The sequence below is a fragment of the Melozone crissalis genome, unplaced genomic scaffold (assembly GCF_028551555.1).
Source record: "Melozone crissalis strain CALT ecotype California unplaced genomic scaffold, PUWL_Pcris_2 ptg000016l_1, whole genome shotgun sequence".
NCBI classification, from domain to species: Eukaryota; Metazoa; Chordata; class Aves; order Passeriformes; family Passerellidae; genus Melozone; species Melozone crissalis.
In genome coordinates this window covers 50,370,083-50,514,261 of record NW_026535794.1, presented here as the reverse complement: position 1 = coordinate 50,514,261, position 144,179 = coordinate 50,370,083, and the positions used below count along the sequence as shown (strand labels likewise).

Below are 144,179 nucleotides of genomic sequence, written 5' to 3'. Positions count from 1 at the left end.
TGCAAATCGGAATGAATGAAGAGCAGTGTGTTTGTATGCATAAATATCCTCTGTGAATGTCTTTCCTTTTAACCTAAGTTCTATTAGAAACCAGATTGGGAAATAAAGAGGAGGGGAAAAAAAGACATTTGAAATAGTTTTAATCACCATAACAGCTGTTTCCTCATGCTTTCTATATTCTTATCATTGCCTGTATTTTTAACATCTCTAGTACCAGGAAATCATTTTGGAAAGGACAGATGTCAGAAAGGCCTCTTTAAAAAAAGACTCCTTGTACATGAATAAAGGTACTTCAGAATGCAGTTATAGATAAGAAGAGAGAGTGCTAAAACCAGGGAAGATTTATTGAAGTGCAAGTATGTTCCTCTTGCATCAGTGTTACCTGTTACAAAGTGTACATCTGTACATGTTGAGGTGGGTAGAGAGTCTGAGAGCAGGGTTTGGATAGAAATTTAATGACTGCCTTTCTGCTTTTTCCCTTTTGATCACTTTGCAGGTAGCAGCAAGCAGTTTGCTTTCAAACAAATTTGTTATTGCAGATTCTGTGGCATTGCCAGCCTAACTAGGGTTACATACTACAAATGACTGAGTGTGGGTTGTTTGCCTTCCTTTTCTATCATAACTCTGTCTTTTCTTTCATGAATGAGAGCCTTTTATTGAAACCATCAAGAACAATGTATGCCCAGCTCAACAGACTTGTGTCTGTTCCTTTTAATAAACTACTTTATCAGGCTTTAAAATGTTTTTATGACATGAAGCATTTTATAAAAGAACTGTGTTAAATGCACTTGAATGGGAGAGTCTGAAACCTAGGCAAAGAAGCATCAGTGCAACAACCACCTGAGTCAGAGGCACTGTTGCTCTGTCTACAGCATTCATTGCCTTGACCACCCCCCAAATCCCTGGATCCATCCAAGACCTTAACTTCCTTTGTGGAATATAACAGTGGCAAAGTCCTGCTGGGATACTGTGTTCTGGACGGGGTCAGACCAGGTTCTGACCATTCTTTTGTGCCGACTGTTGAAACCCCTAGAAGGAGTTTTATGCAGGAATATTTCTCATTTCTATAGAAAAGCTCTAGGACCAAGAGATGGGAGTGAAGGTTCGAGTTTAAAGCCTGACTGATACTTGAACATTGTGACACAAAGAGTCTTTGCTCCCTTCTGCTGCCACACATCTCACTGGAGCCATGTGGGTGTGCACCTGCACCTCCAAAACCTGAGGCTGTTCAGGATATGATGTCTGCACCACTTGGGCACTTGCTGCCATGATGTGGGTGAATAAGATACCAAATTTGCTCCAAATCCATGAGTCTGCAGTGCTAGCAAAATCACTCGCTCTTGAAATTAAGTGCGATTTTTAAGATAAACTCAGGCTGTGCCCTACAGTAGCAGGCACATATGGTGCCTCAAATGAGACAAGATTTGGACCTGATAATGGAAAAACAGTTATTTAACAATCTGTAACACAGTTCTTTTAACTCTGACTTTCACATCTAAGCAGATTTTTCTTGAGGCACTATGCTCAAAACCCTTATTATGCCAACAGCTTAAGAATCAGGAAGAAAAGGGGCCAATTTGTGGCTTTTTTACACAAGAAGTCTTTTTTAAAAAGTCACTTACTTTAAAAAAAAAAAATTGGTATCCACAGGTTCTTTCACAGAGAAGTATTTCTTTTCACTAATCTTCTATTTTCAAAATAGCATGTGAGCAAAGTTGAGCAATTATTTAAGCACGACCAGAACCACTTCAGGGGGTAAGATATACTTGGGAAATATACGTATAAGCAAATAACAAATTTAGTACATCCTGCTTCTTCTGTGATTCAGCAGCTTCCAATAATGTCTATTTGTACTCCCACCACTGTTGTTTCCTTAAGGAAGACCATCTGGATTAAACAACAAACATAAAAGTGTGTACCTTTAGTTTTGCCATAGATTAATGTTCTCACTTGGTATGTAATAGTGTATTAAGGAAGAGCAAATTGTTATTTCCTCAGATTCCATAGCTTTCATTCTGCTGTCTCCAAGGGTCAGAGATGCACTATCACCATATCAATTGTCATAATGCAGAGGTATTTATACTGATAATATTCAACAACTAGCATTCTGAATTCTAGCACAGAGCTGCTCTAAGAAATTCTAATTTTTTGAAAAGGTGGGTAGATGACATTTTCTGACAGGTGAGAAATGTAAATAACTGGAATTCACAGACACTAGAGCTGAGACCACTTGAGGGAATGTTTAGCATGCAGAAGAATAAACTGTACCAGAAAGAGTTTCTTGCTCTCCAGTCAGCATCTTGGGGTAGGTACTGTGCTGTGGCCAGTTATATATTGCCATGTGTTCATTGCCTTTTTGGCCAAAATATCTGAGTTCCCTCTTTCACGTGCTTTGAAATAGGCTGTTGCAAGAGTACAGCTGAAGATGTCAAACTTTAACAAGCTGCTCTAGGCTGCTGGTGAGAGTAAAGAGTCACAAGACCCAAGCTCTCCTACCTGCTTAGAAGAAAGGTCTCAGATGTGTTGCTGCCTGTCCCTGTCTTTTGTCACCTTTCCCCATCTTATTGAATATCACAGATTGAAAGGGACCACAAAACACCTTCTGGTCCAACATTTTGTGGGAAAGGGAACCTAGATGAGATAATCTAGCATTCTGTCCAGTCATAATGGTTTTTTTCCCCACTGACTCTATTTCCAGGGTTCTAGGCTATCAACAGGCTCTTTAAGACAGATAGAGTCACTAGGGCAAGGCTGCAAACTCTTGAATCAGCCAGAAAACAGTAAATTTAGATGATTTAGGTCAGGTGGAAGCAGGCTTCATTTGGGGCATTCCCAGCCTAACAGCTCTCCTTCATTTCATCATGGCTTTGGTTAGCAATGGAGCAGCTAGCCAAGTCTGTGTGGAAGTATGGAAGATAAATTTGGCCAAATAAAGACAAGGTAGCCATCCCCTGTATGCTAATGTTTGCTCTCTAAAGCGCACATTCTCGTGCTTACAGTGTGTGTGTCACTGAAGGAGTCTGACCTTGCCACGGGCAATAAATCCTTCACAAGCTGAACAAATAGCCCTGCTTTGTCTTGAAAAACTCCTTTGGGCAAATGTTTAGAAATAGATCTATGGTTTGCCATCATAAAACACTGGACACAGTATCAGCAGCTAGCTGTAAGTTATTTCTGTTGTAAAATCAAGGTCTGTCTGCAGAGTTTTTGTCTTGCACTAATGAGACCTTTATCCCTGGAGCATAAACTACTACAACAGGGCAAGGTAACAAAGAGGAATTGCCTTTGCTGCACACTCTGAAACGCAGTGTAAAGTCCCTTTCACTACACAGTTCCTGGTAAGAGTAAGGAGTAAGATCTCTGTAGACATCTAATGTTTCCCTTTTTCCAAACCTCTCTACCCATTACTCCAAGGAAAGAAAATTGGTGACAGTTCTGGGGTTTTTTCACATCTCTTTCTCTACTTTAGAAGTGTTCCCTCTCACTAACAAATTTACTACCTTTCACAGTCACCTTTAAACTCCTTCCCAGTCATGCTTGCTACATTGATCAAGGTGAAGCCTTTCACTTTCCTAAAATGTAATCATTGTTGTGTAAGGGTTATGGCCACTCCATTCCTGTCATCTTTTATATTTGCAGTAGGCTTTTATCTGTTCATGGTACTCAGTGACTGAAAGTGCAAGTTTGGTTTCTGCCATCTGCGGCATTATTTTATAACTTGTTTGTATCTGTTCCAAAATCCCAGCATTGCCTGGCAGAGGGAGTCTGAAAATTAGGCAGCTGCACTTCATTCCATTCAGCATGGTGACTTTCTATTGCTTGGTTCAAATTTTCCCAAGAGATATCAATAATGAAATTAATGCCTGGCAAAAGCTAGCATCTATTTTTCTTAGGGCCGCAAGATGTCAGATTGAGCTCTCAGCCACCAACTTCCCTTGTGCTTTTGTAGCAGCTATACAAGAGTGCTGGACATTTCCAAAGTAGGACACCAAAATATTATATTACAAAATCTTCTAGTGATTTTAGTCTCTTGGAGTGTTAAAGGTCCAGCTCAACAGGGCCAACAAGTCAGCACTCCTACAGGTTTCTGTTATGAACACATCCGAGAAAACTCTCAACACTGGTTATTAAATAATTTTATTTTCATTGGATCAGCATCTCTGAGGGGGAAAAGTGCTTCTGTATGTGGAACACCTGAGACACTACACTCACCCTATTGTAACTCCTGCATTGTATCTGATCTTTTGAAGCTCCAGCTGCTTAAGAGAAGGGATCAGAGTCACTTGAATAAAAAAGGCTACAGCATCCCTTGGTTGCTATTAACTCTGAAGCACAGAGAACTGGCTTTCCACAGATGTGTGTTGCATGGTCAGTCTCAGTCATACACGAGCAAAGGGGAATTTCCCTCTGCTCTTCAGTGGATCAAGACTCATCAGTGGGCTGGCTGGGCAGGTATCACATAAATTATCTTCAGTCCTAATGAGCTGACTCACACATTGAGCAGCCAGAGTCCAGGGAGTTCCTCTGACACAACAGCATGATTTGGCACAATATTCCTGAGAGGCTTCAGCTCCCCAGCAATTCTGCTACCCTGTTTGACTAGTGCTAATTAAGAGAAGCCTGATGGAAATTACCTGTACTGACTTAATCCTACATGTGGATGCCAATCTTAACTAAGAGTGCTTAATTTCATGGAGATTAAATCGATTTCCCCCCCATCATGGAGTGCTTGGGCTGTGCTCAGTCTGATGCTTCTTATTGACATATATAAATAGAGATATAGAGATAAATAGATATTTTTATGGAGATGTTTTATAAGTGGCCTTTACTTTGTGCATGGTAACTATTGCCAAACTTGTTATTTAGGAGCTACAGAAATGGCTGGTTCTGCAGATTAGGAAGCAATCAGCTGTCTCTGTTGCAAGGGACACTTTGGGTATGGGCTTGGATTTTGGTTTTTATTATTCAACTATAATTTGCATGGTTTGGATTTGGGTTTTGTCTCAGTGTTGGGTTTTTTTCTTTCCTCACTGGTTCTCTGGCAGGGATATATTGGGCTCAAGCAGGAACCTCTTTCTCAGTCTTTGAGAGAAGGTTTGAAGCCATTGGTGCCATATAACACTTCAGAAACACCTGCCTTGCACAGCCTCTGATGTTGCTCAGTGTGAGGTCCTCAAAACACAGTTTCTTTCGCAGTCTATTGGGGGTTTCACAGCATAGTGAGGTACTCTGCTGGCTTTGTTTGACAAGATAGCAAACTAGCAACAGCTAGTTGCTGTTTTATGAGTATTGCCTTATGAGCAGAAAAAGGGATCAGCAGACACTAGGACAAGAATGATGGTTCAGAATTAGATTCATACACATAGCAGTAGCAAAAGATTGTGAAAATTGCTACAGAAGCAGGTCATTTTACTTGCTTTCTTCTTTTACTCCCTTTTTCTTTTTTTTTTTTTTTTAAAGTACTGTTTGTATGCCACATCTGAGTAATTAATCTCTACCAGCCAGCCAGCTCTCAATAACCTGGGTTGTTGCTTAGGGATGGAAATGCAGTTGTCCTTTCTTACTGATCTAGTTCCTGCTGCTGTGGAGCAGTCTGTACCCAGGAAAAGACCAGGGCCACTAGCTATTGGGAAAGCAAAAGCAGCCTCTCACCCCTTCCCTCCAATCCAGGTGGAAAGTCAATCCCAGGGTTATGTGCCTACAAAGCTGGCCCAATTTCCTGTCAGGTGAACCAAAACCTTCTCTGTTTGCAGTTACTCTAGCCCACAGGTTTCTTTCTTGAGCACAATTTTCCCATGGGACGCATAACCAGGAGATGATGGTTACCCTAACTAAAAAAAAAATGTGTATATTAAACAACATCCTAATCTGAAAGTATAGTGTATCTGAGATTCCTCTGTTATAGACACTTAGTCTAAAAGATTTATGGCTACATTTGCTATGTTATGCTTGAATAAACATATAATTCATTGAAATACACAAGACTGATAAAAGTAATATGATCTCTTTAAGGAGAATAAACTGTTTGTAAATTTATAAAGAGTATAATCTGTTAGGCCTTATTTGAAGTATGTACTGTGGTTTGGTAAAAGTACAACATTAAAAGAGCCTTGCCAGATGAGGAGTGGGGTTTTTTTTGTGTGTGTGTGTGTGTGTGTGGTTCCTTTGGAATATTTGACATCTTCATTTAACACAAAACAAAAAAAAAATAAAAAAAACCCAAACCAAAATAAAATAAAATAAAAAAACAATAAAATATCCAGAAAAATACTCAGACTGTGTATAAGAGCCTGAGATAGAGTGCAGAGGGCTCTTCAGATTTCTGTGTGCACAGTGACTCCACGGAGAGAACAGGTGAATCTTTACTTCTGAATAATTTGGACCCAGGTTCTTTTGGAAACAAAAGTGGTTGGTTACCCAACTGACTGGCTTGAGTTTTGTAACAGATGTTTTCATAACATCAATAGAAAGAATTCAGGCCAATGCACATGCAAATATTGATTATTTAATGGGGCAAAGATCTAAGGAATCTTTAGGTCCCTTCAGGGCAAGAGCTGGTATGCCACAGGCTGGACTTTTGGGGCCAGAGGTGTTTTTATATGTGTAGTCATTTCTTTCAAATCTACTTGCCATGTGCTTGTGCAGGACAAGTGAGATCTCCTCACAGCTCTAGTCCTTTCAAAACTGTGAATTGCTGTGCTATTTAATTTTAAAAACCCACCAGCAACTGAGCAAGAAGGGGAGTTTTTCTTTATGTCTGCTTGCTAATGAAACAACCTCACCATGACTTAAAGCAGAGATGCAAAAGAAATCTCTCCAATCTAATTTGTGTTCTGCACAGTTCCAATTATATCCCTGCACGTGCCCACAGAGATCACTGTATTTTGTAATGCTACACTGAGGACAGACTGCACAGCCTTGATAGCCAGATAAATCTGCAGCCCTGTGTGATTTGACTTCTGACTGATACTTCCCATCACCACCTAACAAGATTTGTAGCTTGATCTGCACTAGAGAATTATTTTTTTTCTGCGACTCCCTCATCTATCACTGTTCGTGGAGAGTCACATTCCTTGCATGAGAGGCAGGCAGACACACACTCTGCTTTTTCTCCCTGCTCAAAGACAGCCCCCAGCAGCATGGCTGCAGGCTGCCTGACCCTGCTAGCTCCAGCCTGAGCAGCAGCAGCAGCTTTTGGGGGAGAGGGGCAGGGGGACCTGTGCGAGGTGACCTATCCAAGGAGCTCAAAGCAGGGAGAGGCAGGACAGACCAGGGCTGGAAGGCTTGCTGGAGGAAGAGAGAGACAACAGGCTGCAGGGATTGCAGAAAGAAAGATTTTTTCCTAGGGCCCTGACAGAGCCTTTGTTAATTTTGCTGCAGCCCAGGAGGGGCTGGAAAGTCATTGAACTGCGAGCAAGGATGAAAGAAAGGGGCTGGCCATGGAAGGCAATGCAGACAAGGGAAGGATCTGCTTTGTTTCTCCTCTGAATCACCCATCAAAGCTGAGAGGCTGTTTTGTCTTGCTTTTCTTTGTTTTCAGAAATTCCCTTGTGCTAGTTTGGTTTTGGATTAAACCTATGTGATGGAAAAGCACCTTTGGTATATTCACATCAAGGAAGAGCTGTAGGCACTGCTACCCCAGGGTCCTGATCCCATGTAAACCAAGAAAAGCCAGAGGCACTTGACCTCTCCAAACCTTTCCATTCTCATGGATTACATCTGTGATGTTTCATGGTGTATTTCTTCAGCAGTCTCCTCCCAGAGGAAGGGTTTACCTCATTTTGTGGGCCACTCTTGTCTGAATCCCTCAAGTACGGCAGCGCCCTGTGGGGGTTTGTGGAGTCAAAAGCTGCAGGAGGAGAGGAAAAGAGCAACTCTGACAGCTTTGTTTCTCCCACCACCCTTTGTGCCATTCCCTCATGCCTCTCCCAGTGTTTTGTACCTCTCCATTTCATCAGTATCCTCAAGCACACAGCAGACTCAACACTGCTTCTCCCCAAACTGCAAACAATGAGCCTCATCTTCTGTCTTTAGAGGACACAGCTGGAAACCCTGAAGATCCTGAAAGAGTTTCAGCTACTCCTCTTTCTTCCAACAGGCATGAAGTTTGTCAATGCTGAAAATGCATCATTGCAGTGCCTGCTCCTCTAGGGAGGTCAGCTCGGTTTTTATTCCAGAAGCATTAGGAAGGGAATCTTCACTAGCTGGAAAAAAAGGCTTCCCACATCCTGGTTTGATCACTAAGATGAGGCAAAGAGCTGCATAGATACAGCAGGTTCAAACTGCTAAATATCTTAGCAGGATACAGTGAAGGGAAGGGTAGAACCAAGGGATTTAGCTGCTTGATTTGATTTATAGGGAATATAGCAAAGAAGCATTTTAAATCCTATCAAACATGAAGCCTCAGAAGTCAATGAGACAGGATATCCCTCTGCAGCATTGTGCTGGGTAAGCCTGTTAATCTCCAAATCCTTCACTTGTTTCATGATGGGACGTTGTAGGCAGCTCACCATTACTGGATTTTCTGCATTTGCAGGTGCCTGCACATTTAGTTGGATAAGAAGAGAAGTGAAAGTGCTACTTTTGTGGGGAAGGGATTGGGTGGAATACTTTCTACTGTGCTGAAAGAAGACTTAAAAAAAGGCAGGGATTCAAGCTGTAGAATTTTTTTCTTTTGTTGGTGGGAATGTAGTTTTGTTTGGGTTTTGCTTTTTTTTTTTTTTTTTTTTTTAAGACACACTCCTGCTTTATAGATGATTCTTCTAGTGGTCCATGAAGACCTGCTGTAAGAAACCTGCAGGTCTCACACTACCATGGTCAGACCCCTAACCTGTTCCAGCCAGCAGTCTTCACACCAAGCTGGGTGGAAGCTGTTCTGTCCTCTGCATGCAGGGAGCTGTGAAGGAGGTGAACCTGTGTGTCACATCCTAGGAACCTGGGTGTGGGGAGCAGGGTGCCCTGGGCGTCACCAGCAGGCACATTCCCAGGAGGTCTCGAGTCCTCCAGGGCAGTCAGAGGTTCCAACAGCATCACAGCTGTTGGAACCTCTGACTGCCCTGGAGGACTCGAGACCCTGGCAGGGGGCTCAGAGACCTTGGCACGGAGTCAAAGACACCTGTGCCTTCGGTTTTAGCCCTTGGAAAAAACAAGTACCAACTTTGTGTGAGGAGTTACAAGCAAAAGGAGTTTGAGTAGAATGTTAGTGAATTTATCCCAGGGTGAAAAAGTAGAATTTTGGGGTTTTTAGAATAGGGGTTCAGGAGGCAAGATGGAGGAATCTGGGCATGTCCTGTCTTTTTTCTTCTCCTTCTTGTCCTCCATTTTCTGCTGTGATGGTGGCACTTTTGGATTGGTCTAGAGTAGAGACAAACTGTCTAACATAGGTGATAGGTATTGGAAAATTATTGTGAATAATGTACATGTAATTTTTAGTATAAAAAGATAACACTGCCCCAAGGTAGTCAGTGTGGCACAAACCAACCTGCCAGACAGACCTCAGTGGGCCAGAAAGACAACGTATTAGATAAGAGAAAATAAACAACCTTGAGAACCAGAGCTGAGGAATCTCAACTTCTTCTTCGGTCTCAACGATGGGAAAAAGAGACTTTGTGACACCTCGGGGTCATCTCAACACAGCATTTTGAAATCTCATCACACAGCAACTTGAAATGGGGCTGTGCCTGCAGGTAGACAACAGTATGGGAGCAGATAGGCCAAAACCTTGCTGACACTTTCTGCCACCCAGAAGAAGGGTTTGCAGATGAACAGTGGTATTGTTGATATGCAAAAATGCATTTTTCTCTGCTCAGTTGGTGCCAATTCTAGCTCAGCCCCAGTGAGGCTGGCTGCTCCCTTTCCCATACAGCAGTTATGCCTTTGGAGGAGGATGGAGGCTTTGGCTGCTGGCCTTCCCTTGCCTCACTTGGCAGTGAATGAACTACAGCAGCTGCAAACACACCTCTGTGAGCTGAGGGTGCAACTGCATCTGTTCCCAGAGCAGCCAAGGCCAGAGCTGTTCAAAGGATGGTTAACAAGGCACCAGCCCAGGCCACTGCACCATGCAGAAGGGCAATGGGTTCTTTCACCAGTGTTAGGACTTTCAGACCTAGCAAGGTGTTTTCCTTAGTCCAGAACAAATTTCTAGACTGCCCTCCTTTCACCCCCCCACTTTTCTCTCATTTGTGAAGTCCACAAGGACTCTTTCATGCTGACAGAAAGAAGAATTACTCTGATGCATTGCAAAAATTGCAATAAATTGCATTGACTTTTTTTTCCCTTTTTTTCCTCTCCTGCTACTTGTACAATTGATTTGGGGATGAAGCATGCAATCACAACTCACTCACAGTGTCACAGCAGGGACTGAATTACCCAAGGGAAAAGGGTTGGAGGGGGGAAAAGTCTGTGAAGGACCATTATATCTTCCTTCTTTTCTACATACCTGAACTGCTTTTAGGGCAATTCAGTGCTGGCTACACCAAGGAGGCACAGGTAGGAACTTGAGCTGAAAGAATGGGGAAAATCTTATTGCGGCCTGTCACAAATGTGATTAATGACATCTGGCAGGCAGAGACAGGGGAAAGAAGGGAAGGCAGCACAGAGGATGGAAGAGTAGCACTTATCACAGACAATGCAGCCAGCAGCTCATGGTCAGAGAGAGACAAGGATGGAAGGCAAGGTGAGCCCAAGTTGTTAGCATCATTTCATTTTTAAGGGCATCAAGGATGGGAAAACACAATGGCAGCCATTTTCCTGAGTGAAGAGGTTGCTGTGGATGGCAGTGTGTCCTGGTTCAGGGTAAATTTTTTCCCCCCCCTCCACTCTCTGGAACAAGCCTTAAAGGTGCAAAACTTATTCAGCATAAACAGAACAAGACAACTGTGGATAAAAGCATCATATTGTCAACCTAGGACATTGTGTAAGGCATTTTTCAATTTCAGGAGGAGCACTCAACAGGATACAACAAGAGATAAGAAAGGTTTGAAAAAGGGCAGGGAAGATAAGACAGAACTGCCACAATATCTGGAGTCAGTTTAGGAGGCTTTGGGTGCCACTGGACACCTCATATCGTCCAAATGGTAGGATTCTAGTGCTAATGATTGGTATTGTCACTAGGGACTCAGCCTCAGTAAACATTACCAGCTTGTTCTCTACATCACACTTCTTGCATTAATACTTCCATTTGCTGCAGAGGATGCCCTTGAGATTTATGGTGGAGCAGCAATGGCATTTTGGACTTCTGTCGGGAATTGCATTTTATTACTGGAATCTGAAGAATTGGGGGATAAAAATAATTAAAGCTGTTTTAAGAAAATAGTCTGAACTGAAAGTATTTTAAAAGCTTCCAGTAACAAAATAATCATCATAAGTTAATATGCTAACAGTATCTGAGTATTATCTTTTATGCACTGACTGACTGGCTATGATTTAGGACACAGTCTTCTTCTTCCCATCTCCTACGAGGATTGGTAAGGAGAAAAGAGGTAAAAACCAGTATACAAAACATACTGGCCAGCTTCTCTTTTTAGTGGTTTTACCTCTCTATAAATACACGTGACAGAACTGTGGTTTCAAACTGCCAGCGGAGCCTCAAAGAGATCCTGCTTCTAAAGAAACACCATGAATCATTTTCTTCCAAAATATTTCCTGCTGTTCAATGGAGCACCTGAATCAGAGTGTTTGTGACCTGATGTAGGTGAGAGTGAAACAAGATGCCAAGTTGGTTATTCTATGAGCTGCCATGACAATCTTTGCCTCCCCAGCACAGACACAGTGTGATTGGCACCCTGCTATCCCCAAAGTGCATAAAGGATTTGCTGTAGTGTCAGATTAGGGTTTTCCTTAGCCCTGTCACACAAATATTCATTGCTGTATAACTGCACAGCAATTCCTAGAGAAATCCACTGAAACTTCTACTACAGAAAGAAATTAACTGGGCTCTTTGGATTTACAGGAATTACAGTGCATCAGTTGCATATCTCATCATGTCAATGAGCTCAGCAGAGTCATAAGGCTCCAAAGGTGGGATTGGGCTGTGAATTCAGAAAAGCTCCTTAAAAGAGATTTTTGGGAATAAAAATGAAATTAAAAACAAAAACAAAAACAAACAGCAAAACAATACAGCAAAAAAACAAATAAAGCCAGGCAAAATCAACACACAATTTACTTTCCTGTGAATTCTAACAAGCACAGTGCTCCTCTATGAGCACAGAGAGCAAGGGTTGAAGTTTTAAGTTTCCCTGACCTAATCAAAACAGCAGGGCCTCCAGGTAGCTCATTGGAGAGTCCAGAAAAGGAAGATAAAATAGGAGATGGGAAAGTAGAGGCCAAGCAGGACAGGCTTTATGTAGGCAGCCCTTTGTGAGTTTGTGCCTTCCCACTTTTAAAAAGAATAGGAGAAAATTTATCATCCCATCCCATTATTATACTGGGATTGGGGAAAAGCTGTAAGAAAGGCTGGTTCTCATGTTGGCACTGGATGTTCATCTGTGCAGGTAATTTAACAGCCTTGAAAGGTGTTATTGGAGGCAAGATGGAAAGAGAAGGTGTCTGTTTACACTAAGGAGTTAAAAAGAGAGATGGGAACATTGGAAATCACGCAGTGCAATGGCAAAATCCTGGAAACTAGATTAGACTTTGTTCTTTCTCACTTTGTTTGGGCTTTTTTTTGAATGGTGCCTAAAGTAAAATTTCAGATAAACAGATTTTTGTGGTATCTATTTTTCTGGAAAAAATCTCTCTCTCTCTGTCTGTGTGGTGGTGTGTGCCTGTTTTTATCAATATAAAAATTTCTTAGAGCAATTTAATCCAAAGAGTGCCATCTACTGCTCACAAGAACAAGTTGCATGTGTAAGCACAGCAAATTTGGGTGCTGCATATGGCTTCCTGCACAAAGATGGCTTTATGATATGAAGACTTCAGGCATCTCAGACCATTTTAGATTCTTCTTGGGTCTAAAAGGTGGGAGATCTGCTACAGGGGCCAGCACTCCCAGCAGTGCCACAGCTCTCCTGTCAACAACATTGAAAACATTTTTTTTCTTTTGTTCTCAGGTTACTTTCCTGTTTATCATCTCAAGGCAAGCTGAAACTGGCACTGATGTGCTTTGTGGGATGGTACACCTACAGCATTCAAGACATTGGCTGTCTGAAGCACAGATGTGAAAGGGAAGGCTTCAGGATTGCTGTTTGGCATGCTGCTCAAATAGCAGGTTGCAGCCAAGCATAAAGACCATAAATTGCCTCTATGGCCCCATTACTCTTCCCCAGTCACTCACAGTTCTGAAGCTTGTCACAGTATCATTACACCTTCTTCTATCTTCCCTTCTTGGCTGGAAGAAAAGCCTACTGGTGTTTCCAGGGTGTTGTGCTAAGGTTGGTGCTGCCTGTCTGCAAATAACAAATTGAAACCTGTGTAAATGCATCTTGTGTAATATCTGTTCACATGTTAAAGCACCACTAAATGCCTTTCTGTGGACTGAGTTTTTTTACAGACTAGCTCAAGCTGGGCACTGAGTGACTTTTTACCTGACCTGGAGTACTTTCAGGAGTTGTTACACATTTCTTGTTGCAGCTGTGATGGTACAAGATCAGGAGCCACTTGTGTGAAATACTCCACACTGACATATAAGGAGGGTGCTACTGCCAAACACCTCCAGTAAAGAGAAGGAAATCTTTGTATGTTGCCTGTTGCCTGTATCCTTACAAAAAGTAGGATCTTAAAATGTCCTTTACCACCCTAACTGGAAAGCTTGGATCACTGTGTATTAAATCAGCATACTCTGAGTCCTCTGTTCAAAGTACATACATTTCATATAGTTGCTCTTACATAAGCAATTGTTGAAAAAATAACTAAGTGCCAGTCATATCAGAAGCATCACATGCTGTTATTGAGTCATGATGGATCCAGATTTATTATCTTAGAGTTCCTAAAATATGATTTTTGAAACAATGCTACTAAGATGCAGATGTTTTCCCTTTTTCTCATGATACTGTAGAACATAAATAACCACTTTATCTCATCCTGCCAGCCCAGAGAACACAGTACTGTAATCTGGACAGCATATTCATTCCTGGAGGAGAACTGGTCCTTTCAGGCCCAGGCATGTTGCATGTGCAATAGGGCTGCTCCATTTAGGAAACACATCAGCATCTCTGCTACCCTTAGTTGTATCAACCCCTAAAAAACCTAATCAGTATCCAGATCAAAGTTTATTGACTGGAGAAATAATGTGTGTGACCAAGAGTCTCTTGTGCAGCAAAGCTGCTCTCCCAGGCAAGGAGTGTCTGGCAGGGGAACTGGATGGAGGGTATGAAGTGGCACCTCAGTGGAGCTGCTAACCAGCACCAGCACTCACCAGCATGATTAGCTTGTAGCTAGAGACAGCCTGATTTTTTCACACATCCTCATTTAGATGAGATGTGTGAACTGCCCCGTTTACCTCAGTAAATGTTAATCCAGGAGTTAATAGTTGACATCAGATACTAATGCTAAATACATTCCTTATCAAAGAATGGCAGAAAGGAAACTTTCTCAGTTAGGCAGAATTTGGCATTCAAAATATTTTCCAAGCAAGCCAGCTTCATTCAAAACAGCATTTTCTTGACAAGGTTCGGTTTCCATTAAATGGAGTTTTGTCACTGAAAATCTCTGGAAGAAAAATGTAACAAAAGTCCACTGACATCTGCCAGGAATAAAAAATCCTAACCAGGTTCAATGTCCTGGTAATAAAAATTTCTTTAGGTGCTTAGCAGGGCAGGCCTCCCAGATTTTGCAACAGTCATGGCTGCTCCAGTGGGAAGGGTAGACTCTCCCTCTCAGGGACTCCAGCAGAGAAGCAGAGTGCCATGGGGAAGGTGCGCAAGGCATTGCCCATAGTAGGAGCATCCCTGCTGGGTGGCAGGCTTTCCTGGGCTGCTGCAGGAAGGCACAGGAGGGGTGGCAGCAAGTGGCAAGACCCTCCTTTGCCTACCTCTGCTGGTTTCTTGCTTCAGTTGCCAGCACATCTATTCAGCCCCACACCATGACAAGGCCACAGGCTGTCACCCTGATGATTATCTGCTGCATGCTGAGAAGACATGGGTTTTTTTTTTTTGAGAGATGTAACAGGTTTCAAGCTGTTTGCTGATCACAACTGCTGTCTGGCCAGCCACCAGAGCATGCCAGCTAATCCTTTGGAATAGGCTGGTAATAGTCCTAGGAGGAGGATTAAAAGGGGGAAATGTGAAGTCAGCTAGGAAGGGGCATCCAAGCAGGTGAAGTGGTTAGTTTTGGTCAAATGTGTGCCACTAGCTGAAGTGACATGCCAGCTACAGAGATAAAGGAACTTTAAGGAGCTTTCTGCAGATAACCTGCAAGAAGTAGAAGTCAAGCCAGCAGACGATGGGATTGGATGGGTTATGGACAGGAGGAAAATGCAGCAAGGCTTGGATGTTGGTCTGAACAGAAGCTGTTCCTGCAGCTTTCCCTGTAAAATGAACAGCATTTCAGGAACTCTGAAAATCCTTCTCTAACTTATTTAGTCAGGGGCTAGATGGCACTGTGTACCCAAAAAATAAGGTGTTAGTCACAGATTTCACAGTCAGATGTTTCTGTACAGGCTGTGAAAAGTGAACAGCAGTGAAAAGCTTGACATGACAGGAGCAGCAGCCAGAGAACCAGACTTCTGATGCTGTGATCATATATACAGAAGCTTTATTTATGGGGGGGAAAATGAAGGACCCACTTTCTGAGCTGAATATCCCCATGTTTCACTCTCTTTCCAGACCAGCACATCTCTTTGCAGACCTGCACATCTCTTTGCAGTCCCTTGCCACCACACCTGCCTGGTGTGTCAGGCTGGTTGTTGGTGCTGGGGAAGAGCACAAGGCCCTTTCTGTCAAACCACAAGCTGCTTTTCTGCCAGGAGCATATGGAAGCACCAAGCACAGCTTGTCCCACCAAGGGGAAGCTCACCTCCTCCCACAATACCTGCAGAACTGCTGGGACAAGTGCCAGGGCATCCAAGCAGCAGATTACATTGCCTCTTGTGGGGAAAGAAAACTTTTCATCAAAATAATTGATAAGACATGATAAAACACAGCAAACTGCATTCAGCCCTGAAATCTAGTGGGATTTAAGACTTTTATAGCTGGGAGAAGGTCTCTTTTCCCCTTCCTCAGTAAAGCCATGAAGGCAGAAAATTCAGTTTGTCTTAAAGTCCCAAGAACTTTTCAGAAGCTGTCAGTTTTCAAAAACCTGGTATTTGCGCACACAGAATTATATGGAAACTTACATTAGCAGATTGCTTGTGGTTTGTTTTTTTCTGTTTGCCCCCACAACACTCACAGATTGAAAAGGTGGAAATGGTTCCCCCAGAATTACCCCACGATGATTCATTCCAGCAATTACCCCCTGCAGCTCCAAGTGCTGCTTTCTTGATTATGGTACTTTGGCAAACAAGAGATGGGAAAGAAGGTGGCAACTTAAGCAGTGAATTCTTTACAGGCTTGACTCTGAAGCTCTACCACTTGTAGAAGCTGGCTACAACAGGAAGAAAACCAGCATGGATAGGGAGAGAAATCCTGTGTCCCTCAGGTAGTATCTTCTGAGGGGATCATTTGGCATTTTGTAAGCACCATTTGAAGAAGCACAGAGTGGACCAGAGGCCACAAATATCTATGGATGACATTGCCACCATGTTATTTTTCCTGTCCCAAGAGTATTTGGTGTCTTGAGTTGAAGATGGTAACCTGAAATGGTGGAGAAGAAGAGGGACCTCCCAAGGAAGTCATTTTCTGAACCATCTACAAATTACTAATGAACCCTTATCCACTATCCTGTGCGCACATTGATTGAGCTGCTGGGTGCTTGTCACAACATGCACCTTTTGGTTGCTTTCAGGTATCCTGAGGGGATGAAAGCTTTACTTGCTTGTTTTGGCTCAGAAGGACATCCTTAGTTATAGGGTCTGTTGTCTCTGAGTTCCTCAGACCAATAATCAATGGTGTGGCCGACTCTTCCTTGACTTGCCCTAATGGGCCATGGAGATGAATACACAGATTAGGTGTGTTTAGAAATGCTCTGCCCCACTGACAATAGTAACATAAACAGGAACATAACACAATCTGAGTTGCTGTTCTATAATGCTTTCCTGCAATTGCCATTTAGATTTTTTCTGAGACACCAAGGAGTTATGTTTTGTTAAACCCTCGGGAGACGAGTTCTGTTGCTCTAGAGTGTGGATGTGATGACCTGGTCAGAGAGCAAGAAAACTAGGCAAGTTTTTCCAGAATCGGCTTGTGAGACTTTAGGAGTTGAAGATAAACAATGATAGCTTATTATTATAAACAACCTGTAGGTGTTGTTTTCCTATTCTGTTTTCTTGTATCAGTACAATGTATAAAAAGGGGAATCCAAAGTAAAGCTGAGATGCTGTGCAAACCAGCCCTCTGATGAGTCTGTGTCATTTCTTACTCAACAGCAACACTGGAGAACCAAATGAGAAGTAAATGAAAAGAAAAAATGTCTAAGGCAGTTGATATAAATAAGTGCAAGTGGAATATGAAGACTTAAGTCTTTTGGTGACCTACAGGAAACGAAAATTCTCCCACCAAGTGGGCAGGATCAAATAGCAACACCACAGTGGGAAATACTCTGTCATATCAACAAAGGTCTCTGAAACCATAAATCCATTTTTAAAAAATCCTCAGAGGATTTTATGCTGCTTCCAGCTTTCCTCTTCCTACTTTTAGCCTTCTTATTCTCCTATTTACCCTCAGGGCAGTATGTGCAGACATACCTAGAGCAGCCATTAACACAGATAAACTGGTTACCAGCAGCAATCAGGTTATTGGGCACATCCACATGATGTTTTGCATGGAGTTATGAAGTTACCTGCCCTGAACTCCTGGGCTGTCCTGACACAGCTGTCCCCAGCCTGGGTGATATCCACAGCATGACATTAAATATTTGGAGCCTTGAGCAGATTTCTACAAATGATTGATGCATGTGCTGATGAGTCTTCACATCCAATGCATCAGCCATAAGCCACAGTCAGGCCCAGCATATGCCCAAGCCCATTTCCTTGGCTTTCCTTCTTTTATTTTTTCCTTTTATTCATCCCTAGGCCTTCTAAAACACTGCTACATTAGGAAGTTTTAATGAACTATCAAATTCAGCTTATTCTCTCCAACCATCACCTTTTCTTGCAGAAAGGAGTGATATCAAATATTTGCAGTGCTGTTTCATCCCCTACTCCACCACACTCTCATCTCCAGCACAAGGAAGTTGTAGTTTCAAATTTGTCTCACCAAGCAGGTCACAAAGCATAAAATATACTTATTAATACTTATTATCTTTTCTCTCCAGCAATCAGAGAAACTTGGACAAAATTAACCAGCAAGCAAGCAATTGCTCTGATGGCTATGGAAATGAGCCATTGCATTTTATGTTCTTGGCTTGCGCAGTACAACCAAGGTGCAGTCTGAGTTCATCTCTTGTTTTCAAGATCCAGCCCTGGGCAAGGTGGCAGAGCAAGGCAGTCATGGTAGGTGAGAGCATGGTAGGTGAGCTGAGAGACTGACCAGAGCATTATTTAATTGATGTGGAAATGCACCAACAGACTCTCGCTTCCATATGTAAAGGGATGTCTCAAGGGACTGGTTGAACTGGTTGTGATGACTGATTTACATAAGCAGAGCAGTGAGAATCGATTATGGTAATGCCAAAATTTGTCCAGAAGTGTGGATTTATCCCGTGTTCAACCATGTGAAATCACAGGACAAAAATTTTCAGCAACTGTTCTGCTTCTAGAGCATGTAAATCACACCTAAATCACACATTTGCTTTTAATGGCAAAGTTAAGCTGGGCATTAACTTTCTCCTGCGGCTCCCCAGGAAAATTGCAAGCAATTGCCCAAGTGCAGGTTCAGCCAGGGTGTGTGCAAAGCTAACACAGAGAGCAAAGGTGTTTGGGTGTAGCTGAGGGCTTATTTTGGTCTGGAGCATGGCTATTAACAACAAAAAGCATGATAAGAATGCAGTCAGAGTTCAGCGTCCTTACCTAAGTATACAGGACTGAGAGTTAATAAAAACATGTTCTTACACATGCAGAAGGTAAATATACACCAGCCTCCACAAAAGCATTGTAATAATTTCATAACTATGATAATTTAATAATTTTAGAGGGTATCAAAGCTTTACAGTCATCCTGAACTTACAGGTTGCATTACAGGTAGCATCACCATTGACCTGGGTGATGACCTGGTTAGCTGACCTGGGACTCAGAGGAACACAGAGAGAAGTGAGAGGGATTTGAGATTAAACTCAAAGCCTGCCTCTGCACAGATACTTCTACTATTTTTTTTAAATCTATAACATAGTTATTCTGCAATGCCAGTTTTCCAAAGCCTGTAAATTATTTCCAACTATGTAAGTTTAGACTGTATTTCTACAAAGATCACAAGATATTGTTGCCATCTCATGAACTAAATATTTTGTGTGCTATGTGGATGCAGTCAAAGAATGAATTATTGAGCAGCTGCCATGGGGTTTTTGTGATTTACCACAGAATAATTTAGAAACTGTAGCTCCTGCTAAATTCAATTATTTCTCCTGCAGCTTGGCTTTTAAATGTGCCATGCTTGTCTTACATTCAAAGGACTTTTCCTCTGCCCTCAAACAATTAAGAGAATTTACAGGATGGAGGTTAAGTGCTAGTATTAGGATTAAAAAAAAAAGGCATTAAAACCATTAAAAGCAAGTACTATAAACTGTAGATGAACATCTAATAAGCTGAAGAAAAAGTACCTGATTTAACTTTCATACATGTACCTAATAATCCCTGAATATTTTTAAGTGACTCCAGGATGGGGTTTATTTTCCAGTTATACTGCTAATACAGACATGTAAAATCAGCATAAAAGTTCATTTAGAAGTATATTTTTTTAATATTACTGAAAGTATTAGAAATTTTCCTGCAATATATCACAAGTGCATAGCTGAATTCACACTTATAGCACCAAAAGCCCTTGCCAATCATTATGGAAATGTAGAAGCACTGCCAGGAAAAGAGGGATGTGGGCAGGAATGATAGGTCCACTGGGTTAATCAAAACTGATTCTGCCATTAAATATGTATATCTATACATATTACATATACACACTCACATATCTATAGTATGCAATAGAAGATGTGTGTGATATACAGCATATTGAATACCACATGTACCACATATTACATTATATACATAGTATGAATATAATACTCTGATTCTGCTGTGCTATGTTGTGCTACATCATGTTACATTATTTATAGACATACTTACTGTATTTTAATGCTTCTTTGATAGTTGACTATATCAGAAATGTCCATAAATTCATAGAATCAGCTTTTTTCACCATGTTTCTGCTAAGTATGCCTTCTTTTACTGGACCAGTCCTTCTGAGAAATAAAATGCTTTTTAGTTCTGGATGGATCAGCTTTAGGGAAGGTACATGACCCACACGCACTGTCACAACAGAAAGTCAACTTTTGCACTAAGTTCATCCCCTCTGTGCTTTCCTGTGGGAATGGGTTGTGATTGAAAAGGAAATATATAATGTTTTGAAGACAAGATCTAAAGCAGACAGTAACTTGCCTTCTGCATTTCAGGAACTGCAAAGATATTTTGTCCTGATTATATCAGCTGCCTGGGAGTGCTTCTTTTCTAGTTTATTCTGTAAAGATAACTCTTACGCAAATTGTGCCTTTGGGGTTAGAAAGATGGGCTGGTGTAGAAGTTATCAGGCTGTTGTTACTTTCCAAACAGTTTGAAGATGTTTCAGTAAAGGTTGTGAACAATGTGCATCCTCTCTTAGACTTTTATTTAAACTTTGTAATGATGCATGAGAGAACCCCCTGGGCAAATACCATGGTAGTTCAGCCATGGTCTGATGGCTATTTTTCTAATGTGTGGTAATCTTGATAAGTACACTAGACCAGGGCTGTTGATAAAGAGCTCCTGGAAGCAAACAAGAGGTAGTGCCATATTTTTATGGAAGGGTTTTAGTTTCCACAGCAGGCACTCCTGGCACTTGGACAATTTTCAGCTAATCTACAGCATGCCTAATCTCCATCAATGCCCAAGCTGTGACCCATGACGTTCTCTCATCAGCTTGGCTTCTCTTGTTAAATTGTACCTCCACTTACACTGTAACACCATGGAGTTCCTCAGCAACATATTTGGGCCAAAAAACCATCAGAAGTGCAGATCAGATGGGGCTTTGAGCAACCTGCTTTAGTAGAAGTTGTCCCTGCTCATGGCAGGGGGGTTGGAACTAGATGACCTTTAAGGCTCCTTCCAACCCAAACCATATGTGATTCTAAGTATGTGTCTATAATGTGAGCCTGTGTGTGTCCTCGTGTGTGCATAGAACATATCTCTGTGTGTACATGTGCAGGAAGATTTGGGCACTTGCACATGTACACAAAAATTTGGTACAGAATGGACTATTTCAGTCAAATATTTATAAGGAAAAGATCTCATAAACAAAAGCAATGTATCATACTCAGTGATGAAAAAAACACTTTGTAGGACAGTGCTCTGGAGATTGCAATATTCCTATTACAGACCCTCAAAGCCAGCTTTTGCTCAGCCAGAAGATGCAATGCAGGCAAGTCTGGCCCACTGTAAAAATATTACTCCCAGACTTTGCATTTTCCTAGCACAGTCAAGTTTTGTTTTCAGAACTGCTGGTAATATCTTATGCTAATACTTTGCATCAGTCCTATTGCTTCATTTTAAGCAAATGACACTGCTGCTAATCCAATCTGTTTCTCAATAACACAGCCAGCCATGTACTTACTGTTCTAAGGTAATTTTAGGGGTAGTTTCTCTGTATGCATCTATAAACCACAGTTAAACATAGCATGAATGATGAAGTGACAATGAGTTGCCAACAGTACAATAGACATCAGCAAAATGCCTCTGATTTCTCACCCAGCCCTGGATTCGTCATGGAGAAGCTTCCTGTGGGTTTGGGAAAACTGTTTACTTCTTCCAAGCAGCAGTAACCAAAGAGAGACCATGATGGATTTTGCAAACAGGGTCCATGTTTTATAGGTATATGCTCTAGCTCGTGTCAACAAAGCCAGGAAAGGTGGAAGAGGGTTGCAGAATGGCCCATGGGTGGGATTTCCTTCTTGTCCTCTGCAGCACACGATGACCTGAAAACACCTGGTACTGATGCTACTTCATTCTGAAGGCAAGTATTTGCTGTGCAGAGTACATGAAGGGTGAGCTGAAGTTCTTGATTCCTGTTGCCAGACCAAAGAATTTACTCAAGGAGATGAAAGACTTCATTATTCCTTCTATCTCAGAAGAAGAAATATAATAACATACTTCTGGGATATCCCCCTACAACAAACAAACAAATAAATAAATACATACATACATACATACTTACAAACACATATACATACATACATACATACATACATACATAACTTAAACAAAAAATCTTTATGATTTGTATTTACCTAAATTGCATTCAGGGACTCTGGCCAGATCAGAATGGAGATTATGCTCTGAGAGAATTAAACCAAAAGTATCCTACTTGTCTCTGTGAAACTGCATGTGCAAAATACAGATATATTTTTTTTTACTTGCATCTGACCAACAGCTGCTATTACAAGAAACAGCTGGAAGTCAGCACATGTTTGCCTTTCCCTGCTGATCATCTTTCTATCCATCTTCTATTCTTTCATGGCAGACTGAAAAATACTTTGAAAAAATGATTAACTGATAACTACACATATACCCACACCCATGTCTCTGTCTGAAAAATATCACAGTCTTTCCCTGCATCTAGAATTGAAAATAATTGCCCTATATGTAACATTAACATTTATTTTATCAACATTGCTGCTGATTTGTGTTTATTTTACACAGTATCCTAAGAAGCAACTCTTGCATTGGGAGCACCATGAAAATTGCTTTTTTTTTTCACCTTTCTCCTATACTTGTTGTTGAGAATTCATCCTTCTGGATAAATGAGAAAAAAAAGCCCATATCTTATCTTCCAAGATAGGAAGGAAGATGAATTTATGGGGCAAATAAGACCTTGTATAGGTCCTAACAGTTGTAGGGGACAGTCTCCAGTCAGAAGTCAGGAGGAGACAGTGAAAGGATATCCATGGAGCTGGTCTTAGCCACAGCAGCAGCCAGTATCCCCTTAGTCCAGGGGCTGGCTAGACACATACCTTAGGTCATTACTTCCATTTCCTAGCATTTGTTAAGTGATGAAATTAAATTAAATTACAACCAAATATAAAGTATGGAGACTTGAAAATATTCCTCCCCAAACTGTTCTGCTTTAACGGAGCACTGGCTCATGGCTTTTTAGCCAGTTACGTTTTCTGACAGCATTTTAAGGGCAGTGACTTTGATTCACTCCCATCCCCATGTCAGGAGGAAGTCTTTTAATCTATTATTTTCACCATAATATTTTTTGTAGTTTCCCTTCCTGTGTCAGTATCTGGAAGTGACATGAAGAAAGAAGATTTCCAGTACCTAGTTGTGCATCATGGAGCATGTCCACCTGGTTTAAGGTGTGGAAGTCAATAATCTTCAGATTGAATAAAAATAATGACACTAAGGATGACAGGTTGGCTTTTTTTTTTTTAATCTGAAAATTATATGTTACAAAGTATTTGCTAACAATAAAACAATATATAAAGCCTTTTGCAGCTTTTTTAATTAATAACTGTACGGATACTTATACAAACTTAAGGAGCAGTGATTCTTGAACAAATTAACTGAAAAAAAAAATTAAACGGTGTCTGTTCCTAAATACAACTAAAACATGAACATAGAAACTTCTAGAGCACCTTGAAACACACTTAAGGAACTTAAGGCTCTGTGATAAAAAGTGTGACCATCAAGAGCTTTCATTGTACTCTAATTGGGGCATGTTCATTTCTGCTAATACCTTCTGGTGCACTCATCATATAAAGGACTGGACTTTCCTGACTTGTACAACTGACTGGATGAATTGACTATGTTATTTTCTAGGCAGATATGTTTCAAAGCCTTTGGGCAATAAAGATAAAAAATTCTTTTTTTTTCTTTTTAATCTGAGAGCTTGAGAGCTGTGTAGGGTGAGGGTATTTTTTTTCTTTTTTTTAAGTTTTATTGATCTTTCCTTAGAAATGTGAGGAGACATTTTTATGTTCAAAAGATTTGCTATACTGAGAAGAAATGAACTCAATTATTACTGAGATAACACTGTTACAGTTGCATTGAACTCTTTAAAAACTTTTCCATGAGAATGATACCTGAAATTGCTTATTTTAACATGGCATTTATTTAAACTGCTTAGGCATTAATTTATTCTCTCTTTTATGAGTGTGTTTTCCTTTTGTTTTCTTCCTTAGGATCAGATTCATAGGTGGTTACATATGCCATTAGAATTGGGGAACTGAAAAGGTCAGTTTTAGATATAGCAAAACCTCAAGAATGAGAACCATTAAAAAAAAAAATCTGGAATATATTCCCTCTCCCTGAGCTCTTTCACTTGAGGAGCTTTCCAGATCTATTAAAACAGATGTGCATACCAGGTTATTGCCTGTCATAGATCACCATTCACCATGGGTGACAGTGCAATCTCTTCTGCTGAGCCAGACTTGACCTAGATACACCAAGCAGCTGGAAAAGCTGACACTGCCAATGTCTCAGGTACCACTGTGGGGCACAGAGGTTTGGAGACAGTCTAGTATGCGGGTTGTTTCACCTCTTTAAAATGGTGATTTTACTTCCCATTTCCAGCTGGGGACATAGCACCACGTCTGCTGTGAAGTGAAAGCAGCAGCTGGGCAGGGAAGGAAAGGGCAAAGGGGAAGAAAAAAGTTTGTCTGCAAATCTGTTAAACATGAGCTTATTGAAATGTTAACATCTATGAGGAAACAGTCAAGAACAAACCAATCTTCTTCTTCTTGAAGAAGCCAGCTGTGACCTTCCTGGTGAGCTGGAGCATGTCTTTGTGGGGACAAAAATGTTCATGAAAGATTGTATGAAATGTGTGTGTGTGTATATATATATATATATATATATATATATATATATATATATATATATATATATATATATAAAATATCTTTAGGACGTCAGTATTTCTATGTTAGCTTTTATTTTAATTTATAAGATTAATTTTATTTCTATTTGCAACATTCCAGAGGCAGGGAGCAAAACCAAAGCCATAACATCTAAGTCATGGCCTAAGCCAAGGCTTAGAGTGGCAATCAGATCACAGTCATAGTATGTCCCACGTTACCTGGGTATGGCAGCATCCCCAGCATCGGCCCTGCTTAGGATGTTTGGGTTGTTACAAAATACTCCTGCTAATAAAAACAAGCACCCCAGAACAGCAATCAGTTTTATCCTCATAGCTGGTGGATCACATGTAACTTATGCTAATAATTTTCCATATCTAAATCACATCAAATCCATAATTTTCCATTCCTAAATCACAATGCAGAAATCACTGTAAAAGATAAAAACAGACAGGAATCTTGCAGGTGAACAATTCAATTTCTTTAAGCATCTTTCGTAGTATTTTCTAAGCATTATTTTAATTGATTTAAGGTAATCCCAAGCAGTGAATGTGTTCTTTCTGTTCTACAGTAAATCTGATTAGAAAGCCAGTTAAAATTAAGAGGATGCTATTTTGACATGTTAGTCTTTTTTTCAGTCTCACCTCCTGCAGTCTCAATCCCCCTGAACAGCTTAATCAGCTCAGGCTGGGTCAGCTCTTCCTTTCCATTTCACAGCTGCTAGTGGACATTGTTGAACAGCAAGGATACAACCTCTGCTGCCTCTCTCCCTCCTTTTCCATAGGTAGGCTTCACACAGGTCCCTGCTGAACCCCAGAAATGCAGCACCTCTTCTCCTGAGGCTGCAACATCAAAGGCAGGTGAGTCCTGACTGAGCTTTCCTTCTTCCATACTGGCCTCTTTCCTGCTGCTGCCATTCACCCTTATCCAGGCAGTCATCCTGCTGAGATCAGGCACCATGGCCAAAGACCTGCCCAGCAGCAACAGGGCAAGCAGGTTCAGATCAAAATAACCACCCCACTTCTCCAGACCTCATTTTTGCCTTTCATAAAAGGACATGATCTCTTCACTGTGTTTGTGAGCTCTGGGAAGGAATTTGAAGGAGTTATTGATGCCAGCTATAGGCACTGCCAAAAGAGATTATTGTGTATGCATAGACTTAATCCAGCTTTCAGATGATATGGAGGCAACCTGTAAACAGACCCAGCCACATCCTTATAGGCCTCTGCCAGGTATGTTACTCTAGCTTCTGTAATGATATGTCTGTAGGAATGCAAGATGCAGCAGAGCTTATGACAGAGACACTCTATGAAAACTTGGGCATGCCACATACAAAATTATTTGCCTGTTTGTATTTTGTAAGACTACCATAGTACCATTGCACTATGTATATTTAAAAAACCCAAGGATGACCCATGATTAATGAACAGAGTTGACATTTGGAATGATGGCTCTGCCAGGTTTTCTATGCAACTTGTACCAACCTCCTGCAGATAAATGTTTCAAAACCAGTGGCCTGACTTTAGATACTCTAATGAAGTTGGTCTGTTTGCCAGAGCCACTGAGTTTAGTTGCTGCATATAAGCTATGCAAAAACTGTGGGTACTCAATAATTCTGATAATCAGGCTGCTGTTTTTCTTTTAGGTTACTAAATTGAGATACATCTCAGCACAATTAGAAATTCGTCTTTGTAAACCTTGTTCTGTGTTTTGATGAAACTTACCCTTGAGAAATGTTATATAAGCTTATAAAACCTAGATGAATATCAAGTTTAGGACCGGGAATAGGATATTTCTTGTCTGTGTTTAATTGTAGAATAGAGCTATGGATATTAACCTGATTCACCAAAGGCATTAATAAGCACATCCATTAAATTTGTATATTGCTAATCTTCTGCTTGTGGTTCTCCAAGATCAAGGACTTTTTGATCAATTGAAACTGTCCCCTGAGCCTATCCTTCACACCAATGATATCTTCTCTTTTTCATGTTCCAAAGATTGTCTTTCAGTCTTTGAAGTCAACCTGAACATTTTCTGTTGTGTTCTGAGTGTTATCATTCATGATTCTCAAAGGTAAATCAGACAGAAGACAGAGTTAAATAAGTTTGGAAGACTAAAGAGGCAGTAAAAAGAAGACACTGATAACTGGAAAAGATAAATATGAATGAGCGAAATGCAAAAGGTTAATTTCAAATTTCATAAGAGCAACGAAATACCAAAGAAGAAAATTTCAGAAATGAAAAATATCCAGAAAATCAAGGACAAATGGCCAGAACTAGTTTTGTTGTTTTGCTTTGCTTTGCTTTGCTTTTTAACAGAAAATGTCACATAGCCTATTAAAACATTTAGGATTTAAATGGAAAAAAAAATGAGGTCATGAAATAGAAAGATTAGTAAAGAAAGACAAAACAAAATGGAGATAAGGGAAAAAGGAAATATTTGTGGTGATTTATATTGCTTTTTTAATGATAGAAATCCAAAGACTGAGAAAGTTACACAGAAAGACATCGGCCCTTATTTAAAAAGTCATGATTACTTCACAGTTTAGCTGTAATGGCTTTGGGACTCCTCAGCTTTCCAGAGATAAAATCCTCACTGTTCAGTACCTATGAATCTTGCAATATTACAAAGCAATTGCAGCAGATTCTGTGATTACTGTGCAACAAAAAATTTAATAACTTTTAAACATGTTCTTAAAAATGCAGAAACTTGACCTTATTAATGCAATAATATTACTATATCATTTTAATGCTAATATTCAATATAATACTAATGCAGGAACAGTATTTTTCTGAGATAATATTATAATTTTTCATCTTCTTCTGTCTCAAACAAATTTCTTCCTTGGGCATATTTATTTCCCTGGGCATATTTATTTCTCTGGGCATTTCATTTCCCTGGGCATGTCCAGATGTCACTGTTTTCTTGTCTGACTTTGCTAGACCCAGCACAAGAGCCAGAGTTCATAACCAAGTGAAGAAGGCTTAAAATTGCCCGTGAAAACAAAAAATGGGGGTGGCTTCACAGCCAGCAATATCTGTCCTGTTCTGGTGAGGAATTGCCCTTCCTATTCCTGGCTTTGATGCCATTTCACAGAGCTAGAACAGGGTAGGGGAAGAGCAGGGCTTGAGCACTTCCATTGCTGGGCAGGGTCAGTGGGTTTTACATTATTTTAGCAGCATGGTGAGGTGCCTGTCTCTCCTGTACTGCACCTACACTCAGCTTTCACTGGTACTTGTTTACCTAAAATTCTCAGCAATCACTGTTTAGAACAGAGGTTAAAGACTTGCCCAGTTCATTGACAGCTACAGAATGGAGAACAACCTCAATTCACAAAGTAGCTGAGTCCTTGCTGAAATACATTCCTGCATCTGGAATGTAATGGTAATCTCTGCACAGATTGTGCTTGTTAAGTTCACAAATATTTGCTTCTGATCAACATCTAAACACAGAGGCAGTGAACAGCTCCTGGAGCTGTATGAGGTACTGAAAGGCCTGTGATGTTAAGTACCAGCTCCCTGCCCATCTCTGTCCAGCTGGGAGCATGTTACAATTCAGGCAAAGGGACAGTTCTATGTTGCTTCAATATGTCCCATTCTCTGTGCTGCCTCCATCTACCAGTACATCACTTGCCAATGGTTGCAACACATTTTTCCTCTGACTCACCATATTTTTTTCAAATGCTTTCAGTACTGAAGGTTTCTCTATTTTTTTTTTCCCAGAGCAAATTCTGTAGAGCTAGTAAAGAAAGGAGAGGAAGGGAATCAGTTCCTGCAGGCTTTTGAAAAGGAATTTATCTATTTCAACTTGCAAATCACAATTCAAGTAGTATTTTTAACACCATGTCCATGCCTAACTTCTCTTTTAATGCATGAGGGGCTTGGAACCTATGTGTTTTGGGAAATCTCCCTGTGTACTTGCCTTCATCTTTAGACGTGAAAAACAGGATCTTAAAATTTCAGTGCCTCTTGCAGTTTTTTACAAAAATAGTTCCTCCCTACAACATGGATGCACTTTGAAGAGAATTGCACAAAATTATGACTGAATGATTCTTAGATTCTCTCTTGTCAGGATCTTACAAATTAAACAGCAATGTTAACATGCTTTTTTAGTTGCTGTGATGTTCCTGCTGTTGGTTTATTCTGGTATGTTGATGGCTTCAATCAGACCAGCTGATTGCTTTCTGTTAGGCAATATTTCTGCAAATACTTTTGGTATTTTATATGTATACTGCAGAAATTCAGACTGCACCTGCAACTAACACTATGTATTCAACTCTTTCACTGATCAGTTTTTCTCTGGCTCACACCCCTAAGAGAAATCAAGTCTTTTCAATTCATCATGAGCTGCTATAAAAACTTGCTTCATAGAATTTTGCACTTTCCACCAGCAATACTCAGAGCTGAAAAGGCACAACAGCTATATGGAGCACACTGCAACCAAGGACTATGCTCACGAAGTCATGCAAGAATAATCTTGCTAAGTTTCTGTGCTTTTTTATAAAGGATCACATTTTCAAGCTTGGAGCCATAATTGTTTGGCTCTTCTGTAAAACTCCTTCAGTGCTGAAAACCAAGAGCAGGCATAGAAACTTAGATTTCCTCAGCGCCTCTAAAAGTCAATCTATATGCAGTTTGGCTGCACAAATATGAGGCAATATACCTAACTCAGCTCTGAAGAGTTGTTCTATGCTATACAATATACTTCCAGCTTAAAAGTGGGGCATTTCAAACCCCTCTAGCTATACTGAAATAGAAACTATGCCTGTTAAGATACCACTATTGAAAGGTTCCTTTCCTCCTCCTCCCCCTCAACCAATCCACTATCTTTGGAAGCACAGGCACCATCTATTCTGGGCACCACTGAGTTCCAATAGAGCAACACTGGCCCATTAATGACCTCTTTGGTGAAAATATCCTAATAACCAGCACATGGGAGTAACAGAGAGGGAGGGATTCCCATTTCTTCACCACATGCCCCCACACATATGCAGATTACTCACTGCCTAATGGCACACAGGGACTATGCTTTGTGTTGGAGCCAGAGGTCAGCACCTACCCATCATCTCCTCCCATTGCTGCATTTACAGCTTTTATTTAGCAAGAATTTAATGAGAGTGATTGTTGATGCCTGGAACTTTGGAGGGTAGAAATGTCAGGGACAGCAAACAAAAACAAAAGCCACCATATGTCCTTGAAGAAGATCACACCACACAAGCCTTCTGAGCACCCTCAGCAGTGTGAAGCTGCCAGGACTCGAGCATCTCTAAGTAATTTGTAATGCTTTGCAAAAATGCCTGCCCAAACTTAAGAGGGGAAGATCTGCAGAGGTCTGTAACTCCTACCTTTAAGTAGATTCTCAAAATCTTAACAAGGAGGAATCAGGCTAATATAAGACAGTTACAGCAATAATACTGTCATAGCATTCCTTAAATCCATAAAAATTGAGGGAGACACTTGACTTTACATGATTTTTATAAGGGAGATCAGTATTGCTTTGAAAAAAAACAACTGATATATGAATCACTTTACTAAGTTAGGATAATTTTACTGTTTGTTTAATCAGAAGTAAAGTGAGAACAGATCACAGTTCTGAAGTAATGGAGGCTTTAATGACAGGGATTGAGTCACTGAGCAAATGAAAATTTTTGGCTCACTAGAGATAAGTTTAACAAGGATTAACTAATAGTTCTGCTAACTGCTAGCTTCTGAATATTTTGAAAACAAGATCAATAACTAACCATACTTCAGTAAAATAAGGCGCAAGAATGTAGATTCACACTTAAAAATCTCTCTGTGTGTACTTCATATGGACAGTAATAGCTGTTCTGGAGATTTCTGTAATAGTAGAGCCTATTGGCAATGGTAGTCTTCTGCTACTGAAATAAATCTTGGTTGCTTTTCCAATAGTAAGCAATTGGTATTCAGGATGTTTCAAATTGAAAGTTGTTCACGTTTGTGTCAGAGAGGAGTGATATTTAGCATCTCAAACATATTTTCACCAGCTGCCCTGCTTGAGTACATAAAAGCTTTGTTCAGAAGCTTCTGCCCTGCTTGAGGACATAGAGGTTTGTGGTGGAGCTTGACTCCAGTGATGCATCAACTGCTACCAGACATTGACCAATGACATTGATGTTAAATATTTGGCAAAACCAAAATTATTCACAAGGAAAACTAAGTCATACTTAACATTTTATTCACTTATGTGTTCTAAAGCATGGTAAATACTCTTAGAAAATCCATTGGACACATTTCTTGAACATGGCAAATACAAAAATAAACCACCAAAACCCTGAGCAGAAAACCCAGCACATGTAATCTGGGTAATTATTAGTCCCAGCTTATCAAGTCACCTTACACAGAATGGAAACAAAAGGATCAGTATCAAATTTACTGTAAGAACAGAGGAAAAATGTCTGAAGTCCAGCAGCTGGTCTGTGTTTGGCCTGTAACTCTACAGCTTGTGAACTGTGTGTACTGTGAGGGTGTACAAAGCACCTGCATGATTTACTGACTTTGATGTCATTAGAATTATTTCCAATGTTTTCATATGTTGTCCCCCAGGGATTAGTTGCCTTGGGAATCACTGGTATTATTTACCATTATTTTCCTTACTGACATAGCATGATCTTGACTGATAGCCTTAACTGGTGCAGAGGTGGGGGTAGTGTACTTTCTGACCATCAGTCTCACACTCTGATGTAACAAAATTGCCACGATATTACAGATAAGTAATCCTTCCCAAGCATATTGCCAAGCTTGTGTTAAAAGGTCAACATCTATGCTATTTTGTGTCTTCAGCAGAAAAAATAAAGCTAACAGGAGTTAAAAACTGACCTGCATAGTGCTGAGGGGTGTGTGGAGTGGCATAACACTTACCCTGGATACGGCATCCGAGCCCAAACACTACAAGTAGCCCTTGACAAAGCATTTTGTTTTGTTGTCTTGCTATTTTGTATAACTGAAGTCCATGAGGCTCATACAGACAGGTGCAGTCATAATAATCATCATCATCATCATTATTATTATTATTATGTGGGAATACCTTGTTTCCAGAAACCAAAATACAAAACCAGAGGAAAATGAGCACATTTTCAGCTTTTGGGGATTTTTTTGTGTGTTTATTTCTAATGGGGGTAGATGTGTTTTGGTAATGACTCTAAGTAGATGGCATTCTAAACTGTCCCAGATTTTAATCAAGTTTAGTGCTATCACAATTTCTATGATAAATTTCAAGGAGTGGAGGCATTGTTGACTGTAATTATTGCTCAAGTGTACTTACAATGGCTTTTTGGAGCACTAGGTTTTTTCCCATACTAATACTACTATTATTCATTTTATGTAGTCTTTTGTTTAGCAACAAGATAACAGCATTTATTATCCAGAGAAGTGGGCTAATTTTGCAATGATATGCACAAAATCCTCTGTATATTGTTGAATTAAAAAAGCAAACATAATGACAAATAACTAAGAGCATCAGTCATAAACAACACAATGTACTTGGCTTATTTTGCAGCAGCAATTTTAATTCCTTCAAAATTGACTTGTAATTTACCATTTTAAGAAAAAATGTACATCATCTGTTACTATCTGGATTTTGTGTACTTCACTCTGAAAAAAAACAATAGAATTAGGATAAAACACTACTTGCTGTACTGAGTTTAAGTCTACCACTTTCTTGCAATGATGTGAAGGTAGTTGCTATTAGCCAGCAGAATGGGTCTTCAAGCTATAAAGATTCATCAGGTTTTTCTCAGACTTCTAAGGCACATTTAAGGCATTTTGGCAGCTCTCATTAGGCAAATCACTAAAATCTGTCTGATCTAGACAAGAATCACATAAACTATTTTTGGACATTTAGTGATTATATTACCTCAATAAAGCAAATTAATTCAAGGTTTTGACTTTACTGAACCTTTAAAGTCTAGAGACCAAGTCCCTGTGGTCAGGAGGCCATCCCTGCCCTTGGAGGCCATGCATTGTGTACAGCTGCAAGGCATACCTGTAAATTCATCTGGACATCCAGACTATTTAAAGAAAGGAATTTATACCATGGCTATAAATGAGTTCTCACCAGGGCTTTACACAATCCACATCTTTCCTATGGAAAGGCGTGGAGCACTTCAGAAATCTCTTCTGCTTTTGTTATAGAAGGGGTTTAGAAATAGTTTGGTGCTCATTAACATGTGTATATGTCTAGTTTGGGAGTTTACCTGTTGTATTACTACTGCTGATCTCATATGCAACACACTTCACTGATTGCTGCTTAATTTCATGTTGTTGACAGATCAGTAAAGCACTCAGATCCCATTTGCCTTAAGTCATGTGGGCTGAACAGGTTTTCCCTGCAACACTCAAGGAAAACAAATAACCAACTCAGTTGTGTAGATCAGTTTAAAACACCTCAGATAAATCTCATTGAAGGAAAGGGTCCTGTACAGAGGGTACAGATTGTGACTTTGAGACTACATCAGCCCAGCAAGTTTTCTCACACCCTTGGAATGCATAAGGACTGTTGGTCTCTCCTCCATAAGGTTTATTTCTTGAGTGGTCTATGAGGGAAAAGGGATAGCCAGCCAGTGTGTAACTGAAGATGTTGGTGTAAGCTACTGAAGATGGATGGATTCCTATCTGAAACGAGGAAACACTTGTGTCTGTCTGAACAAACTGTTCTTTTAGGCAAAACACCATTATTCACATTGAAAACAGCAGCAGAAAATGCTACTGCCTCTGCCCACTCCAGGTACAAAACAAGCATAACGATCTCTTAGAAACAAGCAGGAAGAAAAGATGCAGGCACACAAGCACACATCTACACCTGTGCCTGTACCTATCCCTCCAGTGAGTTCCTGAGCTGGTGCAAACAAACCTCACACTCCAGCAGCACTGGTGAGTCAATGGAGGGCCTGTGCTGAGGATCAGTTGGAGACAGCAGAGCTGCATCCAGGCAAAGCTGGAGGAAGCTGCAGCAGCAGCTCTTGCAAGAGCTGTTGATAAGCAAAGGCAGCAAACAGAAGCCATGAAGGAGCAGCTGGTTTCCAATTCCTGAGAGGTCCTGAATTGGTACTGAAAGGGAAGGGTCAACCCTAGAAGTAAAGGCTCAAGAAATAGTAACCCCCCTTGCTGGGAGAAGAGCCAGGCCATGGGGGAAAAGAGGCAAAGGACTGAAATCTCTGTGTTAGAGAAATACATTGCATGTTCAGTAAAGGGAAGCACTGCTGAGTTTTGCAGTGCCAGGTGAAGGACCGGTGTCCTCTGGCACTGGCTGATATGTCTGTTCATGAACTTCACTGTCAGTCCCACAGCAAGGGTCTTTTCATGAAAAGAGCAATCTCCAAAGCCTGTAAAACCCCAGGAGGTGCTGGAGCTCCTGCCACCATCACAGGTACCCACAGACCCACAACACAAATATCAAAAGCAGGGACTTGCAGAGATTTCTGTGGCAAAGGTGACATTTCAGACACCTTTTCAGGTATCATCTGATTTCCTGACCACACAAATCACCTGTCTCCTTACCATTCCTGCCAACATTCATCTTACATTGATGCCATGCCCTGACACGTACAGATAACACATTAACTTACTACAAATCGTTCTCTTAGGAATTGTTTCAGAATCAGAATGTTAAGGAATTGCAAGGAACCTTAAAAACCATCTACTCCCAACCCCATTGCCATAGGTAGGGACAATTGCCACAAGACCAGGTTGCTCCAGGCCTTATCCAACCTGGCCTTGAACACTGCCAGGGTTGAGACATGCACAAATCTCCCTAGGCAACCCAGCACCTCATCACCCTGAAAGTAAAGAACGTTTTCCTAATACCTCACGCAAAGTTCCCTCTTGCAATCTGTACCCATATATTTAATATATTACAAGTCACTAGGTTTACCTGTCAAGCTAGTGAGAAGTTAGCATACAAATATTTTCTCCACCTATTTTCTTACTAAAAACCCCTACAAGACCTAAATCATAAGACTTAAACACATAAACTCTGAAGTATCATGGCACTGAAGGAAAAATCAGAAACTGGTCAGTATTTAAATACACTATGAAAAATCTCCTGCCATGCTCCTTACTAGACCTTCCTGCTTTTAGGAATTCTGTGTACAGAGGTTAGACCCAATGCTGATCAGAGAGAATCTAAATACCCTACAAGAGAATGTGTCCTGTGAAGCATCTCAGTGGGCTCAAACCAAGGAGAGTGAGCCTTGGAAGGTCTGAAGTTTCAGCCTGAGGAAGAATGCAGTAAGGATAAACTCTTGCTTTGAATTTGCTGAGTGTGAAAAGCTGAGCTGTGGCTTGCTCCTGTGACACTGCTCTTCCTTGTTCTCCCTCCCTCAGGTAAAAATATAGTGAGAGTGAGAAACAAGTTAAGCCCAAAGAGCAGTGCTTCTCTATGAAAAATGTTCATACAGAACACCAATTTCCTTCATTACACATGCTGTGTCTGTGGACAACTGCCTGTTCATCATCACAAAATATCAAATAACTACAGAAAACAAACAAAAGGAATATTAGCTTTACTAAATATCAATGAAACAGAGTTCTGCTACATTAGCAGCAGATTAGCTGCTACTCAAAACTTAAAAAAGAAAAAAAAAGAAGCATAACCAAGGTTGTCTTTCAGTCTGTAAAAACTCCTACAAAGAAAGAGCTTTAACGAGTTAAACCAATGCCAAGTCTTGGATCTCAGGCCCAAGAGAAATCTTCAGCCCAATGAAGGACAGGATGGAAAAAGAAAAGGCAGTGGATCAGTGCATTATTTGCCACAGTAGATAGCAGAGGCATTAGTAGGACACTATTTTTAATTAAAGCTTGTAGTCTAGAAATTGCTGTAAATAAAAAAACAAGACAACAACAACAACAACAACAAAAACCTAAGCAACCAACCAACAAAACTACCATCATCTTTCTATTATGAATTCCCAGAGCACATGTGTGCCTTTAGATGTATGAACAAATACTCTCCGTTTTGGAATTTAAATATCCTGAAGTTGAGAACAAGGTGACTATTTGCTCACCTTCTGCCCAAAGAGACATTAATATTCTTTGCTCTGAATGGGCAATGATGCTTCACTTCTTGTGATCCTATTGAGCATAATATCTCCACATCCCAATTTGAGGTCAGAACTGTTGGAAGTGATTAGGCCAAAGTGCTCACGGGAGCAAAATATGGTTGTAGCTTCTTTCTAACTCAACTTGTCTTTCCTCTGTTTGTCTTCTCTGCTCTAATGCTGGAATTCAGACTGCTGTAAACCCCTAAAAAAATCAATCATCCAGGTGACAGACATGTCAGAGAAGAGAAAAAAACAGAAGGCTTGAGGAGAGCTGGTCGTGTGCCCTCTATACACACATTTGTACACACATTGTGTTGTTCCTGCTGGTGATACAACCAGAGTGCTTGACAACAAAAACATTGACCTGTGCTTATAAAAGGAGCGGATTAACCAAAGGTTGCCATGTTTGTGAACGCTCCTAGGCTGCCTTGTTATTCCATACAGGAGCCTGGCACTACCTTTCTGACACATGCAGGGACTGGCCTTTGTGAAGAACAATTTGATCTCTGCAAAATGTTTTCCACCTTCCCACAAAGGTTCACAGCACAAGAAGCAGCAGAGCAGTAGAATATCATCTGTCATTCACAGATTCTTTTGGGCACCTTTGAATTTGGAAGTACAGAAGACATCTCTTCTCAGTTACTTTATACAAATGTGCATGACAGACTGAGCCCAAGACTGATTTACAAGCAATCATGGAAAATCCTGAAACTCAAATTTTCTACTCAACAAAAAAGCTGAAGAAATTGGTAGTGTGCTCATATAGTGTACAGAACTATATATCCCTTTCCCAAACATGTTGTTTTTTATTTCCTGTATCTTAGTTTGCAACCCTTTCAAGAAACAGTAAGAGGAAAAACATGCCTGCAGCCTCTCACTAGCTCCAAAACAGAGGCTGTCAGAGCTAGGGGAGCACACTGGGCTCAACTCAAAACCAGGAATGAAGCATTTAAATGGGGAACTACCACTTAGGAGCTTAGCCAAACATTCTTTACCAAAACACCAAGGAAAACAAATCTGCCAGAAAAAGCAAGAGATGTTCAGTACAGCCAGGAAACCTTTACCAAATCTGGTTGTCATCTATCCTGCCTATACCAAGCCTGTCCTCCTGGCTGCATGGAGGGGGTGATATAATTAATTACTGTTTTCAGACCATCACTGCACATGATAGCAGGGAAAGTATCCCCCCAAATCAGCTCAGACTCCTGACAGTAATAATAAACTAGCAGCTGCTGCCACTCTGTGTCTTTGAATGACTCAGGCTTTTCTTCTTTGCTGAGGGAGCTACCTACTTAAACTGACAGCAAACATTGTCAGGATAATTTTCTTGCTTAGTGTATGCTGATTCACTGCTGATGCAACAAGTGTGAGACCTGCAAGTTATTTGGAAAACAGGCCCCTCTCAGCAGCACTGCAAATTCATTTTAGTACAAAAAAAAAAGACTTCTCTCATGAAGTCTTTCTTTGAAATTCTGGCTGCCTCAGTCTCTAGGGGAAACTTCTCTCCTTTCACGCAAAGTACATAAATTCCATTGGACAATTTAAAATGCATGAGCCATTCTGCTATGAGTAATTTGGTAACAGGTATTTTGGCATTCAATTCCCTGCATTCAGCTCCCTTTTCTCTCTGTGATCACTTACCCTGCTGTTGGAATTCTTTCAATGGATGTATGAAGGAGCCATGTTATGCATCATGTCCAAATTGTCTAGTGAAGCTTTTTTGATGGCCTACCTTTTCAGAGTGTCAACTCAGCTACCACTACCATGAATAAAATCAGAGAACTGTGCCTTGCCTCTATAAAGTGAGCACAAATCATAATGCAGCCCTGGGGAAAAAGATAAACAAATTTTGATACTCCAAACTGTCAAAACTCAGGCTTGTACTGCAGTTAATCACAAGCCTAAAAAAAAATACAGTTTAGTGCAAGATGGTGCCAATTCAGGTCTTCCTTCTCCCCTTAGTTTGTTCCCTTCCTGTCATTTCTCTTTCAGTTTTCTTGCTATCTATAGCTCTAGTGTCCCCTTGTTTTAGGCTTTAAAACAATGATGCCTTTACCTCTTGCAAAGACAATTGCTGTAAAATACAGTACCAAAACATAGCTTTCCAAGACTGAAAAATCAGTTCTTATTTTTCTTGATCAGACCACCCTCCTTTGGATTTGGTTCCTGTCCCCCACAGACTATTCTGTTTGCCCTCACTGTCCCAGTGTTGAGCACACCATGCAGAACTAGCCACGCTGACGCCAACTCACACAAACTGTCCTCTACTACAACTCATGTATGTCAGCAAACCAAAAATTTAGTCATGCCCAGGAATGGTATTTGCAAAGTACACCTACATAAGCAAAATGTAAGCGTCATGATGCCACCCAGCTGACTGAGACAGTGTCCCTGCTACACATTAAACCAGTTCCTCAGACAGTGCTCCTTAGTCAGCACTGTCTCATTGGAAGAGCTTTGTCACTGCCTTTGCTTGTGTCCACTTCAGTAGGCTGGGCCATGGGAAAGCATTATTACACAGGGAAATAATTTTTCCAGCACCAACATGACTAAGGAGCATTAGCTTTGAGAAGGCAAATTTTCAGAAAAGGCGAACAGCAGGTAGAACCAGAATGCAAGTGAAGCATTTTGCAAAGAAAAGAAATCTTCTGCTTCTTCCTATTGCTTCCCCATTTCTCTTTCCTTTCCCAGGAAGATCTTCTGTTTCTTCCTATTGCTTCCCCATTTCTCCTTCCTTTCACATGAAGCTACTGAATTTCACAGGTTTAACTCTTGATACTAGTATAATGGATAAGTACATTCACATTCTTTGGTTGACTTTTTTTTCTTCACAACACTGCTCCAGCAATATAATTCCAGTCTTCAGGAATTAAAAGACAGAAGTGACTCCAAAATACTTTTCTGAAACCTGTCCTAATTTCGGTATTATTTTGTATCATCAATTTCTTACTCTTAGAAAGAAAAAATAACTGCCCCACTTCCAATCCACATATAAGTGATGCAAATTTGCTAGGAGGTTTATGTTTTATTATCAAACATTAAAGTTATCTAGTAGGCAGCTCTGCTTTAACTTGTTTGCAGATTACAAACAGGTCCATGTAACTCCGTATCCCTCAATAAATCAGACCAAATACCATCACACATCTTCCAAGCAGCTCTCAGCTGAAGAATGTCATTTCCTTTCTTTCAATTTCTACCTTCGTCTTCTCTCTGCAGTGTTGTTTCCAAGTTGTCTTCTTACTACTCTGAAAGTCACAGAAAGATTTCTATGCTCTTACAAAAGCCACACTTTAATCAAAGTTTTCAAGACAATGTTCATGCACTTAGAGGCAATGATTCCTGATGTGAGTAAGTCAGAGGAGCTTCGCAGTTTGGTTAAACACTCACTTGACAAAGACACACTGTTAACTCACAACTGTACCATCCATTTGGGCTCCCAGACTTGGTGTGGTGCCATTCACTGTGTCCAGGACACTTTAGAAACCTGCGTTTCTCATAAATACAGAAGCAGCTGCTTAGCTATGGATGGAGGAAAGTCTTACCATGTCTAATGTCATCCTGAAACACATGGAATGTTAAGGGTTTGGAATGGACCTAAAAGATCATCTAGTCTCAACACCCCCTGACATGTGCAGGGACACTTCCCTGGCCTTAAACACTGGGGCATCCACAACCTCCCTGGACAACTTACTCCCTTGTTCCAGCACCTCACCATGCTCACAGTAAAGAACTTCTTCCAAATATCTAACTTAAAATTGCCTAGTTGAATTTGTATCTAATTACTCTGTGTCTTATCACTACAGTTCCTGACAAAGAGCCCCTCTCCAGCTTTCCTCTAGGATTCTTCAGATACTGGAAGGTTGCTGAGGTCTCCACACGACCTCCTCTTCTCCAGGCTGAACAGCCGCAGCTTTCTCAGCCAGTGTTCATGGGGCAGGTGTTCCAGTCCTTTTATCAGCTTCGAGGCCTCCTTTCAGCTTGCTCCAACAGCTGCATGTCCTTCTGATGTTGGGGACACCACAACTGTACACCGCACTCCAGCTGGGGTCTCATCAAAGAGTACAGGGCCAGAATTACCTCCCTCGCCCTGCCGGCCCATTTCTGCTTTTGATGCAGCCCAGGTTCGATTGGCTTTTTGGCTTGCGAGCGCACACCTGCCGGCTCACGTTGAGTTTTTCATCAACCATCACTCCCAAGTCTTTCAGCTTATCCTTCAGCTCTTCTGGCACTGGACTAACTTGGGGAGGGGTCGGAGCAACGACCCCTCGGGCAGGGCAGGGCAGGGCAGGGCAGGGCAGGGCAGGGCCTGGCAGCCAAGGAGATGGCGGCCAGCCGGCCGGCCTCTCCCGCCGAGGGGCTCATGCGGGCGGGGAGGCTCCGCCGGAGGCCGAGGCCGAGGCCCAGCCCCACCGGGGCCTGCCGGCGCGGGCAGCCGCAGCCCCGGTTCCCCGCCCGCCGTGAGCCGGGGCGGGGCGGCTGCGAGGGGCGGCGCCTCCGCGATCCCCGGGCCGCGCCGGGGGGAGGCGGCGGCGGCGGATCCGGGCCCGGCGGAGGCGGAAGGGGCGGGCGGACGTGGCCCTGACTCTGCGGGACGCGCGATGCTGGTGAGTGCAGGGAGGCCGCGGCGTTGTGTCGCAGCGAGGCCTGGCCCGGCCCGGCCAGGCCCGGCAGGACGCGAAGGCGGCGGCGCGGGGCCCGGCACTGAGTCACGCCGCGGGGAACGGGGGAAGGGGCGGTCGGGCCCGGCCCGCCCGCCCGCCTTTCTTCTCCCGGGCGCGCTGCCGGCCCCGGAGCGCGGGGGCGGCGGTGGTGGCTGCCCGGCCCGCTCGTGGATCCGGCCCCGGAGCCGCGGGCCGGGCCGGAGCGGGGAGGCCGCGAGCTGCGCACTCGGAACGCTTCGCCCCCGTCGGGGTGCGGGAGCGCCCCGCTGGCTGCCCGGGCCCGCAGGATCTGCCCGGCCGCCGGGGGGCTGCCCGCTCCCTCCCTTCGTCCCCGTCCTTCCCCCGTGACCGCGGCCCCCGCATGGCCAGGGCGCCTCGGTGGCTGCCCCAGCCTTTCCGTCCCGCCCCGGCGGCTCTCAGACCTCGGGCCCGTCCTCCCGCAGCCCTCGCTGTGCCCCCCTCGGCCCCGGGACTGCCTACCCCAGCCATCCCAGGCCCTGCTCCTCCCACGCCTCTGCCCTCTTTTTTCCCTGTGAGCTTTTGTCCGTAACCTCACCGGGCACTGTTCTGGGGAGTTCACCTGCACTCTGTCCTCCCTGTCCTTTCCTGTGCTGCTTCGTTTCACCCTGTTCATGCCAGCAATCCCCAGAGCCCTAGTGATACTCAGGTCTGTCTAGGAGCTTTTTGGTTGTACCTAGAGACATTCCCTAGTGCTCTCAGTACCAATGTGGCTGGGGGATTTTTGCCATAGTTCATCTCGGTCAACTTCTCTAGGTTTCTCTTGCTCTCACGGAGTGTGCGCCAGGCTTCCCCTTGTTGCCACCTACTGTTGTGGCCTTAGCAGAGAAGGTGCCCCCGTAACCTTTTGTTTGTCTGTTTGTGTACTTATTGTCTCCATCCAGGTGACTAGTCTTGCAATTTTTGTTTCAAATAACCAGCTCATTTGTTTCCCAGTAACTTTGCCAATGCAAGCTAAGTGTGTCCTGATTGGAATCCTTTCCTCATCCTTCTTGTTTCCTTTTGAAGTTATATTCCAGCACTGTCATTACCCCTCTGTTACCTTTCCCCTTCCAGTTTTCTTCTGCCCAGTAACCATTTCCTTCTTCATGTTTTTTTTCCCTTCTGATCTTACTTTCCTGTCATTAAAACCTTCTTTGTGATCTCACCTAATACTCTTTTTTTTCTTTGCCCATACTCCTTTTCTCTGTAGATTCATATGCTGTCTCCCCCACTTCGTATTTAAATCCTGTAGCTATGCCTTTGAGGAGAAAGGAATTTTACCCTAGGTTATCTGAATACTTGTGTTCTGGTTTCAGCTGGCATAGAGTTAAACACTGAAAGGACGGAGATTAATTACTTGTTTTACCTTATTTTGTTTTGATTTTTTACTGACTTCTTCAGCAACTTTTCCCTTGGTATATGTGTTCATATATAATCACGTACCTCAGCCCTAGTACAGACACATGCCCTGATGCTACTCAGGGAGCAAAAATTCTCTATTGGAAATCCTTTTGGCAGGACTGGGAGGAATAGTCCATGGGGCCAGACATATCTGGTGGCTACATAGCTTGAATTAGGCTAAATAATGTTTGTAATACCATATTGTGAATTAGTGCTTAGTTGAAATGGAGTGTATTTGGGATGCCTCCTCTTTGGGGAAGTAGCAAGATACTATGCAGATACCACAGTACATAGTTTTTACTCACAGTGAACTGCTGTAATGTTGTATGTTGATGATTACGTGTCTGTGTGGCATCAGCACTTTGTGTTTCTGATGGTGACTTGACTAGAAAGAAGTCTTTTCCATCTGCTCTGTAGCTTCTTGTTTTCAGTATTTGTTGTCCAAGTATTCTTCTTATTTTGTGTCTGTCTTAGTTGCTTTGGTTCTTAAGATTGGTTGCATTTCAAAGTCACCTCATGACCACGTTTGAGGTGCAGTTTCAGCACTGGACACACTTGCCCCATGAAGGCATGGTGAGCATATTTGATCTCAGGATTAATTTGTGCACCTGACTCAGAATCCCAGTTCAGTGCCTTGCATTAACAACGTCTCTGGAGGAAACTTTCCATTGCTTATCCAGGGATCACATAGAAAATAGTCTTAGGTTGGTCACCTAAATTAAGCATGTGTGTTTGGCTGACAAAGCAGTGGTGGTGGTTTAGCAAATTGATTCTTCTTCCACCTTGCTCCTTTGTATGCTGGTTTGAACTGGCATTAAAACTTGGGCCTGTTGCTCAAACCATTGACATGAGAAAATCACATTGCTTTATTGCTTTATTAAATAACCTAAATTCATTTAAGATAAATGGATGCACACCCTCATTTGGATACTGCTTTGAGGGTGCCTCTTTTTTGATTTAGCTTATTTGTAGTCTGGGTGCAAGCTCTTGGATTTTAGATGTATTATTATGAAAACAATAGTGAATCCTTAGAGAAAGTTCTCAGGTACTCAGCTTAAGAAGTATTATCCTACAACTTGTGTGTTAACATCTCGGAGTACTGCTTTTCATCTGTTGTGGTTCTTAGATAGTGCCTAGTTTTGTGTAGTTACAATTATTTCATTTGGGCCTAACTTAATGATGAGTCATATCCCAGATGCCAGTGGTTGCATGGATTGGAAATACCTGGAATCTTTTGGAATCTTTTCTCTTGCCACGGAAGTTTGATTTTTTTTTTTTAGTTAATCAAAATTCTAGTGAATTAAACAGCTGTAAAGATGCTCCTCTTGCACTTACACCACTCTCAACATAAAAAATTTGTATTATGAGCTTGAAGTGAGGAATTTCCTAGTGAGAGGTCAGTGTGTTACCAACTCTGCTGTTGTACTTCCTGTGCTATCCAACAGGCATCAGAAGGAAAACAGGGCAGATGTCCCACTTGGATGGGATATCAGGAGGATGTGCACAGGCAGTCATAGCACCCTGCAGCTTGGTGCAGTCTTCCCGTTGCACAGACCTGGAAGAAAGAAGAGTATGGAAAATTTGGCCTTGGAAGTTCTGCATGTGCTTTAGGAATGCATGATCTCATTTTAAATAGAATACTTAGGTGCTAGCATGTTTTTTAGGTAAGAGTACACTAATAGGAAAGTTTTAGTTAACTGTATTTTTCAAGCTTATCTCCATGTAAAAAGTGGTTGCTGGAACCAGCATTTAGAGGTCTGGTTACAAATTATAATCTATTCGGCATGCAAACTTAAACAGCTATTTTTTTGGTTTGTTCTGGAGACCATCGAGTTTCCCTTGCTTGATAAAGGAGAATTTTCAGTAAGAAAATATAATTATTGGAAAAATTACAGAGACATGTTGAGCTTGTCCACATGAGTAACTTGCTGTTTTATTGTAGGAGTTGTAGGTTTTTCAGTAGAAGAACCGCTAGAACAGGAACAGATTGGCTGTTCATGTTTCTACAGTGCTGCAGTCCAGACCTGTTACAGACATGACTAAATGACTTGGTAATAAAATTGCTCTGAGCTGATGTGCCCTGCTATAGTGCTGTAACTTGTAGCCTTTAATGTAACCACAGATTTAAACACTCCTTGTGTTATCCCAGCTTCTGGAAAGAGCACTGCTTTAGGAAATTATCTGTGTCCCAGTGGGTAGTTCTCTGTCAGTTTTCTCTTTACCCACAGAACCTCTGATGTCACAAGAGAGAACCTCTTCCTGTTGCTGCCTTACCTTTTCTTATAAATGATACAAGTCAAATACATGTTTTTTTAACTGAACCAAACATTGATTACATTCCACTTTATTTAATGTAGTGTTTTTCAACTCCTTCTTTAACTATGAACCTTAGAAAAATTAATGAAGGCTACTGTGAAAATAGAAAAACAGTCATTTCATTTTTCACTTCAAGGAATGGGTGTAGAGTCATATGTAAATTTTTGCCAGAGTTGGTGTCTCTTTCTCTCCAAAATTTCACTGCTTTCTTTGCCAGAAGTATCCTGAACTTGTAAAAAGAAGCAGGTGATTCTCACTCTCTGTTCTGTTCTCTGATGGCTCTTACCTGGGGCACTGCATCCAGCTCTGTGGCATCCAGCACAAGAAAGACCTGCAGTTATTGGAGCAGATCCAGGGAGGGCCTCAGAAGTGATCAGTGATGGAACACCTCTCCTATAGCTGAGAGAGTTGGGGTTGTTCAGCCTGGAGAAGAGAAGGTTCCAGGGTGATCTTATTGAGGCTTTCATTCAGTGTGTAAAGAAGGGGGATTATGAGGAAGATGGAGAGAGACTTTATACAAAGGCCTGTAGTGGCAGGACAAAGGACATAAATTTTAAATGGAAAGAGGATGGATTTAAATTGGTTATAAAGAAGGAATTCATTACTTCGGTGGGTGGTGAGGCATTGAAACAGGTTAACCAGAGAAGTTGTGTGTGTAGCTCCATTTCTAGCAGTGTTCAAGGCCAGGCTGGATGGCTCTTTGAGCATCCTGATCTAGTGCAAGATGTTTGTCTGTGGCAGAGGGGTGGTTACTAGGTGATGTTTAAAGGTGCCTTTCAACCCAAACCGTTTCATGGTTCTTGAATAAGCAGTGGAACTTCAATGTGATGTTCTTCCAAAATCTAAGGGAAAAAATTTATATTATCTCCTTTTCTTCCCCTTTGGATTGTTCTGGTTTTGGAATCAAAAGGTTCCCTGCTTTAGTTTGGTCTAGTGAAAACAAGGCATTGCTTGACAGCAGGACTAAGAATAAAGGATTAAGAAAATACCTTTTCTCTGACATCTTTGTAGTTATGCACTAGATGTGAATATCAGTTCAATACCATTGACTTCTGTTTTTCTTTAAATTAGGAGTAACTAATGTTGATATAAAATTCTGCTCTGTCTTTGGATTTCATTAGATTTGCTCTAGTTTGTGTTGCTGTATGTTTCAAGCTTGGTGTTACTGAGCAGAAGAAATGGATTTACATGTAGGATGGTGAGGATCATGGTGATGGAAAGTTTCTGCAGTGCAGAGAGCTCCTCACTCTGCTCTGATAATGTACTTATCTTTTGAAGACAGGCCCATGCTTCTCCTATTTTATTGGAGACTGGTGGCTTTGCTACTGGGACCCGGATGTATTTGATTCATTAATATACACAGTAGAAAAAAAGTGAAGTTTTAAAATTTGAAGCAGGGAGGTACAAAATGTTGGGTTATTAGTAAGGCATTTTCAGCCATAATTTAAATCAGAGACTTCTTGTATTTTTAATATGCAATTGATGTAACTTGGCTTTTTGTTCCTCTGTGTTTCAGGTTGGACAATATCTTAATGTGGATGAGAGTTCAGAACTAAGGCTGGTGGTGTGACCTTAGTTCACCCTGTTTTGCTCTGTAATTTAAACTTAATTTCATATGTAAATTTGCAAGCTCCTCTAGTCTCACTGGGGGTGGATACTGTCACTTGGAAGTTTTATCTAAAGTTTAGTGGACTGAATTAAGGGAAAAAAGAGAATTTTAGAAAATAGTTTATAGTTTGTTAGCTCTTAGTCTTTTCATCTTGCTTTTCATGGTAATCATTTCATGGGCAAATGCTCTGCTTGCTTCTGGGTAGCCAAAGGATGAACTTTTCACTGTACAACTGAAAATGCTTTTTTAGAATGTTTGCTTTTTTTAAAGAAAACAGACTGTTCTCTTACTCTTTTTTTCAGAGATAACTTTGAAGAAGTTTTGTTGTTTCTGAAAATGTGCCTATACTAGGATGCTGTCACTAATAGGAGTTGTATAAAATCAAAGTTTATATCCCTAAGTAGTTCAGTTGATTTTGTTAGATTCTATTGCAGGCTTAGCTTTAAAACTTAATGGTGCAAGCTTAATCAAAAAGGAGGAGGATTTAAATGTAGGTGTTAGGGATGTGTGGCAATTTTAACTTTTACAAAATTAAGTTAAATTGCTTCACTTCTATACCAAGGGTGCCTGTTGCAGTCATTAGAGATCAAAACTGATTAATAATTTGCTGAAATGATACTAAATTTAAACAGAACTAACTTTTTGTGAGGTATAAATTCTTTACTGTAAGTTAAGGCTGCTAGCATTCAGACTTTGTAGTTGAACCAGAAGAGAATTACATACAAATCCCTTTCTAGATTTTAATGAGAAAGCTCTCATTCTTTTTTCATTGACTGTATTTAGGCATCTGGAATGAAATATATGAGAGGTGTGCTGTTCATTGCCAGCAGTGTTAGCAGCATTACACCACAGTAGGAATCAAGATCACTGGCACATATATCCATGCACTTAACGTAAACATGATGTAAAAGGAAAATAAGAAAATAAAGAGGGAGCGGCTTTCACAGGTCGTGATTTTGTCACATGCAGGAAATGAATGCAAGTAACTGCAATATCACTTGATTTATCTATTATTTGTCACTTCAGAATGAAACATTAGTATGAAGGTGATTATAGGAGGAAACTCCTCAGTATTTAAGCTGTACTCTTGTAGTACATTCAAATGTCTGAAAATATCAGATTGTTTGCAAGATTAATCAGTGTGACCGTCATCTTTATTTATAAATTGAAGTGGCAAACTGTATTGCCTTGATCAATTGAGCTCTTACACAAATAACAAGAGGAAAGAAGTTGTAAAATTAGCAGGCTGTTGGGAAGAGATTCCAGCCAGAATTGGTTTTTGCTTGTTAGCAATATGTTAATGGTTTTTTTAAAGTTATTGGTAAGAGCTGCTGCCTTCCAAGAGCATGGAAAAACTGTGGAAATATTATTGCAGGTGAAAATTCCTGTTTGTGTCTTTAACAGGGCAGTGTGAAAGTATGTTGTGGTGCATTGAGTTCTGCTATAATTTTGGGGGATTTGTGTTAGAGTTCAGAGGCTTGCCCCTGGATGTTCTGGTGGAGGGCATGCTGTGTCTGAAGCAGACTGTAAGACAACGCTGTTTTCTTAGTGGAGATCAGTAGGATTATGATGTTTTAACTTATTAAGTTGGATTTAGTTGAAGTTTTGATGTCTGGTAAGGTCTTTTGGGAAAACAGTTATGAGTAAGAATTGTCCTTGCAGGATCATTAAGGTCTCTGAACTGGCCCAAGGTATTTCAGTGTTTCCAGCCCTTCTGTGTTTTTTCTCTCTGAGTTGCATTGGATTTAACTCTTTGCTGCTGTTGTTTTGTTTTTGTGGCTTTTTGCGGTGGTGTTTGGTTGGGGTTTTTTTTGTGGGGTTTTTTTGGGGTTTTTTTCCCCCTTTCTAAGGAAACAGGGTATATTACTCTGTCTTCTGCTTGGAACATGGGGTATCTAGCAAATTTCATGGCTTTTCCTCCCTCATTTTCCTTTTCTACATTTTCCTGACTGAATCAAGATGTGCATCTTCATGTGCATTGTCCTTCATTATTTATGTTTATTTCGGTTTCATTGGGCTTTGGTTAGTCTATTGCTTTCTTGTTTGTTTTGGTTTTTTGTTTGGGTTTATGCAGGTTGTATCATATATATGATTAAAACCAGAGAGAAAGTGGGAATATTCAAGGCTCTTTTTCTTATGGTGGTGGTTTTACCCTGGTTGCTTGCCAGGTATCCACCAAAGTCCCTCCATCACTCCCCTCAAGTAGACAGAGGAGGAAAAATACAATGAAAGGCTCATGGGTTGAGATAAGGACAGGGACATATCTCTCATTGATTACTATCATGGGCAAAACAAACTGGTCTTGGGCAAATCAATTGAATTTATTATTAATTAAAATCAGAGCAAGTTAATGAAAAGTAAAACAAATTTTTAAGAGACCTTCCCCCCACTTGTCTGTCCTCCTCCCCACCAGCAGCACAGGGAGGCAGGGGCCGAGATATGGTGAGTTCACCACAGGCTGTTTCTACCACTGCACAGGGAGAAGAGTCGTTCCCCTGCTCTGACATGGGGTCTTCCCATGGGGGTCAGTTCTCCATAAACCTATCTTGCATCAGTCCTTCTTGTGGGCTGCGGCTCTTCATGGACTGCTTTGATGTGGGTCTCTTTCCACAGGGTGCCGTCCTTCAGGCACAGCCTGCTCCAGCATGAGTTCCTCACAGGGTCTTAAGTCCTGCTAGGAGACCTGCTCCAGCATGGGATTCCCATGAGCTCACAGCCTCCTTTCAGGCATCCACCCTCTCTGACGTGGATCTCCTCCATGGGCTGCAGGTGGAAATTTGCACCCCTGTGGTCTGTGAGCGGGTCTCTGCATCCCTGTGGTCCTCCATGGGCTGCAGGGGCACGGCTGTTTGACCATGGTCTTCACAGGCTGCAGGGCAATCTCCGCTCTGGTGCCTCATCCTCCATTGACCTTGGTGTCTGCAGGGTTTGTCTCACATAGTCTCATTCCTCTCTTCTCTGAGTCTGCAATTACATCTGTGCAATAATTTATTTTCCTTCTTAATATGTACTCACAGAGATGTTACTGCCATCCCTGGTTGGCACAGCCTTGGCCAGTGCTAGATCCATCCTGGAGCTGGCTGACATTGGCTCTCTTGGACTTGGGGGGAGCTACAGCCAGCTTGTTACAGAAGTCACCCCTGTAGCACCACCTGCCACTACCAAAACCTGCCACACAAACCCACTACACTTCTGTAAAACTTTCTTCCTTCTCTTCAGTGCACCCATATCTTGACTTGATTTTTTTTTTGTTCTTTTCCTAGTCTGCAGCATTCCTTTTTCCAAGATGTAAAACTGAGTGTTTGAAGAAGCTATGAAGCACATTAACTGTTCAGTTAAAAAATACTGCAGGGTCTGTGTCCTGGTTTTGACACAGGAATATGCAAGACCTTAGGTTAGAAAGGACGTTCAGTTTAGGAGCAGTCTGCAAACTTTCTACGTAAGGATTATTTCATCAACAGCAAAGTGAACTCTCTCTGAAGATGGCCAACCAAAACTTGAAATATTTTACCTATGTAGTACTTAAGGATGTAGTCCCTTGCACTGTTTTCCAAATTGATGTTGATGCGGTGAAACAACCATAAAACCTATTGTTTGTGGGATTCTAAATATTGACCAGAGTTTACTTTGGCTAGAGTTGCAGAAGGGAGAGTTGGCTTGGGTAGAATAAATATGGCAGCAAACCTTATTGAGTCTAGATCTACTCTTTGTTCATGAGGCAGCATGTATATGTTAGAGTATGGTGTGGCTTGTTCGGGTTTTTTTGTATTAGCTGTGGCATTATTGTAGGGAGATACCTGTCAAACGCTGCTGGGATTGTTTGTTCAAGGAAGACAAAGGTAAAGCTGTAAGGAAGAAATAAAGACTATTAAAGAGCTGGTAAAAGAATAGGCAAAGAGAAAAAGTGGCACACTCCAAGTTTCTTGGTTTTATTCTGATGAATAGTTATTGATATTTTAGAAAAATCCTTGTGTTCAGGCATACAGATAAACCACATGAGTTAAAAAGGCTTTTAGTGAAGACAGTAATGGATAATTTAAGTAAATTAGGAAAGTGTGAAAACTGCAGTTCCAAGTTGCTTACATATATTGTGTTTAAATTTGAACATAAAATTGAATTTTAGAGTTTTTCTAGCTGTGAAGAACATGTCCAGGCTTTGTTTTATTTGTTCAGCTGGCAACTGTATCATTGGCACATGAAGTAATGTAGGAGTGTATTAATTACAGTGCTTTAGATATCATTGATCAGAGCTGTAAAACACAGAGGAGGGGGCGTGGGGAGAACATTGGAGCCCAAAATGAAGTCATCATTAGGGAGATACAGGATTAACCACCCAAAATTTACACCAAATTTACACAACTTGGTCTTAAATTACTGCCAAATTACACACTCTTGCTGCTGCATTTTTTTTTTAAGTGCTATACAGAACTTTTTACCACCCAAAGACAAGTTTTGGAAGGGATGAGTGCATGCATGCATCTCTGTTTTTTCTCGTAATGAACTGAATTTAACTTCCTTGAAAATGAGATGAGCGAAAGCTTTTCACACTACATGTAGCTCAGTGTTTCATAATAATACAGAGGAACTGAACATTGTAATTTTTGTCATTTATCTATTAAATATCTTTGTTGAAAAGGGAGAAAAAATTCTAGTATTTCTCTTCTGGTATTGATTTTTAGAATAACCATTTTTTACAATAGTGTCATTTTGTGGGGGCACAGTGAAAATGTCTGCTATAGGCAAATTCTCCAGATGTTGATTAATTACACATTTGTAGCATGTGAAGTGCTAAGGACATTATCCTTGTTCCTAGTCTTGCTTTAAGAATTGTGTCATGTGAAGTGCATAAATTGTCTACCTAGCTCATAGCCTTTATATTTAGTGGCCTAAAATAATTCTGGACAGAAATGGGAGTGCTATATAATGTTGCATGCAGGACTATGGCTCAACTAAGCAATGTTACAGTGTAGAGCTTGTAATGCTAACACATCAGCTGAAGTCAAGATACTTCAAAAACCTTCAGCATTATGAAATTTCTAAACTTATTTTTAGTGATATTCGTTCCACCATAGCTTATTAGTGAAACTTGCTTCTCTTCCCAAATGGGTTTGGGTGTAGTGTGATTAACTCTGGTCACTTAAACTCATGCTGCTAGACATCCTCATACATGAAGTTAAACAGATAAAATAAGTCTAGAGGTTGTGCCTCTTTATTGCATCTTTAAAACAGTGTTATCTGGGCTCTTGCATCAGCTGGGAAACCTTGTTCTGAACCTCTGAGTTCTTACTGTGCAAGAAGCTGACAAGTTCAAATTCTATCTGTAATTACTGAAGTAAACTATCTTGAAGTATGTAATTTAGAAATAAGGGGTTGTGGGAGAACAACAGGTGATGCACAGGCCTTGGGGCTGTAAAGCTGAAAGTTGTGTTGTGTTAGGATGTAAAAATCAGGTGTTTACTCCAGCAGATGGCTTGGGATGCTGAAAAGTGGTAGGATCCATTACATTTTTTAGATAAAAGATGGGTTAACTTTCACATTTTCCTGAAGGCCTCTTCCAGCATGCACATTATTTTCCAAAGAGGTGGGATATCTAAAAAAGACTATTATTAGATTATCAATAAAAACAAGCCCGGTATTTTCTAATGCAGTGTGTTTCTTTGCATATCATGTTTATCTATCATGATATGTGTCCCTAAGTAATGAAAAAGTGGGAGTAACATTTAAGTCCTTCAAGGCTGTTTTAAAGTTTTGGCAAAAGTGTTACCTCTTTTGTTTGGACTGTTTTAATTGCAGTACTTGAGTGCAGGGTTGAAAGATTGGTTGGCATTGAACACTATCATCCTGCTGCATCAAATTGTGCATATGTTGTCTGGAAACTGTAGGGGTGATATTGCTCATGCAAATATAGCTGCTCCTGAAGCTATAATGAAGTTTGGGTTCTCTGGTCCAAAGCTGCAGAGTGGATGTTGCAACTCAGGCACCTGATTTTATCCTTGAAGCAGGTCAGCAGCAAGTCTGATCTGTTAGGGCAGAAAGCTCAGTGATGGTCAGTTCAAGACCAGCTTGTGCACAGTCCTGCCAAGAGCACTTTGCAAGGGAGAGACCTCACTGATTTAAAGGTCATGACTTAATGGTGAGGTTTGAATTCAGGCAGTGCAGTCTGGGCACTGAGAAATCTGCCTTAGGAGCTCTTTCTCCCTCTTTGTAGCAATTGGGATGTTGGGTGGAGAGATGCAGTATAACTGCTGTGGACTTGATTTGACCTTTCAGAATTGTTGGCCTAGGAAAGGGTTTTTGTGTGTGAATCAAATAATAGCACTTTTCACATGAAATAGAATATCAAATGTTTGTGTGTAATAACAACTGTGCCAAGTAACAAAGCCTTGTGTTACCCCTGCTCTTCCTATAAATTTAATACCATAGTTTAGTTTAACCACTAAGTATGGATAGTTCTTTTCATAAATATGCGATTGAAATTCTATTCTTGTTAAAGTAATATATTAATAATCACCTTTCTATTTTTTTTGCACATAAATAAATCTGGAAGAAATTGATAGTGGCTTATATAATTATTAATCTATTGCTCTATTTTCTGATTAATGTTAAGTAGTAATTAACTGGAAGAAGTAAATTGTTTGAGTCTAGGAAGTTAGCAAAATGCTACTGTCATTCTGTATCCATGTGTTTACTTGCAAAATTCAAATTGAATGCCAACCAGAGGATAGTGAGGTAGTGTCAATTGTGGTGGAATTATGACATATAAATAATATTTTTATATAGTGGACTGCATGTGAAAAAAAGCCCAAAAGTGTTCTTTTTCATAGCATTTTTAATAGCTACATCCTGACTTAAATACAGAGGTTTCCTTTAGGGGAAAGGGAGGGTGAATGAGGAACACCTTGAGTTGAAAAGATTCTGGGAATAGGTAGTACTCATAGATGCACCAGGGTACATAAAACTAGGAGATGTTTAGTTAGAGAGGAGAGTTAAATATTTCCATCGTCATAGAAGGGGAAACTCAACATCTGCTGGCTATGCTTTCTGCTAGCTAGCAAGGCGTTGGCCTTTTGTCAGAAGCTCTTATACAAGCAATTAAGTATTTTGTGTTAAGTACACCAAAATGTGTATTGGCAGATTAATAAGCAAGTGACAGTCAGTTCATTCTCACACGTACGGCAGTTTTTGTGGCCTTAGAGATTCAGAACCATGTCTCCTTTAGTAACAGATCTAAGAAATCAAAGTGTTTCTGCTCTCCTGGATTGTAGACATGGAATTCATTTTCTTGCTTTTATTGCAATGCTGACTTAGGATCACAGTCCAAGTCTGTGGGTGTGTAACATACACAGAATATTTCCCTCAGTGGAGGTGAATGGCCACTCGTGGACCTTTGTTCTTCCTGGCTTTTGTTGCTCAGTCCTGAAAGTCCATCGTCAGTAGTACTGCAGCAGGTTTGGTTTCCAGAAATTAAAGAAGTTAAATACAAGCAAGGTATGATCTAGATTACACTGCAGCATTATGATGCATGATTGTTGTATGCCTTTAATAACTAGCTTGCTGTGATTAGAGAAACAGAAAATGGCAGGGTTGAATTTTAGGTGTGTGTTTTCTAAGATGTATATTGATTGAATTCTTGCTTTTCCATCTAATCCTCTGAGTAACTGTTTCCCCTGTAAAAAATAAATCTAGCCACATAATCAGTTGTATGTCAGATTAAAATGAGACAGTACTTGTTGCTGAGACTCACATAATAAAAATACTTCTCGGTGGTTTTACTTGGATTTGGAGATTGAAATGTGTATGGGTAATGGGAAAGCAAAGGACTGTGAGGATAGGTAATCTCTGTGTTACTGTAGTAAGACAGTCACTGACTGAAAAAAATGAAAAAATGCCTCCATCTCAGTTGGTCTTTTTAGGGTTCAGGAGAAAAGGCAGAAGAGAACTTCAGATAACTGGGTGGAAGTCAGGGAGGGTATAACAGAATACTTAATTTTCAAAACTCAGCAAAGCCTGGAGTGGAACATGGAATAGCCTAGAAGTGGCTGTGACAAAGCACCTATGACATAACTGTAGAATATATTTTATTTTCTGCTGCTCAGAGACTAAGAACAAATAATAGGGTTTATTTGATCTCAGCCTGTATTTTCTTGAAATTATGGAAGGGTTCATATGGATGACAGATTTATCATAAAGTTGTATTGTCTGTAGAAAAATGGAAAGCCATAATGTTTCACTATGGTTTGAGTATTCCAGTCAGTGAGCTCTAGGGTGCAGAATGACAGAGTGGTTTGGGCTGGAAGGAATCATCTAGTCTAGTCTCCTTATCTTGGGCAGAGACACCATCCATTAGATCAGATTGCTCAAAGCTCCTTTCTACATGGCCTTAAACACCAGGCATCCAACAGCTTTACTGGGCAGCTTGTTCCAATGTCTCACCACCACCCTCACAGTTAAGAATTTCCTCCTTATATCCACTCTGAATCTACCTTCTTTTAATTTAAAACCATTGACCCTTCTGTAACTAGAGTTACCAGTAAAAAGTCTTTCTCCGTCTTTCTTACAGGCTCCCTGTATGAATGGGAAGACTCCAGTAAGATTAAGTTGGTCCTTAGCACATCTCTCTTATTTGTGGGCTGATTTTTGACATTGTCATTTTCTGATATTCATTTTGTTGCTTTGGAGGATAAGACATGTTAAAATTGCAAATGTATTTTTATGGACTTATGTAAAAATGGATCATCTCTGCTTGAAGTTTTCAGTTGACCTTTCCAGGTGAATGTGTTCCTTCACCATAATATCATGATGCTGATGAATTCGTAGCCATCATTTCACTATGTCCTGAAATTTGTGCACTTAAAACTCATGGGAATAGTGCATTTTCTTACTTTCTGATTGTTTCATTCACAATTCATTCAGTATTTATTCTGTGTACTCCTATTAGTAGTTCTTTCTTCCCGCCATTATTGACTGTATGTTCTCTTGCTGGTAAAATGCCATTGAAGGAAGTGGTGTTCTTCTACATAGCAAAGAAATAAATGTGAGCCCATGATTGCCAGATAGAAAAATTCTCTGCTACCAAAATGCCTTGGCCTTTCAGGTTGCCTGTAATAGTACAAGATTGGAAGAGTTTTTGATAACTGAAGAAAAAGTTGTTTGTAGCATCTTCTGGTGAATCTTTGATACCCATAAGGGTGTTTGTTAAACAATGAGCTACCACAGAACCCAGAGTTGCTCAGAAGTACTGGAGTTTTACTGTTGAATGGGGAGGAGCTATTTACACTTGCTGGTAGATAGTGTCTGCTCCTTGGAAAGCTTTTTGCTCTTATGTTTTGTTGTTAGTATTAGAGTTTTGTTGTCAGCTGCACTGATCTAAGTACCCACAGCCTTTGGATAACTCTGGGTACTAACTGTCTCATTTTGTGGTGAATTGCTAAATTATGTTCCTTGGGTTTAGTATTTCACATCTCAAGATGGATTTCTCATCTGTGTAAACGACAATATTCCAATGAAATAATAAATTTTGCGTCTTTAGTGTGGATAAATTTAGACTGTCATATAACGTGTATGTTTTCTTTTCCTGTTGCAGGTTATCCTCCTGGGAAACATCACTTTTTGTGCATAAAGAATATCTTGCTGAGTTGCTGCAACTGAGTTTAGAATGTTACTTGACTTGTGATTCTGATGGAGGAATAACAAGAGCTCAGGCTGCTGCACTGGAAGACTTTACAGGAAATACAAAATGTCATCGAATAGGAGTCAGAACCCGCATGGACTTAAACAGATTGGTCTTGACCAGATATGGGATGACCTAAGAGCTGGAATTCAACAGGTTTACACCAGACAAAGTATGGCAAAATCCAGATACATGGAACTCTACACGTATCCTAGTGCCTATGATAGCTAGTCCTCTCACTGCTGGTAGATTACAGATAGCTTTTTACTTTTTTAGACAGAAAATTGCTTCATAACTATTTCACTTAATGGCTTCTAAGAATGCATGGTTTTGTTTTGAAGATTGGCCTTTTCTATTTTATATTACTGGCAAATAGCAGGAACATTCTGTTATCTGGAAAACTGGCTTCCATAATTATTAAGGCTACCTCTGTATTTCAGGTTTGATTACTGTTATCTTTAATACAGCACATGTTTAAAGAGATTTTATTATTAGGTTGAATTTTGAGTCCACAATGCACACAAAGAAAACAGAGATTCCTTTTTGTTTTCTGTTAGTCTCTGGCATTAGGCTTTAGGTCTTACTGATAATCATGTCCAGTTACCTGGAAGTTTTTCAGTTGTCATTCTCTATGTAATACTTTACTCTTGACTTGATTGTGTAATTTTCCAGCTGGAGTGAGAATGTCTCCAGTGGATTTTGCTTTAATTCCTAGCTTGCATTGGAGAGTTATTTTCCAGCATCTCTGGAAAATACATGCTGGTTGTTGTTACAAGCTGCTGGAAGGGGGTTAACCTCCTTGTTCAAATGCACTGAGGTACTGTGTGGAAGATTGTAGGAAACTTGTTTCTGTCAGGTAGTGTATAAGGATGTTTTCAAACCAATATGTAGGAGAAATATGTCTCTTGTTGTATTACAGCTTAGGTGTTTGACTTTAGGACTTCATTTAGAAAGGAAATTCTTCTTTATTTTGCCTATAAGGTGCCATGTAAATGGGTTCCATGACCTTTGTTTTGCATCTTTTGTTCTGCCTTGACTCTTGTAAGCTTGTATTTCTCAGTAAAGTCAGCACTGCTTAAAAAGGTGGTGGTCTACACACTTTGCTGTACATTTGATAGAAATGATAACTGAATACATTTCATATCATTTAGTTCTGCTGCTTTTCTCTATCAGTATTTAGAGTTGGGTCTTTTTAATGAAGTTATTATTCTGAACTAATGTCTGTAGCTGTTGCTGGCACTGATTTGGAATTGCAGCATGTAAAATTTTAGTCTGTAATAATTTTTTTGGAAGGACAGAGCTTTTATAAAAGAGGAGCTTGAAGGCTATAAACCAGTCAATTCTGTAGTTCCCTGGACTTTTAAGTTTCTCTGTACATGTAATCTTAGCATCAACATGCAAGCTTTTCTGTCTGTGCCTGCAGAATCCATGCTCCAGGCTGTGGTGGGAGAAGCCCTGAGCAGCCTGCTGAGTGTTTCTAGGATACTTCTTTAATAGCAATGGGAAGATGAAATAACATTTGTATAGGGTCAGTACTTTTCCTAAGATTTAAAATTAATGATTTCTTGCAGCACTAGGTTCAATGTTGGTTTTGATTCAGTGAAACAACTCTGTGAAAGTTGAATGTCTGAGAGAAATTTGACATGCAGTAGAAGCTCTGAGAGTTTTTTCTTCTGAGTGCCTTTAATATATTCTTGTTCAGGAGCTTTGTTAAGCAGGATAGCTGAAGACTAAGTACTGACTATAATGGTAATGGTTAAACATGGGCTTTTTTCCTCTCCTGAGGTTCTCAAAGATGCTCAGAATGAAGCTGTAAAAAGGATATGCTCTCTATTAGTTACTCATTTCCTCCTTGCTTCTGCTTTGAGGAGTTGTTGGTACGAAAATAAGGACTGTTTATGTTAATTTCTTCAGTGAATTAATTTAGGGGGTAATTTTGGTGGTCAGCTTGGATTTTTTTGTCCAAGTTTTTGGACATAATAGTTAGATATCTTAGAATATTTGATACTGGTTAGGCTGTGCATTTAATCTCCTGTGAAGATAGCAATGCATTTTGCATTCTATACCAAGTACATGTGTTCAAAAGTTGTGCTTAAAAGATTACACCCCGTTCAAAGCAGTAACTGTGAGATATTTGCCCAGTCTTTGTGTACAGCAAGTCTTGTAGTCGGGTAGATGTTTATTTCAGGAAGCTTTGCTTATCAACCAGCTTAGTTTGGAAAGCAGAACAGCTGCAGTTGAGTTTCAGTTGCAGCTGTAATTGGTCTGAAGATCAGCTGTACTTACAAGAATGTCTTGATAATTGACAGTTTAGTCTTTCCTCATCCTCTTTTGTCCTCTTTCTCTTTCCCCATCCACCCCCCTTTTTTTTCTTGTCAGGATATTCCTCCTGAAATGGATTTCATTTCATCCCTTTAATTTATAAGAGGGGAACTGTGCATATTACCAAGTCCTATATCTGTCCTGTATCCTATTCAGTCCTATATCTGCTATCAATTTTCAATCAAAGTTGATTGGAGATGTAGAAGATTTTGTTGTGCCTTGGTCAAGTCCCTCTGGAAAATAATTAGAATAGTTATGCAATTCTAGCATTTCAGACCTCTGTCACACCTGCACTTGTTTTCTTTGTTCAGAGGGTCTCTGTGAAACAGCAAATTCATCTCTTGAGTACAGGCTGGAGCCTGTGCTTAAGGTGGGGTTTCTTCCCCTTCATTTCAGTGGAAGCAGAAACATGATGATTATTCCAGGATTATTTTTTAGATCTGAATATTGAAGAGGCGACGAAAAATTTTGTTTCTGAATGGTGGTTACCAAGTTCCTCATCCATACTTCTTGTCATTTAGATTTATTTGTGCTTTTAACTGCAAGGTACCTTTTTTTTGTGAGATCAGATGATCATGTATTTCCTTCTTGTGCAGTTTGTTGTTTTGGTGTTTCATTTTTTTCCCCCCATGTGTGAGATTCTTGAAAATGAAATATAGATGTTTTTCTGTTCCTTACCCAGATATTATGTAATTTCTAGTACTGAAGAGCCTATTTGTTCCTATAACAGTAATTAACATCATCTGACAACAGTATTACAAGCTAGCTCAGAATTACATGTCAAACATTGACTTTATGCTAAAAAAGAGAAATAGCCAATAAAATTAACTCGATTTCTAGAAACCATAGACCTAAATATTGTGAGGGAAGGGCCTGTTCACCCTGTTTTCCATTTAGTGATTATTAGTTTGGAGGCTGTGATCCACAGGACTTGCTTGTAAAAGTCAGTGTTTAGGGGTATATGTATAAAGAACATCTCCTGGTGGCATTTAGTCTGTTTGGAGGAAACTTCAGTTAGTCTGTAAGAGACTGTAGAGAGATAACTGTATTTCTGTATAGCAAGTTTTGAGTTTCTGTTTTGAATTGTTGGTTGAAAACCTATTACTTGGTTTACTAGAATTATTCTTACTCAACTTATTTATAGTGCTGTAGGTCACTTGTCTTTATAGCCACCTCTTCTTAACTCCATTTGGCAGTGATAAAATATTCATACATCTTGTGCTATTTTCTTCTCTTTTGGCAGCAAGTGAAGTCCATTTTTCAAACTAATTGTATAGTGAGCCTGCAATTTATTTTCCTCAAACCTCATGGTATGAGAGAATGAATGGGGGTTTGCTGGACATTTGCATTGAAACTCAATGAAGAGAATGAAAGGGGTTTGTTCCTTTTCTTGTTTTATGTATCTTAAGAAGATTCTCAGGCCAGGTACTAAAATGACAGAAAACCTTGCTGCACTGTATCAAAGTAGTATAATTTTTCACAGTGACTTAGAGAGCTGAGTAACTTTGCTAAAATACTTACTTTTGTTCAGAAGCACACATCAACAATTTTCAGATAGCATTGGTGAATGGAAAGGTTAGTGGTGTGCTTCTCTCTAGTACATGTGGACTCTTCGAAATGCCAAATATTTAACATAAACTCATGATTTCACTGCCCTGATTTACAAAACATAACCTGAGAAGCATTTTTAGGGATTCTTTTAAACAATCTAGTTAATTTATGCCCATACAGAAGAAATGAATATTTTTGTCCAAATTTAATATTTAAAGAAAATTTGAGAAAAATAAGATGAGTTTAAAGAGTCCAGTTGTTATTAATTTACAACAGATGAGATTTATATCTGCGTGAGGATATTTTAAAATGTTGTCATTGATAAGAAGAGTTCATAATACTGTGGAAGGTATGATGCGGTTGTTTAACTAAGATATAAGTTGCAATGTCCAGATTGCAGTGTTCAGATTGGCTTTCAAGGTCTTTCAGTGTTATAGACATAAAATTACACTACTGATTTCAACAGGTTCCTAAAATACCTTTGAGTAGTTGATTGGCATCATTATCTTATAGGTCTTATGTGAAAATTTGAAGAAAATGACTGAATTTATTGACTTAAAATTTGCTCAAGTCTTACGCCAATAAATTGGATCTTAAAAATGTGTTTCTTATATTATTAGCCCTCATTTGTAAATATTTTCAAAATAATGAGTTGAAGTTTGTCAAGGATAGGTAAAGGCTATGCTGTTCTGTCACATTTCATTATTTTATGAAAAATCCTTGCTTATTTTGATTCAGTTTTGTTCACTTATTTTAACAAAGCAGTGGCTACTGAATAACTATTGGATCAAATGTAAGTAATTGTATATCAGAAAAGGTTACTGTAATCATTGTATAAAATGGGATTTTTTTTCCTCACTTAGGAACTGTACTAGTTACTGTACAGTTGCTGTATTAGTAACTGATATAGGAAAATACTATGTTGAACATTAAATAAAATGTAGTGTGCTTGCACTTCAAAACTGCTAGATGACTCAGGATAATCTGTCTGTTCATAAAATAGAAAGTGTAAATATGTTTAACTTTTTTTTCTCCCTGTGAGTAGATTCAGCACCAGTGGTATATGTTGATCAAGAAAAAAGCAAAACCATTAAGCCCTTCTCTTGGCATGCTTTGCCAAGAGCTTTTGTAGTTGCTTCTATTGCAATCTTTTTTCCTTGTTGAATTCCTGTATTTTAGTAGGATTTTAGATCAGCAGATGCATATTAAAACTGTGAAAATATTTCATTTTCTAATCACATGAATCTGTTGTTACCAGGCAGCATGGTATGTTCTTGTTTTTTTCTTTCTGCACAGATTATTGTGCTCTTTCTATGCAGAAAAGATACTGAGGTGTTAGGGCATGCTCTTCTCATTTACATCTCAGACACTGTTCCACTTTCTCTTAAGATTCTCTCACTCTAAGCCATCCTTTCACTTCAAGGTCAAATCATCTAAGGTCACTTTGGATACATCAAGGCAGCCTCTTCTGTCTGCTAGTATTAGTCCTGCATATATTCAATATCCCATTTCATAGGACTTCTCATGTTCCAGTTAGTGCTTGTGTGAAACACGAAGGCAGGAGTAAATGTATTTGTTGGCATGTTCAAAGGGTACATAATAGACCTTTTCTTGTGTGGAAAGGTACATATAATTGTATGCATTTGTGTGTATTTACAAAGATTGCATCTTCAGTTTGAAAGAAGGGCAGAATATGTTTATATTTGTGCAATCATTCCCTTCCTTTATGCACTCTTCCACAATGACTGCTTGCTGTTCTACTTGCTTTTTATAGTAACCAATAATATTCTGTTCAGAACCAACCTCTGTCAATGCAAAGAAAGAAATTTAAAAGCAGCCTCAGTTATGGAGGCTCATACACTCCCTGGCATAAAGACTGTACACTTTGTTTTTGCATTTGGCTTTGAAATTTTGTGTTTTCCTTGTAACTCAGTGCTTCTCTGTGATGCACTTGAGTTTATGCTGTGGAGAGAGAAACAAGAAGTTATCTATTAGTCTTCAGATGGCTTTTGCTGAAAGTGTCTCTGATCTCAGACTTGTAGAAACCTGTTTGAGCTGAGTTATGCCTGGATTTTCATAGCAGCTGCATGGCTGATGCTGTAATAACTTCTCAATGTCTTGCCTCAGTCCTTCCCTGACTAAAATGGGTTGTCTAAAATGGAGTGATTTAGCTGAGAGTTGTATCAAATCTAAAGACTTAAATGTATCAATGTATCAAAATATATCAATTGAAACTTAATCACAAGTGGTGAATGTATGGGTTGGGTGCAAGCTCTTAATTTTGTTTGTTAGCTTTCTCTGAATGGCTTTGTGGGGGTAACCCTTACTTCCTGGATGATGAGCTGAACATAGATAAAATCTCTTTCTGGTACCTCCCTGAAAAGAATGAAGATTTCTGGGGTGCTTGTTTTACTGCTGCTCCTCACAAAGCTAAAGTGAGTGTTCAAAGCACTTGTTCTGAAAAGTGATTGGTTTTTTACAACCTTATAATTTGAAAAACTCATGTGAATTTCCTTCATTCGTTTGAGTTTGACTCACAAAACATTAAAGTCATGTAGGCATGTCCACTTCTCTTAGCTTCTCTTCTCTTATGTCTGGGGTAATCCAGCCTAAACTTCTGGATTTCAACAGGACTTGAATGGCTTTAATTTTGAAGAAAATATGTAAAGCTGTTCTTTAGTAAATATAATAAGCTGTGTTGTTTGTATTAGAAGTGGTTCTACAATAATACAAAGCTTCTGTAGCCTTCCCTAGCAATTTTCCTGTCAGTGTTTACAGTAGTTCTCTATCTGATGTTCTTACATGCCTTTGGTGTAATCTAGGAAAATACAGATTTTTTACAAAAGTGGAATTAATCTCTATTTAGTCCTTCAGGCCAGCTACTGAGCCTGAAATTAATTTCTGCTTAAAGTCCGGGAAATAGCAAATTTATGCCTAAAACTGATCTTTATAATAAAGATACTAGAAGTAATGAGAGAAATTGTGATTGGACAGTTGTTTGGCTTGTGTTATTGTGGGCATCTCTGTGCTGTAGTTTTCTGCTGTGTTCTGTTAATTCTGCTTCCCTTTCAGTTCCTTTAATTTTACATACCTGTTCCTCACACTTCTTCCAGTAATGTTAATTTTTCATAGCAAAATTAAAGAACTCTGAGGGTCTGGCTGTGCTGGTGAAAGATGAACCAGTTAGTACCTCAGCAGAACTATTTTCTTTTAAAAACTACAAGATTTATGCAAAACTGAATGATGTATACTCATCATTGTAGTGTCTGAGTGCTTTCTTGTTGTGTGTTGAATCACACAACTGATAATTTTTCTTATATAATTTTGGTTTGCAGATGCTTTCGGAGTATAAAACCTGTATGGATTACTTTGGTACTTTTTGAGAGGAGAGGGTAGATTAGAATTGACCATGGCATGCTCAAGCTTGTGTTTTGTTGGCATACTTGCTCAAAAAATGTATGCAGTGCTGCTGAAAGAGCCTGTTTCACTTCCCCAGTGTGGGCACAGAAGTTCAGATCTGCTCACCAAAGGGTCTGGGGCCAGGGACCACCACTGGCTGTAGTGTTGGTTCCTTCCCCAGGCCTCATGACTGCCTGCCTGCATGAGCCCCCATGCTGCTGGAAACCAGGTGGCAAGGAAGCTCTCCAGCTGGGCTGTGTGTCAGGACCCTTTCTTCCAGTGGAAGTGATCTGGTACAAGGCCTTAAATCCATTAGGGTGTGGCAGCACAGGATTTTTTTTTTTCCTGTTGCCTATCTTTAGAAACTGAGCCAAGGCTGTCTGAAGTAGTGTCAATTATATTGGTGACAGAGGTGGTAAAATTAATTTGTCTTTGGCTATATTTTGTTTTGAAGACTTTTGGAGGAGAATAAAGCTCTGAAAAAGATTTTTCATCTTGCAGCAGCACAATGCTGAATTATTTTATAAACTTTCTTGCAGTTTTCTACCTCAAATTTATTTTAGACAACTAAATTAAATTTCTCCTTCACTGGAAGATGTAGAAGTTAGAGGAAATTGATCTTGATCTCTTCCTCCTGTAGGTGGTTTGTCTGCTGGGCCAAATCTGAAGTTCAGCAGCCTGAAACTTGGGGATCAGCACAGCTTCACTCTGGTTCAAACTTTTCTATTGATGAATTAACTTCTCTGCTTCTTATGGTATTCAAATTGCCATACAGAATAGTGCAAACACCCCCAGAAATGTTTCCTGGTAGCTGTTTGCGTATGTATATAGCTTCCAGCGTACCATGCATTGAGGGATTTATTTTGCTTTCTGCAGCTAGGAATTCTTTTCATAGCATTCCCCTTGTGATTCTCAGATGGACTGTTGTAAGCAGCACAAATCTGATTTTGTTTTGAATATGTCAGTCTTTCTGTCAGTTGCTGGCTCTAGCAGATGGGGGGACAGATTGTAAACAAAGTGTGAGAGAGCATGCTTTATGTAGAATATGTCAAAGAGTTACACTTGCAAACTAACTTCAGTTTGACTTGTATGGAACAATGAAACTAGAGCACTTCAACGGTGCTGTCTTGGACCCTTTGGCTAGCAAATCTCAAGCCAGAATAAAAGGTAAAGATGAGCAGTACTGGAATTACTTTTGTTGCAGCTCTGAGGTGATTACTGTCAGACATGGACAAAAGGTCTCAGTATCTGTGTTTACTTTACAATGAATCCTGGGTTTAATAGTAAAATATATGGGGTAAGAAAAAGGCTTATGTCTTCTAATCTTGGCCTTTTATTTTTCTGAAGGCTGTTTTGATTGTTTGTAGAGATGAATGGAATGTTTTTGTCAGGCAGTACTCTCAAAACTGCAAGAATTACCCTTCATCTGGACAGTCTTCCTATTTTCAGGCTTGCTCAAAGCCACTTGGGATAAGAGAGGGGAAGGAGGCAAGACTGTCAAGGGGGTATTTATGAATCAGTCCTAATTTCCTAGTATCAGGAGAGGTTTTCCATAAACAATTTAGAGAAATTTATGTATTAGCCATTTTAAAATGGCCCTGTTGGGTAACAGGTTACCTGCTTTTCTTAACCTGATTTTCTTGTTTGTGGCAAGAAAGTAAGTTGCATATCTAGAGGAAAATGGTTGTGCTGTGTCTTATTCTTCACTTGAACAGAGAATTCTGAAATCAAGGTGTAGATAGTAAAAGTAGCAGCAGTGCCAGGGAATTTGACCAAACAAATGATTAGAAGGTGGAAGAAATCATTAATGTCCAAGAAATTAGTGGCTGATAGAGATAAGAGGCTGATTAAAAGTTCAATTGCTTCAATTCAGTACAAATGAAGCCCTTAAGTTGTTGGTTGACATTGTGAGAAATTTACTTACTTGGCATCTGGATGAGGTAACAGATAAGAAATAAACATACACTGTATATTTTCAAAAAGGGTTAATCTTAGCAACGAGCATTACTTCTTTGCACAGAATGCAATGACTTTCTAAACAAGCATGTAAATATAAACTGTGAGCATGCTTTCCATGCAGTTTGATGTGAAGACCCTGAGCTTTGTTCCTGGTGGCATGCAGGATACTCTGATCATTAAACCCAGTTTAAGGGTGTGTTTTGTCTATGAAGTGTTTTATAAAATTATTGCAAGGAAGTTAACTGGATATTTGTAGACAATTCTTGAGCTTTACCACTTAGAAGCAAATCTTTTTATAATGACTATAATGCATCGTATATTTGTAGTTTATAATTTTCTTGGTATTTATTTATGCTGATGTCTTGCCATTTTATTGTGCTAGGCTTTGTGAAGGAAAAGATAAAAGTCAAGTCTCTGCAATATATTAATTTCCTAGTTCATGGTGTGCTGTGTAGGAAACCTGTCTAGTGGTTAAAGTTGGGTCCACTTGTGTAGAGGGATAAAGTACTGGAATGGTCTGCCGGTGGAGGTGGTGGAGTCACCATCCCTGGATATGGTATTGGGTGCCATGGTTTAGATGAGGTGTTAGGGCATGGGTAGGACTGGATCTTGAAGGTCTTTTCCAACCTAGTGAAAACACAAAATTGAACATTCTGGATTGATTAATACAGTGTTTTCTACCAAGGATGTGACTCAAAAGCCTGTCCTTGGACTGGAAGTAGAAGAGTGAGTGCTCAGTAGCTTCATTCCTTTTGGCTGATTGTTGTTTGTGTGAGTCACTAGGGTGATTTTTATTGTCAGATCTGAGTTCTCATCGAGTTCAATCTAGGTGGTACCTAGCTAGTTTATTTTGCTTGCTTGTGGAATGCAGCTTCTTTAAGGATGCCTTCTTATTTGAAGTGTTTGGGACAATATGACTTCCACTTACTACTTTGGAAGAATCCTGAATATTTGAGTTTTTTAGATCAGAAAACAGAATGTGTTCTTGAAATGTTACATTAACAATTACAGCAAGTCTGCCAGGCTGTAGTAGTATAAGAGGAGAAAATATTGCTGCCACTTGCTAGGGTCGTCTTCTGCATGTCTGATACCTGGCTTAAAGATGTAAAGAGCAGACTTCCTACCCTGGGACAATTCTCAGACTTTTCAGATAGACAGCAGTGAAGTTGCAACAAGAACTCTAAAGGTAATGAAGAGACTTCAGGGACATGGGGTGACTGGTTAAGAGATCAGAAGCTGAAGTAGTTTTCACACCTTTTCTTTCCAGTTCCAAGAAATTATGAAGGAATAAACAGGAAGAGCTGACAGATCAATACTTGGCTCTGAGCCTGGTGTCAGTGGCAATTTTTATTTTTTTTTTAAACAACCTAGTGCTGGGTTTATATGACATCAGAGCTGTTGGTGACAGACATGGTACACCTGTCTCAGAAAGGGAAACGTATCTTTGCTAATACCAGAGTTACCAGGTCTTCTAGAGAGAGATTTGAAAAGGAATAAAACCAGGGGGGCAGCATGCCAGTGTTTGAGGGATGGTGTGCTAGTGAGGTCCTTCAGTCTGATATCTCAGTGAAGGTAGGTGATAGAGATCCATGTGGCAGCAAAGAAAAAAGGGTCCCTGTGTTAGAAACCACAGAATTGCCTGGTCACATAAGAATTAGGGCTTCTAGCAAAAAAAAAAAAAGATGGTGGGATCAACAGCCCAACCAAGTGCATTTGTCTGAATGCATGCAGCAAGGCAGCAAGCAGGCAGCCAGTCACAAGCCTTCTTCCCAAGGGCTGGAGCCAGTTCTGTTCAGCAGTGCCTGAGACAAGGGGATCAAGTGCATCCGCAGTGGTTTGGCAGGGCACAAAGAGTTGGCTGAGGGTGCAGATCTGCTGGAGTGTGTGGGGGATCTGCTCTGCAGGGGGGTCCAAAGAGGCAGGACCAGTGAGCTGAGGCCCAAGGTACAAGATTCAGCAAAGCCAAGTGCTGGGTCCTGCACTTCAACCACAACCCAGGCAGTGCTGCAGCTTGGGGGAAGAGGGCTGCAAAGCTGCCCCATGGAAAAGGACCTGGGAGTGCTGCTCTGACAGCTGTCAGAACATGAGCCAGTGTGTACCTAGGTGGCCAAAATGACATCCTGGCCTGTATCAGCAATAGTGTGGCCAGCGGCACCAGGGCAGTGATGGTCCTGCTGTACTTAGCATCTCGAATCCTGTGTCCATTTCTGGGCTTCTCCCAACAGGAAGGACATTGAGGGGCTGCAGTGTGTTCGGAGAAGGGCAACAGAGCTGGGGAAGGGTCTGGAGCACAAGGCTGATGAAGAGAGGCTGAGGGAGCTGGGGGTGTTTAGCCTGGAGAAAAGGAGGCTCAAGGGGAACCTCGTTGCTCTCTACAACTACCTGCAAGGAGGCTGTAGCAAGGTGAGGGTCATGCCCTTTTCCCATGTAATAAGCAACAGAACAAGAGGAAATGGCCCTAAGTTGCATCAAAGGAGATGTAGGTTGGATATTAGGAAAACTTTCTTTAGTGTAAGTGTTGTCCTGCATTGGAATGATGTGCCCAGATAGGTGGTGGAATCAGTGTCTCTGGAGGTATATAAAGACCCTTATGGTGATTAGGGAGATGGTTTCGTGGTGCTATATTAGTGGTTGGACTCATCTTAGAAGTGTTTTCTGATCTAAACAATTCTATGACTCTGTGATTTTACACTCAAATGTTTGGATTAATTTGTAACCTAAAATTGGGTTATAGTGAATCTCATGATGTGCATTTAAATGTGTGTGTGTGTGTGTCTCACCATTACTGCTTTCCAGGTTCCTCCTGTGTGCCAATCTTAAGTGACCAAATCTTTTATAGAGACTGGTATTTGAAAGAATGCAAAAGTATTCTCTTCTGTTTTTAACTACTGAAGGTTGCTTGAGGCTAGTATTGAAATTTCTTTCAGTTCAAATGAAAGCTTATATATTTATAGAAGACCAATATAGTAGATCAAATAAATTCCATTTAAATAATCTTAGCAAATTCCACTGCTTTGTTTTCTTGATGGTCTTGTTAAGTAAGCGTTAAATTAATTTAATGTTGGGGTCAGTATTGGCAGTGCTCTCAGTCTGACACAATTTTTCTGCAGATAATTCTGCTGAAAATGACTTAATTTTCTTAGCTGTGATTTGATTTGATGTAGGCTAGTGCATCTTGTAATGCATTATGTTTAAGTCATTTACAGTTGTATAAATAATAGCTTATTGAAATTAGCATTGTTTTTTAATTGTATTTTTAATCTTATGGTGGCAAATGTATTCCTTAACTTTCCTGTCAGTCATGTTTATAACTACTGTACCAGTGTACACCAATCTAATCAAGCACGGGGAGCTGGAGTACCTCCTTCTAAATCAAAAAAGGGCCAGACACCTGGAGGTGCTCAGTTTGTTGGCTTGGAATTGTACAAACGGCTAAAAGAATTTCTGAAGAACTACTTGACTAATCTCCTTAAGGTAAGATGGGGTATGAGATCAATCTGCACTTGTAGTAGCATAAACTGGGGTGAGAAGAAAAGCTGTATCAGTAAGACTAGAGATGTATGCAGCCACTGGATGTAAACTGAATAATCTTAAAAGGTGCTTTTGTCTCCGTAACCATTAGGATGTTTTGTTGGCCTTACCTCAGACATAGATCAGTCCCTAAGCTTGCACCTGTGAGCTGCTTTTCCTCTTCAAGCCAAAACAACATTCCTGTGTTTAATGGAAGTAATGTTACGTGACATCTGAAGCTGTCCTGTACTTGAACAAGAATAGCTAGACTTTCCAAGCAATTAACCAGCATATTAGGAATGCTGAAAAAATGGATGCGTGTCATGTTGAAAATGCCTTTATTTTAGTTTTAAAAATAAACTACTAGATAAAATATAGAGCTGGATGTTGTCTTGCATCCAGAGGGACAGGGTTGTCTTCTGGAGCTTCATCTGCGCTATGCATTTTTTTCCCAGCCTTTTAATTTCAAAGTCTCATACTGGCTTTGTGCTTTACTAATGTAGAACTAAATGTATTAGCAGTGTGTTTCCTGTAAATACATTGCATGGTGTGGGTTTATTACAGAGTCAGTTTGTATACCCTGATATGTCTTGGTTGTAGCTTAAAACGACACAACAGTACTGACAAACTTGTCATTTCAGGATGGTGAAGATTTGATGGATGAGAGTGTGCTGAAATTCTACACTCAACAGTGGGAAGATTATAGGTTTTCAAGCAAAGTATTGAATGGGATATGTGCCTACCTCAATCGACATTGGGTTCGTCGTGAGTGTGATGAAGGTCGTAAAGGAATATATGAAATTTATTCAGTAAGTAGCTTTTTGAACTGAGTGATTTGTCCATTCCATCTGCCATGTTTGCATTATCATTCTATAGATCACTCCTTGAATCTTGTAGGAGGTTCATAGACATTCTGTAGAAGTGGGCAAAGTGGCATTCGCACTTCTTTCCCTACTCCTACCTCAGTATATTTGTAAAAATTCCAATGTCTGCGTCTGTGAGATGTTTGATCTGCCTTGTATTATTTTTATGTTTAATCTGCCTGTATGTATTGGAACTTCAGCAGTAGACTGTTGAGGGTTGTCTGAATGCTTGAAATGTCTGAATTTGCTGCTTGGTGTTATCTGTGTGCCTCAGCATGGCCTTGTCATCCCACTTAAAATTCAGCTAAGCTTTTCAAACACCAAATGAAGCAGTAAATAATATTTTTTTTCTGAATTCAATACATTTCTACAATTTTTTTTGCATCCAAGCTGCTAAGATTCAGACAACATTTGGTTTGTGGTGTAAGTTATTTTGGTGCAGTTCTGAAAGATTGATATGTGATCTTGATAATTTTTTTGCAGTGTGAAGTAATATAAATAAGAACTTAACAGTACTTCTGTATCCCAGATAACTAAAAGATTTTTTTTAAAATATAGGATAATTATTGTCCTTACTGGTAAAGCGTTAGGAAAGTGCTGTTCTATTTTCCTGCTTCACTTCGTAATTCTGCATATGGTAGAAAAACAGTTGATATCCTTACTTCCTTTCCTCTTGACTTTAGCAGCCTAATGCTAAGGGACTATGTCAGCTTGGAAACTGCCAACAAAAAAAGCTGTGTGTTTTCAAAGTCACTCAAAGTGGGTTTTGTTAGTTTCCATAGCTGGCAGTGGATCCTCTGCTAGAAAAAGGAACAACATAGTAAAGGTAGTGGTAAACCCAGTTGTAATTTTAATGTGAAACAGTCTCATTGCTTGAGAAATGTGTGTGCCAAAATAGAGTTTTAGAAGTTATCATTAGTTTGCATACTACACCAGCTTTCCTTAAAGGGAATTACCCTACACGTATATGTGTATATGTAAATATTTTCTTCATTCCATCTTTCTTCTCCCTTCTTTTACTTCTAGCTTGCCTTGGTGACCTGGAGAGACTGTTTATTCAGGCCATTAAATAAGCAGGTATGTGTATATTAATATATTACAACTATAGTGTTATTTTATAGGGTTAATTTCATATATTGTAAGTAACTGCTTCAGGGAGCCTGGGGGGATGGGGGCGTGGACAGACCTGGAAAATAAAATGGAGCCTTCTGCTTCTGCTTTGGGATACTAAAAAAAGATAGATATTTGAAGGAATAAGCCTTTGTGTGTGTGATTGAACCTTGATACCAAGACTGTTCTGTTATCTCTCTGCTGAGAGGACCCTTGGCTTTTTTTTTTAAAGCTAAGGGGACTTGAAGTAGCCATTTCAGTGGTACTAAGCTAGGCAGGAGTACAGGCTGATGACAGTCATGTCTTAAGGTTTGGGAGTCAAGATTGGATGGGAACAGATAGGGACAGGCCAGGATTTTACTGTGGGTTGTTAAATTTACACTGATGCCTTGGAGACTCAGGTCAGCTAAATGTTTAAAATTAGTGAATCAGCACAATACAAAACAATTCCATCACAATTCTTAGGTACATGTGTAGGTTGATTTCACTTCTTATCAGTAGTTCATGATGAAGTGGTTGCAGCAGATTATTTGTCCAAAGAACAGGTGGTTAGCTCAGGTCTTGCTACAGTGTTTTGTATTTCACATATAAACAAAAAGAGCAGTTTGGCTTTGAAGGTGTTCTTTTGAAATTAAAGAAAAAGAATACTAAGCAACTTTAATATACATCTACACCTTACCACTAATCAGACTGTAATTATGTTGTATAACTTAAAGGAGTATCATTCTCTGTAGAAACTTTGTGTTCACTTAAATGTTGTTCTCAAGGTACCTGACTTTTCTTGAATATGGAAATAGACTCCTAATTAAGTATGGTGCTTGATCTACCAGCTGCTTTCTCTGTGCTTGACTTAACTTTTAATCCCTGTTTTCTAAGGTAACAAATGCAGTGTTGAAATTGATTGAAAAGGAAAGAAATGGTGAAACTATCAATACAAGGCTGATCAGTGGAGTTGTACAATCCTATGGTAAATGTGATTTCTTTAAGATTCTGTTACTTTCTTAAAAATAAATAAATTTGTGTACCTTATCAGAGCCCAGAATATCCCACCTCTTCATATGTCCAGTAAAGATTTTTTTACAGTAATGTAAATGCAGTTCTGTATTGTTTAACTTCACATTTGACTGATACTTTATACCATAACAGATGATTATACTGTATTTGTGAAACTTGAGAGTGCAACTGATAGACAAGAGTGTTCATCATTTACAAATCAGTTATTAAGGAGCTAAATCTGGAAGTGGGTAAGGATGGTAGCTTGCATAGCACAGTGGGGTTGCTTTTTCCCTTTTGTATAATACTGAGAGCATTGCCATCCAAATTATTGACTAGTTTCATCAATAAAAGCAAAAGCATATAATCTGGAACTCGTAAGAGGGAAAAATGAAAGGAGAATTTGAACTAGCCTTTGAAATGGTGAAGTTTTCCAAACCCTACAATCCTACATTTAAGAAATGTATCTAAAAGTGTAGTTGACATTAGTAATGTCTTGTGCTGATAGTTTTAAAATGCAAAATCAATGTACTTTTTTAAAAGTGGTGCTGATGCAGTCCCAATTTATTGCTTTTATCTAAGTTAGGAGTGTTCTTGTTTATTTGCAGGAGACCACTTCATAACAACCAGTTTTTTTATTTCTTGGTCTTTGTTTGTTTGATTGTGGTTTTTTTCCTTTAGTGGAGCTGGGGCTGAATGAAGATGATGCATTTGCAAAAGGACCTACACTAACTGTCTATAAAGAATCCTTTGAATCTCAGTTTCTTGCTGACACAGAGAGATTTTATACACGAGAAAGTACTGAATTCTTGCAACAGAACCCAGTCACAGAGTACATGAAGAAGGTAAATTACTTAATCTTCTTTGTGATTTTTGTTTTTCTGGATACCGATTTTTTTAGAGACAAAGGAATATAAATTCTAGGCTTTTATTGTCAGTTTCTTAAAATGATGGTTATTTTACAGAAGCAGCCAGTTTTCCCTGTAGTGGGTTGCTTCTCTGTTTATCTGGTCTGGAGTTTGTCTCCTTACCACCTTTCAGTGGACCTTTCTGAACAGTCAAAACAGAAGATTAAGTTAAAATAATTTCAGATTTTTTTAGACTTCAAGACACCAAAAAAATAATTCTGCTTTAATACCACAAGTTTACCATTCCTATACAAGGAACAGGGTTTTGACACTTGTATTGAAGTACCTTCCTGAGCAAGCTGGCTAAGGAAATACATCATTAATTAACTTTAATTCTCTCAGAATATTTTAGTGTCATGAACCCCTACAAAGTACTTCTCATCAACAGAGGCCAGATTTAAATTCTTAACTTGTCTCTAGTTTTGGGGATCCCAGACAGGGCAACTAAGGGCAAGCAGGATAAACATTGGCTATTTCTGGCCAGGTTATCAGGTCAGTCCTACTGACCCGGTAGTAGATAGGTCATCTTCCACCTTGTACAAGTGCTGCTTCATGTATTTTATTCTCAGTACTTTTCTTCACTTTCTGAATCGCTGCTTTTTTATTCCCTTTCAGTTTAGTTAAAAAATAAGAGAACTTTTCAAGTATGTAATGTGCAGTACACATCCCTCCCTGAAATATTCTTTGCGTAATGCTTTTTACCACAGAACACATCCTTTCTTAACTCTTGGCATTAAAGTCAATTAATTACCCAAAAAAAAAAAAAAAGATTGGAGGGGAAGTCCTAGAAATAACACAGTAAAAGGAATTGTGCCTTTAGTAGTTTCCCAATAATTACCAGACCAACCTATGTTTACTTTTCTGTTGGTGAATTAATTATTTTTTGCTACTTCCCTTTCAAGTTCTTGTTTTAACTTTCATCCTAATGTATGTATAAAGAGGAATTTCAGTCATTCAGAACCTGAATGACTGGCTCATGCAGACTTCCTTGGTACAGGGCAGTAGGAAGCTGTCTGAAGGTCATTGCTATTTCAAGAACTAGAGATTACAGGCAAGTAGAAATAACTGATTAGTACCCCAAACAATCCTCAAGGCTTCAGAAATCCACAAAACAGCAATTTGCTTTGCTTGAAGCTGAAAGCACATACAAAGTTAGCAGTCAGCAGGGGAAAGCTGTTCAGCAGGAAAGCATGTAGCCTTATGTATCTGCTCAAATTAATATATTGGAGATGTATAGAAGCCATTTGGGCACTCTTGGCATCTCCTTACACACTAGTGGCTGTAAGATCTTAAAAGTAATCTGATGGAAGCATGAACTGTGAACAGAGTAATCTGCTGTTAGTACACTTACTTGACATTCTCACTGGAGCACTGTACTTTGAGTTCTGTCTGGCGATAAATAGCATTGCAAAATCAAAAGAAACCTTGGAGTACCCTAGGGCACACCAGCATAGCATGACTGTTACCCTGTTACAGGAGAATTGTGGTAGTGTCTTGTAGAATAATGAATGAAGTCTTAACTAGAGCTGGGATTTGTGCATGTGGTTGTATAGGCAGACTTACTGAGTTTAGAAGGATTGTGAATTTTTCTTCTCAGGCCAGAACTCATGAGTAAAGTTGGCATAGCCTGATGTGCTGTAGGGAAAAAGGTCAGTATTTTTTAAGACTGTTCCTTGAAATATAGTGTTCCACTGAACTTTTTGTCTTTATAGTTGAAACAAGTAAAGATACTCTTGTGTGAACTAATTATTTTTCCCTTGTTTCTGAAATGTGACTTTAAAAGGAAAATGGAGTTATACGAACACCAAATAAAACAGAGAGTATAAGGAAACATGAAGTTAGAGTAAATATTTCTTTTCATAGAAGAGCTCACAATGAGAGTTGACTGTTAACATTAAAAGTGAAAGTCTAAGGATATTTTAAGATGTAGCATCAGAAGTAGTGGAATTTCCTGAACTACAGAAATACAGAATTGATTAAATACAGGCTAAGTAGTTCCAGTGTTCATAAGAAAGATTTGCTGCTATTTCCTCTTAAGTAAGGAAGTTGTTATTTCTTACTGGTAAGAAACTGGCAAGTACTCTGGAGCTGGAGCTTGTATCCCTTCTCAAGTTACTGATTTCATTTCCTATTTTTTGATCAGTACTGGTTTAGTTCTAGGAAACAGTAATCCAGGACCATTTCACAAGACCTAAGTGTAAAATCATTGCAGAACAAGTGAAGCTAACAGTGACTTAGATGATTTAAAGCTGTCTATGCATGGTGCAGTGCACTTGCAGTGTAGCTGTTCCTTTTTTATTGTCCAGAGTATGATCTTTCATGCTTACTTGTTACTCTGGCATATTAAGACAATGAATTAACTTAATTCCATTTTCTTAATGATGTTGTTAATTTAAATAATTCGGGCTGATAAGAAGGCATACACCCTTTATCCCTAATAATGTGCTGCAGTTACAAATGGTTTGTAATGTGAATCCTTAACACTTCTGCAAATGAAATAGAGGTAATTGTTATGTAAACAATTTCAGTTTTACATTTCGCCATAAGTTCTATTCCTTGAGTGACATTTAGAATTTTAGTTTGCCAGGAAGATACGCATATGTAGCATTTCATATGCCAAATTAAATGGGAGTATAATTTAAATGACTGTAGTTTATTGGGAAGCTTTTCTGTGTAAGAATGTAGATGAGGCTATTCAAATAAATTTGTCATGGGCATAGTGTTAAATTGTAGTTTCCTGCCTTTTAGTTTTGTGGAGCTATGAAATACATTCATGTTTGTCTTAAACAAAACTACCCCTGTAGCTGGAGAGCTTGCTGATCCTGAAACTGCCAGCATCTCATGTCAGAGGCTTTCTCTTTTTCTGACAGCAGATTTCCATCTGTAAACTCCTTATTCATGAGCAAGAGGAAAACAGTTTTGCTGTGATTCTCCCCCACCATTTAAACAGCACATTGTATTTTCATCAACATAAACATCGATTCCAAATGTATATTATGATTCCTGGAAAAATAACTGCTAAAGTAGGTGGTTCACAACACCAGTCTAGAGAGAAGTTTGCTTCTTGTTGTTTTCTAGAAGAATTGACTGAACAGTCACCAGTTTTCTGTTTTCTGCTGTTGGATTTGTGTTCTACCTTCCCTGTGGGTTTCATGTTTATCTCTGTGTTTCCATAGGCTGAAGCTCGCCTTCTTGAGGAGCAGCGTAGAGTTCAGGTATATCTCCATGAGAGCACACAAGATGAGTTAGCACGAAAGTGTGAGCAAGTACTCATCGAAAAACATCTGGAGATATTTCATACAGAGTTTCAGAATTTGTTGGACGCTGACAAAAATGAAGGTAAGGAGTTTCAAACGCTGGCTTTAGGCCTAGAGCTCTCCTCCCTGATGAATTGTGAATAATGCAAAATCTGGTGCTAGCTAAATGTCTTGTGTTCAGGAATTAGGTTAAGAGAAGATAGTCACTAAACTGATGGACAAGCAGGTTTTAATGAAATCAGGATGGCTGATGATACTGCTTCAAGGACCCTACCCCAATCCCAGATATTAAAGCAGAACAGCACAATCAAACAGTTTGATTTCTCTTAACATAGCTGGAAGAGTTTCAAGAGCACTTGAGCCATTTTTCCAGCAGGAGCTGAATCTTGTGTGGGAGAGGTGGGAGGTGAAAAACAGACCAGTGCTTTTTCCAGGTCTTTCAGTTTAATCTGTGGATCTTCCTGAGTCAGCACTGAGAATTTTAAAATCCAAAATGTTCAAAAGTATGTGTCAGAAATGTTAAAAGAGGAAGAGATGCAAATAAGTAGCTTTTAAAATAGAATATATATAAAATACATAATATTGCATATAGAGCACAAGGAAAGAGTGGAAATTATTAATTGATGAGTTAATTTTGGCTGTGAAAATGATTCTTATATATTGTCATAGAGAACACATAGAATAAAGACTTCTTCAACACTACCTCTGAAATAAGTGAAGATTATCAGAGTTTAGGTATCTCTAAGGAATTGTCAGTTGTGTTGGTTTCTATTAGTTTCTTCAGGAGTTTATAGAGAGCACAAAATAACAGCCAGAACTAATTCCTGTGGATCATGCAGACGATAAGGATGAATCATGATTCTGATTTGCCAGTTGGGGAACTAATTAAATCTGTATTTCAAGTCTGAGTATGGCAGTATAGCTCTTCTGAAAGGGGCAGAATGAAAGAGATGCTGTGGTTAAGTTACTAACGATAAAATTGGTCATTTGAGAGTTTTAAATTGTAACTATGACTCTGTGTCATTGTATATTGGTCTTAAAATAGCAACTACAAATTATTACTATCTGTAATAGTCATGTTGATAATGAAAAGATGCTTTGAAATCAAAAAGGGCAATTGAGCATGATTAGTAGGTCAGAAGTTAGCTGATTCAAATGTAAATAATCTGTACTAGTATTTGAGTCAGATGTTGTTTGTGTTTGTAAATATTTACTCCATAGTTGGAAGAGATTTTAATGGGTGTTGGTTTGTGAAGTGACTTCATAAATGACTAAATGACTTCTGACAATTGAAATAGCAATAGAAAAAAAAAAGTTTTTTCTGGACTCAGGACACCTTCACAGACTTTTTTTTTCCTCCTACTTTATCATGCTCATGGGTTATGTGAGCCCTTAGTACAATCACTTGCCATAGTGATGCAATTCCATAAGTTTGTCAAAGTAAAAAGGAAAAGAAGTATCTTGTGTCTTGGACACTGTCTAGTTCTGTGTCTTTGGGTTTAGTTTCATGTGGATTATTTCTAAGATTAACTAGACTTTCTCTAAAATGCTTAATTTTTTCTTCTTTTTCAAAATATTTTTTTCCTCTATTATCAAGCTTCACTTATGGAAATTGTAGCAGTTCCCTTGCCCTTTTTAAGATTCATGAGGTTTCAAGATTAGAAAATGTATTTTCAGTGGCCGCCTGATAATTCACTCTTTAATCACAGCAATCAGTTCATTCTCCAATTTGTGATATACTAGTATAGCCTTTGGTATACTATCCTAAACTTACAATAAAAGGTTGCTCTTGATTAAAATATTTATTGCTTTGCTCTTGAAAATACACTGGTTTTGAGGTCCTTCCATGCAAACTGTGTTGGAGAATATCATATTACAGGCCACTCTTGTTGGTGTTCTGTAACTTTTTAATCCATTGTGCAACTAATGCATAAACTGGTTATAAAGGTTGTGGGACACATTCCTCATGTGTTACATACTCACATCAGTGTAATACCTGTAGGAAATAATTGGGTCTTTTGGGAGAAGGCTGTAATGATGTAGGTGGAGTTACCATGCAAATCTTCCATAAGACTTTGTAGCATCTCTTCCTTATTTCCCCTAACACAGGCATTCTTGTAAACCAACCTGTGAACACTTGTTTGTGGGTAAATACAGCAGCAGCTTGTATCTATGCATGGCATTAGTTTCCTACCTTTTTGCTAAAATTCTGTCAGTTATTCATATGTTCTTATAAAAGTTAACATCAGGTTGCAATCATGGTTTTTCACAGAGAAAAAAAAAAGTTTCAATTTCTAATCTGCAAGTTTAAGTTTTACAAAGTTTTAAGGAAAGGAAGGTGTTACACAGAAACCTAACTGAACTGTCATCCCTTCAGTATTAGAAGGTATCAAACTCTGTGTTGTATTTCAGAGTTAGGTAGAGCACCAGCTCATTGATTGCTCTGTTTTGTTTAATCTGATAATCCTCTGGTGGTAATAAATTGCTCACAAACCCTTCAGAGAAGTCCTTGCACCTGAGAAGAGTTAGATGCAGCTGTCAACCTTTCCATGTGTTCCACAAGGTGAAATATGCTCCTTAGTTTACAGTAAATAATCTGATTGTTTACTGTTTGACTGGAGTGCCTGTTCAGTGAGGGCAAGATTGCAAGAGGTGACTGGCAGGTTTGTGGACCTGGTTTATGGCCAATTCAATGTTTGCTTTTTTTTGGAAGAATTCTACTCTCAGAAAATACAAAGTGTCTATCCTTTGAAACTAAATAATAAAAACCAAAACCCTCTTCAGTATTGGACTTTCCAAAATTGCTGATTGATTTGGAAAGTCTTGGCTAAAAACTGGTGAGATTTTAATATGAAGCCTTAACATATGTGAAATGACACACAGTTTTACCTTCATTGATTCCATTGTAATGCTTTTCAGAACCTCTTTTTTCTTCCAGATACAATTATTACTACTGGTAATCAGTCAAAGTTGGTTTTTTTTTAAGAGATGTCTTTTACTGACAGTGCTTTATTGAAGGAAATTTGATTTATAATGTTTCAATTTACCTGCTAAGGTCGTATCAACATTTTGCTTTAAATTTCCAACTGTTACCACTGATGCTGCCCAAAGTAAGAGTGTTGGTATACAAAGGGCTACAAGTAATGTTAGATATTTGAGAACTGACCTGTTCAGAATAAGATTTAAAGAACAGTGGTCAGCTGAGAAATGTTATACTTGTAGCACAGGCAGCAGTAACTTTAATAAGAGTCTCAAATTCATGGCAGCACCTCAAAATCTTACTTAAATAAGAGAGGTTTAACACCATTTTTAAATCATTGCTTTAAAACTGCAAAAACTAAAAATCAGAAGTAATTTTTCTGCCATTCAAATGGTGGGTTTTTATTCTTGAGTTTGTTTGCATTGTGAAGGTAAAAAGTTGATCCTAGTATAACAGGTTGTTTTGTCTTTAACTAGTGTTAGCTTTCCAGGTAAGTGCAAAGGTTTGCTGTATAATCGTTTACTATTGTTTTTTCTGGCTTTTTACAGGAGCAGTTGCATATGTGTTTTTGTTGACAATGGATGTTTAGCTCCTAAGTTGACAACTTGTAAATGAGAATTTTAAGTAATGGCCAGGGAGATGTTAGTTTTCCTTTTTTTTTCTTTTTTACAGACTTGGGTCGCATGTATAACCTTGTATCTCGAATCCAGGATGGCCTTGGAGAGCTGAAAAAACTTTTGGAAACTCACATTCATAATCAGGGTCTAGCTGCAATTGAGAAATGTGGAGAAGCTGCACTAAATGCAAGTATCCCATCAAAACAAGTCTCAGTGTGCTGCCACTTTTACATTAGAGGATAGTGAATGTTTCCTGATAAAACTTCTAGTTTGTTTGTTTTTCCTCTCACTACTTTAATTTGTAAGGACTTGGCAATTCTCAAATGTTGGTAGAAGGTTTAAAACAAAATTCACATCACTCTTTTTCTGCTTTTTAAATTTTGGGGGTCTTTGGGGTGTGTTTTTGTTTTCATTTGGTTTGGGCAGGTTGTAGGGATTTTTTGGCTTGGTTTTGAGGGGGAAGGTGAGTTTCCTTCTGAGATTTTGCTCTCTGTCAGGATGTCATGCTGCTTGGAAAGCTGACTGTGCAAATACCACACCCAACACTTACAATACAAGTACACCTGAAAGTCCACTGTTTCAAGAAGCATTATCTCCAGTCAACTGTGTTTTATTTCATCGTCTTAAGGAATTTTGACTTGGATGGGACTATCTAGAGAAAGTTTCTGTTGTTTTGAGTTTTTTGATAATGTCTTTATTCTGTTTGGAAAAGCTTGAGAAATAGAAGAGAAGAAGGAACTGAAATGGTTGGAAAGGTCACAATATAAGGAGGAGATCAGATCTTTGGAAAAGCTGCTTTTTCAGTTTTTATCCCATAACTGTAATTTCAAACTTGGTTTTGTATTGATTAGGGTTGCATCTTGGCAACAAGAAGTTTTTTAAACCCTTTCCCAACCTTCTTATTTATGGACAATATGATGTTTCCCAGGGGAAGAGAAAGAATGAAACACTGCACAAAGCAAGATCAGAATAGAAGATAGATGCTGTTAAATTTTATTTAAAGTGGAATTCAAGAAGCGCTTGGAAAATGCTCTCAGGCATTGTCACTGATAATACCATCATTACTGTGATTCTCAGGGTGGTCCTGTGCAGAGCCAGGGGTTGGACTTTGATGATCCTTGTGGGTCCCTAAACACTATGATTCTATGATTAACTTTGATTTTTGACAAAGTTTATTTTAACTTATTGCTTTCCTGAGAAGTTCTTGTAATAGCTTCATACTAAAGCAGTAATCTGTATTGAAGGGTGTAGTGTCTGTTGTTCTTTTCTGTCGTTTGAAGTGCACAGCTTTTTAGCAGTGTTGATCTTTTATGAGTCATAAAGTAATCTTGAAGCAAGTTCAGGAATCTTCAGTTTCATTTGTAGGTGTCTCTGTGAATTTTGAGATCAGATCTGCTCCATGCTTTGCACATCCCCTAGTGGTCATCACTCTTGGGTTTTTTTTCCTGCTTAGGCCTTGAAGAATTAGGCCACCAAAAAAAAATGAAAGCTCTATCTCCAGGAATTATTTCATCTTTCAGAGAGAGGAGGTCCAAGATTTGCACATATTAGTTGACTCCAACCATTTACAAAACTCTTCCTGCCTCTGACACTTTTTCTTGTTTCCACTTCTTTCTCTTTCATTCCTTATTCCACACATTTGTTCTTCAATTTCACAGCAGTATCTCTAGCTGTTCCTCTTGGGAACCATCTTGCCTTTTCTTGCAATATCCCACACACTACTGTATTGCTGTTCATCATTGCATTGTTAGTCCTCTGTCACACTTAGGATTGATTCTTCCCAACCTCATTTACCTGTACTGTGTCTAAACAGATAGCCAAGTGAACAAATGCTTCTCACTTTCTCTGTAGTCAGTGCAGAGAAATAGTCGTACCAGCCTGTCTCATTTCACCTGTTTTAGACTTCAGTGCAGGAGGAGTTGTGCTCTAGTCTCTGTTAACTGTATTAACAAGACTGCTTATCAGTCAGAAAATTGGCTGCTTTTTGTGCCTTTTGTTTGTTGGTTTTTTTTAGTCCTTGTAATCAGTACTTTTCTGAATGTCCTTCAAATCTACTTGCATTCCTTATCTCAGAAGCTCTCAATAATCTCAATTCGTCTTCTCAAGCATGGCATGAGAGTGGTAGTCCATGGTAGCCTGTGTCTGTCTTCAGTGGCAACAGGAAATGTTTTTTGAGATCCTGATAAAACTGTGCCCATGTTCCACCACTTCTAGCCAACAAGAACTTCTGATCTCCAAATAAAAGACTTTCAGTCTTTTTTGGTCTGTTGTGTAGTGGCTGTCCTATGTGCCTGATGATTTACTTCCCCATCACTGTATCTACTCCTTGACTCCAGTCCATCTTTATTGAGAAGCAAAGATCAGTAACTGCACAAAGAACTCTGAGTACAGTAAGCTTGATGTTTATTGGCATTTGGCTGCCCCTAGGTGCTGAGCACATAGTTTTTATGAACTGCCAATGACTGAGGTGTCTGTACTAAGTTGTACCTACTGGATATACACCAGTCACATTCTTACTACAAAGATTTTCCTCTATAGCAGCTGCCACTTTATAATTGTCCATCTCTCTCAAGAGTGACTTGAAATAAGTTTAAGATTTTGAAAATGTTTTCAGGGTTGAGTAAATACTTTGTTGTCTTTTGTGTGATGTGGTACACTCTGCACTTTGGTTGCAGTAAATGAAAGCTTGCAGTAACATGAGTCAGTCCTGGACATAAGACCTGAACTAGTGTGGGTACTGGTTTACCTTCAAAATGTTTCTAATACATCATAGACTTTCTCTACACAAATTCTCTTGGATCAGTGAATAGCTCCATTTTGGAGGAAGTAGAAAGCAGAAAGTCAGCAGGTTGCAAAATACAGTCTCTCCTTTTTGCAGGATCCAAAAATGTATGTACAGACCGTGTTGGATGTCCATAAGAAGTACAACGCTTTAGTCATGTCTGCATTCAACAATGATGCTGGCTTCGTGGCTGCACTAGACAAAGTAAGTGCATGTAGTGGCAGATGCTGGACTTGTTTGGGTTTTTTTCCATGCAAAATAAAAAAAATTGTCTCCCAAAATTTCACTGTCTTTTGTGATTTATAGGCTTGTGGTCGATTTATAAATAATAATGCAGTAACAAAAATGGCTCAATCATCCAGTAAATCCCCAGAGCTACTGGCACGATACTGTGACTCTTTACTAAAGAAAAGGTATGTCCTCAAAGACAAATGACTATTTCATGTTGGCTTTTATTTTAAAAGGTTTTAACCTATGAAGTTTTATACTGTCTTCAGAAGCACAACTTCATTTTGCAAGAAATTAATTTATCAAATTCTGGATCCAAGAATTTCAGTGGGACCATTCCTAAAGGTTGTGTTGTTTGGTATTCTTTTTAAGGAAAAATGGAGGAAATAAGCAAACCTTTCTTGCCTTATAGGAATCTTAAGTTTTTTTGTTTTTCAGTAAAACTGAAGGAGGTAGGGTTTTTTACACTGAAAAACTTAAATTGCGTTGTATCTTGTAAAGAGATGCACATTCCCTTTTTCCATTAAAACTGTTGCTTCCCTCCTTTTGTTTTTTCTATACCTTCTTCTATCTGGGCAGAAATTGAGGAGAAAAACTGCTTTCTAACCTTTCATAGTTCATATTTTAATTCAAGGTATTTGGCTTTAAATGATTCAGCAGCTCATAGCCTGAGTTGGCATCAGTTCAGTTCATACTGGATTGGTGTCAAGTTTTGTCCCATTTCTAGTTGTTTTGGCAGAGGAAAAAAAGCCACCACCAAACAACCCAAAAATGGGAGAACTTGCTCACTTTTCTCTTTCCCATCTCCTCCTTCATTCAGCAAAGGGTTTATTTTCTCCTTTGCAACTACTGACTGTGTACAGGGTAGATTTGCGGTTTGCCTGGGGCAAACATGAGATGGAGGTAGACAATGTGGTGCCACCTGAGCTTTTACCCAGTCAAGTCCCAGCTCTGTGAGCTGGTTTCTTCTCACTGTACTACCTAAGATAAGAAATAAAGATAGCATTTAGCAGTAGGAAAAGAGAGGTCCATGTTTAAGCTCATAAATCCTGAAAAATACCAGGCTACCAGCAAGTCCCAAGCAAGTTGTGGTCCAGGACTTCAGCCTGTGACATATGGGAAGTTCAGAATTGCTGACAGGTGGAGCAGTGAACTGTTCACTTCATTACATTGTTTTCTCTTTAAAGAGCTTTTGATCCCAGAACTACTCAAATTTGCATTCTTTGATTTCTAAAGCTTCCATATGCATCCATATGTTGGTTTAATTCTGCTGGTTGGGACTCATTAAAAATGCACTTCTTTAATTGCAGCTCAAAGAATCCAGAAGAAGCAGAGTTGGAAGATACACTCAATCAAGTGGTAAGATGTCTATAAATACATACAAAATATAAAAATTGTATTATTTTGTTTATTAAGAAACCCTTTACAGCAGATTTAAAGTGGCTATATTGAAGTTATGCTTTTGCTTAATCTGTATATGCATATAACATATATAATTTCCATGACATCTTTTTATATCATATATCCACATATATGTAATATGCTCTACATGTGGAATATACAGTTCTTGTTTTAAAATAGTATTCATATTTAAAGCAAATTCCACCAGTCCCTCCACCCTGTCTCAAAAAAGCCAAAAAAAAAACTCCCAATCTTTAAAATTTAGGTGCAAATCAAGTAGTTCCTGCTACATCTTTTTCAAGACAAATGTTTAAATATTTTTCCCTTACAAATTATCTTGGCTTTTCCAGATGGTTGTCTTCAAGTACATTGAGGATAAAGATGTGTTTCAAAAATTCTATGCTAAAATGCTGGCAAAGAGACTTGTGCATCAAAACAGTGCTAGTGATGATGCTGAGGCAAGCATGATCTCGAAACTAAAAGTGAGTATTCCATGACTGTCCCATAATCTACTGCCTTGCAGATCTTCACACTGTTTGGGAAAGCACTGACATGCATCCTTTCATTTATTTTATGCACAGAAAAATACACAACTTATATATTTTTTTTTCTTTTTTTTCTAATCATATGAATTTGTAGTGCATGTCTGCCTGATGGAGCTAAGCTTAATTATTCTTAGCCATATGAATGACATGGATTTAATTATTCAAGGGAATGAGTACTGAAAAGTAGCTTAATTTTCTTAATCATATTTAGGCAGAGTTAAGCAAAATACAGTTGACTACCCTTTGAGTAGTCTGTTTCATTGTGTTTTGCTTAACTTTTAACAAAATTTTTGTCAGTTTTCAATGGCAGGTAAAGCTCATATTCCAGGGGGGATGGGCACTTTGAGTAAGGGAAATATGGAACTTTCTACATCTTCTGTTAAGGAAATAAGTTCCAACACTTTGTTCTTCTCATTAGCCAGTGTCCAAAATGTGTCTTACTGATGTTTCTGTGCTTTTAAATGCAGCAAGCTTGTGGTTTTGAGTATACCTCCAAGCTGCAGCGGATGTTCCAAGACATTGGTGTAAGCAAGGATTTGAATGAGCAGTTTAAAAAGCACCTGACCAACTCGGAACCATTAGATTGTAAGTAGCACCTTTACCTAAGTTACTGTTGCATAGTATAGTTTCCTCTTATTGCTGCAGAACTAAGCGTGTGAGGGAAATATGTGACTTACTCATATTGCCACAAATTAGAGTGCTGACCATGATAGCTGGGATGTTTAAATTAGGTCTTTAAATTCTAGGTCTGTTCTTTGTCTTCTAGTAGCTCTTTATTTATTTTCTGAGTAGCCTCCTCCTGATTTTAGAGCTCACATTTAGGTACATAACTTAATTAAGTTGAATACTGTCTCATCTTTTTTTTCCCTTTTCTTATGCTTGATTGGAGAGATGTTTTTCTTTAAACAGTTTTGATTTTTAACTGTTTAATACTTAGACTTATGTGAAAGTATTAAGGATATTGTTTTCCAGGTTGTTAGATGCCACTATCACTTTTTTATGCTTTCCTTTTCAACTGAAGCACATTGAACCAAATTCTGTCAAGAGTTGATAATTATATCTTGGATTACAATTAGAGTTGTGTATCATCAGGTTTAAATTTTACTTAGTTTTTCTATTGTTTGTACTTGACCAAAATACCTTACAAGTATAGGTGTGAAGGTCTGTTCTGGGAGTTGTGTATTGTGGAGTGATGATGAACACTTTCTCTTTTAACACCCAAGTGGGAAAATTGTAACTCATTGTAGGGATAGAAACAGAGTAATAACTTCTCCAAATAAGAGAAGATTGAGTGCCTGTAACAGTAAATCTAAAGCTCTCCAACTGCAGGGAAATCTCTCATGAACAGCTTTGGTTATGCTCTGACAAAAATAAAATAGTGCTTAATGATTTTTTTACCATGTTAGTTTGACCATGAATCAGAAACATGTCTGTGTAAGAACTGGGACTGTGTGTGAAGAGGGAGTTAGGAGAAAGTGGGATAATGCAGCTGATCCTCTTCTCCTGTCTTTCAGTGGATTTCAGCATCCAGGTGCTGAGTTCTGGATCGTGGCCGTTCCAGCAGTCCTGCACATTTGCTCTGCCATCTGAGGTGAGGCACTTGCTCTTGGTTCATCTGAGCATGGAATGATCCTGAGAGAAATTTTTTTACAAGGCTGTCTCCTTCCATTCTGCTGTGTATCAGAGAGGACTATAAATGTCTCTGATATTTGCCTCTTTGGCCTGAGGATATTTGGAACAAGATAATTGAGTAAGGTAGTAGGAGAGAGCTGTGTGAAATCTGTGTTTTCGTATCTTTCCCATGAAAACTCCCTGGTTAATGAATCTTTCTCCAAAATATTCAGCAGCAACTAAAGCAAATCCTTGTTAGTACATTTTTCTGGGTTTGCTTAATTTAAGAAACCTTTTCATACCATTGCTTCAGCTTTGCCCAGTAAAATCTTTAGATATTATAATCAGTTTTCTGCTGAGTGCTTATCCAGGAAAAAGACATGAATATTTAACATGAGAAATAAATTTAATGCTGTTACCTGGAGGATGAAGGTGGTTAAAACAAATTACTTTTCTAGCCATGCTTAATGTTTCATAAATGGAAGATTGAACCTTAAATGCTGTTTGCATTTGTACTGTTAATGATATTTTAAAGGAGAAATTTATAACAGAGAAATTTTTCATCCAGTCTGCCAAATTTGAATACTTTGAGTTTCCATTCGGGCTATTTAGACAACATGGTGGTTGAGGGTGATCAGATTTGATTCCATAACGTGTTCTAGTAATGGTAAAGGAAGGTAGATAATACTTTATTTATTTATTTATTTATTTATTTGCTACTCATGTTTTTATACAGTTAGAACGGAGCTATCAGAGATTTACTGCATTTTATGCCAGTCGTCACAGTGGAAGAAAATTAACATGGTTGTATCAGCTGTCCAAAGGGGAATTGGTTACCAACTGTTTCAAAAATAGATACACATTACAGGTAAGGACAAGTCATACCAATAGAAACACTTGGTGATGGCTGTTTTCAGAGGACTGCATGCAGCCAGTAGAACCTTTATATATATTTATTTTATTTACTATAAACACAGATCTTTAGTATCAGTAAAATTGGCTTAGGAAATGGAACACATCACCTGTGGTTTGAATGGTGCTGAAATGCATTTTCTGAGATAAATGAAACCTCTTTGCCTAGGATCTCATGCTGCTTATACTTTCCTGTCTGCTTTCTCTCAAAAAGTAGATGGGAGAAGAAACAAGATAGTGTCAGACTTTGACCTTGTCATCATAGGTTAACCCTGTGATGATAGAGATGGATCAGCTACTGATAGCTGTGTGGTGTATACATTTGGTTTCATTATTCTGCTGGAGTTGGGAGGGTTGTGAGGATGAATTCAGCAGTCTGTATTGGGTATAGTGCAGATTAAATGGGCAAGAGTTGGAGTGACAGAGGAAAACAACTTAAAACTGTATTGGCAAATACAAGGATTATGCTTTGATGTCATAATAGACAATTTGATGGAGTGTCTGAAGCAAGCTAAATGATTCTAATCCTGGGGTTTATGTTTAGATAATGCTGGAAGGGGGAGTTTTGGTTGTAAAAGCAACATTTAATTCTTTTTTTTATTATTAGCACCACTTGGGTATTCTCTGTTGTCCAAATATTCCAGTGTATGTGTTTAACTGGTGTGTTTCAGGCTGTTCAAATTCAGAAAGTGTTTGTAAGTTCTCATTTTTTGATTTCCCCCCTCTCCCCTGTGTTCTTTGTTTTTGGATTTGTCAGGCATCCACATTCCAGATGGCAATTTTACTGCAGTATAACACAGAAGATGCCTACACTGTGCAGCAGCTGACAGACAGTACTCAAATAAAAATGGTAGTGACTTTGCATGTTTTACCACACTCTTGTGAGCAAGTGTTTTGGTCTTCAGGGCTCTTCCTGCTATCATAAGAAATTTGGATTACATATGCTTGGAGCCAGAACCAGCTTCTGTCCCAAAGGAGACAGATGTGCTCTATTCTTGGTCAATTCACTTTCCTGGTTTACATTCCTGTAGTCATAACTGCCTGGTCTTCTGATGAGTCTTAGTGCATTTACACTCCTGCTCATGACTGGAGTGAATTGTCTAGCTTCCTGCTGAGCTCTGGGTAGAAGTTTTCAGTGTTTCAATGCATACATTTTAATGTTAAAAGACAACATTTTAGCAAAACCAGCATTTTCCTTAAATGATTGATCTATGCATCTGTCATTCTTTTATATCTCAAGGCTTTTTTACATGAACATAGTAAATCTGCAGTTCATTGGCCAGCTCTCTCCTGTGGAAAAGGTTCCCTCCTTTTCTTCTCAAGCAGGCTTTATGGCCCTCAATTTGACATTTATTTGACCTTTAGCAGTATGTTTGAATCAAGCCTGCTCTGACTTCTGGAAAGTTAGGTATTTGTATTCATTAGGATCTTTACTTCTAGAAATGCATACCTAGAAATTATTGTTGCTCATGGATTACAGCAAACCCAGAAGTCTTAGGAGGTTGTCATTTATTACAGACTGTGGTAAAAGAGCAGCTTTGCAGGCCTGCACAGAATATTGCCAGTAGCCTTCTGGGTGAGCAACCAACAACAGCAACCAGAACTGATCCCTGTTAAAACAAAAAGATGTTAATCAGAAAGCAGAGAGTGCTTGCTTTCTGAAGTTTAAGCTTGCCACGGTATATATATTTGCATGGTTTGGGAAAAATTATTTCTTAGGCATATAAGTCTGCTTTCAAAATAGTTCCTAAAGCAGCAACTGGAAAGAATCTCTTGTTTGGAATTAGTATTTCTCAAGAATTTTATTATATTTGACCAACCACAAGGGGGGATACATCATAACACCCAAAAAGGACATTGTTTTATTTTTGTGAACTTAGTTTTTACTGCTTTTTCTTGCCCCTTCATCTTGCAGTGTTCTGCACTCATTAGTTCTTAGTCTAAATATGTTCATTCTTGTTCAAGTTTTTAAGTTAGACAAAGGTGCTGTCTATCTGTACTGATCATGTCTTATATAATTTTGTAGGATATCTTGGCACAAGTTCTACAGATACTCTTGAAATCAAAATTGCTTGTAAGTACTCTTGCTTTCTCATGACCTGCTTAACATACAGTGAAATATGTTAGACTATTTATTTATTTATGTGTTTGTTTGCTTATTTATTGCAGGTTTTGGAAGATGAAAATGCAAATGTTGATGAAGTGGAGTTAAAACCAGATACTTTAATCAAACTGTATCTTGGTTACAAAAAGTAAGCAGCATGAATCACTTAGATCTAATGAGTAGCATCTTCCTCTGCTTTCAAAATCTGGGTGAAACGCTTTGACTTTGTCATAAAGTCATAAAAAAAGTCAAGGCCTGATGTATTTTCATATGTCCTTTTTGTTCCTCAATTTTTGTCTAGTTCTTGAATAGTTCATTCAAGTGCTGCCATTTTGCCAAGGTGTTATTCACAAGCACTCAGCAAATCCATGATATTTTATAAGGTTACAGTAGTGTCCAGTGACCCACAAAGGTCAAAGGCATAAATGTTCATCCACTACTGCTAACATGAGAAGATCAGGCTTGTTTTATAACCACGGTGTATACAGTGATTTGGAGACTTAATAAACACAATTTTCAGTAGGTTTTATTACTTACTTTAAGCAGTTGTGTATTTTAAGCTGTTTACAGCACTGTGGTACTTCTTATCATGCTTACCAGAGCATAGATATAAACACACATAAATTCAGTGAGGAGTTCCGTGCTTCCTGAAGATAAGATCTCAGGTGAAAGAAACATTTTAAAACCTTTCCTTGTACTTCACCTTTTAACTGCTTTCTATCCCCCTTTACCAAATTAAAGGTTTGAGAATTCATGGTCTGTTGCATTAATGCAGTGATGGAAACAGCTCAGGGTTGCTGCATTGTGCAGCAGCTGCTTCCCAATTTATGATGGAGAACACTGTGCTAAATAAATAACAGTGCAGCTAACAAACAGGCTGAGCAGAGCCCTGTGCTCCCTGGTGCTGAGGTTTGCTCCCCACTTGTGACACAGGACCTTGTCTTGAGTGGCCACATGTGGCAGTGGGCTCACCTCAGCACAGCTGTCAGTGCCAGGGAGCCTGTGAAAGAAAGGCAGAGCTCAGTTCCACAGAACAAACAGATTTCTCCACATTATGGTCAGAATCCTGTCTGTAAATCAGAAATTCTGTAAATCAGATTCTGTTTCCATTGCCTTCCTTTGTCCCCTTCACTGACTCCAAACTTCTTACCACACACAGAAATATTTTGAATACAGTGTAACTGTACAGTGCTAGTTACACAGATCACTAGGATGGATTCAGTAAGCTGTGAGATACCAGCAAGTTAGTTTGTTTCATTGGTTGGTTGTGGGCATTCTTTATTTTTATTTTAATCTTTTTTAACTTGAATAAGAGCATCTCAGGTTTTCAGAAGAGCCAAAGTCCTGTATTGTTGTAAAGTAATTATGGTGCTATGGCTTTTATTTTGGAGTTAGGTTTTGTTTGGTGTTTTTTCTGTTTCTTAGGTTTTTAAACAGTCTAATTGTTCATTAACTTCTGCTTTTCTTTACAGCAAAAAATTAAGGGTAAACATCAATGTGCCAATGAAGACTGAACAGAAGCAGGAGCAAGAAACTACACACAAAAATATAGAGGAAGACAGGAAACTACTGATTCAGGTGAGTTTTATTGCAGAATGCTGTCATGAACTCAGAATCACATCTTTGTAATCATTTAATGAAGCTTACTGTAGGGTTTTCCCAACTTTTACTAGAAGACAACTACATTGCTCTCACTACATTAGAGTTCAAAAAATTTATTTAAAGTACTCTTAATGGTGATTTGAGTCTGTAGTAGAAACTGGAGGAAGGCACTTCTACAGAGAGGATGTGTTCATTCACATTGTTCTAACCTGATGTTGATGAGTTTTTGGGTTCCTTGGATACACTTTCACCAGACCTTGTCCTTGGTGAAAACTGAAAAATAAAAGAATAGTAATACCCAGGTAGCATGAAATCAGCATTGGTTTTATATCAGTTCATTTGGAATCCACTAGAGAAGCAGGGGAAGGAAATACAGATGCACCACTAAGACAGTGTCACAGTAAGGTTAAATATATAAAGAAGGCTTTTTGCTACACAAGCAGTTTTGTGTGGCTCTTGTTACCAGTTGGTGCTATTATTATTATGATTGACTGACTGTAAGCACAGTTCTAAAAATTCATGTGTCAAAACCACGTTTGATGCCTGTGTGCTGTGGAGACCCTGAGTCCTTGAAGTCTGTGTGAGTAGCTGACACTGTGGGCAAAGCTTCTCTTGTCTGGTGCTCGAGGTGGTGGTGGTGGTGCTTCTGCAGGGGCAGACATCACCTAGGGGAGTGAAATGGCTTTGCACAGAGGGACAGGTACTGTGCTCCTAAACACACCTTCCCAACTTTGCTGTGCAGGCTGCTATTGTGAGAATCATGAAAATGAGGAAGGTTCTAAAACACCAGCAACTGCTTGGAGAAGTGCTAACACAGCTGTCCTCAAGGTTCAAGCCACGAGTTCCTGTAATTAAGGTATGTGAGACCCACATCTTTGAACCTGGATTCCAGGAGGTGAGGTGGATATCTACACAGACAAAACACTTGCTTCTGAATTAAAAAGGAAAGCTATGGAGATGGGATGGGCAAGGACAGATTTTTTTTTTTGAGTTGCAAGTAGGAAATATTTTAACCAGAAATACTGCATTTCTCTTAGGGTACTATCCATGTTTCACATTGTTGGCAGTGGTGGTAAAATAGTAGCTGGATTGCATCTTTTTACATCAGTGTCAGCTTACCATTGCCCTTAATCCAGGCTTACCTTTTGTTCCTGTTCTCCCAGTTGTGGAACAACAGTCGGCCTTGGGGTTAACTCGATAAAAGTTTCCTGCTTTCCTTTACAGTAAAAATGTTGGGGAAGGGGGCATTGTATTTAATTATTTACTCATAATTATATTGATTATATTAATTATTCATGTATGTATATTAATTTCTTCATCAGTTTGTTTAAGTGAGCTCACCAGCAGTTTTTATATCCACAACCAAGCTGTAGGTGAGGCAAAGGACAGGAAGTGAGAGCAGTTGCATAAACTGGCACCAGGGCAGTTACACAGAGAGCCCCTCACTGCTGCTGCTGCTCTTTCATGACCTTACATAAGCTCTCTGCATCTTGGTGTAATTCTTTATTTGCTGTCTTACTATGAAGTTGTTCAGCATGCTGATGATTTCCCAATCATACCCCTGGAATGACATCCAGTAAGTGCAATTCAGTTTAGTGGATTAGCAAAACCTTCTGCTTGGATGTGGTCACAAAGAGGAGAGTGAACTGCTGTGGTTTGTGTCCTTTGCCTATTCCCATCCTGTTTGCCAGGGAACTCCCTTGGGGGGTCAGAATCAAAGTTTGGAGCAACCCCAGAGAGGGCTTTTAAGCCCATGTCCCACAGCTTACCTCTGTTCTGTTCCTCCCACAGAAATGCATCGACATCCTCATTGAGAAGGAGTACTTGGAACGTGTAGATGGTGAGAAGGACACCTACAGTTACTTGGCTTAGCATTTTTATTAGCAATGACCTGACTGTGTGACACTCGGCAAGTAGGTATGTGATGGAAAGAATGAAAGCGACAGAACTTCATAGCAGCCACCCTGCTGCCATTTGGACCTCCCTTTTTAATGACTGAGACCAGGACTCCATCAGCCAGTCTCAGATTTACATCAGAACTGCTCAGGATTGATACATTTCAAGTATGTAAATATGGACACCAATGCCATTTAACCTAATTTAAGAACAGAAAGGAATCAGACCCTTCTCGTTTAAGGGTTGCATGCTACTGCATTTAAATCAATACATTGGCTATATGATAAACAGCTGCCATCACAGGCAGCACTTATACATGTTGGCAGCACTTGGAGAGCGAGTCTGAATGGACCCATGTGTAATCTGCTATGAAAAACCATTTGTATAGTGTGTTTCATTTTTTAATGTGTGATAAATAATAAAAAAAATTTAAAAGATTTCTGTACAAGTTGCATTTGGTTTTATTGTTTTAAGTTTCATGACTTATCTTTCTAAATGTAAATAAAAGGTATAATGGTTATGAAAGCTATTAGAAATTCGTTTTGCTTTTCCTCCCCATTTTCTGGTGCTTTAAGAACATTTTGTTCTCTGAAGGTACTGTCATCTATCATTATCTGTGCATGTTACTTCTTTTTGAAGAGGAAATGTCTGCGCTTTGAAAATAAAAGAAATTTGTGATGATTTCACAAGATATGCAGAACAGAAAATGCTCAAAATATTTGTGGCAATGCTTGGTCATCTGAACTTGGAGCTGGTTTTAATATTGCTCATTGTGCTATAAAGTGTATCACCCTTGCATAAATGCTGCCGAGAACAAAGGAGATTCAGGCTGCCCATTTCTTTGACTGGAGTGGAGCAGAAAATTGAGTGTGCTCCTGAAGAACAATTCCCATTAAATCTAACCTGTGATGGGAATTAAAATACTTTAAAGTGTTACTAGACATACCTTGATTGACCAGGCCTCATTCCATTCTTCTCACAACATTTTATGAAATGTGTATTGGCATTCCATGTGCTACAAGCACAATGCTGCCATCCTCCCAGCTCTCACTATTGGTAATCTATATTTTCTAATCTTCATCGTGAAAAGAACTTCTGTAGCCATTTTACCCTTGATGCAAACTGTGATTTTGTTCACTGTTTCTTCTCACAGGAAAGGAGCCAGGTTTTCTGTTGCTAATGTTTCTCTCTCGAGGGAAATGGTTACAGTTGAACTCTGGGTTAAAAAAAAACCTGAGCAGTACTAGGAGAGGGGTGTCATCTGCACTTGAGATTTTGTACGCTTGCTATTTCTGTTCTGAAAGAGCTAAAGACTGCCATTGGGGCAATAGAAGCATCTTGCTGCTCAAAGTTGCTTTTGGAAATTTAGAAGAATGGAACTAGTGATGCCTCTTTTTTTTTTCCCCTAAGATGCTATTTTGTTTTTGTAAACCCCTTCTTGCAGAAAGTTCAGGGCTAATAAATTTCTTTAGCAGGATGTGTGTGCTATGATGACAAAGAAGCAGCCTGAACTCCTTTCTTAGTTGGAAGGCCAGAAATCACCTGCTCTGAGCTGCCTTTCAAAGCCCTTGGCTGGTTAAAGCAGTGCTTTGTGCACTGTGCATCCTTCAGAGCAGGAGCTGTTCTACCTGAGGAGGGAGAAAATCAGGCTTACACTTTTGGACTGTTCTTTTCCTCATGAACTCTTAGTTCTTACTTGGGCCACTACCAAGTGGAGGGCACGTGGCAGCTGCCTGCTGTACATGGAGTGTGGAAACAGGAAGAGCTGAACTCAGCCCCAGGCTTGGAGCCCCCTCAGTGCAGCAGGTAACTGGTCATGGACAGGATTTCATGCACTCAGTGTGGCAATAATGCCACCCTGTGCCTGCCCTCCCACTCCAGCTGGTTTGACCTGAGCATTGTATTCTACAGCACAAGCTAGAGTTCCATTAGTAGCAAGTAAGAAATAAATGTGGTAGCCCTGGACAATCTAACTGCAGTGTAAATGTTTCTGGATGAAAACTATGCATTTCTCTTCTGCATCTCTTAATTTTTTAACACAGGTGTAGTTACTGTTGTATTTATCATTCAGCTTGGTGCTTCAGAGAAGCCACAGTGAGGGCACCTTGTACCACAGCTTTGTCTTGAAAGTAGTGTTTGTCACAGAAATCACAGCTACTCTGGCAATTGCAGGAGTTCCTGGGCTGCAGCCATTCCTCCAGAGAACTTGGATGTAGCTGCATCCAAGGGAGCTGAGAAACTGCAAGACCACCCCTGTCTCACTCAGGCACTGCAGCACCAAGCACCTGACTGCCATCCACACTGTTTCCATCTTCACACTGATCTTAAACCCAGAGTAACAGAAGGAGACAAGTATGGAGCTGCCTTTGCACAAAAATTACAGGTTAAATTCACATTGCTTTCTCAAGGGGCTGACACAAAATTCCAACTCAATTCCAGTAAAAATGAAGAAGTTCAAGTATCCTTTATTCAAGGTTGAAAAATGTACCACACCACATTATTGCAAAAGTTCCTAGGTACAAAACACTTTGCAGCTGGTGAGAAGGCAATAAAAAGTTGGTTTTTTTTAAAATTCGTTACTATAAATTACTGTTACAGTACTTTGCAAATACAGAATTTCAAATTGCATCATTTGTATTTTTCTAAAATTGCCCACAGTACTAGAAATTCCTGAAGATAAGGCAGCTGTTTGTTTAAAAGAAGAGGTAGCTGGTGTCAAGGGATTTCCATTTCTCTTTCAATGCCCACATACTTAAGGGCATCAGCTTGGCTATATCTGAAATTAAGAAAAAAAAAAAAAAACAAAATCACAAAAAGCCAGTATCATGGAAGACTTCAGCTTCATTGTTCTGACAGAATGGCACCACAGCCTGGAATACTCTTATCCTTAGATTTCTCATTATTTCCTCACCAGCTGGGGTGTTTCCTCCTTGTGTGAATTTGCAGGTGCATAACGCTGCTGACCCACAAGAAACTACTTTCAGATGTGTTTGATCAAAGGAGACAAATCACTAAAATTCCATTCTTTTTCACCTTGACTGTCACAGTCCTGATGTTCATTTTCAGTACTGGAAAGCAACTTCTCCAGGCTGACCTACACAGTATTGCCAGTGGACAGCTTACTTTTTGCCAAGTAAGATGATTGTAGGGGACAGTAAGGACACATTCTTAGCAAGCATTTGTCTGTAGGAATTCTGAAATTTCATTCTCTGAAATTCTTGCCTATTTCTGAATGATGGGGGAGTTAACTTGTGCTGCTACCAAGGTAACCCAAGCAGAGAAAGTCTGTCCCCATTTGTCACTACACTTTGCTCTATACAAGCTGCTTTTCCAAGTTTGCAGGCTCTTAACCAGCTGCATTGCTCAAATCAGTCTTGCTATGGCATCTGGCTTGACAAAAGCAGTGTGGGGAGTGCTGCCTCTCAGCTGCTGAGACTTCAGGCTGCAGGGGCCAGGCAGGCACAGGAATTAACTCTGAGCTGTGCAGATACTGGAAGCGAATCCCACCTGAAATCCATCTACCCACCTGTAGTCAAAGAACAGTTCTTCACCAGTCTGAATGGCTCTTTTAGCAAATATTCCTATTCTGTGATCACCATTAACCATCATAACTGTTTTAAAAGAAATTAGCTATGTTAGTACAAATACTGGTAAAATGCATGTTAAAGAAATATCTCACAGTATTTCATACATTGATGAAAAGCAAGTAAATGTGAAACTTACCTTTTGCATAGCAGTTGGGATTTACTGAATGGTTTGCAAATCTAATTTTGTTGCCCTTGCGTGTTGCATCAACCACAAAATCTAGGGGGGGCAGAAAAAAACAACAAACCCCACAAATGTTGGATGGGTCACCTACAAACACGTTTTTGAGTTTAACACCTAGTGTGCTTGGATCTTAGCAGCTGGAGAAGACAACTGCACATCTTCCCCATGGAAGAGCTGGCCCACCACCCTACAACAGCTGAATTCTGCTGTTCCACATTGTGCTTTTCCTTTACCTCCTGCCACAGGGGCACCACCTTGGCTTCTCACTAAAGCTTCTCTACCTTTATTCCACAAGGACAAGCTCCATAAATATGCTAAGTCAACACTAACATAAAGCAGCAGGGTTTTTTTCCTCATTTCAACTATTTTCCAGTATTTTATGCTTGACACAGTGCAGTCTGTAAGTTACATACCACATGTGGCTTTTTTCCCCCCAACACAATTACCATCATAAATTACTGATTATTTAATTCAGTAAAATTACTTTAGACAACACTTTTTACATTCTTTAGTCTACTTAATGCCTGCACATAATTTTACTCCATGAAGTTCTACTCCTCTTGTACAATAGGCTCATCACTACATCTAGCTGACCAGCATTTAGAGAAAAAATCCCAAAGACTAGCTATCAGCAGGATGAATCCACACACTGATAGAGAAAGATGTGGGGAAATAAGTTCTCATTGTTACCTGCTGGCTGCAGAAGAACAGGGCTGAACAAAATGCTAAGCATACACACTTTACTGATGCTGCCAAGGGTTGCAACTAATGCATACATACCATTATTCAAGTTAAACAGAAAGCTGCACATGTATTTGTCGTACACTTTTCCTCTTCTGTCTGCCTCATCCTGAGAGATAATCTGAAAGAAACACCACTTGTAAAAGAGAGAAGCACTCCTCCATTGTGCAACCACGGCAGCTTAATGTCAGCCCCTCCCCAGCCTTTTGAAAGACAGGTGGGAGTTTTTCTATTCTCTGGGATTTAAAGTATTCTCAAAGTGTTGTTTTCAGCAAACATTCTGCACTTAGCAAACATCCATGCTTTGCTTTTAGCACACATAAACTCTTTCAGAGCAGAAGAAAAGCAAGAATTGCTTCTCCTCTCAAAATCAGGGCTGCATACCGGACTCAGGGTTTTATTGCTGCAGAATACAGCTTAGCAAAAGCTCCTACTGACTTTCAGTACTATACTAAATAATTTGCCACCAAATTCCAAGCATGTCTGAACTGAAATTCCATCTGAGATAAAAAGGACATTCCAGCCTCTCATTCTCACAAGAACCTGTTCCAAAATTTTTGTGACACTTCAATTGTGTAGCTCCTGGGATCTGAGGAGTGACAGCAGTCACAGCCTGTACCAGGTCACAGACAATGGCACCCATGGTTGGTCCCTGTCAGTGCAGAACTTCACCAACTAAGCTCATATCTGGTGCTCTCCATCCTTACCTCACCACAGTATTCAGAGATGAATTCATTCTTCTGTACAGGATCTTTGATAAAAATTCCCCAGCCTGCCACATCTGAAGGTGCCAATAGTAAGTGCTGTGGAATAGAAATACCAAGAAGTTTTGATATGCCTGACTTAGATTTGAGTTCAGTTTTTCTTTCCATTTTGTTTTGTATCGCTTAGTTGTATCACTTAGTGAAATGCATATGTTGGGACTCCAGGAATGCAGACAAATCCAGAGTCTTCTAATGATCAAACACACACTAAAATTACAGCTTGTGAATCAGAAGATGTATGTAAAAGAAAAATGACCAAGTATTTGAAAACTACTAAAAATTTTAGTTTAACCACCCCAAGACACCTTGAAATGAGGGGGTTACATAAAAATTCATTTACTAAAGACTTCAACCTCAAAAGGTCTGCAGCCAGGAGCCCACTACTCATTAGCTCAGTAATCAACTATTTTGTGAGAAAACATTCGAGAGTAGAAATAAACTTTGGCTTATTGATTTATTTGCCAGAACTGAATGGGCTTTTAAGACTTTAGTAGACTGTATACAAGTTTATACCTTAGAATCAACAACTGAAGAAAGAAACTCTGGGATAAACTTCTTTATGCTGATCTGGGGAAAGACTGTTGAGCTCTTTAAAACAGCAGCCTATTTGCAATTAAGAAGCAAAGCCTGAACAGGGAAAAGGAGATATTCTGCTGCTCTGCTGCACAGAACGCAATAATTGTTACATGACAAAATGTAGATAGACTTAACAGCAGCACAAGAGCAAGCTAACAAGTGACCACTCCTTTCCTTGCTGTTTGGTTTGGGGTTTTTTTTCTTTTCCAGTTTGAAAGTATGAAGGCAAAGAAATTCCATTCTCTGGCTTGAAAATATAAGAACACCTCTAGGCCCAGCCAACAGGCCTGCAGCTGTGTAACTCTGGACGTACTTTTTTGGATCCTCTCTGAATGCTGCAGTTCTTGCAAGAAACATTTTTGCTGTCCCAGTGGTCAGCTGCTCCACAGGTGAGGCAGAGGTCAGGGTCACACTCTCGGACAGCCAGGTAACAGGGGCACTGCTTGGTGTTGCACTGTGCTTTACAACGACACCCAGGAAAACGGTTTTGGCCTACAAAGGAATGGGTGGAACAGAAAAACAGCAAATATGAAAATATACAGTGTAAAACTAAGACTGTGCAGATTGTAGTGTATCAGAATATTGGTAACACAGCCACTGATATCTGCTTTCAGGAGTACTACAAATTCTTTCCTTCCCTGATTTTCATAACTCTTCCTCAATTTCAGCTCTGAAGGCTGCTTCTGACTTCATGCAATGGCCAATTACAAGGGCCAAATTAAAGTGAACATGCTCACACTGTTGGACACAATTTGCTACTCCTGTAACTGCCTGCAGCACGGACAGACTGCTAGTACAGAGCTCGTGGTGGACAGTGAGAAAAGTTTATGGAGAACTTTAAATGTTTTACTTACATTCTGAGCTGCACTGACAAAACTTCTCACAGAAGTTTTGAGCAATTACACAAGGGCATGAGCTATCACAAGGCTGACGTGGGTGATCACATGGCTGATAGTTGTAAACGTGATTCGATGACCCATCTGAATAAAAATAGCAACATTTTGTAAAGTTGAAAGTTGCAGACAAACAATATACAGTTCCCCTCACCCTAAGGCAGAAATTCCCTTTTAGTCATTTAACTAAGAAAGCCCAAACATGAACAAAAAACCCAAACCACAACAAGTGGGGTTGAAAACCCAAAAGACACAAAACCAGAACTGTAACATTAGTGAGGTGTTTTACACCATTAGCTGCCTTCCTAGTGCACCTCATTCTGCCACTGCTCAGCTGCTGCGAGTATTGAGAGCTGAAAGCTGTTTATGTGGAAAACTGAGAAACGAAACTACAATGGTATCATTTCCTGTCTGAACATGTTTTGGAATAGAACTGATATTATTCAGCAAAGTAAATTTGCTTAAATACTGAAAGCAATTTTAATGTGGAACAACAGTCAACTTTCAAACAGGTAACACTGGCAATGTAATTCCATTACTATTATTATTATTATTATTATTATTATTATTATTATTATTACTATACCACTGTGCTTTTTCCAAGTCAATTTTCCAGTACAGACAATGCTGAAGTCTTCTAAGCAAGAAAGGAACTACCAGGGACAAGTCTAGAGCTTTACTTATACAGCAGCTAGGAGAATTTGGTGCTATATAATTTATATTTGCTATTAATAGTCTTGAGGTGGTTTGGGGTTTGCATGAATTTGTAAATTTATAAAATTCTCAAGCTAGAAATCAGCAACAAAAAATGAGAGAGACAAACAGATCAATTATTTATGTTGCCAGAAGTCCCAACTATTCTCAACAACTTTTCAGAGAACTATTTCTAAATTAAACTGGCTTACAAAACAAAGGCACTTTTTACTGCAGCTCTTATCCTTAATACCATTTTTACCTGTGCTTCAATGAAGCCATACTGAAAAGACAGTAAACTCAGCTTCCTTTCCTTTTTATGGAATTATACAGAGCTCTTCCAGCTATTTAATCCAAAGAGTACCTTTTGTCCCTACAATACATGTGAGAGTTTACGTTTTTAATTTTCATTCTCCTAAAATTTCTGGCTCCCCATGGAATATACATAATGGCCTAACATTAAAAAAAACCAAAACAAATAACCAGCCCCCCCCCACAAACAACCAAAACAGAAAAAAGCAATAGTAGAATCTTAAAAGTTCAGGACATAAATTGAATGGAAAGATGCTAACCCTTTTTCAGCTGTATCTTTCTGCAATGAGCAGCCCACAACCTGCAAAAAACACAAAACAAACAAGAAGGTTGACAGGAACTCCTCCTGCAGTGGGCTGGGAAAGGCAGCTGCATCTTGCTTAAGATGGGAAAGTTTCTGGAGACATGAACAGCTGCTAAGTGCACACGAGTCAGAGGGGCTGCAGCAGAACCACCCTGTCCCAGTCTAGGGCTGGCCAAGATCAGAGCTCTGCAGCTGCTCCCCCTCTCCCCACCATTCCTGCAGTCCCAGCATTGCTCAGAGGAGCTGTCCCCACCCAGCCCAGCCAGAGATGCTTGAACTCAGCTGCCCCTTAAAGAAGCCCTGCCAAGAGCAGGTGCTGGAGCTGCTTCTAGTAGGCAGGAGCAGCAGCAAGGGATGGGTATGAAGCTGCAGATGTGGAGGGTCATGCCTGAACAGGGGCACAGAAATGGGGCAGCTGCACAGGGCTTGGCCCCAGCACCACTCTGGGTGTCCCCTACAGATCACAGCCAGGTCCTGCCCTTCACCTGAGGAGCTCCAAGTACCTGACAGGACACAGTGCCTGCCTGGCACAGCCACACTGAAGGGACACCTCAGTATTCCTTCTGGCTGGACATTTTTCCCCAGCTGTCCTGGCTGGTGGTGCTGCACTGAGCCTTTCCCCTTCTGCCTCACAGCCCACACTCCTTTCTCCTATGTCCCTACAGTTTTCCTTCAGTGTCCCCTTTCTCAGGCAGCTCATCCAAGCACACCTTTGCCAGAAGTGGTGTTCTTGTTGTGTGGTGGATTTTATTGTTTGTGTTTGTTCTTTGCTGTGTGTTTTTAAGAGTAACTTGCTTTTTGGTTAGCATTCACTATACTTGAAAGCTCTTGAAAGTTACATTTACCCCTTTATCTTGTATCCATTTCAGATTGCAAGCCTTTTGGCCAGGGAATGTCAGCTATTCCATAAATGGTCTGTCAGAAACAATCAAGCAAAAGCACCTGTCTGGACCTTTAGTACCAAAAGGAAAACCAGACTTTTCATTTCAGTAGCCTTAAAATTAAAGGAGAAATCCATTGTTTTATTTTTAACTCAATTCTATGCATTTTAGTTACGACTTTTATTTTAGTGAACATACATAACAAAAAAATTAGACTAAGGATTTTTAAAGTTTATACTTCTTGGACTTCCTTAGTATATCATGTAACAACATGAAAGACAATATGGGAGAAGCCTCATTCCCTGGCCAAACAATACATTGCCAGCTGCCTCAAGCAACCTCACTTTCTCTGCAGATTTACTGAGCTGCCCAAAACACTCATGAGCACAGGTACTAAAAGATCCCCAGCACAGAACCTTACAAAAGCTACTCTGCCTTTCAGTGAATGCAACACTCAGAAGTTTGCACTGTGAAAAAATATCTCCCATTGTAACTATTTAAATAGGACTTTTTAGCTGCTACTTCTTTCATAAAAGCATAGCAGCTTTTACTTCAACTAAATGGCGTGCAGTGCCCTCCAACAGCTTCAGATAAATAAGATTCTCTATAAAATTGCCCTTCTAAAGCATTACTATGAGATTTAACTCAATAACCAATTTTCTTACAAGCACTGAAGGAGCCCATACAAGTTAGAAACCCACAAAGGCAGACTTTTCCAAGTAACTAAGGCTGAGAGGAAAGAAGAAACCCAGAATTACAGAGTACTGTAATAAATAGATGACATTCCTATTAAGAGTGATTCACTCTAGAAGAAAAGGCTACCAACATATATTTATGAATTATGAGACATTGACTCTGCAAGAGGACACTTCCCATATGCCTGAAAGGAGTGCAATTTTGACTTAAATTACTCTTATGCACACCAAACTACTTTCTTTCTTGTCTTGGTATTTGGAAAATGTAACATACCATATTTTTGAACAAGTCTTTCACAGAAACTTGTCTGTTGCTGCAAGATAATAAGAACCTACCAGCACAGCAAACTCTTAAAAGCATTCTGTGGCCAGACTTGTTAAAATACTCTTTCATTAGCAATTAGCAGCTTCACTTTTTCTCCTAAGGTAAGCACTCTCCTAATACTTTAAAAGCACACAAATGTGCATACACATCAAGAAAGCATTAATAGCAACAAGTCAAAGCAGAAAGAAAACTGCAGGGGCAGTCACAATGGGAAAGGCATCCATGTGCTCTGCCCCTCTTCTGGAGAGACTTCTGTCACAGGAGGGAGAGGGGGGCTGGAGACACAGTGGCAGCAGGACCTGTGGGCAGTGACACAAGACAACAGCCTGCCAGCACTGACCAACAGGAGTTTGGACTGGCACAATCCACGAGTATTCACTGCCTTGTAACTTCCAAAACACTGCCACAAAGTGCTCAAGTTCCCCGGTTAGCGCACAAAGCTGGAGCCTGAGCAAGCACTACACTAAAGGCAGAGTCATTTTTGTATCTGCTCTATATAAATCTGCATCTCAAACAGAAGCAAAAGGCAAGGCCTAGTCCCATGCAGCAGGAAGCAAAGGCAAGGAAAGGACAACGTTGAGATAGCACTCACAACTTGAAGCTTCATTACAAAAAGCCAACTGGAAACTCCATAGCAAGTTCCCAAGCAAGCCAGTGGACTTGTACATCTGGTTGCTGACATCTGCAGGAGAGCCAGCTTGGAAAACAAGTGTTTCCAAAAGCATCATGACAGCAGCTGTCAAAGATATCATTCTTGTCTCCTAACAATCTACTAGACCTCTAAACTTTGCCAGTGGCTCTGGGCAGCAGCAGTGTCAGCCAAGCCAGCACTAAAAACACCCTTTGGAAGAAGCTGCTCCAGCATCTCTTGCTTTGCACAGGGATATTCTGCTAACAGAAAGAGCATTAAAAATTCAAAATACATGCCAATTATGTCAAATATGTCATTGAGTCTTTGCAGTGTTTGATTTTCTGGCATCCCTCAAATACTTCAGTCTCCCAGATTACCTTATCCACAGCCTCCCCAGCACTCCAAGACTCAGCCTTCCAACCAGGCAGCACATCAGAATACCTGTGCCAATGCCTCAGTGCACCTTTTGCCTGATAACAGTGAGACTTTAAATCCCTACAAAAAGGCTTCCTGAACTCTTGGCAGAACTACATAAGCTATTCAAACACATGCAGTGAACAGCAGTCCAGCAGAAGGAGAAGGAATATGAGAAAGTGGGGGGAAAAAAATAAAATATTTTCACATAAAATTACTAAGTGGCCTCTGAATAGGGGATGAGGGAGAAGAGGAAAACCAAAATAATAAAGAAGCAGCTTTAAAATCAGTACCAAAATAGAGGAAGGAGTGCTGATTAGTTAAAGCAAACTCAACTCAGCTCCCAGCAATGGAAGAAAAATATACACCTGAAAGAATGAACAGTACTGAAGTACACTCTCCTCCAGCATACACCCATGCTTTTCAGAATTCTTTCTTCATTCAGGTTTTTTACTGGCTTCTATGCAAAGCACTCACTTCTCATCAAGGCAGAGTTTTCTCAAAATAACAGCTTAATCTGATACACAGGCCAGGCTCTGACACTTACTGGTTCTCCAAAAAATAACTATATTAGAAGTTGTCTTCTCCCCTGATCAGCCTTATTACAGCTATCTCAACAAAAATGTCACAGCAAGGAGGGAGACAAGACATTTCATTATCCAAGAGGGGCACAGTCTTGCCAGCTAGTTGCTCAGTATGCTCACAGGGCACCAAGATGATTTGGGAAATAGGCAAAGTTGTGCAAGAAAAGACTTTATCTGCTCTCAAATTGGTTACAAGAGGCCAGCAAAAGCAGCTTTTTGCTGCTGCTTTTCTCTCTGGTGATGCTGCTTTAGCTCAAAGCCACATGCACACATGGACAACCTGCAGACAGGAAGAGCCCTGCAAGGGAAAAGGGAAAAGGGAAAAGGGAAAAGGGAAAAAGAAAGGTAAGAAACAGAGGAAGATTTCCAGATGGTTGTCCCAACTGCTGATTGCAGGAGAATTTCAACAGCAGGATGTAGGTAGGCTAAACTGCTTTCCTTTTTAAAAAGGCTACTGCCATAGAAGAATGGAGACAGCTTGATTGCCACATATTCTGGGACATTATATTTGTAAAATTATCTCCTTCCTTCAATGAGAGTTTAAAGACTTAAAGGACATTTCAAAACTAAATTGCTACCAATAAAGTTTTTATATTGGCAACTAATAAAAAAGCAAATAAAGTCAAGAAACCCCATGCAATGGAGTGTGTTTTCATTTACTTGGGAAAAAAAAAACTCCTAAACTAAAAAAAGTCTGAGAATTCTTCCAAAACAATGTCAGCCTGGTAATCATACAATCCATTTCAGCTGCAAAAATACATTTGAACCTTTTAGCTGTTCTTTTAAGTAGATGTATTTTTAGATCCCATTTTTATAGCAATTTGTGTCAATCTGACAGCAAGCTAATTTTCAGCTACATATTCCAAACTTGCACCATGGCTAATAACCTAAATTTAAACAGCCAAGCTCACCAAATGCCCAAACACTTGAAAACTGTGCCAAGAGCATTAAAATCAATAGCTTTTGCTGAGAACAAAATCTTTTCCAGATGCTCACTCAATCTTTCCCCAGCTCACGTTGCCTGCCTCTACCCTACAAAGCAGAAATATTCTACTCCACGTCAACAGGATCTTTGAACCAGTTCAGGAATTTCACTAGGCCTGGAAATAGACAAGCTAACACACAAACAAAAAGAATTGATGGGAGAATAACTGGAAGGACAAATTTGAGGGAGAATAAGCAAAGTTAAAGGGAGAAATAGGAAATTATATGGGAAAAAGTGTACTTATTGCTTGCCAAAGAAATGTTTTTGCTAATTTTCAGCCAGCTTTTATGCTCCTATGTTCTTATCTCTCAGAATAAAAATAATCAATGCAGAGCTGCATTCTCCAAACCTCAGAATTCTAAAAGAAAAATGCATTTCACTGACAGACAGTAGCCACCAAGTTTTGCAATTTCAACAGAAATTGTGTCAAATCATTTGTTCTTTAGTTGCTGTTCTAGATGCTAATGAAATTGAAGTGCTACAAAGGAATAGTCTCTCCTAAAGAAAAAGAAGGCAATCCTAGTAGCTTGCTATCTGAAGCTTGCTAGAATACATTTCATCATTAAAAAAAATATCCGTTTTAATTTTAAAATATCATATAATCATTACTCAATCCTATTGAAACACTCCTGAATTTAATGTTTATTGTTGTAAAATATAATTATTCCACACTACTTTGAATGTTGCAACAAGCTGCATAGGTGATTTCTAATCTAAACAGAATTTTGACTACTTGCATCAATACACCTACAAGAACCTGGCTGTTAAAGAACTTAAAAAAAGGAAAGGGAAAGAGAAGAGGAAGGTTATAGTTGGCAGTGCAGTAAGATTTTATCTAAAACTAAAACACCATTTTGTTTTACTGCTGTAACTTTTGGTTTTGGAAGCAAAAGAAGAGTTGCACAACTTTTCTTTCAAAACACTTTCTGTTCTGATCCCCTGTATCTCCAATTTATTGTTATGCTAAGGGTATTTAGTAACAGATTTACCTGTGTTTCCTTTTCTTCTTTCTGGGAGGAGTATCAACATCTTCAGCAGGGACTGGTGCAATAATACTAGATTCCTTTACTCTAAACTCATACACCTAACAAGAGATACCATAACACATCCACGATAAATCTCTCACTAGTACAAAGTTGCTCATATTCTAAGTTAGTATGATTTCCTCCAACCAACAACTTACAGATTATATCCAGCCATAGTCTCTTTTCAATACATTTAAAGTTGATTATTTTTGTCATTTAAGAACTGATACTCTAATTTAAACCTCCTGTAAATTTAATTTTAAAACAGTTTTAAAACTAACTTCTATGTATTTGTGGTATGAATTCTGGACCATAGCATTCTTGGGAAAGCCAAGAAAATTAATTATTTTCCCTTTTAGTAATCAATACTAGTATTTGTATACTTTAGCTTTAAAAGTAAATCACTTTGACCCTTAGCAAGTATCTTCCCTGCTTACCTGTCTGCACGTTTTGGTCCCAATCAGTCTGGCAATTGCACAGAAGTTGTCATAGTAGGTGCCAATAAGAACTCTAAACATTGAAGCTTCTGCACCACTCCATTCCACATTCTCTGGAGGCTCAATATTTGGCTTCATCTTTATTGGTGTTTGACACCTAGAATTTGCTTCTGTAATAAATAATTGAGAGTAAGGCTACATATCAAAATTTACTTTGCCCTTCACATTATGATTAACTGCAGTTAAAAAATATTCCAGGCTTTTTGTTCTTTCCCAAGTGCCAGAAAAAACAAACATTTTCACACGCCTTTTACAGAAGCTAACAGCAGCTACTCACATTAATGGCCTACATGTAAATTGAGATAATGCAGACATTCTCTTAGAGTTTGACTGAACTCATTGTTCCAGACTGCAAGGCAAGATGTATTCTATTATCATCTGTGTGGCAGTTGTCTTTTGTCGGGTGGGCAGTTTGCCTTATCTCTCTCTCTGAGTGACCACAACCACTCCTCCCTGGGGAGGGGACATGTGCTGATAACAGGCTATTGAATGTCACTGCATGACTGATAAGAACTACAGCATCCCATTGTGAGATGCTCCGCCCAGAGGGAGGAGCCAAGCATTGTTACCTGGATACAATCTGGAGATTTTGGAACACCAGCACAGCTTCTCCACTGGATTTCCCAGAGGAATAGCAGCTGACTCTTCTTCCACTAGATCTTCAGAGGAAAACTACACCCTTTCTACAGGAACCCTGCTCCAGCAGAACCACACCTGACACTCCAGGAGGACTGCAGCCACAATTCCAATTGGACTGCTACCAGCAACCTGACCAACAGGGTGTAAAGTTTTGTTTCTGACTCTATCAGTGTTGTTTTGGTTTTACAGCATTGTTTATTTTATCCTTTTATTTTCTTCCTTATTAAAGAACTGTTATTTCCTGCTCCCATAATTTTTGTCGCCTGAGAGGCTCTTAAAATTTATAGCAATTTGGAGGAGGGGGGGGGTTCATTTTATCCATTTCAGGGGAGGCTCCTGCCTTCCTTAGCAGGCACCTGTCTTTCCAAGCCAAGACACTCATATTATTATTCTGTCTTTTCACTCAGTTCCATACATTCCAAACACACATTTTCTAGGATTGCACGGCTTGACTTGTTTTGGCTTTGTTATTTCTGTAGCATTGGTTTTTTTGTAGTTTTGGTTCTGTTCACCCTCTCAAGCACGGCAGCTCATTGGAGGAAGCAGCACTGACCATCCTTACCAGAGGAACTGGAAGTTTCATCTTTCTTTTCTTCCTCCTCCTTGTCGTTGTTCTCCCCGCCGGTTTCGGTGCCGGCCTCGCGGTCGCTGTCGGTGTCCTTGGACTCCAGCACGTTGATGGTGGGCGTGCTGGGCCTGCTGGTGTTGTTGGGCAGCCGGCCCCGCCGCCGCCCACCGGGGCGCTTGGGCGGCGTCTTGATGCGCTCCGCCGTCAGCGCGGCCGCAAACTCCTTCGCGCCCTCCTGGACACAAAACAGCACAGTTTACAGCACAGAAACCCAGAAGTGGTTCCACTTGTGAGAGAACACCTCCTGCTTGCATCCTGAGGAACTTCAGGTGCACTGCTCTACGTGCACCAAAGTTCCAGTTAAAGGCACGCCAGCCGTGAACACGAGTCCTTTTGATGCTACCATGAAAAACATCTACACTTACAAAGTACTCATGTCAGTATTTCGGTTCATCTTTTACTTTGGCTGCCAAGAGAAAAATAATTCAGTAGTAAATTTCTATTTTCCCAAATGACAGAAATAAATTTGAATTTCCCACAGGAAACACCCATAAAAACACAAGAACTCTTCTTGCACATGGCACTTCGACAATTTGTGCTCTGCATTTTTTAAAATGCAAGCATTTGTAACTTGCTTTCTGGTGAAAAGGGGAATGATAAAGTGTAGAAAGTTTTCAGATGAGAAAATTGCACAGTTTCTCATACTAAAACATTTAGGGGAATTATGAGAGAGATTTGAAATTATATTACTAAAGATTTCACTTTATTAATTTGCATCCAAGTGCTTCTTAAGAACACAAGTCCCAAAAGAAAATTAGCCTTTGGCAAACTAAAAAAACCTTTACAATTTTTAGTTGTGATACAATTTACAAGAGTGAAGTCTGCAGTTCCTTCACTAAACTGGACAGAATAGCAGCAACACCATTATTAGGGGATAGTAATACTTCTTCCCTACAAATATCTCAGGCTACACCTACAAGTATTCCTACTTAAGATGATTGAAAGTTAAACTCTTTCTCTTGCAGCAGCTGAAGGTAACATACTTGACTGCAAATGGCCCACAAGCAGATGCACTATCCTAGATCCAGCATGCCCTTAGTTTAAGCGTCCCCCTATACTGCAGCCAGCACTAGCACTCAGTGAATTGTGACATATAAAATTATCTTACCAGATGCTGATAACAGTGAGGTCCACAAGGCTTATTATCTAATGCTGTTTCTGTATTCTTTCGCTTATAAGTATTGGGAGTTGCATGGAATGCTGTTGAATCAAAACATCACATTTTTTAGTTTTCATATAAAATATATTAAATATGCAACCTCAAACTCTACCCAAAACACAAGGTTACCAAGACTTTACTAAAACCAGAATAAAATACTAATAAAGAGAATAAACAAATAAATAAATAAATAATAAAAGAAATCCTATGTAGTGACATATGACTTACCACTTAAATACACAGAGACAGCAAACAGGTAAGTTTCACATATCATGGAATAGTTCGGGTTGGAAGGGACCTCAAAAATCAACTCCTCTCTGCCATAGGCAGGGACACTTTCCACTAGACCAGGCTGATTAAACCCCATCTAGCCTGGCTTTGAACATTGTCAGGGATGAGGCAGCCACAGCTTCTCTGGGCAACCAGTTCCACTGTCTCACACCTCTCATGGTGAAGAATGTCTTCCTTACATCAAATTTAAGTCTATCCTCTTCCACTTGAAAGCCATCCTGGCCTTTTCATCAACAAAGACAGTCATCACATTTGTTTCATGTATTAAGGAAGATTTGGTGTATCACCCTTTCCAACAAAAGAACAGACTTTACTTTGTTGTTATGTTAAACAGAATTATTCAGGGTTTCTCCTATTAATGATCATCACTTCAATGTGTAAAATTCAGTTGTTATATTTCTATCTTGTCAAAAAATCCAACCTCATGCACCCTTTGGAAAGGTAATAGGACCCACTTTACATTTTCATCAGTGAGAAGGACACATAAGCATTTTTGCTCTATTAGTTTATCAGCACTCCAGCTAAGCTGGCAGGATAAAAGAATTCAGTTCCTGTATCCCAGCTGCAGGGTAAAAACAAGTTAGCATTGCACAGTCACTGGAAAAGTGAGCCAAGTCTGCACCTTGCAGAGAAGTGTCTGCTCCTGTATCTGAGGGACTCTGTACAGCTCTGAAAAAGCTGCAGAACAGTGACTCAGAGAGCAGCAGAGCTGGGTATGTTACACATGCAACACGAGCACCTTGGTAACAGGAGGGCAGAGTTTCCTACCCACTCTCTTTGCCAGAGCCAGCTCTCCTCACTGGCAACCCCTGTCTCCCAGCAGGGTGTTTTCAGGGAGACTGACTTCTCACAGCTTTCTGGAAGTCTTGGGAGCTTCTCTGTACCCCTTACAGAGCTTTTCTGAAGCCTGGAAAACCTGCCACTAGACTCTCACCAAAACTCATACATTCATGCTCCCACATTGTATTAGGAGCTTTTTGAGATACTATCATTAGTTTTCTGCAATTGTCTTTTTAAAAACAACTTGTCTGTGCTCAAGGAAAAAAATACTTTGATTTTCAGAGAGAGAGGGAGAGAGAGAGATAGATTTCAATACTTTTTCCTTCTAAATGTGTAAACAGTGGCAAACAGAACTGCAAGGAACAGAAATGAAGAATGGACTGAAATTTTAAAAAGAAGAGAATACTCAGTGCTAGCTGCTTGCTAATGCTCCACAAAGGCCCAGAAAAGATGCTCAACTTAAAATGTGCAATTTCCAAACTATGCAGAAGCACTTACGGTGCAGTTTTACAGCATCTGCAGTTGGGTAACTGTAACTTACAGTGAAGGTTATAAAAATTCAGTGAATAAAAAGTGCAAATATGTTCAAAATTAAAGAAGAAATCCCTCCCCTCCTCCCCATATTAATCTAAAAGGGCTGTTCTACACCACCACTGCACACATCTCCTTCATTAAGCCATTTGCTATTCATTTTATTTCCAGATCACGCTGGAGGCTTCTCTCTGTATGCCCACTGAGCTTTAAAGACTCCACTTTTTAAATGCACTTCCATCCCTGTTAAAGCATGTGGGCAGAGCTCATGTCTTACCAGACAAGGTTATCAAAAGCAAACTTCATTTCAGTGGTCTGGTGTGCAGCATAGCTCTGCAAACACCTGCTTTGGCAGCAGTGGGATGGTGACCAGTTCCATCTTGGAACTTTGGAAACACTTCATGTTTCCCTCCCATAAAGGGGGGTGAGTTGAAAAATCAAATAATAATTTCTATAATATTGTGCCTGTATTAATGATAGCAGCAGGTGGGAACCCCCCAGGAAAGCAGTGTACTCCTTCAAGGCTTTCTTAAAATGGCACAAATAAAATAAAAGTAACAATAAGTAAATATTGCATCCCATTCTCCAGACAAATATGTTATATTTTATAAATCTGGAAACACAAAAAAGCTTTAATTTGCTATATATGGGCAGATTGATATGGGAAAATTATTTACAACAAGTATAGGAATGTAATTTATGTATATTGTTGCCATTAGTGCTCTTTCTTCCCCCAGATTAGTTAAAAGCTTTCATTGCCATGTCACTTCTCACGTTTCACATATCCTTCAAGTGTTCATGTATTCTGTAGGTAAAATATGTTACACTTTGTTACAGTAACAAGAAACCATGCAATTTAATTTTCCCCGAAAGTGAAGGGGAAAACTCCCATGTTTTTCAACATTGCATCTTTAAATTTGCACAGTATACCATTTCATTCAAGATTTTTTCCCACTTAACTGTTTTACCTTCTCTTCATACCACAAGGAAAATAATTTTTCAGCAATGCAAAAGAACACTTAGACATTTGCTAGCCATGATCTATACCAGACTGCTGCAATGTACAGAAATCAAATCTATTCTTTTTACATGTCACTTGCAGATGCAATCATTTCTCTCACAAATTTATTTGTGCAAGGTCCTAAAATGAGTGGTTTTTTAAAAACTGTTTTCCTTCAGAAAATGAAGAAATGCTTAACTTGTAATAGAATGAAACAAACCAACTTTTATTTTTATTTTTTAACTCATGAGACCTCAAAAATAGACTACATATGATACTTAAAATTAGAATCATATCTTTGTTCAACTATTTAAAAAACAACCAACATGGTACAGTAAGGACAACTACAGTCAAAATCTACCACCTCTATTGTGAGGTATTTTTTTGGGAGGGTTGTGATAAAGAAAGGACCCAGAACAAGAATAAAACTATTTGTATCACTGCATTATGATTTTTTAAAATATCAGTAGTAATCTTTTTCAAAAGAAAAATCACAGAAAATTTTGTAGAATTTCCTAACACCTAAAGTCTGCATTTCTTTAATGATTTCCTTAAGAGAAATCATTCTAAAATGGTGTCTCTGAGCATGTTTTCTGTCTTTGAGATCTGTCTCATCCCCAATAGGCTAGGCTCTCATTTTCAATAATGTGAAAGTACACAGGCAACAGTTTAGCCTGAAATGTACATTTGCTTCATAGTCAAGCTATTTGGGAAATTCTCCCTACCTGATATTTTTCCTTCTTCTAAATTCTTTGTTAGTCCAGACATTTAGGCATAATTCCTTGCTGTCAGCAAATGAAGTCCACAAGTACACAAGTTTTTTCAGTTATGTCATCACCTGCACATAAAGGGATTGCCAGGTCGTCAAGGGGACTTGACACGTTAAAAATCTAATGATAACTTTTCCTATATTTAACTCAAATGCTCTAGAACAAAGATTGGAAATTCCACAAAATAACTAATTGTTAACTAATCTTAACAAAAATGGAACCTAAGAGGGGGAAATACACAAAGCAAAAGCAGACCTAATAGAATTCCTGTATTATCTTTTAGTTCTCTATTCCTTCTCCAGAGATTTACACCTTTCAAAGTACCAATGTGATCACTGTAGCCCATCACATTACCAAAGTAATTCATCAAAAATGTCATCTGCAGAAGCCAGGACATCATCCCACAGCACTTGGCAAGTGCATGAAACAGAACATAGAGGCAACTGTAGAAATGTAATAAAAGTTAAATTGTTGCAGAGACACTGAAAATTGCTAGTGCAGCCTTCCAATAACCAAAGCATTCTTTTTTTTTTTTTTTTTTTTTTTGATGAGTTACTTATTCCAAGCTATGAGCTGGGAGAATTTTGACCAGCAGTCTTAAGATTTCACAGAAAACAAAGAGGCCAAACAACTGACTCTCTCTGTTTTTAACAAAAGAATTCCGTGCTCTAGACAGACACGCAGACAGACAGACACGCAGACAGAAAACAATCCTCTTTCCTTGGTGTAACTACAAACAAAAGGAAAAGGAAGCAATGCATCCAAAGCAGTGAGCAGTCATTGTTGCAGTGGAATTTGGGTATGTTTTCAGGAAGTGGCAACTGAAGCATCAGTTTATGACATTCAGGGTCCAGCGTCAAGCCCACACAGAGAAGGTCAGAGGTCTCTTTGCAGTGGTTATGTATCAAACACATCATCATCAGGGACAACTGCTACATCATCATCAGGGACAACTGCTACACCATCATCAGGGACAACTGATGAGCTGCACAGGCTGTCACAAAGAGCACTGTCATAGCCACTCATTGCACCCTCCACCTGACACAAAGGTAAGTCCTAAATGCTTCCACAGTGAAAGTGCTATGCATCCCTCTTTCTGTCATGGCCCTGAAATCCTGAAGGGATGATTTAAAGTTTGGGCTCTTTAAAGTAGGAGGAACAGTTTAAATAAAGCCTTGGACATACACCACTTTGGAAAGAACTGCAACTTGCTGAAGGGACATATCAAAAGTCACCAGCAACAAGAACTTAGGCAATATTTTAGTATAAACACTTTGTCTTCTATCTCAAGATTATGAGCACAGAGAAAGAAGGCACAGGGCTTCTGGCTTAAAGGATGCTGCTGGTATGAGAGCTGAGGTCCTTCAAGCAGTGACACTGCTGTGGACATTCTCACGCAAGAACTTGACAAAAAGTCCAAGACTGTGAACCAATTCTTCACAGCACTTTTATTAAAAAAAGTCTCTCAGAATTGGTGCCTCAAAACTGTGGTCTGGTAAAATAGCAGGTACCCAGTCAGCAAAACCTTTCAGTTGTACTTCTATCAGTCTGCAAAAATGACCATGAGAGGCAAATGTACACAGATTAACGAAATAGAGTAGTGAAATGTGTGTGTGCTTTAGAGGAGCAACCATCCCCACTGAAAAATTAAAAATTTATAAAATCATTGAGAATAATGCCTAAAATCACCACAGCAGAAACATCTGAAGTCTTCAGAGGTGCTGCTAGAGTAAGCCTGTCCTCACTATGTCCAGACAATGCTTTTTGTTGACTTAATCAAAATTGGCACCCAATCTCTCTGCTAGACTATTGAGAGTGTCAAGCACTCCTAAAACCCCTGCCAGACAAACTGATTGCCAACAATCAGCACACAGCTTCACTTCCCTGTCCTACAGACTAGGGCTGCACACAGCACCTCTTGGAATGAGCATCCAGGCAACTAAGACATCACAAGACCTACAGCTTTGCAGAACAGTGTTGAAGCTGGCTGGGTCAAGGCAGCAGCTTACTCCAAAAACTTACTGTTCTTGAACATTATGCAGAAGTAACAGCTTCCTTTTAGTTTTTATTTTGTATTTTCTAGCAAGGCCTGTCAACAGAATATAAGGAGAAAGTGAAACTAACAGACCTAACTCCAAAATGCTCAAGTACTAAAGGAACCAGGAAAGTGAAAAGCTTCTCCCCTCCCCACCATCTGAGAACAACTCCAATTCCTCCTCAAAGTGAAAGGCAACCAAGGGATATGAAAAAGCAGCAGCACTGTGCAAAGCCTTCAGTGTGGAGTACAAACACAGGCAGATTGCATGTGTGCTGGATGAGGAGCTGCTGACAAAGCACAAGGATTCCCAAATGAACATGCATGAGCACTCACAGTGGAACATGCAAATGAACAGCTAAGTCAAAAACAAAAATTAATTTGGTATAGAGGGCATCACAGTTTACTGTTACAAGTTGAAACCACTTCATATTGGCTGTTAGTTTCCCCTTTACATTTAGCTCTGTCCAGAAAAATTGTCTCAAGTAGCACTTCAGAATCTCTTCACACTTCGCAAGTGAAAGCCAACATCACTGCTAAGCTCTTGTCAGCTTGTTGGCCCAAAAAAATGGGGCAACCTGAAAGCAGTTCTGGGAAAAAGACATCACAATTTCTAAAACTCAACTCTGAAACAATTCTTCAAATAACCAAGTACAACTAACATGGCTAGAAAGTAACATGACAGAATAAAAGAAAACTGTTCATGAGTGCTCACTCTCCCTAGTGGAAAATGAAGCAAGTCTGATAAATAACCAGAATTTTTTAATGGAAAAATACATCCCATTCTCCATGCACAAACTGAGAAAGCGTAACACAAACAACAGTAGAAAACAAAGACATTTTCTTGCAGACTATATAAAAAGAGAAGTGATGTTACAGATTTAGTCCAAGTCAGGAATTCTATACAAAGTCCTAAATGCAGAAGGGATAACAAACAACCCACACAGGTGCATTCAGTTTTCTGAGGTATAGTTTCCACTGCAAAATAATGTTAACATGGACAAGCTGTTTTCGTAAACTTTAGGGATATTCCTGCTTTTATTTTTTCTTCTCTTTCCTTCCTTCTGCATGGGATCTTATGGTACTTTTAAAGTCTCCTGACTTACAAAAAAGAAAGACATTTAGGAGCACACTTGAATGGTACTTACGATGCAAGAAGCAATCGTATTTAAAACAGCGCCTACAGAAGAGTGTGTGAAAGGAGTGCAGGCTTTGCTCCCTCTGAACAGATTTAGCATTTGGTCCATCTATGTTCGGTGTGCACTCAGGAGGAAGAGCTCCAGGAAGCTGCTGCTCAGTGAGTTCTTTGTATCTTTAAAGCAAAATAATAGAAGTTATTTATTGAATATAATTTTTTTGAAACAAAAGTGTTTTTTATTCCAGTACCACTCTTCATTTTCAATGACAACTTCAAAAAACCCCTAAGAAAAATGTGTCAGCTAAAAAGGCCAATCTGTTAGTGACATAACAAATTATTAATTCCATACTCATTAATACAAATTGACTAGGAAATAATGCATTTGTTTTCAAGACCATCACAACCCCATACATAGTATCATTAAAAAGGAGTAGTATCATCATCATAGTATCATCCACAATGGAGATAAGATTTTTTTTTTAGCAGTAGCTTTTATTTTACCACCTCAAAAAATAACAGATTATTAGAGACATATAAGCACCCACTGTTCAATATTTTAAAGGGAAGGCTAATAAACAAAACTTCTGCATTGTTTGACCTGGGGGAAAGAGCCAAATCCCTTTCAGTGTCACTTGCAGAAGTTACACAAATGCCACAGAACTAGCTGCAAGGGGAACCATTCCTAATCAACCAATATTTACTGAAGGATTTATTTTATAGAGGAATCTTTGGTTCATAAAGCAACACAGCAATATACTGTAAGAAATACATCCTTACTTCTCTTTCAATTCTTCTGCTGTACCCTTGTCTGGAAACATTGAGGAAATGGCCTCAAATATCTTGTCAGAAGGAAATCTCCGAGGTGGGTGGGTTTCTTTCTCTGTCAAGGATGCAAAAAAATTTGGAAAACAAAAAAAATATATTTCTGCTTCTTTGCTACCTCAAGAAGGTGTTCAGAGAAAGGAGGTGTTCACCAAAATTCTAATGTAAAAAGGAAATAAAGATTTTTATTTACAAATCACTTACAATTTTAACTGTGTTAAGTGATCTTTCCTGATGAGAAAAATCTACTAGTAAAATTCGGAGAAACCATTATTTCACCAGTAGATGGAGATGGAAATTCAGAACTCTGCCTGCTTTAGAATAATGATACATCATTTTCTGAGGAGTACCAAAGCATTTATTAGACAGATACCTGACTGATTTTGGGCGCATTTGACTGTCTCATTATGCCAATGAACAAAAATTGCCAAAAGTGCCTCTCATGGTGTTCTCAATAGAAATCTTGAACTAAATGACAAAGGAAATTATGAAAATCATGCTACTTTAGACCTTAAAACTATCACATAGGAAGATGGGTTTGAACAAATTTATTGAGTGGTTGAACAAATTTATTGAGTAGTTAAACAAAATGTTTTGAGTTTCATTTCTAAAGTCTGCAGATAGACGTACCCATCCTGTTACCTTCCCGATCTTTTTGCTTGTCATCTCTTTCATCAAGATTGTCATCTCCATCATCATCATCTTCATCATCACTATATTGACCAAGGGCATTGACCAACTCAACAAATATTTCATCATTGATAAATCCACATTCTGAAGTCCAGCAAAAGTGGGAATAAACAAAAAAACACAAGGTGTATATCAGGTACTTTTAATACTCCCTATATTTTAATTAAACTAAGGCAAAGGCTGTCATTTATGAAAAGCAATTTCGTAGTTTTCCCCTCTTAAATAGCAGTGTATAAACCAAGACCAGTTAAAAAAAGCTCAATATTCATTCCTTAGACTAACAAGAGGGAATGAAAGAAGAAAAATTACCACATTTTTTTTCCCAACTCCATGTGCTACATACATATATAAAGCTCTCTTCCTTGTAATATAAAAAAATACTACCAGCTACATTATTTAAGAGATGTTATGCCAGAATCCCAGTTCCAACATGGTTAGGGTTAAGCCAGTCTGGAAATGCATGCTAACAGTCTATAAACTAATCCTTAGTCAGCTAAGGAATCTCCAGAGAGATTTTTGGTTGATTGTTCCTTAGCATCTACTTCCCACAATAGACCCCCCCCTGACTCGGTGATAAAAAAGAATACATTTATATACAAAAACTTCAAGAGAAAACTGAATTTTATATATCTATTTAAACTGAATTTTATATATCTATTTATTAGATTATATTCTGCATATATCTATTTATTAGATTATATTCTGTTTTGACATTCAGATTGCAAAACAGATTAAACAATAAGGCATTTCTGTACAAAGGAAAAATCATAGTTAGTGCTGACAAGAGACTATTTTTACAAAAAAAAAAAAAAGGCAACAAACATGAACTGTGTGGGAACTGTAGTGCTTATTACCATCCTTTTGAACCTGGGCTGGGTTTGCATGTCAAAATAACTTGACAGAAAATAAGACTTTTATTACTATGAAGACAATGAAAATACCACTCGGATGTTTTAAACAGACTCTTAATATACAGACACAGCTTAGTATAAATTGTCTCCCAAAAGTGCAATTACAGAGCTAGTTTAGAATTCTGACTCTTACATGGGAATGCCTCTGGATTACAGATTCCCACAGTATTTACATTTAATTACAGTCATACAATAGTAGTTATTGGGAGACTTCTTTTAGTCTCTTTACCTCTAATATATTTTACATATTATGGAGAACCCGTAATAACAGTAATCATTACAGCCATCATAAACTTGCATCTCAGGATGCTCAAACAGGATTAATTTTAAAGCTAAACTCCTTTAATAATAAATTAAATCAATAATAGAAGACATTTAGTAGTAATGTCATCATTTTGACATAACCAGTGTTCTGACAGGGAAATCAGCAATCAGGAAATGTTTAAAAATATCCAAAGGCCAAAACCCATGAAACATTCCATGTTTTTTATGAAATACAAAGGCACTAGCTATACTGAGGACATTAACAAGTCCAGTAGGGCTGAGTAGCATTTATTATTGAATCACAGGTTTAACTTCATGAATGGTACACAATCAACTCAAAAAGCGTGGTCCTCCTTCTCAAATGCGTCAGCATTAACAGGAATATGATTCATTTTAAGAAGTTACTCTCTGAGAGAAGGGTGGAGTGTGTGGGTAATATCTCTGAGAAGGAGGAATCACAGTAGTCAAGAGAAGGCTCTACAAGGGAAGTTGAGGCTTGTATAAGCCAGTTCTGAGGGAGCCCAGAGCAAGTGAAAAGTCACCACTTCACTGAGACTTTAGCAAAGTGAGGGACAGATATTACACTGCAGGTAGCCCAGCTCCCACACAGGAGAACAGATAAACTACACCTCAGAATAAATACATGTAATACTTCTGTACCAACAGAAGGATACAACTTTGCTCTATAAGCTGCTTTACAGAGAGGGGGTTTTTAAATAGCTAGCAAGTTCCTTAAAGAAAAGAAGGAAATAAAACCCCGCAAACCTACAAGAGGTTACTCTGTTGAATCACATTTGCAAATGTTGTCATTATCAGAGTTTTGCATAATCATCCTGCCACTTTCTGCTAAGCAGGATACATACATCACAATATCATATTCCAATGCTCTGAGCACAAAATTGAACACCAACAATCACTGTATGGCATAAGGAAAAAGTTAATGTGCTTAATTTCTCCCCACTACTGCTTAAAACTTTTCAGCCTAATGAAAATGCAGAACAAAACATTTAAATAAGAAAGCCTGTTATACCCAATGTTTACACAATACAGTAGTATCTCTACAACTTCTGCAACAATCACACATCAGGCCTTAAGCAACACTATAGCAATAATTTATATAGGAAGAAATGATTAGTATACCTGAGTGTTTGGGCTCACCTCTGTCTCCATGCACTTTCCCATCATAATTCTTGATCAGTTCTTCAATAAAAGTACCATCCTGGTCAAGCACTTCATCTCCCATATACGGAATGTTATGTAAAACAGTTTCATCCTCTACCTAAGAACAATAGTGACAATCAAACCACTTTAAATTGTGTTGTCAAGTGACCATTTCTGCATTGTTTTTCACTATCTAGAGGTATCTGCCTACAACAGTAAATTAGTTTCACTGCTTTAGCACATTTACCATTAACTAGAAAAGCAAAACAAAACCCTCAATGACCTTCAACAATTTTTTGCATTCTTGGTGGCTGGCTCAAAATATTAACACTAGCTCCTAATCTTAAGGTTAGCAGAGTGTTTCCAAGAAGTTTCTAATATGGAAACTCATTAAGTTATCTGGCTTTGGGAAGCTTGCATTTAGTAAATTCATTTGTCCTCTCTCAGTTCTCTCTTACAGTAATGTAGGAAAGCACAATGGGAACCACCCTTTCATTGTTTGGCCAGAGATAAGAAAATATGGTACAAAAAGACTCTAAATTAAAGTTGTCTAAAGAGCAAACAGAGAAACATGCCTGAAAATTTAATCTGAACTCCACTGTCCCTTTTCTTGACGGCATATAGACTAAATGCATTAATACTCCCATGTTTTATCAATAGAATTTATGAACTTTGATACTCAGCTGCATCTTACAATACTACAAAAGAACCTTCTATTGTTAAAAAAATAAATTTTCCTGCTGATCATGACTCTGTACCCATCCAAAATATCCAAACACTATTGAATTGAAAGCAAGGAGAAAAAGGTGTTAAAAAACTGTGTATGTACACTGACAAAAAAACTGTTGTTTAAACCACTTCATAATAATTATTATCAAAATAACTAGTTAGCAAAGGTGGTCACATACAAAATGGTGTGACAAAGACTTGCAATAAGCTAAGCTTTTCAAAAAGTCAAATACCTATATCAGAAATCTAATGCTATGGCTTCTGCACACAGTGAAATTAATCTGAAAAAAAAAAAGGGCATACTCAGATATGAGAATGACCAAGACTGGGGGGACTATTTCAGGACTTAGTTCCCTTTATTCCACAATAATTACTATTCTGTTACAAATATGTTGGTTGATTGCCTTACAGTAAAGCATTCATATCCCTCAGAAAACATTTCTCACTACACTAATTTGATACGTTCAAATAAAACTACATTTGTTAATGGTCACAAAAGACAATAGGTCACCTGAATTAAATAAACTTTTTTACAGCTAAGATAAATAAACTTTAAAGCAAGATTTTGGAGATACTTAGGTATATTAAGGACAGAGATTCAGTTGGCAAAGTTACCTTTCTATTTATTTTATTTGGAGGAGCTTATTTCTGATGATTACTGCCCTATTAGCAATACCTCAAGTAGGGAGGGTAATTGGCAATAGATTTGGCTGGCATACTTCTGAAATTAACACCTTCCTTTTCTCCATACCTTTCTTATCCCTACACTTGTTTAAACTTACCATAAAGTTCTGTTGAAGGGGAGACCAAGAGTACATTATAGGCACAGAGGCAACAGCATTGAGAGTCTTCAGTGGGATGACTTGCTTTGGAAAATCAATGTCACTGGTAACAGAGCACTGAAATAAGAAGTTGAAGTTACACTTACATAGCAACATCAGGAAAAAACCAAACAAAAATAAATCACAGAACACTCTACAATGTATAAAATTCAAAGAGTTTATCAAAATTAGCCATAACAACCTTTGAAAAATACATCCATTTTTCAAGGCCTAATAGGAAAAATGGTTTTAGCAAGAGAAAAGAACCTCAATAATTATTTCTATGTCAATATATTCAATAATAGATCATGATGGCATTCTTCCACTTATTATTAAGTGGCTGTGATAGTATTTTACTCAGACTATTCAACCTACAATACAAATTAGGTTTGGTATCTCAAAACAGATTTAGTACCTGTTGCTGCTGCTACACTGATGTTAGTGTATTCACTCAGACCATCTGAGGGGCAAGTGAATTCCCCCAACTTCAGGTCAATACATGCAGAAATCATGTATTATTTATGTTATAAAAATAAATAAAATTTTACTTTAATGCTAGCTAGACACCTTATATAAATAAAAACTCCATATGTCTTTTTAATTCCTGTCTTGTTTCCCAATTATTGTCTGTTTATCCTATCCTCAAGTCTTTCATTATGCTCACTGCTTGCAAAGGAAAAATGAAAATTAATTCTTTGTATGTAACTCTGGATACATCAATGAATTTTTCAGCTACAGGACTTCTGTTTTGGATATTCAGAGATTTATGTAGCCTTCAAAGGATACACAATCCATAGAAATACAGACAACAATTAGGTTATTCTTGCATCTAATAATCAACGGCTAACAAACCTAGATCAACTTTTCTCAAATACTTGGACTGCAGTATGAAGAACTCTGGGAAAAAAGTTACAAGTAAAAGCAGAGAGGAACAGAAAAAGCTTGGGGAAGTACAACAGAGAAGATTTGGAGGCAGGTAAAACAAAGTTTAGAACAGCTATCATAGCTACCTGAAAGGAAAAAAGGAAGTGGAGACAAAAGATCTTTCTCCTTTCCAGAAGGGAAAGATGAACAGAGCTTCACATTTCTAAAGAAATACACAAAGTAATGTAACAAACAATATACAGAGACAATACCCCGGCAGAATGACACAAGCCAGATTTATTTCTTTTCTTTTTAATCTGCAGCAAATTAAATTAGATTTCTGCTGTGTATATTAATATTCTAGACACCATCCTATGCTACTGCTTCATTCCCATTTCAGGTTAATGTTTAATTTTCTAGCTAGCAGCCACCGAGCATATTTTTCATGTATTTTTAAAGCAAAATACAAAAGTAGAAGAATTAATTACTTTTATCTTTGGAACTAGAAGTCTCAGGCTGACAAATGGGCTATGTCAAAGTGCCTCAGTTTGGTACTAAGCCTCAGTTACACTGCTCTGTTGTCCTGGTATGGAACTCAGGTTGATGTCTGGTGGGCCTGCACAGGGCATGTGGTGGTCTCCACTTGATCTTGACTGTCACCAGCAATGCCCTGCACTCTTCACCAAACACAGGAAGGCTCTTACACAACCTTTCTATTTCTAGCCAGTGTCTCATGCAACTCTGAAGAAATTCAGTACATTAAGAAAAGAAGATTTTAAAGTAATATTTTAAAGTCCCCAGCATTTTTTCATCTCACGTCTCTCACTATAAATTATGGCAACCTTAAATGAAGCATTAGACTTCTGATTCATGAGACAGAGACTGGATTGAATGTAGTAATTAGTGTGCTCTATCAATACAGGCAGGAAATTAACATAAAGAATAGTGAACACCACCCTTGAAAGAAAAGAAAAAAGGAACAATCTTCTACTAACAAAAAAAAAGTGAAAATTGGATGTGTACCTGTGTCAATTATTATCAGTTCTGATCCCACACAATAGCTATAGAGCTGTACATGAGCAATTGCATATTCAAGCACATTTAAAAGATAACACACGAAGGTCCTCTCCTCCTTGCATTTGAACATGCATGCACACAAATGCACCTCTGTGACACACTCCCACTCCCCAGTTCTCCACTGAAATTTTAAGGAAAAGAAACTGCAAATTTATTTGCAGATTTAGTTCTTTGGTTTGCTTTTATTAACCTATTCACAGTAAAGTCTTTTCATTCTCATCCTACTGAAAAGAATTCATTTTTCAGATTATTACAAACATCTTTAAACTTTTTAAGTGTGAAAAAGTGCCTAAAGAGCAACTTAAAAATAAGGTAAATTAAGCTGGGATGAATATAGAGAGCTGGAATGGGCTTAAATCACTGTTGAAGCTACCACAACACAGAACACAATCCTGAGTAACAAGCTCTAGGACGACCCTGCTTGACCAGGAAAGCTGCACTAGATGACATCCAGTGGTCCATTTCAACCTTACCAATTCTGTGGAAACCATTTTAAGTCTAAGCATTTAGCTCAAATTATGCCACAACTATGGAAATGCTTTTCCCAAATTTAGCACGCAGTCTGCTTGTGCAACACAAAAATTCATTAATCTAACTCCAACAGGAGCAAGAGTAAACTCCCAGTACCACAGAGACAGAAGAGTTTTATTAAAGGATGCTGAGGTATGGTCCAATCATTATCAGAAATAAATAAGTTTCACTTTTTTGTGTCATTCAAAGCCAGGTAGCCTGCTACATATTTATTCCTTTGCAGAAGTCATATGATCAAAGTACACAATAAATAAATCCTTTAAGACACTCATACAAAACACATTGAGCTGCCAAGTCATATCATGCTGAAAAAAAAATATAAAGAACAGCCAACTTTGCAGTAATAAAATGAAAACGTGCTAACAACCTTGTAAGTGGAATTACCACAACACATGTTAACCAACCTCCCTGGTCCCGCGCAATGAGCTCACAGAAGTCATGATGTGGACAGGCTGTATCCTACGTTGTTTCCATTCTTGATTTAAGATTTCAGTTCTTTCCAGTATCTTCTGACGATTGGAATTAAACATACTCTAAAAATTAACCACAACATTATAAATAAACCAAAGACTCTAAATTCATCTGCTAGCATCTTAAGGCATTCTGACATTTAACCAGACACGTTAAGACAAACAAAAGTGCTCAAAACATATAAATTTAGTTTAAAATCAGCAAAGTTCAATATAGTTCATTATCTCTTTCTTCAATTCCTACCATGTTCTCACAACTAGAGAGTCACACATTTAGCATAGAACTAAATTCTAAATTTGAAAGAGTGTGCAGCTAAAGAAGTTGCCATATTAGCTCTCCACAACCTCTTCTGATACTTAACATTCCTGACCCAATCACATATAAATGTATCATACATGTTTATAGGACCACAGAGTGAAGACAAGCTCTCAGTAGGTTGACAAAGTATTCAATGAAATTGTTATAGCAAGTGTTAACTGTAGGACACATACTACAGAAAATAATCAATACTTGTAAAACTTAATAAGCAATAGAAGAAAAAGATAAAGTACCTTTACTTCATCGGCACGTCGGAACCTCTTGAGCTGCCTCAGTCTCATATATTCTGATTTTACACGTTTTCTCCAACAAATTGGTCCCTTCTCAGATTTTTTTCCGGTTTGACCCATGATTATCCTACAAGAGACACCAGCATGTTTGTATTACCAAATCTGACACCACTGCTTACAGAAATTAGATAGGAAAGCAACATTCCTTTAATATCTTTCATATCTAATTCCTTTCAATCACACACTTGCAATACCATCCCAATCCAAGAGAAAAAAAGGAAAACATATCTAAGTGATAGGCACCAGAAAACAGTAATTTTACTTGCAAATCAGTGGACCCTTCACATTTGCACTTCTAATGCCTCTATACAAAAAGGTATCTGATGGATTTAAAAGGGTGAAGAGGAACAAATCCAGATTCCAAGCAGCCTTGTAAATTAACTTCTGGAGAACCATGTTCACCGCAGACAAACCTTTTCCTCCTCGCAGGAAGGGTCGTCTTTACTAAGACACCAACTCCTACAACAGACTTCTGGAGTTGACCTCAAGTACAGAGGTACCCCAAGGAGTACTCAGTCTCCCCCAGTCAGCCACTCAAGCATGAAAAAAATTGTAGAAATTCAGGCAACAAGTTCTGAAACAGCCAGAATAAGAGACTTTGCTCTTTTCTCAAGTTCTATAAGACCACAAGCTGCCCACTGATTCCACTTTACTGATCACCCTCCTAGTGCCAAGTGGTTCATTTTTACATTACAGGATTGTTGGCAATGAAGTTGTATTTTTATGTTATAATCCAAATGCCTTGCTAGAATATGCCAATCTGCTCCATATTTTTCAAAATCAAGGACCGTATGCTACAGCTATGCTGGCAATGACTATTTTGACAGCATCCTGAAACCAAACCACTACATCAAAGACTGGCTTCTTCTCAAGAGCTGCATTGTAAAACCTACAATATTTCACTGAATAGCTCAAAATATCATTCACATGGACTGAAAGGCTGAACCATCCAGTTGCCCAGGGCTAAAACATTCTCAAACAAGCATAATCAGTTTGGGCAGAAACAATTTCAGCCCTTCTAGTTATCAAGGCATGTCAACATGAACAGAGGTGTCATCTTTGGCCTCAAATGCAATGCCCAGTGCTACCTTCATGGCACACACTAGAGCTCCCCTAACAGTCATAAGCACTGCTTTGTCCAAGTTAGTGGAAGCTCACTGCTCTATCTTCAGCAGTTCTGTAGAGGTCAGATTTGAGTTCTATCAGACTTCATGATAAGGATGAGAGAGAGAAATCAATACAGAACCTGTTTATTCTCAAGACTATGCATTCATTTACAGTGAACAAAAAGGTAGTAAGTCTATAAAAGCCTGAACCCATTTTCATGCAAGACTTAACAAGATTTAAACTAATATTTTGCAAGAAAAAATGCTGGGGTTTTAGATTTAGGATGAAAAAATAATTGACAAACAGACAGCAGAATTTCCAACCCAAGTAATGGAAAACATCCTTTGAGGAAAGAAGACACAGGATACAAATAACTACATGATGCACCTGACTAGACAGAGGGTGAGGACATTTATCTCACCACAGGGAGATAAATCTAGAACAAAGCATCAAACACAGTTACCCTGCTTCCATGCACAAGACAGCAAGTAAAACCCACCTGTACCTCATTCACCACAACCCTAGTGGTTACAGAAGATAAAAAAAAAAAATTATACTTAAAAAAATAATCCTAGGCCATTCATGTTTGAACACAGACAAGATAATCAGTGATTCAAAGTGCACTGTGATACTGATTAAAGAGCAGCATAAAAGCATTATGAAGTATAGAAAAAACACTGTATCATATACTAAACTAGGCAAAGTAAAGATACTGAAAAACAACCCGTTAACTGGAAATAAATTAGACATCGAATAAGTACCATTAAATAACAGACAACCTCAATTTGTAACACTACAGAACATCAAAATTGCTTCAGTTATGATTTAGCCAAAAGACATGGAAAAAACATCAATGAACTCAAAAGATAAATGAAAGCTCAGCTAATGATACTGAAATAATATAGGCCATAAAACTGAAACACAAATTACATTTACTTACTCTAATACTGCCCCAACCACAGCTCTTCTTATTCTAGTTTCCTGGACAATAACAAATAACTCCAGGTTTAAAAAAAGCTTTCTTAACTGAAATTAGATTGCCAGATAAGTCCTGCTCATCAGAAGCAGATCTACACAGAAGTCACAAATAATTGGATTAAAAAACAACAAACAGACAAACCCAACAGAATTTCCATCTTTCTTTCACACAACTTAAGTACAGTCACAAGAAGGCCTGAGAGAAATACAACCCCATGAAAAAAACAAAAACAATCTATTCAATTTCCCAGTAATGAGCATCAGCATCATTGCTACCTGTTGTATTAAAATGGTAACAAAATAATACTTCTTAAGATTGGTACTTCCTTTCAAAACAGCCTAACTTACACTCAGATTATTCATCTGAAAACAAACATAACTTTTAAGAATACTCTCCTCTTGCACTAGTTTCAAGTTGCTATCTGGGGTACAGCACAGACAACCTAATGGTCAAGGCACCAAATAACATGTGATAGAAAATGAGAAAATCTGCACTGTTGCTTACATCAAGTTACAGGAAGAAAAAGTTCTCCTACATAAAGACAAAATGTTAATGTGAAACAGTCAGTGAGATATACATCATACATTGAAGTCCAATGTGTATAAACAAATCAGAAACTACATCTTAAATGGTAAGTCCATATTAAGAGAAAAAGCACTTGGTGGAAAGGAAGCATATGCACAGAGAGTATAGAAAAATGATATCTAGGGGGAAAAAAGTGTCTTGGATGCATGTTTGTAAAAAATGTTCAGAGATTGTCAAAATTAATATATTACCGGTCTCTGAGCAGCAGAGAACCAAGTGAACCGTGTTTGTATGTTTTTGGCAGTCTAACATAACCAAAGTAGAATTACTGTGTTGCTAACACATGTACTGTGGTAGGAGACAATTGGTTTTGTGTCCCAAATCTCAGAAGAAAATACAGAATAAAAATAAACCAAGGCAGGGGGCAGGGCAGGAAGAGCATATTCACAGAGTTAATTCTCATGCTGCTATCGATAATTTCCACAGTAGGACTACAGACAAATGCCATCGATGATTTCTCATATCAGTTCAAAGGTCATCCCCAAAACTTTAAATTTAAGAAGCTAGACCTGAGAAACAGGGATAAGAAATTTCACAGGCAAGGACAGCCAGTATTGGGTAGCAAAAAACCAAAAACTATGAAAGTAGAGTGCTGTACTCTACTTCCCATCCCCAAAAGCAAAAGTAATTTGGAGAATTAAAAGACTTCAGGGAAACACCAACATAATCTCTGGGGCAAGTTCAGGGTTGTAGGCGCTGTCTCAAGCCGCCTAGTGGTCTGCTTGCCTAGAGCCTGTGTGCAAGACAAACCTCTCCCAAATCACTTTCTTGTGCACATAAACACCAGTGGAACTGGTGAAAGTACTCTGAACTGGAACAGACTACACCATTCCCACTTTGCTAGGTAAGACAAAAACCTTTCACATTTTCCTTAAACTACACTGTGTGGGAGTCCCAGCTAGGACTGCAGAGCAGAGAAGCTAGTGAATGTTAAGATCAATTTGTCAGAACTAGCCAACTTTCCACATAAAGTTTCAGAATACTCCCTACGGGAGCCGAAGTGGCACAAGCTAAATCCCATCTGTCTGAGAATAGTTAAATCTGTCTAAAGACAGCACAGTTTGAAACAGTTTCCATTTAATAAATAAAACATGATACTGATTATCTTAGTGCAATGGTCCGACTCTGAGAGCCCTTAGGCCTTGTCCCTCTTCTCCGTTCCCATTTCCCCTTCTGAATCCCATCAGTTATTTGTATTGTTTTAAAATCTTATTCTTTCCCTTTTCTTTTAATCCTTTTGATTAAAATGGTCCAGAGAAACCATCTAACTGCCAAAGAGCCAAGTCCTGAGAAGTTCTATCCAAAAAAAAGAAAAGAAAAAACTATGTAGCAGCCAAGTAAGTTATTTATGGGCAGAGTATTGCCTCTGCAGAAGAGATACAAAGAAAGCAAGCACAACTCCACAGCAGTGATACTGTTTCTAGAGAAAGCTCTTCTCCCAAAGTGCTCCATGACTTCCATGCACAACCTCAGCTAACCTGGACAGATCTCACCTGGCATCACTCACAGTAAGGAGGGAAACCTTGCCATAACTCCCTGGACCCTCTTTGCAGAAAAGAGAATGCTGTGGGCTGTCTCATTCCAACTGGGCAATCACCCCAATGCCATGACAAAAAAGGAGAGAATTATACTAACAAGAGGACCAATGCTATTCCAGACCCCCACCAAGTACAAAATATAACAATTGTTCTCTTAAGGAGGTACTAGGAATGAGACTTACTAAAGCCAGCTAAACACAAATTTAAAAGAAAAACCTACAAGAAAACAGAAATAAAGACATAGGTGTTCTTTTCGGTTTCTACGCATTCTTGCATAGCTGGAAATGAAAACCAAAAAAATGGCAGCATCCTAAAGCATATACATTTGCTTTTTAAAGAAACCCTGCTGAGCATTTCATAATTCTGTACAAGACCCATATCTTTACAGTAAGTTTTTAAGAAAATTCATGCCTATAAGCTTAAATCAGGCAACCTTTACTTTCAGCAGACAAATTGTGTACAATACATCTAGGATTTACAATGAGACAAAGAAGTGTAGAACAATTTCAGCTCAAATTGCTCCTGTTTTGCCTACAGAACATAGAAATAGCCTTATTTAAAGACAACGCCCTATTTTTCTTTGATCATTTTGGCAATATCCATCAGTGACAGACAAGCACACAGATAATTCTCTAAATTAGGCAGTCTATTCAAACAGTCATACAGCTGTCAAAAACTATATTTAAGCTCCTCTGGCTACCATGCCAAATTTCAGGAAAAAAGATAAATTAATGAAAATTTTCAACTAAGCAGCATGGGAGAACAAATGAGGGGGCCTGCCCTTTTAAAAGGACACTATTAGTTTGCAATTGTGCTTAATATTACACAATATTTTAAACTGTAGGAATATTACATTATCTTCCCACTACTCAGGGTCCCTATTTGGAGATATTTATGAATCAAAACATATATTGCACAGTACAGTATAATTTACAAGTTCTTTTTTGTGAATTAGTCTACACTCATAAGGTTATTCACATAGCTTAAGTATATGGTAATATAATACAGTACTTCAGAGCACTCTTAACCACCAGTTTCAGTGTAGAGGGTGAGGGGACAGTGAGGTTGGAGGAGAGCATAAAGCCCAGTGGAGAAACTGCATTTGAAATCTGATGCAAATAGAATAATGAAATAAGTAATTATGGGGTTGTTTGATGCCTGGAGCAGTGGGAGAGTAATCAAGGTATAAAATAATTCAGATGGGGCATGGGCAGGCAGGGGAGAAGTACTGTTTCTATCTCCCACAAAGCCAAAAGCATCCACACTCAGAAGCTGAGGTCCAAAGGAATGTATTTAAGTGCAGGACCCAGCCCAATGGATGACACCACAGTGCTGCTTCATCTCCCTTCCAGCCCTCCTTCAGCACTGCCCACTGGAGCCCCGTATACAGTGACCTACTGCCCCTGGCTGGAAAAGCCTGCACTGGCTCCAGGAGCTGGCATTTCAAACCTACACCCTCACTAATCTAGAGTCAACACTACATCATGAAGGTTCCTCACAAAGTAACTTCCTCAGCAGCAATGGCACCTTACCATCATCCCACCCTTCCCAACTCTATTTTCACCCCAGTACAGCTCATTAACTCAAAACAACTGACTAAGGATAAACAAAAACTCACGATTGCACTTGTTTGCAGAAACACAGATGAGTTTCACGATCCCATCCACAACTGTGGCATCCTCTGCACAACTATAAAGCAGAAAGAATTTTATAGAAAATCAGGCCAACAGTAGAGAAAAACTAGAGCAGGCAGGGAAACCACAAACGGGCACTGGTTTCATACATCAGCGTGCTCTGGAGTGGCAGGCATGCTCTTTAGCTGTAAGCTGTTATCAGATCCAGACAGCATACAAGTCTTTCAGCCTGAGCTTATGCAACCTTACTAATGGACAAATTATTATATAATAAACCCTACCTGAAGCCAATACACAATTCTTTCAAGCAACTAAAGAACGTAAAGAGAAAAAAAACAAACCAAAGAAAACCAACCACACCCCATCACACCCTTCTATGCTTATTCACAAACCAGAAAAAATTTTTACTTGGGCAGCAGAATTTAAGACAACTTTCACATTCAACCCAAAAATGCAGAATTTTAGCAACAGAAGGGATTAACAACATTTTTCCACAAGCCTGCAGAAAAATTCAGTACTTGCTAGAAAAAAGGAAAAAATCCAAATACCCCCATTAAGAATGCATTTCAAGTATCAAAATTCAATGAGTTAAGCTTAGGCCTGAAGTTTTTAACTTTACCAAACCACCTCATAAAGTACTAATATAATCTTTTTGTTACAGGATTTTACACAGCACAACACAATAAAATGATTGTTCAAATGCAGCTAACTATTTTTCAGATATGTTAAACTAAACTTTACCGCTTAGAAACTTACAAATTTCCTTTTAGTATTCTGTTTCAAGTACCCTAAATTCCAAAACAAGATAATACAGTCCATGAACCTATCCTAAATCTTTCCAGAGTAAACAGTTTCCAACACTCTAACTACATCTACCAAGCACCTGAAAAAAACCAATAAAACATACACATATAGCCAGACTTCAAAAAAACTAACTTGAAAATAGATTATAAATTAATGCTTTAATCTACCAGATCTGTCTTCTACATTTATATCAAACTTTTTTAATAGCACAGCAAGATTCATAGAAAAAAAATATGTTCAAATCCCAATATTCTTTTTTTGGATTAAATAAGAAAAACTCTTCAGTTGTGATTTCAGAGCTGCTAAGTCTTTCCACATTAAGTTATACAAGCTGTAGGTGGGTGAGGGGGAAATGACACTCACAGAAACTCAAAGGGCTTTTTTACCTGTGCTATTACAGCAAACGCAAAAAAAGATATGACCAGAAGTTTTATAGTTGCCACTCTGCTTTCTGGATTTTCTAAAGCAAAACAAAACATGGTTTTCTTTCAAACTTATCTATGTAAAGTACCACATTCTCATTTCCATGGGAAGAAAAATATTCCCAAGGCCACTGTCAACTTGGGTATTTCAGAGCCCAAACTAGACTAACTAAGAAAAATCTCTGAAATACAACATAGGAAGGATTAATACAGTTTATTAATAATATTTTATAAAAATAACTACAGCACATTTATTCTTTTACAGAAATAATCAGAGAAATAGATGGGAATAAACTGTAGTGTGTTTTTATTATTTTATACTACAGAAATGTGGTATTTTAAGTCTGTAGTACAGTTCAATCTATTTTTAAACAAGAAATACCTAAAAATACTTATATATTAAATTTATATCATGTTGTTATTCCATATGCTGAAGTACTATGTCATTAAAGGCAGTTTAAATTTCAAGAAATAACTTACATCAAATGCTACCATCAGTTCAACTTCCTCAAATGCTATTTGGTGTCAGTTTGACCTGGAAAAAGACATCATCTGTGCACTGTATCAATGGTCACTCATTGCAACTTCTACACAGCCTTCTCTGCTGTAAGTGCTTAAGTGCTTATGATTCTGTAATCAAACTAGGTCAGGCAGGGGAAAAAAAAAATCTGTCTGAACAGTCCAGAAAATGAGCATACTTGGTTTTTCAATACATTTTTCCAACAAAACCAGCTCCACATGCCAGTTTGTTCAGCAGCCACAGATTCGTTCAATGTGTTCAAGCCATGAATTCTTGAATCCACACGAGGGACAGAGGGGCAACACAGGGGCAGAAACAAGGGGCAAAGAACTAAAACAGGAGAGGGCAACAGCTCAGGCTTTAACACAAGCGTTTGTGAAACCATGCCATCCCTCTGATACTCAGTTTTACTGGGACAGAAAAATTACTCTAAAAAAACAGAAACAGGAAGCATTTATTGAGCCATCCATGCCAGCTGTGCCACTCTTTGGGCAGGTAAAGGCCAGCAGCTTGTATCTGCCTACAAAGGCTCAACCAGTACTGGTTCTCTTTGGGAGTATCTAAAAGAAATCAGTTAACTGACCTAAGCAGGTAACTCCAAACATTTCATCTCGTTTTCCTCACTCTGACAGACATCAGTGGTCGTGGATGGTGTAGGTTAACAAAGCACTCATGATCGGTTCTGACAAGATCACACGTTCTGCAAGAATGTTCTTGATCACTCAGGAGATGGAAACTTCTACAGGCTATTATCAAAGACAAAACTATTAACTAACTAATCTGATGGAAGGAGGAGAACATCAACAGCCTCAGACATACCAATGCCAACCCTAAACTGAGGAGCAATGACTGTGTAAAAATTCAGAATATTTCCTCTTTTTCCTCCTCAAATTAGCAGAAAACCCCTGGCTTGCAAGCAGAATTAAAAACCTGTTCTATAGCATGGGTAACAACCACATCCAAGACATTTTAGTGTCAGCCCTCACACTAACACAGACTGATGCTGGCTATAGGCTTTCCAGGTAATATGGCAGCTCCAAAAGCAGAAGGTCTGCTGCTATAAATAGTCCTGCTTTTATTATAAGCAGTCTCATTAGAAGTAAGCTCCTATCCTTGTGACAGCTATTTATTTGTAATTACTATTTGCAACACTAAAATACACTTCAATTAGTAGAATCCCTTTTACAATACCCTGTCACTACAATATTGTGGGGTTATGTACCACCAACCTGAAGATTTTGCCTCCATTGAAATTGCTGTTAAATCCAAGGCCAGTGTACTTTTTCCTTCCTGATATAAACAATGGTTACTAGCTTATTAGTAATTACCTAACAGAATTTCACTTTGAAGAACAACATTTCAACCAAAACTAAACAGCACATACACTTACACATACACTTACCTGTTTGCTTTTGGAAGCTGGTAACAAATACATCCTAGTGCACTGCTCAACTAGAAGCAGATAAGGAAGTGGGATCTTAAAATGGCATTTATTTCCTCTCTTCATTGTCTGTCTACACTACCTCAGCATCTCAGACAGACTTTACAGAGCAAATATGGTAAGTTTGATTGTGCTGATCAGTTACTTCAAATTACATATTTTATGCACTCAAAAGCACAGTTTTCTAACTGGACCAAAGCTGTTCATGCTGGCATCATAAATATCCAAACTGGCAAGGAAGAAGCGGAACCATGAAACCAGAGTCAAGGAAAGCAGAAAAAAACCTCTCCTCTTCAGAGCAAGCAAACCATTCCAACATATCATCCACTCGTCTTAGACTAGAAGATTTATCTTCCACACAATGTAAAACATATCATTCACACTGTGTAGTTTTTTTCTTCTTTACAGCACTTTGTACAATCAATGCAGTTAATGTGTTAACTACTTCTGCAGGAGTAGCTTTCAAGAAGCTGCTTCCTGCTATCTCTTGATCAACGAAAGACTGCTCTGAAAAGATGTAGTCAGTGGCAAACAATAGCAGCAAACTTGTCTACATCACTTGCCAGTGCAAGACAGATGAAAAGCTAGTGTAGGTTCCTTCAATTGCGTTCTGCCACATACATTCCACATCCCACTACCGCCACTCAACGAGTATTAGCACAAGGCAAAGGCTTCAAGGCACATTCTATTTATTCCTACAAATATTCTTTCAGAATATCACAAGTAAGCTCCCCAAACTCCTGAGCACACTCTTAAGAATGTGTCATGCTTCTGTCTGTTTCTGGGCCTTATCAAAATTGAACAAGTCACTCCGAGAATTTCAACCACTACATAATGGAATTAACTCCCTGGATAACTTGCTTTCCTACACAAATCAGAGCTAAACCCAGACAATCACAGAATTTGAGCACTGTTCTAGAGCTTCTACTGAAACATGCTAATCTATGCTAAAATGAAAATACAAGAGACAACAGACAGGACTCAGTAAGGGATTTCATTTTAATATAGCAAGAAAATTCTTCCCAGTGAGTGTGGTCCAGCACAGAAATGTATTAAACAGAGGTGTCAGAATCTCCACTCTTGAAAACATTTTAAAAGTGGTCTGGAAAATATTATTTCAGTGTTGGCCTAACACAAGTTGGAGACTAGATCAGAGGACTTCTAGATGTAAGACTATTCTACAAGTCAATATATCTCTCAGCTGGGCCCAGCATCTCAAAACCAGGACCACACTATTTCTAAAGCTCATGCCAGGGAGTTTGTTTGCCTTTTAAATTTCAGTTAATATTCAAAAGATGAAAACAATGAGCACTAACACTCTCAGTACTTCAATCTGTTACAGACACAATGTGAAAAACACTACCATTAAAGGAACAATAATTTGTGAATTAAAATGCTTAAGAGCTTAATTAGACTAAACTCTTGGGTTTGGTGTACAATCACTGATTCTTTTAATCAGTAGAAACATTAGTCTCCTTTAAAAACTCCACCAATTAGCTAGTTCACACACTCCTTCCCACTACAATTCCATGTGTTGGTTCATTTCAAAGATGCCTTATCTGGTTAACAGTACAGTTAGAACTTTCAGCTCTCTCTCTGAAACTGTAATTAAAAAAGATTGGAAAGCTCTTCACTAATTAAGAAAGCAGTCTAACTAGAATGCTTAAACTGAACATTATGTTTAAAATAAATAAAAGACCACATATAAGGGCTGCTATTTTCAAATTAGTTGTGTTCATATCCTAATGGGGTTCTGCTTCTCTTACAACCCAATCTTTGTGCCTTTGAAGTATCACTTTTTTTTAGACCTTTTACTTTCTGTCATTTAAGTGACTACAGCCTTAGCTTTCACTTGACATACTTAAGATCAGAAGGCTGATCTCTACCCTGGTATATTAAATGGTTGGTTGTCTTCTGGTTCAGGGTTTGTTTTTCTGCCTGTTTTTTTTTTTAACTTAAATATATTCTAGAAGAAATCACTAAGTGAGTCAAGTGGTAGACACATTCACAATAAGCAACTATTCTATGATTTGCTTCCCCAAAATATGTTGAAATGTGCACCACCTCAATTATTTCTTCCCAAACACAGTGGTTTTTTGGGCCTTGTTACTACCCCACTAGCTCTTTAAGTTAATAGCCACCAATTCATATTTCAGGATACTAATGAGATGATTTCCTGTATCTTTTGAGTAAGAATTTCAGCTAATTTTAAAACAGGGTTATAGAAAAAAAAAATCCCCATTTTGTGGCAATTTCACACCTGGTCATGATGTGCTACCTTCATCTATGATATACAAAATGACTGTGCACAGCCTTTTCTCTTACAGCTATGTACAAGTGGCTATCTCAGTGAACTAAGAGTACAGTTTCATGGTATATTTAATCCAATTACACTACTTATTTGTAGTAGTACTACTACAAAACTACCTTATTAACTATATTATGACTATATTTTTACTTGCAGGATTATTTCCCAAAACAAAACTAGCTACCACTGGAGGGGTTATTAAAATATTATAACATAGGTAATACCTTGAATCTGAGCTAAGCAGCGTGTCAGAATTTCCTCTAAATGTTTGATTTTTAGCCTTCTTGTGATAACAAGGCTGATGAACCCTTCTGCATACATACTCTACAAGAACTTCTGATGCAAATGGTAAACATGAATCAAATGTGACATGGTTTACTGTCCACTAAGTTACATATATGTTCTGCAACAGTTTCATGAAGGACTACAAGTGCTCTGGCATAATGAAAAACTTCAGCATGGACATATATTCTATGAAAAATGAAAACCTTAAAGAGATTGGGGAAGTCATTAAAAAGCAAATTACTAGGGAGAAACACCACTTAGGGCTGCAGACACTGATGTGCCAACAGAGAGCAGCCCCTACCAAGCAATGCCACTGCAGCCAACCTCTATTGCAAAGACTCGCTGTCACTGCTCTCTGCTCCAGTATGTAACACAATTACATACAGCATTTTACAGCAACTACAATCCTGCACTGTACACCTAGATGTTGCTAGGGAATGCTCCTCTCTTAGATATTAGCTCAGATTTGGTAGGAGCACCTGTTTGCCCTCCACGTATTTAACTCCTGACTTAGGCTTGCCTAGATCATAACACATCCTTTCCTTCATCAATTACTGTTTCCAGTCTGTTTTTAACAGTTGAAGTAATCTCTCCAAACACAGCTCCTCATTACTGCCCAAACACATCAGACAAAAACTGCCAGCTTTGACTTTCAAGCATCACCCCTACTTTATGCTGGCATTGCTACAAAAAGAAGCCCTTTTACTTGCACCTGTGCTATCATTTCCCTCCTGACAGCAGGAGCATTTTTGCAGCCATTGACAGAAGCAAGGAAGTTCTCTGGCTGAAAATATCTTGCTGCTTTTGACTGCAGAAAGTGAGCATCCAGCCATTCTGGCCCCACCTAAGGACACAGAGCCATGGCCTTAGGCCTTCCAATTTTCAACTCCCTGTGACAGTACTAAATGCCTACGTCTGCAGATCAGTTTCTGGATGTGCTCAGTTCATACCACTTATTTTTGTAAGTGCTCTCCTCACTTAGTTAAACAGTTTTACTGACACACAAGACAGAAGGAAAACATGCCAGCTCGAGGGCCTCACAGAATTCACATTTTCTTTAGTGATGCTCCCCATCTGATTTTTTTTTAATTATAAATGTTAGTTTGCCTGCTACAGCATTTTGTTTCCTGCTTTCTCCCCTAACACAGTTTAACACTATGTTGCATTAAAATCCTCTCAGGAGTTTCTGTCATTACTATATACTGACCAGGCAGATACTAAAAACTCCTTCAGACAAGGAAGAAAGAAAGGAAAGAATGAAGCATCAATAAGCTCTTGGATATTAAATAGAAAGAAATGGTCCTTCACTCCCTTTTGCTTCCTGGAAAAACATGAGAAATCTTAATTTATCTTCTTGCTCTTTTTAAATGAGAATCTTCTATTTTTCTGCATTAGAAAACTAACAAAGCAAAGCAACTGCCAGTATTCAACACCCCTTACTCTATCTGCCAGCATGTTAAAAACTTTGCAGCTCAGAGTTTACAAGTAACTCTTGATCTTCCAGAAGCATTTCAGAAAATAATCAAATTCATGTTCCTTAACATACAAAATAATCTTAAACAATCTGCTTCAGAAATTCAAATAACAATCATTAAGAAAACCCACAAGAACTCATCTGATCATGACAAAACCCCCCAACAATTTTGAAACTTTTTGTAACTAATTATAGGTTGATTAAACATGAAATGCCTGAGCAAGATCCCACAACAGCACTGGTCTAGAAATCAAGCTTATTTCAGATTTTCTCTGAGACAAGGAAGAAGAGCATCAATTTGATTACTTCTTTTTTCCTAATAGCACACTGCCTTCGGATTTATTTTGACATTATCTCATTTTGTGGGAGTTCTTCATTTGGAACATTTACTCTTTAAGAAACACTGGTATGGATTCTTCTCAGTTTCATTCTCTTCAGTAGAGAAAAACAAAAATGTTATGTCTGTTTATAAGAAAACAAGACTTCAATACAAATAATTAGTTTTTCAATACATTTCCCTAAACAAATACAACAGCAGAATACAAAAAGTAACAGAACATAATTTGTTTTCAGACAGTCCTTAAAGAAAAAGATAAATCCGTACTGGAGTGTTCTATCTGTATAAGCAAGCCTGCAACTTTCAAAGCTATTCTTCCCTTCAAAAAAATCTTTCTGTGTCCCCACTTCAGGATTTAGAGAAGTAAAAACAGACATTAAATCATTACTGAATACCACTTAAGGAGTAAGAGCAACCCATTTAAAAGAAAAAAACTTCTGAATTCCCTCCATTACCACTTTCTTCCAGCGTATTTCAACATTTGATACTTTTAGAAAAATACCGGTTTGGAAATAAAAACAAGAAGTTAAAGTACTTGTCCACTTGGGTGGGGGGAGGGGAAAGAGAGAACAGGGAGACCATAACCAGATATTTTATATTAAAAACTGAACCAAATTGGCAGTAAGATATCTCACTTCACTTTGGGCAACGTGAGCCTTACACCATGCACCAGGTAATGCAACTACTTGCTTTTCACTTGGATATCTGCATCTATAAATATTTCTAACATTTGCATGGATGAGTAAGATTATTTGGCTCAAAAAACAAATAAAACATTTTAAAACTCCAAGCAGCACTGCAGCAACAAAAAGTTTCAAGTCCGAATTTGATCATACTTTTTACAAGTCACAATTAAAACCATCCCACGTTCCTCACAGCAAACCAAGCCTGGCTATTTGTCAGGAGAAAGAGTTTTATACATAAAACTTGAGCTTCACCTTTGAGTTGCTCAAATGCATACCTCCAGAATTTCTCTTTTCACACTCATTCACAGACACCCAGAGGAGTTAGATGACTCCCACACACATTCCAATTAACCTCTGTTGCCTAACACCTCCAACTCTTAAAAATTTAGCTTTTGGATATCCTGGATAAATCTGGCAGAAAAAGTAACACTTGCTAGGAACACTTAAGACATGTCTCCACAGGCAAAATAATTTATGATGAGAATTTGAAGAGCATAGTCTATTCCACCTGAACTTGTTTTGTGGACACACCTTTTGCACTCTATAAACTAAAATAGCCACAGGTTCTTCTGTTCAACCCATACTTGCAAAAGCAATACACACACAGCACAGGAAAAACCCTGATGCACAACAATTCGGGTTCAATAGTTATTCCATACTCCTTCCCTGCTTAGGCAAATAGCCTAAAAGCTTAACTTTGAAAGACATTACAGTTCCACATACGCAGAATTTACTGCACAGCAGTCTGGCAAATTGAAGCTGAACTAGTATTTGCTATTTGCCTGCATAATTCCAAAATGAGCTTCAAATGATGAAAGTAATCATAAGAGTTATTTTAAAAAACAAAAATTTAAAATTTCCCAAAATAACTGGGTGTAATGTATGGCATTCTTATTCTGTAAAGTATACAGCAATAAATCCACCTGCACATTATATTAGATGTTGCTTAAAAAGGAAAAAAACCCACAGATACTACTTTTCCAGAAGCTTGATTTAATAAAGAAAACGAATTAGAAACAGTTTATCTTGGAAAAAAACACAGAAAAAAGGTAAAAGAAAACAAAACCCAACATGCAACCCCCAAAACCTCCACCACCCTTCAGTGAAAAAGAAAACATCTCCCTTAGGCTGTGGAAGAGAACTGCAAATTCTAAATAAGGTCTTGGGACCTTGTATCTCCCCACTTCAAAGCAACCATGTAATACATTGTTTTATTCTTAACATAGTTTAACACCATGAATAGTTAAACTAGGTTAAGAATAAAACAATGTATGTCGACCTCTTCCTCCAGTACTTACTGGATTTAGCTTTGCACTAAACACACTGGCAATAAATACTCACTAGAAACGTGGCACAAACTAGTGGTCATACAACAGGAAGAAGTTATCACAAAGGACACAATTTACACTGTCCTGGTTATATACTGTAACACTAAAAAAGAGATGACAATACCGACTTTAATCCTTTAATTTGCCATGGTACAGTTCCACGGGTAAATCAAGTCTCTGTAACACACATCCATACGACTTCTTACAGAAGCAGCAAAATTAACTCCAGCTCTAGAATTTTTTCTTATTAGTAAAAACGAAATCAGACTACACACCAAAAATATAAAGCTTGCCAGATCCACTCATGCTAAGAAACACAGAAAGGAAACCAGCACACATTAAAAAAAAATTAAAATTATATATGAGTTATAAGATTTGAGTTTCCTTCCTTTCAAATACTTTGTTTCTTTATATTACATCTGATGGCTTTGGGATTTAAACCGAACATGCAGGCTGTGAATAGAGAATGCATGGCAGGAAAAACTGAACTAACCATGTAAAAGGCAGAATGGAAAGGAGCCAGATACAACAAATAACTGACAAGCAAAATCAGCCTGGTTCTAGATCAAAAAACAATTTAAAAATATAAAGAAATCATACCCTCCTGTAAAGATTTATTTTCAGTTCACATCCAAAAAAGCCTAGGATGTGAACTGCAATTTGTACTACTTTGCTGGCATAATTACACATACAATGTTATTCAAGCAGGCACCATATGCATATACAAAAAAAGAAAACTAATAGCAAATTCTGGAGTATTCTGTAATTGTGTATCAAGGAAGTCTTTATTTGCACACAGTAAGACACCAGTTTTACCTCATTTGCTAATGAAATCGCATATATATACCCCAATTAGAAGCTTTGGAAGTACTACATCACATTTTCAAGCAAATGACAACACTGTACTGATCCCCTCACATCGTTACACTGTTATTTTTATCCACAGCATTCAGATCACGCACAGTATGTATCTAAATGTCCAAATGGCCTTCTTACTTTAAGAGTACTACTGATTTTACCACTAGATAGGAAGCAGAGAATTCATTATAAATCATTCCAAGTCAACAGCAGTTTTTACAAACAGCGCAGAGGCACAATAAATGAAAAATCCTATGTCCAAGCTTCAGCCAGGTAGTCAAAAGCTTTCTAAAATAAGAGCATGACCGACACTAATTTGGGGGTGAGTGCTGTTTGGTTGGTGGTTGTTTTTTTTTTGTGGACACAGCAAGGACATTAATAGACATCCTCTTCTCTCCCAATATTTTTAAATTACGATCAATTTACAAACCTGTGGCTAAATAATTATTTATTTAAAAATTCCTTTCTTTTTTAGTATTTTTAAGAAAGCTTAATTTGTCAATTTTATATTCAAATTACACCTTTCACTCTTCTTCTTAATAGTTGCCTCTACTCAAGTTTAGTAGTGTTACTTTACCTTTTAATTCAGAACCAAGTCCACAGCCTGACCCATCTTAGTGGAAATCTAGCTGTATAACCAAACTGCCTATTACTATCAGTTACAGAAAGCAGCATGTTTTAGAAAACTTCCCTGTTTCTTGCCTGGAGCACAATAGAACCGTCTCTCAATAAATTTTATTTTTAGTTTCACCTCATCCATAAATAGACCTACACACTATCATCCCAAAGTCTTTAACTGATCTCTGTGAGAACAGATAGAATACCTGCTTAGTAATTCTGTACATTGTTTTCCTTTTAATCTTTAGTTCAACAAAACCCTTGGGCATATACTCAGCTAAAAAATAAACCTGAGCTTTTGACTAACTTGTAACAGGTGTTGTCACCATTCCCCTGTGAAGCACCCCTCTCTTTTCTGCATACAATTCATACAAGGTTTTGCTGGTTTGGGTACATTTTATACAAGATTTTAGTTTGCCTCACTGTTCTCCTCTCAGACATAGTTTAAGGAATAATTTTAGTTATAAGTAGTTATGTCAGTGCAGGAGTAACTCATGCATTTAAAGACTGACTTAGCCACTCCAGAACAGTTGTACAAGTCATACACTTAGGTGTTAAATGTGTAGATACATTTACAGATGCTGTCTTCAATCAGACACCACCTCAACAGGCCCAGCACAGCTCTCCATGGACCTTGCTGACGGAAGGAACAGCAAGGTCTTTAAAATAAACCTCCTGTTACTGTCCTACGGCTTCTGTTAACAGTGGTCTCGTTTGTTAATGTAAGTGTTATGCAAACGCCTCCATCAAATCATTGAGAATTGTATTTACCGTCTGCAGCCCATTTCCTTCACTCTTTAAAAAATCTGGTAAAGTGAATTTTGCTTGGATAAGTAATACTGCCAAAATTACTTTATCGACTCAGTGAACTTTCTTGCTTAGCAAAGGCCAGGTTCTGGTTCTGTTCCTGAGATTTTTCAGCATCCCTGCTGGGGAAAACGTTATTCCCCCTAAAGCTTCACAGATACTTTTCCTCAAGTCACCTAAGATCCATCTGTAAGTATTAACAGTAGAATTACAGAACTTCCAGATGACAGACAACACTACAGTTTTTCCACAGCATTTATCCTCAAACAAAACGAAAAGCAGACATTTATTAAATGTGCCTCCTATCAGTATTGCAGCCATTTTTAAAAACAACTCTCACTGTTCAATCACATGAATATAGAACCATCATCTAAAATTGTTATTCAGTTTTACCATTACAGCTGTAAATTTACTAAAACGCATCCATGATCTCTACAGCTACAGAAGCTGAACTGTCTCGTGAATGGTGACAGAACACTTCTTTTGACTAATTGCATGAGGAATTTTAGAGTGCACCAACTTTCCTGGGAGCACTGTTGGCCTGCACTGGATTCTAGATGTAGTTTATTCTGACATAAGCCTCTTTACAGAAAGGGGCTTGCACTCTCTCCATATCTGATACAGCCCACGCACACAATTAATACACTACAAAAATTTCCTTCTCCCTAAGCCAAAGTTTCCTTGCAGGTAAGAAGGAGCAGAGGAACATTTACATCTCACCCATGAAGGTTGCAGTGTTACAGAACAAACACAAACCAATTTGAAAGCATGTCTTCAAAGAAATCACCATATTTCAGCTTGTTGGCAGTTTTAGGAAGAAAGGAAAAAAACACAGCAGGGGGGAAAAAAGTTGAGCTTGAATTTCAAGTCTCTGGCCTAAGCTTACACACACCACTTCAGCTTATTTTAAACTGAGAGGTGACATTCTCTGACTATTTGAAGGTGCAGATTTCCAGTGTCTGCCACTTTTCAAGGTGAATTACATATTAAAAAAATCTCTGAAAGAACCTGAAAGTTATTCCCAATTTTCCTTCTAAATTAAAGTCTTGAATCCTTCCAAAGTTCCAGACAAAAATAGCAGTTGGCATCTCATGGAACGTTCGACTGTCACAGATTTCTGCACAGGTTGTTTAACTTTAATTGTTACTTTCATTTCTCATGGAGGCGGAGGAAGGAAAAAAATATTTTTCCTTTTTTTTTCTTGTAAAGGAAACTCCTGAACATGAAATGTGACTTTTTTTATCCAGTACTTTGTAAAGTACTAGCTCTTAAAAACATTCAACGCATCACAGAAAACTTTTGAGCCACATCTCCTAAAATACCGGCAGTGTGTTTTCTGAAAGACTTAGCAGCTTTCAAATATTCACATTTTAATAATCACTAGTGAGACTAGTTCTACTATACTATGTACAAGTAATACTCACCCTTCTGCAGATGCTTTATTGTTACCACAAAAAAACCATTCCCCAGACTCTCAATTTGATATAGACATTGGGGACAAACTAAGAATGACCTTTAAATTTTTATTAATTGGATAAAGAATCTGAATGTGCCAACCCTAAAAAAATATTAACCTATCTTTGAGAAAAATCCCCGCTTAGATGTGAAGATTACACTAAACGTGCTGGTAAAAACTCTTCACTGAAATCTGTATTAGTAAGAACCAAACTCACAATAGCTGAAACTGGAGTTGCTAGACTTAAGCAAAGACAAACCTATCCTGCTAGAACTAAAGTAGCTTCTCCCAACTCTTAAATGCTTCTCATCAGAGAGAAAAAGAATCTGAACTTCCAGCTTTAAAAATGAAAAACTTTTCTCTTGCTCCAATAAAATCAGTATGGTGCTTTGTAAGTTAGAAATAAGTATCTCGAGTAATGTACAAGTCTGCTGTCCCATTCCCGCCGCACATTTGTGCAGGCGCTGCCTTTCTTTGGTGCATGAATAACAATTTTGGAATCACCACGAAGACCTGGTAATGTTAAATACACGTGCATGATGCCACAACACGCCGATTTCTTTATCCAGCCACACATTTGTTGCACACGGACGGCTCAGCCCGGTACTGTCCTTCGCACCTCCCCTCCCCAGACCCCCTAGCTTTAAACAGCGCTC

General features: G+C 38.9%; 2 protein-coding genes across 6 annotated transcripts; one reads left to right on the top strand and one right to left on the bottom strand.

The window, feature by feature from the left end:
* The first annotated feature begins 40,674 nt into the window (after positions 1–40,674).
* Positions 40,675–92,980, top strand: CUL1 (cullin 1). Of its 2 annotated transcripts, XM_054273927.1 has the most exons (22): positions 40,675–40,725; positions 55,692–55,984; positions 68,309–68,483; positions 69,161–69,328; positions 70,409–70,459; positions 71,369–71,459; positions 72,167–72,330; positions 75,570–75,732; positions 79,303–79,433; positions 82,126–82,233; positions 82,336–82,442; positions 83,568–83,616; positions 84,009–84,140; positions 84,671–84,788; positions 85,718–85,794; positions 86,551–86,682; positions 87,484–87,576; positions 88,753–88,800; positions 88,896–88,978; positions 90,303–90,408; positions 91,175–91,288; positions 92,224–92,980. In XM_054273927.1, the coding sequence occupies exons 2-22, from the start codon at positions 55,845–55,847 to the stop codon at positions 92,302–92,304; spliced, it is 2,331 nt and encodes a 776-aa protein (XP_054129902.1). In that variant the 5' UTR covers positions 40,675–40,725; positions 55,692–55,844; the 3' UTR covers positions 92,305–92,980. The 2 variants fall into 2 exon arrangements, with proteins under 2 accessions (XP_054129902.1, XP_054129901.1); XM_054273926.1 differs by lacking the exon at positions 92,224–92,980 and having other exon boundaries at positions 91,175–91,387.
* Positions 92,981–94,767: 1,787 nt separating this feature from the next.
* On the bottom strand, positions 94,768–124,548 carry EZH2 (enhancer of zeste 2 polycomb repressive complex 2 subunit). 4 transcript variants are annotated; one of them, XM_054273518.1, is made up of 19 exons: positions 124,280–124,548; positions 123,662–123,790; positions 120,747–120,863; positions 119,215–119,353; positions 116,840–116,983; positions 116,165–116,267; positions 115,398–115,561; positions 108,792–108,883; positions 107,618–107,858; positions 106,357–106,526; positions 105,884–105,978; positions 100,336–100,376; positions 99,032–99,157; positions 98,491–98,669; positions 97,545–97,640; positions 96,877–96,958; positions 96,052–96,132; positions 95,855–95,939; positions 94,768–95,104 (listed from the first exon to the last, which is right to left on the bottom strand). In XM_054273518.1, the coding sequence occupies exons 1-19, from the start codon at positions 124,394–124,396 to the stop codon at positions 95,044–95,046; spliced, it is 2,262 nt and encodes a 753-aa protein (XP_054129493.1). In that variant the 5' UTR covers positions 124,397–124,548; the 3' UTR covers positions 94,768–95,043. The 4 variants fall into 4 exon arrangements, with proteins under 4 accessions (XP_054129493.1, XP_054129495.1, XP_054129496.1 ...); XM_054273520.1 differs by having other exon boundaries at positions 119,233–119,353; XM_054273521.1 differs by having other exon boundaries at positions 123,689–123,790.
* Between the last annotated feature and the right edge of the window lie 19,631 nt (positions 124,549–144,179).

Bases quoted from the DNA above. Each gene is read 5' to 3' on its own strand.
- EZH2 (XM_054273518.1), bottom strand. From the start codon at position 124,396: ATGGGTCAAACCGGAAAAAAATCTGAGAAGGGACCAATTTGTTGGAGA. The intron at 120,864-123,661 runs GTTGGTTAACAT...TTCTTATTTCAG, and splicing joins CATTGCGCGGGACCAGGGAG to TGCTCTGTTACCAGTGACAT. The intron at 97,641-98,490 runs GTACGTCCAGAG...TCTATTCCACAG, and splicing joins TTCAGAGAGGATCCAAAAAA to CACTTACTATTGGCACCTTC.
- CUL1 (XM_054273926.1), top strand. From the start codon at position 55,845: ATGTCATCGAATAGGAGTCAGAACCCGCATGGACTTAAACAGATTGGT. The intron at 68,484-69,160 runs GTAAGATGGGGT...TTGTCATTTCAG, and splicing joins ACTTGACTAATCTCCTTAAG to GATGGTGAAGATTTGATGGA. The intron at 84,141-84,670 runs GTGAGTATTCCA...TTTTAAATGCAG, and splicing joins GCATGATCTCGAAACTAAAA to CAAGCTTGTGGTTTTGAGTA.